This window comes from Desmodus rotundus, chromosome 3 (assembly GCF_022682495.2).
Source record: "Desmodus rotundus isolate HL8 chromosome 3, HLdesRot8A.1, whole genome shotgun sequence".
Lineage (NCBI taxonomy): Eukaryota > Metazoa > Chordata > Mammalia > Chiroptera > Phyllostomidae > Desmodus > Desmodus rotundus.
Genome location: NC_071389.1, coordinates 182276007 through 182397902, shown reverse-complemented (window position 1 = coordinate 182397902; position 121896 = coordinate 182276007). Strand labels below are relative to the sequence as shown.

At 37.2% G+C, this 121896-nt stretch overlaps 1 protein-coding gene and 2 pseudogenes across 2 annotated transcripts; all 3 read left to right on the top strand.

Moving 5' to 3' along the window:
• The first annotated feature begins 3972 nt into the window (after positions 1-3972).
• NTN4 (netrin 4) lies at positions 3973-102156 on the top strand. 2 transcript variants are annotated; one of them, XM_024579505.4, is made up of 11 exons: positions 3973-4097; positions 4457-4985; positions 7851-8380; positions 44265-44543; positions 66925-67051; positions 69009-69197; positions 85868-86081; positions 86443-86558; positions 93465-93533; positions 96057-96227; positions 100729-102156. In XM_024579505.4, the coding sequence occupies exons 2-11, from the start codon at positions 4922-4924 to the stop codon at positions 100863-100865; spliced, it is 1896 nt and encodes a 631-aa protein (XP_024435273.3). In that variant the 5' UTR covers positions 3973-4097; positions 4457-4921; the 3' UTR covers positions 100866-102156. The 2 variants fall into 2 exon arrangements, with proteins under 2 accessions (XP_024435273.3, XP_045043028.2); XM_045187093.3 differs by lacking the exon at positions 3973-4097 and having other exon boundaries at positions 4390-4985; positions 86446-86558.
• Positions 45588-46776, top strand: LOC139440823 (small ribosomal subunit protein RACK1-like; annotated as a pseudogene).
• Positions 46937-48324, top strand: LOC112321940 (aspartate aminotransferase, mitochondrial-like; annotated as a pseudogene).
• Positions 102157-121896: the final 19740 nt, after the last annotated feature.

Here is a 121896-nt window from a genome sequence, read left to right as displayed (position 1 = left end):
AGACAGAGACCAGGTAGAAACAAAATATAGGATTATTTCAATGGGAACAATTCTCTATTTCTTTTTCTCCCAATAGTCTTCTAGTTCAGAGAGATAAGATTGTATTCATGGAAAATTGATGGGTAAGCAATGATTTAAAAAAATCAAAACCCATGTCCTATCTTCAGTGTATACTTATTGGATGATCTAAGTTTGGCACTTACATCCTTCACATCACTTTCTTTCTCTTTAAATGAGCACAACTATTCCTGTTCCTTCCCGCACGTTGATGCTGTGAGGATAAATGAGATGTTTATAGCTATACAGAGGGAAGACACTAGATATACTAAAAATCGCTGTTTCAAGGTCCTTCCTCTCCTTGGAAATGCAGAGTAATACTATGTGTATACAGTGTTGCTGAAGAGTCAGATGTTCCATATCAGTGATTTTTTTCTCCAGCAAATAGATGCTTATCCAACTCTGGACTAACAATTTCTTTTTAAAATTTAACCATTTTTCAAATTTTACAATTTTATTTTGTTTACTTTTGTTATTTAAATTTACATTACCTGAAATGTATTTGAATAGGACTTTTTCCTTCTGGTTAAGCAAAATATATTTTACCTTCTATCAGGTATCTTTAAGACATCAATATATGAAAAGGGGATTTTTATTTGCTTCAAGTTTAATATCAGCCAACATCACAAAGCTGCTAGTGCATTTTTAGGCTACAGTAATATAAGTCCTAGACCTAAGTTAAGGGAACTACTATTCCTGTTTTATTCTATATTGACCCAGACAAACCTGAAGTTGAGTGTTCTAGATGCACAGCATAAAAGCAAGTGACAAACTGTAGTATATCTGAAAAGGGATGATTAAGATGGTGAAAAGTTTGGAAATCATGCCACTTGGATGATTAAACAAACACTTGGAGAAGAGACTAGTTAAAAGAAGCAATAAAACTTCAAATCTTCAAATATACACAGCATTATACACAGTAACCAAGACATGAAAACAACCTCAAGTGTCCTTCAGTGGATAATTGGATAAAGAAATCATGGTGTGTGTGATGAAATACTACTCAGCCACAAGAAAGGACGAAAAGCTGCCATTTGTGACAACATGGATGGATTTTCAGAGTATCAAACTAAGTGAAATAAGTCAGACGCAAAAGGACAAGAATAATATGTGGGATATAAAACAGAAAGCAACAAATGAACAAACTAAACAAACTCAAAGCCACAGACAACAGAAGGGTGGCTACCAGAGGGACAGGAGGGTCACGGGAGGAGAGAGAGGCTAAAGGGGGTCAAATATATTGGTAACGCAGGGAGACCAGACTTTCAGTGGTGAGCACACGATGCGTGATATGCTACAGAATTGTACATTTGAAACTTCTATACTGTTATCAACCAATGCTACCCCCCAAAATTTAATTTTAAAACAATTTTCAAATACCTATCAGGAAAGAAATTGGACCTCTTCTACAAACTCAGGTAGAATTTAAGAGAGGTGTCACTGTTGAATAAAACAGTACCAAAAATGAAAAGGGCTGCTTTTGAGGTTTTCACCGACTGAAATTTCTAGAAGAGAAACAGGATGACATTGGACAGATTTTGTGGAGAGGGTTCCTGATGGGGAGAGCAGTTGGGCTCAAGGATCCCTAAGGTCACTTCTGATGCTGAATATCCTACAATCCATTAGGATCCTCACACACCGTACTACTTACAATAGAGCGACACCTCCACAGCCTGTGGTGCTTTGCCGCTGTATTAAAAGGCCTCAAACTGCTGTGGGAGGGTTGTCCTAATGGCTACTTCTTACAGTTCTCCCATCCTCCTTATGACTAGGTTGTCTCAGACTCATTCCTTGTTTTAATCACATACTAAGTTGTACCTTCTAATATGCTGTGGCCTAGACAAACAGCATAACCAAACAGATTAACACTGCAAGAATAATTTAAGTGAAGACCTAAAGAGCTCTCCCACGAATAAGATTTTTGGCACACCAACATTTTGCCATCTACTTCAGTTCTTAAAGGCCCTTTGGCTTTCTTCCAAGTTCTCAGGAGTATTCTAGATTTAATTTGTCAATTGTGCAACTTCTGGAAACGTGTTATTGAACTTCTACAGGTTTGCTAAGCTTTAAAAAAACTAAGAATCATTACTGAAATTTCCACAACACTTAATCACAGGCAATGATATGCTTATCAAAGATTCTCCTTGTGTAAGTAAAATTTTCCTGAATAGCTTCTTCAAAATGAAAAGATAATTTCTATCTAAATTATAGTTAAATTATATTTGAGTTTAGAACTAAATTAGATTATCTAACCAAATAAAATTGATGACAATGCTAATTATTTTTCTCTCCTGAGCTGCTTCATATATAAAGTATTGTTGTGAAGGTAGAGATTCATTTAGAATATAGAGAATAATTTTGATTTCACTTTTCTTCTTAATCTCTGTTCTTAGTATAGAGCAATGATTATAATGTAATTCAGTCAAAAACATTAAATGAAAATTCACTACATACCTAGCAGATGTTCTCAGTTGAGGGCCATGAAGAACATAAGAAGACCATAATAATGGTTTGTACGGACTAGGGATAAAAGACTGGTTTACCATTAAGGAACTTACTGTCATGTTAAAGGAAATGAGAACCAGGGACATAGACAGCGGTGGGCGAAAGTAGGTTTATAGTTGCGACTATGCGAAGCAGTTTATTCTTGTATTGTTTCTTAAATAATGTATTATTTATTCATATTATTATTGTTGATATTATTTCATGTCCTTAATCATAACCTGCTTGTCTTTTTCTGCACGAACAACTGTAAACCTGCTTTTGCCCACCGCTGTGTACCAGGATGGCTGCGATAGTAAATGCTTTTGAGACGTGCCAAGAGACGTGGAGTACTTTTGCCTCAATATGCTGCTGTATGTTATTATGTCAGAAGTTAATAATAAATGTGCGTTTTCTCCTTTAAAATTAGCTTTGACCATTAGGTTAGTATTGTTGCTAAGAGCTTTGGGCTGTTATAATTTCCTGTCATTTATTTGGTAAAAAAATTAATTTGAAGAGGTGTCCCAGTGATTCCACTGGGGCCACATCTATAAGACATGAAGAAAGCCCCAATATTGCCAATATTTGAAAACGCAAAGGTTTTTTTTCTAAAGTGTTACACGAATTGCAGTCCCATACTGTTTGCCACTTTCCAGTGTTGAACAGGAGAGTAAATTTTAATGTCTCCCAAGTGGATGATGCTGATCTCACCTCAGTTCCTCTTGGAAGATTTAAACTTCTTATATCTCCCCAGCTGAGTCATTATAAATAATATCTACATGTGCCCCACAGCTCTGAATTGTCCTCATCAGTAACACACAAAACTGAATGGTATCTGCAAAGTAGTTAATTTTCTGGAAAATATTCAAAGGCACAAAATAAACACTGCAATAAAACTGCTTTCTACTTAACGTTGTCAATTTCCCCATTAGCGTACGTACATAGGACAATGTTTTCGTAGAACCTGGAAAAACCCTAGACTCAAGTGCTATTTAATCTCCTTCCATAAGCAGCAGCCTTGAGCAATTTATCCACAATTAGTTACTTGTGGTTGCTACTGGATTGTTCCCCATAACACTCCCCAACACTATTGTTTCACAGCACAGCGCGCGCTAGAGTGAAAGTGCCTGGAAGGACCAGGGACGTGCTCTTTGTCTTGTCCCTGTCAGTAGCCAACGATGTTCTCAAACTGCCCACTAGCTAGTCCTGTGATCCTTTTCTTCAAGCACCTTGAGTTTGAATTAGGGAATACCCTTTACGTCAAAAATGGATACACCTCACCTAAAGTATTAATTGTTTAGCCGAGAGGTCCTCCCAGCCACTCAGCAGTTAGTGCGCCCTCGGATGCCCGTGACCCGGGGCTGGGCTGGGAGTTTCTTCCTGGGCTCGTGAGACGCCCAGAGAAGAGGGGGCCGGGGTACGAGGAGAGAGAGGGAAGGCTTGTTTTCCCCGGGGATGTGGGAAGTAGGCGCTAGTCTGTTTCGCGGTTTTTTAAGCCCCTTGGCATGCCCTGACCTGATCAAGAGAGTCAACTGCTCTCTGGAATGTTCCGGGAGAAGGTGGGAGACTCCTTCCCAGAGGAGGCCTGTGGGTGCAGGAGGGCACCAGGGGGGTCACGCAGGGAGATGCAGGGCAAACGCCAGGAGGGACACAAGAGAAGCTGGGGGCTGAGGTGACGGGCGCGCGTGGGGGCTAAGGCGGGCGAGACGAGCTGGCAGCGAGGCACTGGGGGTGGCCGGTTGGGCTCAGGGATCCCTCCCGGGGCGGCGCTGGCGACCCGGCCACGCGGGCTGCACCGCCCCGGCTGTCAAGCGAGCGCAGGGGGCGGGCGGGCGGGGGGGAAGGCGTGGAGGTGCGAGGGGAGGAGGGCTGGCACCGGAGCGCCGCGGAGTCGGTGCAATAAAAATGCATCCCATAGAACTGCCCATGGAGAAGGACGGGACCGAGACGCAGCAGCCAGAGGAGGTGGTAAAAGCCGAGGAGGACGCCCAGGAGACCTCAGCGGCGGCCGGGAAGTGAAAGGTCTCGCAAAGTTCAGCAGCAGCTGCTGCGAGCGCCGAGCCCCGGGCTAGCGGCGGAGGAGCCGCAGTACCGCTCAGCCGGGCCCCGGGGCCCGGTCGGCTACGGCCCCGGAGCCCCCGCCGCCCCCGAGGTGCCCGGACCCCACCAGGCCAGTGCGCCAGGGTAACCCCTCCGCCCGGCGCGACCCCGGCCCACGGCTCCCAGCCGCCGGCGACCACTGACTAATCCTGGTGCCCCAGGAGGAGGAGGAAATAAAGAGCCCCGGTTCCTCCCGAGGACTATTGGCGCTTCATCCTTCAGCCGAGAGGGCTCGGCTCCCTCCCGCACCGCCCGGCCCCGGTCCTGCCGGCTCCTCCCGAACATGGGGAGCTGCGCGCGGCGGCTGCTGCTGCTGCTGCTCTGGGGCTGCTCCACGGTGGCCGCAGGTGGGTGGTGACGCTGCCGGACCCCCACCCTTCCTCCCTTGCTCCTTCGGTTCCCCACTTCAGGACTCGGGGGTGCAGGGGAGTGCCGTTTGGGAGCGCCGAGCTCTGCTCCCGAGAATGAAATGAGTGGCCATGTTCCGCCTCTTTTCTCCGGTCTCCGCAGCTTAAAATATTGATACTGTTGATTTTTTTTTCCTTCATTTGCGGTACACATGCCCCTGAATATCCTGGGTGCACCATGCCGGAGATACGGTGACCTTGGTTTCTTTCTCTGTTTGGGCTAGTAAAAAACTGTCTTTCCACTTTGTGAGGGAACAAAGGACCAAGCTCGCCATCCCCGGCACTCCATGGCCTGAGAAACCGTGGGGAGGGGTGGCCCAGCAACCTCGGGCGCGCGTGGGCCAGGGCTGCTCTCTAGTCCAGAGCGATCGCCGCGGTTCCCGACCTCGTGCTGGGTACTAAGAGAGCCAGGTAGGGACACCTGGGGCGGGGTGAATGCCCTCTCACCGGGGCAGAGGCTGGTACGTGGTGAGACCCGGGGCTGGGACGGTTGGTGGTGATCACCCGCGGTTGCAAGAAGCTGGCTGGCCGCCCCTGGGGAACTGGTACCCTCGCCGAGGCTCCGCGGGAGGTCGGAGGCGGGTCTGCTCCGTGTCCCGGTAACTGGACGACCGGCAGAGGCGTCGTCAGATGCGCTTTCCCTCCCACTCCCATCCAGGCTTTCTTGGGCTGCCCGTTCCTAGCTCGCCTTTTCTAAATTACGGAGTATCTTCTGCTCCTCTCCCTCCCTCCTGAGGGTCACCTGGTTTCCAATTAAACAGAAGTGCAGCTCAGTGTGCGAGGAGGAAAGAAAGGGAGGGACTCTTTGGCCCTCCGGTCTTTCCAACTTATTTCGCTTGCTCCAGAAAGGGGAGTATAGGGACGGGCTGGTGGATGGAGAGCATCACTTTCCTCTTCCCTTCGGTTCCTTCCACCCTGTCTCCGGAGCTGCTGGCGCGTAGTAAAAGCCAGGCTCCAGAATCCTCATCCCAAGCCGGTCAGACTCATAGGAACATCCTTGCTGTACTTGGCTGATCATTTATTTAGGATCTCCAAGTGTTTTGTCCACTCATTATTTATCTGGCTCCAATCTTTTCTGGATTTCTTGTTAGTTTAGAGACATTGAAAGTTATTCAATACTTTCTTCAAGGAGCCTTAAAGGTGTAGGATTTTACGTTATTTCTTCCTACTTGTGAACCCCTGAGTGGACTTACGCATGCTCTCCTAAACACAAAGTGAACTTTAATAAACCTTTCCTTTTCCAAACCATGTTATGGCAAAAACATGCAAGCAGTCAAGACGTTGTAAATAAATATCACAAGCCAAGTGTTTCAAGTCAAAAGTACTTGTACGGGCAGTATATGATTTTCCCTGAAATGCTTGACAGGTGAGTCATAGCACATTGTGTATTTGGGTGATCCAGGCCACGAGCAACCGTTGCCCCAGCTAACCGGAACAGTAGCAAGTAGAGTCCAGGCATAATGCACACTTGAATGTGACATTTAAAGAATGTGGCTAAGAAATCCCTTTCTTTTGGGTGCAAAGGCCCCGTGGGGCTGGTGAGCCTCAGTGTGTGAAATGCCTGTTTTCCTCTAAGCTGTCACTTGGCTCTCCAACAGTGGTGCTGTGATAACAGTTCAGAGGTGCTCCCTGTTAAGAAGCACAAACGTTCAATTAGCCAGAATTTGGGGTTTGACTTCCTTTTCTTTCTTTCCTTGTCTGTTTTAATGTTTAAAATAGATGAGTTTGCTTATGATATTCATAATTAAAGCAAGAAACCCAAATTAAAGGATTATAATATGTAGTCAGGATGTTAATAAGTGGATAATGTTTATCATTTTCAGTAATTTTGAAACATTAAAGTCTGTTGGTCTTTGTTTGGCTGGAAGTGCATGTTTCTTTAAGAAGGTGTTTTAGTTCACAGATAATGTTTAAAGGTGCTGTTGGTGGCAGCCAGTCTGTAAACATTCTCCTGTTAAGCAAACAGGTAACTACGATATAACCTGTCATAGGTAGAAACACTCAAGAGGCAAAGAGCATGTCAAGTAAGCTTTTCTGCCATTTGGCAGTTTAGAGGGTTTTTTTCTTGGTTATATTTACTTAATATTAAGAATAACTATTGGGCATCTAGCTTTGCCTCCCAAATGAGATCCCATTGTATATTGATTAAATATCTCATATGCTTTTCCTAGGGAATTTGTCCCATCATATTTTTGGCTTAAAAATATAATGAATTCTACATTTCCTCCTTAATGCATTCTCATAGTTATGTTAGATAATGCTAAGGACTCAAATTATATTTGAAAGACTAAGCTGGATGATCTCAAAAACATTATTGTTTTGGATATTATTTAAGTCGTGACATCAAAACCAAATCATTATATTTCAAATATAGAGAATGTTTAGGAAGCAAAGTACTTGAAAAGGGTTAGGCCTATTATCTTTACCCCAGTGTTCCATTCGTCACCCTCTTGCCCTTTACCATTGCATATTGAGATATTTAATCAATATACAATGGGATCTCATTTGGGAGGCAAAGCTAGAGATTAATGGTACTCAGAGGCTCAATAGCTCTTTTTAATATTAAGTAAAGTGATTTTATTTTCTTTCATGTGAATTTGACATCTGAACATAAAATGCAACATTTGCATACACAAATGCGGTGTAAATACAGAGTAGTTATTTGTGCTCAAATTTGGTAGGATTTCCCCTTTCCTGAAAGTCTGAAGCTCTTTAGAGATAAGTTGACTGTTGGAGATGAACTAGGTGGACATAAGAGCTTTCCAGACGGGTTTGCTTGAATAACATATGCTTTCCCTTCCCTAGGACCGAAAGGAGTAGCTGCAGTGAGTTCCCGCTGTGAAAAAGCCTGTAACCCTCAGATGGGGAATTTGGCTTTAGGGAGAAAACTCCGGTCAGACACCACCTGTGGTCAGAACACCACTGAACTGTTCTGCTTCTATAGTGAGAACACTGATCTGACCTGTCGGCAGCCCAAATGTGACAAATGCAATGCTGCTCAGCCTCACCTGGCTCACCTGCCAGCTGCTATGGCAGACTCGTCCTTCAGGTTTCCTCGCACGTGGTGGCAGTCTGCTGAGGATGTGCACAGAGAAAAGATCCAGTTAGACCTGGAAGCTGAATTCTACTTCACCCATCTAATTATTGTGTTCAAGTCCCCCAGGCCGGCAGCCATGGTGCTGGACCGGTCCCAGGACTTTGGGAAGACATGGAAGCCTTACAAGTACTTTGCAACTAACTGCTCAGCTACTTTTGGCCTGGAAGATGATGTTGTCAAGAAGGGAGCTCTTTGCACTTCTAGATACTCCAGTCCTTTTCCGTGCACTGGAGGAGAGGTAAGAGCACACATTTAACTCTACACTGTAAGTAAGGTAGAAAAATGTTACCAGCCCACATTTTTTTTAAAGCATGAAGGTATACTTGTAGCAACATGAATGAAATTAGAATTTTTCATGAGCTTTATTTGTCATAAATTATTTCTCACCCTTAGACATGGATGTGTAGTCATTTTCAAGCAGGTTGTCCACCGGCTGGGTTTAAGTCGGAATTCTAAGACTTCAATTTTTCTTTTTTTCTTCCCACTATCATCCCTCTACCTTAGAGGTTTTAAACACTAATGAGTTCATCGGTTAGTGGGACTACTTACTGCACTTCTGAAGGGGCAAGAGTTACTCTGACAGCCTATTCCTGGAGCCCATGCTGATATCTTCCTGAAACTGTTAATATAAATAGGAAGTAAATGAAAATAAAGCCAAGGGAGAAAAAAAGTCTGTTTGTCAGAAGGATACTTTGTATAACATTGGAGTTTTATTGTTAAGATTACATGAGTGCATAGCAAACAAATGAAGGTAGGTTTTTTTTTTTTTAAGGTACAACAGTTATTTTTATACTCAAAGACACATTAACCAGTTTAGAGTCTTGGGTCTATCCTGGGCCCCAGACCATGTGAATTTCATTTTGCAAAAACCTACAGCCTTCTTAGCTATTAGTCCCTTTTCTGTATAGAATGATTCATCTTTGTTTCATATATCCTTTCCCCTGAGGGGGAAGCAAGGTGTTTTTAACTTATATGGATGTACCTAATGTACCTCTAGATATATGAAAACATTCAGAGAAAATTGGATAAAAGCAGATTAAGAGAATGAAAAACCATCATGTAGATCAAGATATATTGAATAAAAAAAAAGAAGAGAGAATATAATTTTTCTAATTCTGGTTCAAGTCATGAACACACAGATTAAATGAGTGGTTATCAACTAGGGGTGATTTTGCTACCGTGCCCACTCCCAGAGGACATTTGGCAATGTCTGGAGACATTTTTGCTGGGGGGAGAGACACTGCTGGCATCTAGTGGGTGGAAGCCTGGGATACTGCTAAGCCTACAGTGCACAAACAGCACTGCTCCCATTCCCAACAAAGAATTGTTAGCCCACAATGTCAATAGCACCAAGGTTAAGAAAGCCAGGACTAGTTGTTAGACATACCTCTAATGCATATAGCACAATGGCTACGGAGACTAAGATAAATACTCCTTTAGCAGCTATTTATATTACTATTTGCAGACTTCCCAGATGTTAGTATTTAGTAAACATTTATTGAGCCCCTACTACGTGTCAGGCACTGTGGTCAGTGCTACTAATTCTGACTTTGGTTTAGTGGGGAGGGGTGCTTGCCAGGGGCCTGATGAAAAGGTTGGTTTGGGAACCTCTTCCCCCCACTTCCACAGGTGCATATGGACTTTGCTATATGACCCAGCTGTTCTTCTGTGTGCACTTCGAGGACCAGGAATAGTGCTGCTGGCACCAGAACCAAAGGATGTGGCACAAACAGCACACAGACAGTTTTCCATTTTTCTTCATGGTCTCTAAAGTTGGCTTGATGTTGTAAACCCACGTGCACTCTGCCATGATGGGACATTTTTAAAGATACTAGGACAGGAAAGAGACAGATAAGTTAGACTCATTGTTTTCTTATGTGGAGAACACTTTGTGTTGCAAACAAATGAATGGCTTGAACTCTCAAATTGCTTTGGAATTGATCCACGGGCTGATATCAGCTCCCTACATCTCAGTGCTGCTGGGCCATGTGTATCTATGAAGTAGCAAAAGTACGGTTTCAGTAACCAGATGGCAGGCTTGCTTGCTTAGCAAACATCACATTGAATGTATTACAATGGCCCAGCAATAACTTAGAGATGACTAAGCTAACATTTAGTTAACCTATAGTGGAAACAAAAATCTTGTCTTTTTAAAAGCCAAACTACTTATGTCATCAAGGCTAACATCAAATTTCAAGCAGATAGAGACCAAAATTTGTTAGTTATTTCCACGTACAGTCATCTTTTCTATCCAGTTAAAAAAGTTTCATCATTGTAGTTGTCATTTCAACAGACATATTTCAGTGGCAAGACAGATGTCAAGTGCTACCTAGTTCCCTCTAGAGCAATATTTGCAAGTGGACATTAAACCACCGAGGAGTCTCTTCCCTTTAGAGGGCAGGTTTGGGAATTAATCTGTCCCTCCTGAGATAGAGGACAGAAGAAAATCTTCCTCAAAGATAAAGACCAGAGCAAGCCTCCCTGGAAATGATTATTACCTACCTCTCCTGTGCTGTTTTGGAATATCAATTAGTTCTGAGCTATGGCTTTATTTCCCAGTATACCTCCGTATCATCAAGATCTATTTTTGGAAATTGAGTGATCAGAAAACTAAGCCAATTAATCTAGTGTCAAATAAGTAGTCTCAAATTTCATTTATTGCTTGTTTGTAATATTATAGACCTATATCTTCCTCCATTCTCTATAATACTTCTTAGGACTTCTCTAGGTGTTATACTACTATTCAGGCTAAGATAAATATATCCCAGACTTAATTTGTTTCCATTGTTTATTCCAAAATAGTTCCTTGGGCTTTTAAGGCCTTGGAGAGCCTGTAGCTTCATGTTGAAGAAATCAGATACCTACATTTACAAAATTAAAGGCACCATTCATCCAAAAAAAAAAGGCAAGCTAGCTCAGTTGATTAGAGCAATGTCCTGATACGCCAAGGCTGAGGCTTCGATACCTGGTGAGGGCACATATAAGAATCAACCAATGAATGCACAAATGAATGAAACAATAAATCTCTCTCTCTCGTTCGCTCGCTCACTCGCTTGCTCTCCCCTCTCTCTTTCTTTCTCTCTTTCCCTTCTTCCCTTCTTCTCTGTCTCTAAAAAGAGTCAATTTAAAAAATGTAGGACTAGGCCCTGGCTGGTGTGGCTCAGTAGATTGAGTGCCAGCCTGCGAACCAAAGGGTTGCAGGTTCGATTCCCAGTCAGGTCACATGCCTGGGTTGTGGGTCAGGTCCCCAGTTGGGGGTGCATGAGAGTCAACAGATTGATGTATCTCTCACACATTGATGTTTCTCTCCTTTCTCTTTCTCCCTCCCCTCCCCTCTCTCTAAAAATAAATAAATAAAATATTTTAACAACAACAAAAACGTAGGACTAAAAATTCACCCAGAACAATACTTTTTAAATCCAAGTTAAGTCTGCTATATAGAAACTTCCTAAACTGACCAGCAGTTTCAAACAATATAGCAGGGTTATCCTAAAAGTCTCCTTTATAGGAGCAGATTGAGACTCAGAGGTACAAGTGATTCGTCCAAAGACATCGTCAGTTATATCATAGAGATAGGACTACATCATGTCTTCTTACTCTAAGTCTACTCTTTGTTCCATAAAACTATATTCTCTCTTCATAACTGACCCCCAAGAACTGCGAGCAGAGGGATTAGATGCATATTGCTCTCCTTGCTCACTCGCACTTGCTGTGCATTTGGATATGACATGAAGGTAAGAAGAATTTTCCAAACAACATTCCTCGGAGCAGGAATGTCCTCTGAGATATCTATGTTGTTCTGAGAATAAAGGTCCCATGGTCAAAGCATGTTGGGCAATACTGACTGGGTTTAATAAAATTAAACATTCATAAGAACATACACATTTACATTATTTACCCTGTATCCCCAAGTGAGAAGTACAGGCTGTAGCACTCACAAACTCATCTGCCCATGGGAACCTCTTCTTGTACAACTCCAGTTACTACCTCTCAGAGTTCCAGAGATCCCCAGAGCACAACTTGGGAAATGCTGGGGTGGAGGTATAAAGTGCTCCCAAAAATTCTGGTAAAAGGCACAGCCCAGAGAGATGCTGTCCAAAGGGAACACAATTTCAGTTACGCAAGATGAATGAGTTCTGGAGATCTAATGAACAGCAAATGTGACTATGGTCAGCAAGACTTTATTGTAAACTTGAAGTTTGCTAAGAGGGTAGATCTTAGTGTTCTCACTACACACGTGCAAAAAGTGGTAACCGTTTAGGTGATGGGTATGTTAATTAGCTTGAAAGTCAAGATTATTTCACTATATATAATACATATATATAATTATACATATATATAATGATCAAATTGTGTACCTTAAATAAATGCAATTCTTAATTTTCAAATATACCTCAATAATTTTTTTCAAAGGCACAGACAGGCTTGGTACTTGGCATGGTTAGACATCAAGGCCCTCTGTCAATTGGGGCCTCAGTCTCCTACTTAATTGGAGCAATAGATAATAATCATCTTGAAGCCAAAGATGATAGGTTAATTAGGCTTTTTCGGGATGCAAAGAAGCACCTAAGATTACCTCTGGTACAGAGGACAGAAGGCAGTGGGGAGATGCAGCAAGCCACACAGTCCTCATGGAGCTAAGAGTTTGATTATTGCTGTTTAGGAAACAACATTGTTCCAGTGACTCCAATACAACTGTCAAGTGATGGAGTTACCATCTCCTCAGAAGTCAGCATCACTTGCTCCCTCCTCTAGTAATTCTTATTAAAAGAACTCTCTTCAGATTTGGATGGCAACCAACCAAACTGTACAGATCTTTTGTGCAGGACATTATGAATATATGATGTTCAGAGGAGCAGCACAGAGGGGCCAAGAATGGGGAGGCTGGGTCTCCAATGAAGCACTGGGCAAAGATTGTTAAAGAGGGTAAGGACTGCATCAGTCTTGCTCAGCTCTGTATTCCCAGCATTTAGCACATTGCTTGGACCACAGTAGGCATTTAGAAAATCTATAACTGAATGAACGAACAAAGGAATGCTATGACAAGCAGGGGTAAGGTAGGAGAATATCCTTAAATGAGACAGATGAAGGAATGTAGGGCTTGGGTAGGGGATAAGATTCAGAAACTCGGATTTATGTGGAGGAGCTGAGTTGGTAATAATATGCAATAAGTTGTGGTTGAGGAGAGGTCATTAATGAAAGATCTGTTTAAAAATGTTTATTTATCCATTTATTCACTGAAAAAATTTTGAGTTACTATGTGTCTGGTCCCATTCCAGGTTCTGGGGATATAGCAGTGAACCAAAGAGATAAAAATGCCTATCTCCATGAAGTTTCAGTTTTAGTGGAGGGAAGGGGAAATAGAGAACAAATAATTAAATAAAATATACAGTATGTGAGAGTGTGATAGTAAATAAGAACTAAGGAGAAAATAAAACAGTGTAGGGGATGAAGAATGCTGGCAGGGAAGGGCTTGCTGTCTTTAAAACAGATTGAAAGATTTGTATTTGATGGAATAGACCGTGACAAGAACTCTGAGTTCCTGGCAAGTTTTCAGGAGAGAACAAAATCTGTAATCAAGGGTTCCATTTCTTTCCATTTGTAGATATGGGAAAATGAAGTTGTGTGTTTAAGTGACAAACATTGTTAAAAATCCTTCTGGCTAGTGTTTCTTAGAATGAGAGCTTTGGAAAAGGAACCTAAATGTCATCAATGGAAAAGAACATGACTGATGACTAATCTGAAACCTGAAGAAAGTTAAGTGACTTGTCTACAATTACTCAGCTGAAATCTGTGTTTCCTGACGTCAAGCCCAGTGCTGTTTGCACTAGGTTAAAGTTCCTTTGTGCCACGCCAGGTAGTGTGAAAGATACAAAAAACGGTATACATTCCTTTCCTTCACAGCCCTTACAATCTACTGGGCAAGAGATTAAATGTGATAATATATGAACTGACTTCCTCCAATATGTTGTACAGGTAATATGCCTTTCAAGATCTGAGTATTCATTTGTTTCTTTAGGCCATTGGAAGGATTATGTTTCAATACCTTGTGATAAAGTCAGTATAGCACAAGTATGCAGAAAATGATAAATTACTTAATCAGGCTTCTGTAGGTATTTACATTTATAATGTGCTAAGCAATATTTAGGATTTTTAAACTTAAAAGCTAAAGCAAAGCAACACAGCAGTAGGACTTTTCTAAGCACTGTTCTTTGGTTAGCTGCTTCTTTCTTCAGTCATTGAAATCTGCTCGTGCCTATTTCTGCAGCAGCAGAGGGCATGAGTCACAGCGCAGCTGAAGTCAGTTGAAGTCTTCCCACATGCCGGGCGCCCTGTGAAGCGCACTACAGCCCTCATTCTCACAAGAACCCTGTTAGCTGGGTAGCAGGGTCAGACCCATTTTACAGACCAAGACACCGAGACTCAGTGAGTCTAAGTAACTCAGTCAGAATCAAATAAATAATCGCCAGCCTGTGCCAAAGCTGGGATTATTAGCTTGCCTTGAAATTGTTTATATGGTTAGTTAAGCTTTATTATCACTCCAAAACGTCACACAAAAAAGCCAAACTCTAAACTAAAACTAAATTGCTGTAATAGTCATTAGGTATTACCTACAACTTACTGTTTAACTTGTAATTCGTAAATGGTTACATGAACTTTTCATTAAAGAAGTGGATAGTTTTTTTACATTGATAGGACAATTATCTATAACAACTAAATATTGTTTGTAGTTAATGTTGCCCAGATCATTTAAAATGAGCTAAATGTGAATGAGTATCACTGTTCTTCAATACCATTTAGCATACTTTTATTGCCTGATTTGTTTTAGGGGGTAGGGGAGTACTTTTTAGCTAGCTAGTAACTGCTTAAGTCATCCAGTGTATTAATGTTTTGCTTTGAAGATATTCTCTGATACGATTTTGCTGAACTTCCTTGAAAATAAAATATTGTATATATTTGTTTAGAGTGCTTCAATTATCCACACCCTGGGGCTATTCCATTCCTATAAGGGCGAGGCTAGAGATTTACAACAGCACATTTAAAAAATATGTTTGGTTTAAAGAAAGCCCACAGGGTGGTTATCAGTTAAAATTATTTAAAGAAGTGACATAAAAATTAGAATGAACCCAAAGATAAAATCAATAAACTTTGATTTATTAATTTCAGAGGAGGGTTTTTCATTCAAAAAATATTTTCTTTGTAGTTATTTTTTTAAAAATCTGTTTAGCATCTATTTGCTTTGTATCTTGTTTGATTCAATAGTTTAACTTTGCCAATATTTGATTAAAATATTCTGGAAACTTTGAGACAGCAGATTGTAAATGCTGAGTTAGTAATGAGTGATTTATGTTGAAAACTTAAGGCTGGACAATGAAAAACAGATGAGAAGCAGGCACCTGGAGGTCAGGTATATCTGGCATATATGGCAGCTTTGTACCAAGTAATAGAGAACCTTACAAATCAGAGTGGGGGTAGTGGAAGTTTGGGGGCCCTGGAAGCTGAGGGAAATGAAGCATGCCAGAGAATATGGAAGTTATCGCTTCTGAGCAGTATTCAGAAGTGCCCGACAAGTCGGTGAATATAATCTCTCCCTCCTCTGCATGGCCATGCCCTCTGTGTCACCCACGTGTAACTATAACATCCTGTCCCCGTCCTTCCTACTCCAGTAGTGTTTGCTTTTGAGGGACTTTCTCACTTCCATCACTGTATGTGCTTTGTGGCTGTCGGCCCCTGAACCTTTGCACCTAGCCCGCATCCCTACCAAGCATAAATGTCCAAAATACATTTGTTGGATTGAATTTTATGAGAACAACTATAACTGTTTGTTAACTGTGTTGAACGTTACACCTCTACTAAGTATTGATCCTTTCAAAGTAGTTGTGATTCAATCATTCTTTGCACAAATATTTATCAAGTGTCTCCTATGTGCCAGCCACTATCTCAGGAGTTGGGGATACAGAGCAAAAATTTTAAAACTCCTGCCATTGAGCTTACATTCTAAACATAAGGTGCTGAACAAGGTAAGATGTATAGAATGTTAACTATTGATGATAAGTGTTTTAAAAAAATAATAAAGCAGGGAAGGGGGCTAAGAAGTAGGGAGGTGGTTTTGTTTTCGCTTTTTTAATGTTTAGACAGAACTGTCAGGGAAAGCTTCACTAAGACTTTTGAATAAGGACCTGAAGGAAAAAGAAGTGAGCAGTGAGCTCACCTAGAGAAAGAGCAAAGGCCCTGAGGAAGTCAGCCTGGCGCCCTCGGGATACTGAGGAGGGTGGTGCAAAGGCTGAAAGTCACAGTACAGTACAATAGGTTAGGTCAGAGGTCAGAGATCCTGGAGGGAATGGGAGAAATGATGGGGCCTTGTAAATAGGTGCCTAGGATGGCTCAAATTTACACCTACATCAGTTAAAGCCTATTAATTATTTTTATCATGCCCTTTCATTTTTAAGTGGATCCCAATTCAGACCATTAGTTATTACATGTTGTTATTATAAAGTCGTTGCTTTTACTCTGAATGATATTGGAAGCCATTTGAAGTTTTAAGCAGAGGGGTGATGTGATCAATTTATTTTGAATAGGATCACTCTGGCTTGTGTGTTAAGAAAAGACCAAAATGGGAAGGAGGGAGACTAGTTAACATGCTATTGGAATAGTTCAGGTTAGATATCATGGTGCATGGACAGCAGGTAGCCATGGAAATGGTGCAAAATGGTTGTGTTCTGGAGCTATTTAATGGAGAGGACCAATAGCATTTACTGAAAGGTTGGATGTAGAGTATGAGAGGAAAAGAGTAGTAGGGATGGTTTTAGCCTGAGCACCTGGAAGAACAGAATAGTAGTCATTTACTGAGATGAAGAGGACTGTTGGGGGAGCAGATTTGGAGAGGGATGCCAAGAGCTCATGTTTGGACACTTTAAGTATGAGTTGCCTATGAGCTATCCAAGTGGAGCCACTCAGTAGGTAGTTGGATCTGTGCGTTTAAAGTTCAGAGGAGAGGTTTGGCCTAAATATATAAATTTGGGAGTCATCAGTTTAGAGATGATATTTAAAGCTGTAAAACTGGATGAGATCATCAGGGAGTGGGTGTGGATAGGAAAGAGGAAGGTCCAAGCCCTGAGCCCAGGGCAGGATCAAACTGCCATTGCGAAAACACTTGACCTTTCCAAGGCTTATACGCAAACCAGTCTCAACAATCCATAGGTCCAACAGTTGTTTAAGCAGCAACATGGATCAAATAACATTGACTTACTGCAGGCAGAACAGTGGGTGTGAATTCTAAAATGACAAGTGAGAGAGAAGGCATGAGAGCTGCAATTTGAGTTTTTCAGAAGACAAACAAAAACAAATAGAGGAAAGGGAAAACACTGGATAACAAATGATGATGGAAAAGAGAGAGGAAACAGTGAAGAAGGAGAAAGATATCTTTGAAAACACCATGCTGAAAGAGAAATGCTGAATTTAGGAGCCTTCGGGTTTTAAGGGCCTCATGTTCATTTTATCTTGACTCCTCCAACTTTTCATTCTTTTTAGACTCAGAATTCCAACTACAGGAGCAATATGTGTTTGGAATGCCCCTGGGCCATCACAATATTGGAAATGAAATTAAAATATAGCACTGTACACATTTTTCTCTTAATATGTTGTAAAATTTGATTCGCAGAATGTGATGCAGAACATCTTGCTGTTTTAATTAATGTTTACTGTACTGATGTTTAGTTGTTCCATTAAGAGGGAGAAGAGAAAACCGACATGTAGAGATCACAGTAGAATGTGCAGTTACTGTGCTGGGCATTTTGCACACATCTCGCTTTACCTCTACAGAACATTCTTTTCCTGGGCAGTTTGGCTTGTTAATGAACCAAAAAACAAAACAAAGCAAAACACCAACCTCTTCCTATGTCATATTTCTCTTCTTTTCCTAACCTTCCTGCAACTGACAGAGGAGCAGAAGTCTTTCCAGGTGTCAGCTATGTTTGTTGATGTACACTTTATAATCACAGTTCCTAAAACAAACAGAAAATATGAAAAACATTCAGATGTTTTCTGCATGACACCATGCTTATTTGAGCTAACACCATCTTTCAGCGGCTACTGAAAAAGACTTTGTTTTAAAATCAGAGAGAGAAAACGTTATCATTTTCATATGCTTCTGTGGTGTTTCCAGCTGAGCTTCTTTTCACAATGTGGTGTTGGGTGAAGGGTGGTTGTTTTGGGATTCTGGAAAACAACTGCCTCATGCCATTGCCTCTGGACAAATTTGTGCAATTATTTGGTTCACTTGGATAAACCACCAAGCTTGTTACTACCTCTCCCTAAGTAAGAACTGTTATTTCTACTAAGTCAAATCCAATTTACCTGCATTTCTAGAGTTGGGAGGAGAAAGTAACTTTGAAGAAAGATGTTTCAATATTATTTTCTTTAATAAAACAAAGAAAAGCTTTTTAAAAAGCCCCTAAACTTGTAAGCTACGTACCTTTCCTGTTGCCTGAACTTCACTGTAGCATAATCCTTCCTTCAAGGAGTCTACAGTTGGATTGAGACTTTTAAATTGTTGTCTCTTAAACGGTGAATAATAATTGAAAGGTAGGAAAAGGAATTCCATGAAAACATGCATATGTATAAGGAAAGTAAATCCTTAGAATGGTTAGAGAGTATAGAAGTGGGGGTAAGGGGGAAGAGAGAGGGATGTGGGCAATGAGGCTGGTCCTGGAGGCTCAAGTCAGATTATCCAAGGTCTAGTGAGCCAAGAATTTTGGACTTGATCTGGTGGGTAGTGGAGATCAATCGACAGTTCTCCTGGGTAGGGATAACATAATCAGAGCTGTTTCAGAAAGACAACTCAGGGAACAGTCAAAAGATTCTTGAGCAAAACTTATGAGGTTAAATTTAATAGTGTTAAACATAAATTCCTTTAAAAAATCATCTGTACAATCACTAGAAATGTGTGACTTGTCAGTTGTTCATGTGAAAAAGACCTGAGGGTTTCAGTTGAGTTAATCTCAATGCAACAATATGTTGTGACTACCATAAAAGCTAATGCAGCTTGAGGCTACATTGGTAGAAGAGTGATGTCCCAGACGAGGGAGAGAATAGTCCTTCTGTTGTGTTCTCTAGTTGAAGCAAAGCTAGAATATTAAGTTTGGCCAAGATATTTCTGTTCAGAAAAAGCTGAACAGAACTGGTGAGATCAATTAGAAACCTCATTACATAATGAAAAACTTGGGATATTTCACCTATGAGAGAGGGTTTATGGATGCTCAGGCATTGCTAGCATTCCTCAGATATTTGGAGAGGGATTAAATGGATGCCAGTGCTTTCAGAAAGCAAGAGTATGACCAAAGAAAGACTTTCCTAAAAACTGGATGTGTCCAAAAGACAAAGAGAGCCCCCTTGAGTTTTTCATCCATGAAATGTTTGGCAAAGGCTGAGTGATCCCCAGGGAGAGGTGTTGCAGAGAGGACTCTGTAATCATGTGCAGATTTAAGGGTTTGTGTCAGGACTCCCTAATGTCTCACCCACCTCTGCATGCATAGAATGCATAGATTATACCGCAGAGTGAGTAAACGACTGAAGAAAATCCTTCACATCCAAACTACTCAGCTAGTCACAACAGTCTTCCTGCTGGGTAGGCAGAAGCCCTTGGTTTTGATACAATCTTTTTTTATGAGATATCATTTCTTACAAGGCGAGTTGTCCTTTTTCATAACTATTGAACATAAGGAAGTCACTTAACTGACAAAGAAAGGGGAGGCCGGGAGAAAAGAAATGAGTCCCTATTCTCTGAGTCTCTGTCTTGTATTCATAAATGACACTTTGTTTATAGGTTATAATATTACTGGGTAGCATAATGTGGGAGTTGGAGTTCCGCATCTAGTCTTTCACTAGGTTCTGGTGGTTCTGTCTCTGAGCTGGTCCTCATCTCCACTGTCACCATTCCAGTTCAAGCTCCCTCATCTCACACTCGAGCCTCTCAAGCAGACTAAGTGGCTCTTTAATTTAGGGGTCTTAGATTCTTCCTTTGTAAATCGAATCAATGTCAAAAAGAGTAAGATAATGCATACGTGTGTTTTTATAAATAGCTAACTACTGTATAAATGCTAATTGTCATTCATAATATAATTCAATTCCATCATTGGTGAAGTTGACTTTTGGCCAGTTCATCCAGGCATTCAGCAAATATTTGGTTGCATACTAAATGTCTAGCACTATCTCCAGCTCTGAGGATACAGTAGTTAACAAAAACAGACATAAAATGCACATTAAGGCCCAGGCAACTGACTTGTCACAAATAAATTTTTAGAACACAAACTATTGGTAAGTTAGTGGCCCCCATGCCAACACTGGTCAACTGTCCATGTTCATATTACTATGTATTACTATATAATGCTGTGCATTACTGTGCAGGGACATGAAGTTGGACAATGAAGAAGGCTGACAATGGAAAAAATTGATTCATTTGAATGATAGTGTTGGAGGAGAGATCTATAGATACCCTGGACTGACAAAAAGATGAACAAGTGGGATCTAGAGCAAATTTAGCCTCAAATATCTCAAATAGCCTCAAATATTTAGCCTACTTCAGGCACGTCCTGAGAAGGCAGGGTTCTTTGGAAAAGACAACAATGCTGGGAAAGCAGAAGGCAGCAGGAAAAGAGAACACCAAGTATGAGGTAGGTTGACTCCATAACAGAGGCCACAAGCATGAGTGTGCAGGAGCGGAGCCGGGCTGTCGAGGACAGGACAGTGTGGACATCTAGGTCTCCAGGAGTCAGACAGCATGTAACACACACATGTTTCCACAAGCATCAGAGGTCTACATTTTTGCTTAGCGCTTTTGGACACTTACTTAGAGAGCATCAATCTTAGTCATTTAATAGTTGATAAAGTTAATATAAGGAGTTATATACTTTTTATGAAAGCAGTAGCCCAGCCATCTTCATAGGCAGGCAAAAATAAACTGGAAGGAGTTAGATTTAGAGAAAATGAACAAGTCATATGTGCAAAGGACAAGTCATGTCTCTTTATACCATATTTAGTCCTATGTATCTATTTGTGACTCTACAAATTCTTTTTAAACTATACCATGAATGTTAAGTACTAGATAAGGAACTAAGTTTTTTAGATGGCAATGTTGTTATATGATATAAGTGTGAACTTAAAGCAAAATTTCTTATCAAAACTGAAAAAAATAATGTAGCCACTTACATCTTGTTGGTATTTCAGACTCAAGGTGGAATTCCCAAATGATGCAAGTAAGTAGTTGCTCTGTAGCAAAATTAGAGTGACCAAGCACAGTTTGGATTCTGGCCCTCATCTGGATTCCCTATCCTTTTGGTGGGAATAGATATTCCTCATAATTAGTGTGGCAGGTTTGTTGTTAAGATTAATGCTCTTTTAAAATAATATGCTTGAAAAAGTCTCTTTGAGGTCCTGTTCAAGTTAATAAGATTATCATATGAAATTCTGCAACTATAACTCTCAAGCACCTGCTTATCAAAGAACTTGCACCAGGCACATATGGAAATTCATGGCTGGGAGTACAGTGATGTGCTATTTCTGCTCCTTTTTAGCTTCCTTTCTTTAAAGGCCCACTTACAGCATTTAACTACTTCTGTATGGCTAGCAGGTACTGTGAGTGCAACCAGGAAGATAGTTCCCTATGAAGCTATCCCTGGTACTGTTGCCCTCAAAGGGCATTTTAAATCTCCTGGTCAGTTTCTAGACAGTTATTTTAATCACTTCATTGGTAGGAAAGGGAAACTGATTTGTATCACAGGTAACTACTGAATATTTAGACTGCTGCCAGCTCCCCACCTTGCCCCACCCGTTGTTACCTCAGCCTTTCTTGTCAGTTTGCCTGTCAGTTTAGTTGGCATGTAACCAGAAATATTATTTTCTCATGAACTAAATAATACAATGACAGATGTTATGGACATATGCAGATAACATCGCAACATTTTATTCAGATGTAGAAGTAACTCTTTCATTCCCTTCTCCACTTCCGAAAATCATGTATTTGAACTGCAATCCGCCTTCCTGTTTCACCACAATTGGAGATGAGTACTCAAGAGGCCACATAACTGGTATTCGCACAGAGAGTGGATTTTTTCCTCCTAGTTCCCTGTCTCCACTCATCAACTCTATTTCTTCCTAAACTGCTGCACTGAAAACACTGTAGGTCTTTTAAAATCTGAATATTCTCTACGTTACAGAAAAATCTTTGAAATACATTTGAATTAAAAAAATAAAATTAGCCCTGGTCCGTGAGGTTCAGTTGGTTGGAGCATCGTCCCATACACCAAAAGATCGTGGGTTTGATTCCTGGGCAGAGCACGTACCTAGGTTGCATATTTGGTCCCTGGTTGGGGTGTATATGGGAGACAACTGATTGATGTTTCTCTTTCACACCAATGTGTCTCTCTCTCTCTCTCTCTCTCTCTCTCTCAAACCAATAAATATATCCTTGGGTGAGGATTAAAAAAAAAGAGAAATGTTTACTGTATGCCATACATGTATTAAATATTGTGTCAAACACAGCATAGAGACCCATTACAATAAAATCCTTTAAAACAAATCAATAAAATTAGGAAAATAGATGTTCAGAAATAGAGATTAGAGTTTGTCTGATGTCTTAAGAGGAAAATGTCTGGAAAATATTGTCATCAGTAACTCGTGCATAGAAATGAAACAGGTCATTTGCTGCTCAGCCAGAGTGGTTGATGGTCTAGAAATTACGTGAAGTGATACACGGTAGATATTTTACCTGGAGAATAAAAGTTAAGTTGATGGCTGACCTTAAATGTTTGAAGGACTTCCTTATTTAGGATAAAATAAACTTGTCTTGTGTAGCTCCCAGGTCAGTATCAGAAGTTGCAGAGGATAGATCCTAGCTTAACACAGAGGAGCTTCCTGATAATTAGAACCATCACAAACTGAAACATGAAGCTGGCTAATGAGGGGGTAGAATCTAGTAGAGAATGAATGGATATTAGCTAGTCTAGTGGAGCTTCCTGCATTGAGAAATTTGGGTAAAGTAGCCTTATTTTCTCTTCTGATTTTTAAGAGTATTTTGAGCTATTTTATAACCCCACTTTGACAGAGCTTAATTTTTAAGAGTTAGGGGACAACTGAAATCTGTGCATATTGATTTTTTTATTCAGTTTTGTATCCAGAGTACTTATGAGAGTGCCTGATATGAAGTAATGATTGAATTAATAAATAAATGATGTAGTAAGTAAATGATAAGAATTCCATTATTAAAAAGTTTAATGTCACATAGACCCGGAATTTTATCTTATTTAATCACAGCTTTGTCATCATTTAGAAACAAAATGACACTGATGATAAGAGATATAATTAGAATTTATATTAGCCAAGTTTGCAAACTCTCCAGGTTGGAAATGTCCTTTTTTCATCTAAAGTATAAGAAAGAAACACTTTTAGAAACTGAAAAGAGACTTAATTTGTTTCTCTTTGGGGGTTAGGATTTCTATTGTGGGCCTTCTTGCTTTGTAAGCCCAATGACTTAAACATTCTAAAAAAATTCTGTACTTCCAGCTCGTTTCTATATAACCTGTACTCTGGAACAGAGAAAACATAAAACAAATTTTATAATATTTACTGTTTTATGTCTTTATGAATCCTATAAATTAGGCTACCAGTCTCTTAGTTGAACTGATTGTAGTTCACTAAATGTAAGCCAAAGTGGAGAAAAAGAGTAACTACTTTTTAGTTTTTAAGCCAGTCACTGGCTTTTATTTCTACCAAGTCTTTTCTTCTAATTCAGCTTTAGCTTCTCTTCTTTAATTCATTTCTTACAACTAATTCTTATATCTCAGATCGGAAGTTAATGGGAAAAGGTAAATGAGATTCATGTGTACTGGGAAAACTTTTCATGACGGTGATTAATCCATCTTGAAGGTCTCCTACAAATGAAGGACAAAGTGCCCCTATGCTACCTAGAATGACAGTAACAGCAAATATTTGTCTGTGGTTTAGGGAAAGTTGGGAGGTCCCTTTGAAGTCTATTTGTTTGGTAGCCAGGATGTCCTCACCAGGGTAACAGTGTTTAAAGTTTGATATTTTTAAAAAACTTTAATCAGGACATTTTGGTTGCTCCTGATTAAGTGTCCTAAAATGAAAAGATGAAAATACATTCTAGTCTAGGTTTGCATTATGGAAATCCCTCAAAAGGGACACACGTACTCAACGAGAAAGCTAGCTTTAACATCAAACTGCAGTAGTTACCCCTGATGTGCAGGGGGTACATTGTTCCGAGACCCCCAGTGGAGTCCTGAAACTGCGGATGGTGACGAACCCTATATATACTATGATTTCCCTTATACATACATACCTAGAATAAAGTTAAACTATTTTTGCACTGGGGAACCATTATTAAGTAAATAATGGTTACTTGAACACAAATACTGCAATATCAAGACAATTGATCTGATAACCTAGATGGCTACGGAGTGACTAACGGGCAGGGAAAACATACAGTGTAGATATGCTGCATCCCTGGGCGGGGCTGAGAGGGATGGAACAGGATTTCATCGTGCTACCCAGAATACCATGCAATTTAAAACTCATGAATTGTTTATTTCTGGAACGTTGTGTTTTCGCACTATGGTTGACCATGGGTAAGTTAAACTGAGGAGAAAGAAACCAAGGATAAGGGGAGACTGCTGTAACTGCCGACTATGGTTTTCTATGGCACCCAGTCAGGGAAACTGTTTTATGTATATATACATTTGTATAAGGAAGATGGAGGGGATAAACAGAGGTAAACAAAACCATTTGAAAGCCTTTACTATGAAGAAATAGCTGAGGCTTTAGCCAGGGTGGATAATTTTACTGGCATTTGATCTTGTTAGATTTTAAGAGTTGTCTTACTCTTAAAGAGGAGGATTAAAAAAAAAGAACTGTTTAACTTTCTGATAAAAAGAACTAAAGTAAGAACTGTTTACAGAAATGAAGATATATTCGGTAGACTTAGAGAATTCTTCTGGATTTTAATAACTGAGTATTCATGATTTCTTTTTTTCTAATGTAACTAGGTTTTGTAGGTCAATAGGGGGTCCAAGGATGACTCTTTAGTGCATTTTATTTGAAGTAATAATATCTCTAGTATCCTGAGGGAAGAAAATTCGCTTTTACTATATACATAATTTTACATTATTTTACATTCTGCATTAAAATACCTTGATATTATAGCTAAGTGCCTGAGGCAGAGAGGAGTGTAAATAGCTTTGTTCTGATCATGTTGGAAGATAGCAGGGCCAAAGTGAAATTCTAGGAACTTTTAATTCAAAAAGTGAAATAACCACCCAGAGCTGTTGTAATTTCATCTACTTTGAAAAGAAAAAAGGATATCTGCCACACTATAATACTTAAATACTGAGTATGCCTCCAAATACAACAAATTATATAGAAAGCAGTTTTATTTGCTCAAGGGAAAAATATTAAGAAGAATCCTCTACCCTTTAGGGAGGAAGGGGAGATGGGTAGGTAAGGAATAGGAAAGAAAGAATAATTACATTTCATATTCAAACTTATCTTAAAATCAGATAGGTTTTTCCTTTTGTCTCATTTCTGACACTCCATAAGTTACACCATGTTATCAATTTGAAATGGGATTTCTGTTTCTGCTAGTGAAGGATTAACTGCTATAGTAATTACCTTCCCACATTAAAAAACTAGAAAACCAGAAAACCAGAAAACCAGAAAACCAGAAAAAAATATGTGATACAATTGTTTCACACATAGGACAACAGGCAGCCCAAACTGATTTCTGAGAGGGGAAACAAACACAGGGAGCCCTTGGACCGCCCTGCTTACTGACTGGCATTTCTAAACCACAGCACAGGGAGGGAAACCCAGAGCCCGATGATTCACTGACTTGAAGAAACATGTGGCCTGTTGTGTCTGGCTTCATTCACTTAGTATAATGTTTTCAAGGTTCATTCATATTGTAGCATGTATCAGTCCTTCATTACTTTTTATGGTTGGACAATATCTCATTGTGTGGGTGTACCACATTTTGTTCATTCACTCATCCATTGATGGATATTGGGTTGCTTCCACTTTGGGTCTACTGTGAATAACACTACTGTGAACATTTGTGTACCAGATTTTGTGTGGCCATAGGTTTTAAATTCACTTGGGTATGTACCGAGGAGAATTGCTGGCTCATATGGTAACTGTATGAAACACTTTTTAGAAACTGCCAGACTGTTTTCCACAGCAGCAGCACCATTTTACATTCCCACCAGCAATGTATGAAGGTTCTGATTTCTCCATATGCTCACGAACAACTGTTATTACATGTTTCTGATTACAGTCATCCTTGTGGATGTGGAGTGGTATCTCACTGGGGTTTTGACTCATATTTCCCTAATGACTAAGGATGTCAAGCATCTTTTCATGTGCTTATTGGCCATTTCCAAAACTGCCTTGGAGAAATGTCTATTCAAGCCTTTGCCCATTTTTAAATTGGTTTCCTTTCTTAGCATTCTATGGATAAATGTAACATAAAGATAACAAATATTAGAATTAGATACATGGGGTTTCTAATCCCAGGTCTCAATAATCTTGGATAAGTTCCTTAATAACAAAATATATTTTTCTACCTTTGAAATAAAGATAATAATATGGGCCCCATGTGTTTGTTCAAGGGTTAGAACAGAAGATGTACGTAGATGTGTGACACAGTCAGTCAAGAATAATCATTGTTAATGTTATTAACATTATCACCTAAAATGAATCTCTTATTTTCATTTATTTTTAAAGGATTTTTATTTATTTATATTTAGAGAGAGGAAGAGAGGGAGAAATACAGGGAAACATTGATGTGTGAGAGATACATTGACCAGGTGCCTCTGCACACCTCCAACTGGGGACCTGGCCCAAAACCCAGGCATGTGCCCTGACTGGGAATCAAACTGGTGACCCTTTGATTTACAGGGCAGCACTCAATCCAGTCAGCCACACCAGCCAGGGGTGAATCTCTTATTTTTAAAATGCCATCAGTTAATTCATTCATATATTGACTCAGGTTTTTTTTTTTTTTTGTCACCATTGTGGGAGATGTAAAGATTTAAAAAAATGTTTTCAACTACAGTCAACATACAATATTACATTAGTTTTAGGTATACAACATAGTGACTAGACATTTATATAACTTATGAAGTAATCACCCTGGTAAGTCTAGTAGTACCCACCCGACATCATATATAGTTATTACAATATTACTGACTATAGTCCCTATGTTGTACTTTACATTCCCATGACTGTTTTTATTTCAGGTAATCTGTACATCATAATCCCTTCCTCTTTTTCACCCAACCCCCTCTCATCTGGAAATCATCAGTTTGTTCTCTGTATCTATGAGTTTGTTTCTGGTTTGTTTGGGTTTTTAGATTCCACATATCAGCAAAATCATATGGTATTTCTTGTCTGACCTATTTCACTTGATGTGATATCCCCTAGTTGCATCCATGCTGTCACAGACGGCAAGCCTTTTTTATGTCTGAACAGTATTTCCTTATATGTGCAGCGCATCTTCTTTATTTGTCTATCGATAGCCACTTAGGCTGCTTCCATATCTTGGCTATTATAAACAATGGTGCAATAAACTTAGGGGTACATCTGTCTTTTCAAATTAGTGTTTTGGATTTCTTCAGATAAATGTCCAGAAGTGAAATTACTGGATCATATGGTAGTTCTAGTTTTAATTTTTTGAGATAACTCCATACTGTTTTCCACAGTGGCTGCACCAATTTACAGTCCTACCAACAGCGCATGAGGGTTCCCTTTCCTCCACATCCTCACCAACACTTGTTATTTGTTGATTTATTGATGATGGCCATTCTGACAGGTGTGAGGTGATATCTAATTGTGGTTTTAATTTGCATTTTCCTGATGACTGGTGACATTAAACATGTTTTCATATGTCTATTGGCCATATGTATGTCTTCTCTGGAGAAATGTCTCTTTTCAGGTCCTCTGCCCATTTTGTAAATCTGATTGGTTGGTTTTTGTTGTTGTTACTAAATTGTATGACTCCATATGTATATACATACATATATATTTGAATATTAACCCCTTATTGAATGTATTATTAGTGACTATCTTCTGCCATTCAGTAGGTTGTCTTTTCGTTTTGTTGACTGTTTCATTCTCTGTGCAAAAATTCTTAAGTTTAGTGAACAAACACTTCCCCAAAGAAGATGTGTCAAATAAAAATATGAAAAGGTGCTAAACAACATTAGTCAACAGGGAGATGCACATTAAAACCACAGCGAGATACTGCTCATAATCCACTATCAAGGCTAGAATTAAGAGGACTGGCAATACCAAGTATAGGTGAGGATGTGTACTAACTAAAACTTTCATCATACACTGCTAGTAGAAATGCAACGTAGTACAATCAGCTTAGAAAATAGTCTTGCATGCAGTTATTTACAAGGTTAAACATGCTGTTACCATACTACCTAAGTAATTCTTCTCCTAAGTACCCATGAAAAATAGTTCATGTTCTAACAACGACTTCTCTCTGAATGTCCATAATAGCCAAAATTTGTAAATGACCTAAATGTCTATCAACCGATGAATAAACAAACAAATGGCCAAAATTCTTCAACCACTTATTTCTTGCTTTCATTTATTTGTTCTCTATTCTTTCTTGAAATCTTTATAAATTGTCCCTTATTCCATATAGACTCTCAAAAGTCTTCTGTGAGCCAGCCAAATACCAGAACTTTTGCTTTTCTTTCTTGTATCCTGAATTGCATTTGCCATTATTAATTATATTTCCTTTCTTTGCGTTCACACTTCCTTTGGCTTCTGTGATGATGAATTTTTTTATTATTTTTCTGCATTGCTTGCTGATCCTTTTTTTTGTATTATTTCTAGTTCATTTTATTCCTTCTGACCTCTAACTAATTGGCCCTTAAAACTTAGTCCTTTGTTCTTCATTTTTGTTCTAATATTCATTTTTTTCCCTCTCACAAATGGCTGTTCTGCCCATCCTGCCCCCACTGCCTATAGCATGCATGGTTCAGGCTTTCCTCTTTGCCAGATTTATTCTCCTGAAAGGAAGTTCTGATCATTTAACTCCCCTGAAGACCAGCACAAGACCTTCAATTAGTCTATAATTAAACAACAGTAGCTATGATGTAATGGTAATAATACTGAACTTGGACCTGATACCCTGGTTTCAAATATTAGCTCGGCCACTTATTAGCTAGGTAACCCTAGACAAGTCAATTAACATCTTTTCAGAGATTCTGTATCTGAAAAATGTGAATGAATAATAACATACCATAGGTTTATGGTAAGGATGAAGTTATAATAACTATAAAAGCAACTTGTAAAATGCAAATCATTAAGCATGAGCATAATCTTTCAACAAATATGTGTTTATTCTTATGTGTGCCAAGTATTAGCTATACACCAGTGGACAAATAGACCAGGCCCTCTGCCCTCAGGGAGCTCACAGTATAGAGAGGAATATAAGCAATTAAAGGAGATAAGGTAAGTTCTGTGTCTGGAGGAAATAACAGGAGCTTGAAGTAGCACATAGGAAGAACAGTTCATCTAAGCTAAAAGTGGAGAGGAATGGTGAGGAAAGCTTTCTGAATGAAATGACATCTAAGATGACACCTAAACAATAGGTTGAATTGGCCAAATAAAAGGGTGGGAAAGTGGGTGGCAATGGCAAAGAGATGTGAAAAGTATTCCAGGCAGTGGGGATAGCATGGGCAAAGGCCAGAAAAGGGAGACAGACCATGGAGCTTTCTAGGAACAGAGAGGAGGTCAGTATGACTGCGGTACAAAGAGAGGGAGTAAGAGTTGGAAGGGTTGGGAGTGATAACACAGAGATAGTGCAGGCAATTTCCAGCACAGGTCAAGCAAACAAAAGGTATCAATGATTCAAACTGTGCACCAAGCACGGAGAAATAGGTGATCAACATTGGGAAGTTGTCCATGTAGACAATCAACATCTGTCTCCTAGCCACTGTGTTATATTCACTGATAGGGCCCAGTCCCAAAGATGGAGAGTGGCAAAAAACAGGGCAGGACCACGTAAAAACTGTTTACAACCCAATTTTATTTATAAACAGCATTGATTTTCAATGCATTTCTACATTTGATACCTTTTTAAAAATCTTCTTTGCATCTTTGTGAGCCAAGCAGGTATCATTACTTTTATCAAGGGTACAATTAGTCACACCCATTAATAGAATAAAGGTGGCACAGTTAGCCCTATCCATTCATTATTAGAGTGACAAGTAGAGATGGGATAAATTATATATATATTCTTTAATCCTACATTTTAAATTTAACTTCAATCCAGGGAGGCTAGCTGCAAAACAAATGTAAAATGGGATATAGTGGGAAAATTATTAGATTGGAGATCGGAAAACTAAGATTCTAGTCTTAGCTCTGTCACAAAACTATTGGTTGATCTTTGGCAGGTCACTTGAAGCATTTTGTGCTTCGGTTTTCTCTAGCCAGACAAGATCATCGATTGCTAAGGACTCTTCCGATACTCAAATCCTATGATAGTAAGTACTGAGGGCAAAAGAAAGCTAGGATTCCAAATGTATCGGAGGATTTAAAAATTTTATTTTTAGCTCCAATCTTAATTTTTATTTTGGTCTTCTGTCTGGTTTTTCTTTCCTCCTTGTAGTTCTGTAATTTCTCTTCCTACTGAAGATATTTAAGAAGCTGCCTTTTCATCACTTCAAAACTCTAAATATGCCCTTGAAACATGCAAAGAGGCTTTTGTGTACTTACAAATCGAGGTTATTATCGTACAAGTAAGTCACTTGAGTGCACTGCATTCCTCAGCTTGCTCCACTGAGAGCTTTATTAGGTTATATTGCCCTATCTTAGAAGGGCTAGTCGAACAGATAAGACTTTCCCACTTTAAAAAGCGAACTATCTGATGAAACAGGGTGCCTAAAGCCCCAGAGTGTAAGCAAAAGGATTTTGGTGCTGCCCGAAAGACAGACACACTTCTCTACGACAAGTAGGTGCTCCACTTAAAGTGACACAGTCAAGGACAAATGTTCTAAAATTAAACCAACCAGCTGCTTTCGAGTAGATGCCCACCTGTCACTTGTGCTGTCTTCTCCTGTCCAGTCTTCTCTCTTTGTGAAACCAGAACTCTCACCCACTGAAACCCTTTAAAAGCCTGAAACTTCACATACTTTCCAAAAGGTCACCTATCCAGGAAAGCAGAAAGCCTTTTTCAAGAACATATTAATATTAGGGTACCTGTACTGACTTAAAGAATCTATACTCTTTGAGCTTTTCATCTCAAATAACTAAAACTTTAACTCAAATGGTGCCAGTATCTGGCTTCAGAAGTCAATTGACATAAAACCTTCCTTGTTAGTGAGGCGAGAATACAAAGTAAATTTTAGGAACTTAAAAATGAGTTTTCAGTTTGGGGATAGCTTGATAAACAGTAGAAATGGAGACAAATATAATGGTTTCTATATTTATGTCTTAGGCATGTCATCAACCTAACAATAAGCAGAATGGTTGTCAATGTATAGTAACAAGCTTCAACTGAATTCACCAGATGCTATTTGTAAACAACTAGTAAACAACCATATAAAACAAATGATGGCTTTGTAATACAATTGGAAATATTTCTTGATAGAGATGTTATTTTAACCAGGCTTAAATAGAGTAGGGAAGAAATATAATTATTCTTCTTATATAGAAGTAGTTTTTAGTATGAGGTGATTTGTCTTTTTATTAGATTATGTTAGATTATTAAATTCCAGGGATTCCTCTCTAAATGTGTTGTCATTCTTGCAGTTGGTGTAAGTTTATTATACTCTGTAACTATTCAAATTTGGCACTCAAAGAGTATTTTAATGTTAATTAATAGTAAATCCATTTTTCTAAAAAGTAACATTTTATTAGTTATGTGAGGTATAGTATATGATTAGCATACAACTAAGATATTTTGTAAGATGATAAGGTACCTACTATATTCTCTTAAGAACAAAATGGGACCTGGCTGGTGTAGCTCAGTGGATTGAGCACAGGCCTGCAAACCAAAAGGGCACTGATTTGATTCCCGGTCAGGGCACATGCCTGGGTTGTGGGCCAGGTCCCCAGTGAGGGGCTTATGAGAGGCAACCACATATTGATGTTTCTCTCCCTCTCTTTCTCCTTCTCTTCCCCCTCTCTAAAAATAAATAAATAAAATCCTTAAAAAAGACAAAATGCATATTATATAAATAAAATTATATTTATATTATCATTCTTAAATCATAAAATAAACATAAGCCTGTCTTATCATGATTCCATATTGAGTCACTCCTTTAATATGTATTATTGAGAATCTCTAAGACAAGTTATTAGATAGGAATACAAAGATGTATCAAAGCATAAGATAAATAAAATTATTATAGGTATCATAAATTATTTAAAAAGTTATAGTGAGGCTTACTTATCTTTTAAAATATGCAAGTTACTGAAAAAGAATTGAATAAACTTATAAAGTTTAAATTTTAAATTATTTTTCATATTTATTAGTTTGATATGCCCAATAAGAAAACTCATTTGTTTTTCAAACTTTTTTTTTTTGCTAAATGTAACCACACATCTAAATTTATTATTATAAAACTTCCAATGTGTTATTTCTATGATATTTTTATATAAAAATAAGGACTTGGTCCAGTTGTATTTTTATAGATGGTATGAGTTAAGCTGACTTGGTTTTTTAGATTTCAGCTGTCAGCCAAGATGCAGTAACAAGAACCAGACTAACCCTGCTGCCTGAAACAACTAAAAAATTGGACAAAATATATGAAACAATTGTTTTCAGGTATTGGACATTAGGTAGCACAGGACAATGATCTCTGAGAGAGTAAAGTAAATGAAGTGAGTCCTATGATTGCCTCAGCTTCCTTCCTAGAGGGCATTTCCATACTGGAGTGCAGCGAGTAGGAGCCAAGGGGAAGCCTAATGTATTTCCTGAATTAACAAGCTGAGAGTCTGGGAAGGCCAAGGAGGCTGGAGTTTGCAGGGCAGAGTACCAGAGAGAGTTGCCCTGGGAGAGACCTCCAGAGACCTACAGATGGTCCTCTTCAAGTCCTGAGTTGAGTACTGATCAATATGTGCATGTAAGAAAACTACCTGAGATCAGAGAAAAAACAAAGGGACAAATTTTCAGAGCTCACTTAGAACCAGGACTATAGTAAGCCAGAGTAGAAAACTTTATAGTTTAAATTTGTAATGCATCAATAGATTAATTAGCCCTATACTAAAGGATGCATTGGTTCTACCTAGCAAAACTTAAAAGCAAGCCTCAAAAGGATCAAGCTATTTCCAAGTAACTTAACTGCATCTCAGAACAAAGCTCAAGAATACAAAAATATCCAGCACTCAAAAAGGTAAAATTCACAATGTCTTGCAGTCAGTCAAGCTATGTCCCAAAGCAGGAAAGTACAATCCATAATGAATAGAAGAATAAATCAATAGAAACAGATCCAGAAATGATAGAATTAGTAGTTAAGGACATTAATGAAGTTATTATAACTATTCCTATGTTCAAGAAAAAAAGAGGAAAGACTGACCATAGCAAGTAGGGCATGGAAAATATGGCAAAAATCCAAATTGAACTTCTACTGTTGAAAGATAAAATTTCTGAGATGAAAAATACATTGAATAGTATCAGTAGATTAGACACTACAGAAGATTTGTGACATCCAATATGTAGCAATAGAAATGATCCTATATGAAATAGTAAAAAAGGGAAAATAAATCAGTTTTAAATAAATAAATCAGTGAGCTGTGGAATACCCTCAAGCAATCTAATACATGTGTAGTTGGAGTCCACAAATGAGAGAAATGAGAAGAGTAGAACAAAAATAATTAAGAAATAATGGCTGAGAAATTTTTTAATTTGATTATAACTATTAATCCACAGGTCCAAGACATTCAACAAGTCTTAAACACAATAAACAAGAAGAAAACTACCCCAACACACATTATAATCAGATTGTTTAACAACCAATAGTAAAGAAAAAATCTCAGAAGCAGCCAGAGGTGGGGGAAATGACACATTATGTACAGAAGAACAAATATAGGACTCACAGCTTTATGACAGAAACAATGCAAGTTATCAGACAGTGAGGTAGAATCCTGAAAGGACTGACAGGAAAAGAAAGGTCAACCTGAATTTTTTCCCAGCAAAAGTATTTTTCAAAAATGAAGACGACATACAGACTTTTGCAGTCATAGGGGAAAAATACAGCAGCATCAGTCCTGCATTATAAGAAATGTTAAAAGAAGTCATTTAGGCAGAAGAAAAATGATACCAGATGGATATCTGGACCTATACAAAGGAATGAGGATCATCATCAAAAAGGGAAAATATGTGGAGACATGTAAATGCTTTTTTCCTTATTTTTAAAATCACTCTAATATAATTGACTTTTTATCTAATATAAGATAATTGAATTTTCAGAACAAAAATATTAACAGGCTGTTGTGGAGTTTTTAATATATGTGGAAGTCAAATGCACGACAATAGTAGTGCAAAAGTTGAGGGGGGAAAATGGGAGAAGAGTGTTGTAAGTTTCTTATACTATATGTGAAAGATAGACTGTGTTAAGTTAAAGATGTATATACTGTAAGCCCTAGAGCAACTACTATTTAAAAAAAATTTAAACTAATAAAAAAGTAAATAAAAGGAAACCCTAAAATATTCAATTCAACAGAAGACAGAAAAATATGCTTATAATAGAATATAAAACAAAAAGCCAGGTGGTAGATTTAAATACAACCATATTAACAATCATATTAAATGTAAAAGGTCTAAACACTCCAATTAAAGGCATAGAATATTAGCTTGGACAAAATATTTTAAAAGGCATAACTATGCTGCCTATAAGAAATCCACTTTAAATATAAAGACATATCTAAGTTAAAAGTAAAAGAATGGAAAAAGATATACCATGCTAACATTAATCAAAAGAAAGTTTTTGATAATGGCTATATTATTATCAGACAAAGTAGATTTCATATCAAAGAATATTACCAGGGTAAAGAGGGACATTTCATACTGATAAAAGAGCCAGTTCATCAAGAGGATATGACAATCCTAAATGTTTGTGTAACTAATAACAAGGCTTCAAAATACATGAAACAAAGACTGCAAGAAGAAATAGGTACGTTGATAATTATAGTTGGAGATCTCAATGCCTTTCTGTAATTGACAGAACAAGTATGGAAAAGCAGTAAGGATACAGAAGATTTGAATAATATTGTCAACCCACATGACTTAACATTTATGTGATGTTCCACCAAAAACAGTAGAATACACAATCTTTTCAAGGGTACAAGGAGCATTTATTAAAATAGCCTATGTCTAGGCCATAAAACTAGTACTAATAAATGTAAAAAAATTCAAACCATATGAAGTATGTTCTCTGGCCACAAAGCAATTAAAGTAGAAAACAATAACAGGAAGGTATCTGGGAAAGCCCCAAATATTTTGAAATTAAATAATATACTTTTGAATAACTCGTGTATCAAAGAAGAAATCAAAAGGGAAATTAGAAATCATTTTGAACTGAAACAAAAATGAAAACACAATGCATCAAAATTTATGGGAGGCAACTAAACAAGTACTTAGGGAAAAAAAGAGTTCTCACATCAATCAGCTATGGTTCCATTCTAAGAAACTAGTAAAAGAAGAGAAAATTAAACCCAAAGTAAATAGAAGAGAGTAAATAATAAAGATAAAAGCAAAAATAATATAGAAAAACAATAGAAAAAACCATTGAAATGCAAAGCTGCTTTTTTTTTTTTTGAGAACATGAAGATGGATTTCAAAAACCACTAAAGAACAACAGCAGGTCTTTAATGATCCTGAAGCTTCCATTTTCGGTAGATAAGAAAACTAGACCCGAAATCATAGAAAAGATATAGTATTTATATGGGTTTGGGTGCTTGCTCCTGCCTGCCTGACCTGTTTTCTGAAGAATGTGAAAGATCTTGTGTGCTACCGAAGAAAAAGAATCTATAAAGCCATTTGAAACTACATGTTTTTACATAGGTATTTATACAGATGTGTGTGTCCACACACTTTTTGTCAAGAGCATGGTAAGAACATCTTGCTTTTTCTATTTTTCTAAACCCTACTCCATATTTGGCTTCTCCTTTTTAAAAATGCTATTTGGAAAGATAATTCATTCATTTCTTGTGGGACATGCCTCGGGACACAGCTGTTAACCAGACAAACAAGATCCCTGCCCACTGAGCAGAGTCTAATGTGAGATACAGACAAGAAATGGGCAATAACAATGTACTCTTATAAAAGTGCTATCGTGCAAAGAATAAGTGCCAAGGGAGTCCACAGGATGGGTAGTCAACTTGGACATGAAATATTCCTCAAGCTAGCATCTAAAGAAATTCTTTTTAAAATATGATAACTAAGTTTCTTAAATTATTATGATTTAATAAAATTTTAAGCATGGAGCCCTGGCTGAGTAGACCAGTTGGTTAGAGCATCATCCCAATACATCAAGATTGTGGGTTCATTCCCTGGTCAGGGCACATACAAGAGGCAACCAATGAATGCATAAATAAATGGGACAACAAATCAGTTTCCCTCTCTCTCTCTCTCATTAATAAATTTTAAAAATTAAAAAAAAATTAGCCCTGGCTGGTGTTGTTTAGTGGATTGAGCACTGGCCTGTGAACCAAAGTATCACCAGTTTGATTCCCAGTTGGGGGTGCATGAGAGGCAACTACACATTGATGTTTCTCTCCCTCTCTTTTTCCCTCCCTTCTCCTCTCTCTAAAGATAAATAAATAAAATCTTTATTAAAAATTGAAAAAAATTTTAGGTATGGAATAATATGTAAGGTATCAGTTTGATACTGAAAAAATTCCTTGATGATTATGTAGCTAGTATTTACTTAAATATGTTCACACTGTTAATACCCTGTTGAAATTTTCACCTCAGGATATAAATAAGTCATATTGAAAGCTTTTTTTCCTACTAATTTTCAGTATTATATAGAGTTTTTTAAGTATTCTAGAAAACATAGAACATATAGGTGATTCTAACCTGTTCAGAACTTTTTAAGGGTCTCTTTGTTATACCAGGGCATAAGAAATAGCAGAACATAAGCCAAGAATCTAAACCTTTAGGCAAAGTTTGATGGAATTCCAGGTTTAGAGAAGTGAGGCAAGATCAGGGAAATGTGAAGATTCCAAAGATTAGGTGGGAAAAGGTCCGTGACTCATTGGAAGCTCAGATGTATTTCAAAATTATGCATTTCCTTTAACTCATTGATTTCACAATTGGAAATATATCTTCAGGGTATTATAAACCTCCACATTTTAGATACAAGATTATCATTGGTTACACTGAGAAACTGGAAACAACCTAGATGTCTAACAATAGCAACCTGGCTAAATAAATTATATCATAGCCATACAATGGAATTCTAACCATGTTTTTAAATAATGTAGCAGTGCTTCTCAAACTTTGTTCAGCATCAGAATCACTTGGAAGGCTTGTTGAAAACACAGGTTGCTGGGTCCCACCTCCAGAGTTTCTGCTTCATCAGCTTGGTATATGGCCCAAGAACTTGAATTTCTAACAAGTTCTGAGGTCGATACTGATGCTGTTGGTCTGGGGTGCCAGACACTCTTTGAGAGCCACTGATGTAGAGTTATTTTTATTGACTAGGAACAGTTTTCACGAGGTATTATTAAGTTGAAACAAAGCTGTTTACATTACATTCTTTGTGTATACATACAGAAGTTTAGATGGAAAAATATAATCCCTTTGGGATTATATGTCTTAATGGGGGATTGCATTATAGATTCTCACTGTCTTCTACATTTTTCAGTGATAGATTTTTCTGTAATAAGCATAGTACTAATCACTAAAACATAATCAAATTTTTTTTAAAGAGAAGGAGAGAAACATCAATGTGTGGTTGTCCCTCATGCACCCCCGACTTGGGGGTGGGGAACCTGGCCCACAACCAAGACATGTGCCCTGACTGGGAACCGTACCGGCAACCCTTTGGTTCCAGGCCGGCTCTCAATCCACTAAGCCACACCAGCCAGGGCTCAAATTTTTTAAATAAGATCATGATGTCCTGACCAATAGCACTAACACATTGGATACATGAAAGTAGATTTGATCCTAGTACCCCTCTGACTTTTTAACTATGTCTTGTTAGAAGTGTATCCTCAGAAGCAATCACAGAGAAACAGTGATGGGCCCATAGATACAGCCTGTTCCTGGTGGGAGCAAAAATAGAAGAGGTTGGCATTCTTTGAAGTGCTTCTACATTTTTTCTTACTTCATTTTAGTAGTGCCATACAGGCTTCTTCTGGGGATATTTGAAGAAAAACTGGGTGGGACCCAAAGGGCGACCTGCCAGAAGTTTGAAGCATCTGGATTGGCGCACTCTTTGTTTCCTGATGCAGGGTAGATCCATTTCCCAGGGTATCAGATTAAGGCGTCTCCTTTCTGGAAAAAAGATTTCATGGTTTAAATTCCCGTTCACTTTTGTGTCTGTGGCACTCTGCTGTCTCCTTTCCAGCATGCAGCCTCAGGGGTCATGATGTCCCTTCCCTGCTGATATCAGCGTGCCAACTGTGGTGTCATGCTCACCAAGCACAGAGCTGCCATTCAGCTTCCAGACTGGGGTCAGGAAGCAAAAGAGCTTCTAAGTTCCTACAAACCTTGACAGATCTTTCTCAAGCCTTGCATGAGAACAGTTTCCAGGGCGAGGCGGGTGAGGGCAAGGGAGCTAGAGAGAACAGGATAAATGTCAAGGGTGAATATGTAACAGGAGCAGAGAGAGCAAACAGCTTTGTCACCAATGTTCAGAAAAAGGAAGGGTGGGTGACAGTGTAGAGAAGTACTCCACAGACTTTTCAATGGAATACTTATTTGGTTACCACTGGTTGCCCTCTTCCACGTCCTTGCATTACTGTGCTTGATAAACTGGGAGGTAGTCGCATCATATATCTGTTTAGAGCAAGGGTTCTTCACGATGTCATAGTGAAAACAAATCCCACAGGAAACTCATAATGGATTCTATGTTTTTTGTTTTTTAAATAATTCAAAATATAAAATCATCTTCTGATTTAAGCTATTGTTAAAAGAAAGAGACATTATTTCTATAGTGACTTTCAAGAAAGTGACATTATTTGTTGGAAAATTTTATTCCATAATATCTTGCTTTCCACCACTCTACATGTGAGTAAATGTGGTAGAGTATTGTCTGAGTTTAAGATACAATTAGTAGCTTTTGCAAGTTTGAAAATATCCAGAAATGTAGATACTGGTATATTATGTAACTGTTTATAACTGTTTATAATACAACTTCTTACCTCTCACCTTCTGGTGCTATAACATGAATTCAGTATATCAATCTGTTTAGGACCCTATGAAAGGAAGTTAAGTTAGTTGAAATTCTCACCTATTACTTGAATGCCAAGAACAATGTTATAATTAGTCAATTAATTTACCAAAAGTGTATTGAATACCTACTCTGTGTCAGACACTGCTCTGGGATACATCAGTGACGCCTCTCTGGAAGTTTATATCCAAGACTGGGAAGAAAGTAAATCATTAAACAACTACAAATCTAATGTGTCAGGCAGTAATGAGCACTAAGAACAAAAATAAGACAGAGCCATTATAAGGACTTTGTATTTTGAGAAAAAAGAGAAGTCTTTGGGTGGGGGTGGAGAGAATCACTCTGGCTACTGGATGGAGAATTGGCTGTAGGAGGCCAAGTATCCACTGAATTATCACCCCCCACAAAGTTATAGTTCACTAAGGACCATTCTGTACCAGTAGACCTGGAGATGTGATCCTCCATAGTTGACTCTTACCTTTTCATATTATTGGTGCAAAACTTGTTTCTAAAATGAAATTTTTATGTCTAAACTATTCCTTAAAGAAGTTTCTTCTGGAAAGTTACTTTTAGATGCATTCTCTCTAAATGGGAGTTCATCTAAAATCTATATTTTTTAACAACTTACTTTTATACTACAGTTGATGAACAACATGGGTTTGAACATCATGGGTCCACTTATATGCAGATGTTTTCAATAAATACTGTAAACATATTTTCTCTTCCTTATGCTTTTCTTAATAGCATTTTCTTCTCTAGCCTAGTTATAGTAAGAATACAGTACATAATACATGTAGCATACAAAATATGTGTTAATTGACTTTATGTTATCAGTAAGTCTTCAAGTCAACTGTAGGCTATTAGTAGTTGAGTTTCAGGAGAGTTAAAAGCTATACGTAGATTTTTTGAGAACCAAGATGGCGGTGTAGGTAGACACACTGCGCCTCCTCGCACAACCAGAACTGACAGAAAATCGAATGGCAAGTAAGTCCGACACCAAGTAGATAAAAAAGAAACATACATCCAGACTGGTAGGAGGGGCAGAGACGGGCACCGGGGCGGAGAGGACTTGCGTGGCTGTGGGGGGACTGAGACTGGCGGACTGTGGGACAAAGGGCGCAGGCAGTCCGACCACTAGCAGACCCTGCGGCCCCACATTCGCACAGATAAACCGACAGGGCCGGACTCAGAGTGGTGGAGAATAGGCAGGCAGAGTGGCGGGTAGCACCCCGTGGCCCCACATTCGCGCATAGATAAACCAGGACGAATGGCGGGGAGCGAAGCAGACCGTGCAACCCAGGGCTCCAGCACCGGAAAATAAAGCCTCAAACCTCCGAGTGAAAACACCCGTGGGGGTTGGGGCAGCAGCAGGAGAGACTCCCAGCCTCAAAGGAGAGGTCGTTGGAGAGACCCACAGGGGCCTAGAGCGTGCACAGGCCCACCCACTTGGGAACCAGCACCAGAGAGGCCCAATTTGATTGTGGGTAGCGGAGAGTGTGACTGAAATCCAGTGGAGAGTGGAGCCGGCGCCATTACTCCCCCTTGGCCCCTCCCCCACGTACAGTGTCACAGCGCAGTGACCAGCGTTACTCCGCCCCGGGGAACAAGTAAACCTCCGCCTCTTTAAGTAACAGAAGCACCAAGACAAAAAAAAAAAAAAAATGGCCCAAATGACAGAACACTTCAAAGCTCCAGAAAAAATACAACTAAGCGAGGAAGAGATAGCCAACCTATCAGATGCACAGTTCAAAACACTGGTTATTAAGACGCTCACAGAATTGGTTGAATCTGTTCGAAAACTAGATGAAAAAATGAAGCCTATGCTAAGAGAAACAAAGGGAAATGTACAGGGAACCAATAGTGATGTGAAGGAAACTGGGACTCAAATCAACGGTGTGGACCAGAAGGAAGAAAGAAACATCCAACCAGGAAAGAATGAAGAAACAAGAATTCGGAAAAATGAGGAGAGGCTTAGGAACCTCCAGGACGTCTTGAAACGTTCCAACATCCGAATTATAGGGGTGCCAGAAGGAGAAGAGGAAGAACAAAAAATTGAAAATTTATTTGAACAAATAATGAAGGAGAACTTCCCTAATCTGGCAAAGGAAATAGACTTCCAGGAAGTCCAGGAAGCTCAGAGAGTCCCAAAGAAGCTGGACCCAAGGAGGAACACACCAAGGCACATCATAATTACATTAGCCAAGATGAAACAGAAGGAGAGAATCTTAGAAGCAGCAAGAGAAAAGGACACAGTTACCTACAAAGGGGGTCCCATGAGACTGTCAGCTGATTTCTCCAAAGAGACCTTACAGGCAAGAAGGGACTGGCAAGAAGTATTCCAAGTCATGAAAGGCAAGGGCCTACATCCAAGATTACTGTATCCAGCAAAGCTATCATTTAGAATGAAAGGGCAGATAAAGTGCTTCTCAGATAAGGTCAAGTTAAAGGAGTTCATCATCACCAAGCCATTATTATATGAAATGTTAAAGGGACTTATCTAAGAAAAAGATAAAAAATATGAACAGTAAAAATGACAGCAAACTCACAGTTATTAACAACCACACCTGAAACCAAAACAAAAGAAAACTAAGCAAACAACTAGAACAGAAACAGAACCACAGAAATGGAGATCACATGGAGGGTTATCAATAGGGGATTGGGAGGGGGAGAGAGGGGGGAAAGGTACAGAGAATAAATAGCATAAATGATAGGTGGAAAATAGACAGGGGGAGGGTAAGAAGAGTATAGGAAATGTAGAAGCCAAAGAACTTATAAGTATGACCCATGGACATGAACTATAGGGGGGGAATGTGGGAGGGAGGGGGTGGGCAGGATGGAGTGGAGTGAAGTGGGGGAAATGGGACAACTATAATAGCATAATCAATAAATATATATATATAAAAAGCTATACATAGATGTTTGACAGTGCAGGAGATTGGTGCCCCTAAATCCTACCTTGTTCATGGGTCAACTATGTTTGGTTTTCAAAATATTTCTGTATATGTCAACTATAATTCAATTGAAAAGAAGAAATATTTCTGTTTTTTTGTGGGGGGTTGTGAATAGAAATCTAACATATTTTTAAAAAGCCAAGAGATACTTAAGAATTTTTCAGGGGAAATTTGTTTTTCTTATTACATAAATTAATGAGATTGCTTGAGGTTTTTTCTGTTTTCTTTTTAATTTGTGTAATAAGGTATAAGTAAGTGTTGGCCTCCTTAAAATAATGTTTCATGTTATATTTTGGAATTCCCTTCTTATATTCATTAGTTTCCACTGGCAGTGATTTCCACTTCCATCAACCTCTACTTCCCCAAAGTAACACTAGAGAATTTTGCACCACCCCACCCTGGGGGTCCTTTTATTTCTCCACATAATGTACCTGACCCACATGCCCAAAGTCTGCCCCTTCTGAGCCTTCCTCCCTCTGGTTTTCTCTTCAGAACTAAAGTTTTAAATTGCCTTTAGAGTTCATCTATAACCTAAACAGTAAAGATAGTCTCATTACTTAATTATGCTTTGCATTTAACCAAAAGTGCCATTAACTGACTTGATCAATCACTTTACTCATCACATCTGGGTTTATGTGACTTTTGATCAATTTCAGAAATCAAATCTACCCTCAAATGATTGTATGTTTACTACCAGTAAGGATATTCCAAAAACAGTGTCACAAGCTTGGAAGGCAGATACAGAAAAGGAGCACCAAGAATATTGGTAGCAACAGGGACCCCACTGAATAACTGACTAGTCTTTGAAAAGGTCACACCTCATTTAGAAGTATAAGTGCCTGGATCTTGATTTTGCAGTCACTACCCACTGGTCATCCTGTTTCTATTCTTCACGCTTTATAATCCATTCTCACAGAAGCAAGAGTTACCTTTGCATGTGCGTGTTTGGTGTTCTATTGTCTTTGTTGTTTTTTTAAACTATTGTTCAGTTACAGTTGTCCCACCTTTTCCCCCATTCCCCTCTCCTGCTCCCACAGTCACTACTTCCCCCCGCCATTGTCTGTGCCCTTGAGTCCTCTATTCCTGTTCCTTGACCCTTCTTTCTCCATCTCGTTACCCCCTACCCGCTCCCCTCTAATTAATTACTGTCAGTTTGTTCTTTATTTCCATGTCTCTGGTTCTATTTTGCTCATTTGTTTGTTTTGTTGATTAGGTTCCACTTATGTAAATCAAATTATATCACTTCTCTGCCTGCAGGCTTGTAGTGGCTTCCACTTAGAGTAGCTCTGTGTTGGCCTTTAAAGGGCTGCATTCAGAATCTGTCCTGCACTGTCTCCATCGTCCTCTCCAAACACAGTCCCCTTGTCCCTGGACTCCAGGCACACTGGCCTTGTTGTCCCTTCTTGAATAAGCCAAGTTTGATTCCACTTCAAGGCCTTTAAACTTGCTGTTCCTTCTGCCTGGAATGCTCTTCCCCTGAGATCTTTGCATGGTTGCCTTCACCCCAACAGTCAGTTCTCTGCTGGTGACTCAATTTATATGTCTGCATCCAAACAGGCAGCACCTCTATTCCTGGAATAATGGGGAAGCTCTTCCCCCAGTGTGACCAGGGGCTAAAAACCTCTTGTTATTGTGTCACGTACAGATAACAAGAGGTATGAATCAAACCAAAATGATACGGGGCAAACAACACAGGGTTTGCACACAGTCCTATACACTCATGGTATTTTCTTTTTCGTTACAGGTTATTTTCAGAGCTTTGTCACCACCGTATGATATGGAGAACCCTTACGGTGCCAAAGTGCAGGAGCAGCTGAAGATCACCAACCTTCGTGTGCAGCTGCTAAAACAGCAGTCTTGTCCGTGTCAGAGAAATGACCTGAACGCAAAGCCTCGACACTTTACACACTACGCAATCTATGATTTCATCGTCAAGGGCAGCTGCTTCTGTAATGGCCATGCTGATCAATGTATACCTGTTGATGGCTTCAGGCCTGTCAAGGGCCCAGGAACATTCCATGTGGTATGTAAAACAAGTTCTCATCAATGGAAACCAAATCACATTACCTCCAGCTTTGGACACCGGTAGTCTAAGTTCCCTTCGGGTTGGTGTGTGTTTGCATAGTGCTCTTATTTCTTCCTTTGCTGCTGATTCACTTCTCCAACTCCATGCCCATCCTATAAAGTATGTATTGACTTGTTTTTTAATCTTCAATTTTAGAATTATTAATAGTTGAGCATGATAACAAGATTCCTTGGAAAGCGTCCATGCCAGTTTTTAGTACCGTGACCTTCAGATATGAAGTGTAAGGTGAGGAGTAGGAGAGGTTGGCATAATCATGTTAGTGGCATTATCACACAGAAGCCAGCTTTGACAATAAATGGGGACCATTGTTGAATAGATTTTATAGTGGAAAAAATAAGAACCTCAGTTTAATGCCTGGTATCTTTTGCTGTTCAGTCAATAGAATGAATAATAATTCTCCTCTGTGAAGAGTGGACTCACCCCATCTCTCCCTAAGGCAGAGTTAGGCTCTCTTTCCTCTAGGTTCACACATCTCCTCATGCTTTCTTCAAAACTTTTACTTTCGTGCATCTTCTAGGAGATCACAAACTCCCTGAGGACAGGGCCTGTGATCTTTGTAATGTCAGGACCCAGTGCATTACCTGAGCCAGAGGTAGGCCTTTGGTAGGTGTGTTTGACTGAATGATGGCAACATAGGAATATAGAAATGATGAAAAATTATTGTCATTGTTTGATCTCACTTCACTTTCTTCCAACCTACTAGTTTCTAGACACTAATGGATCTTTGAACAAATATTGCTTCAAATAAAAGATGAGATGATTTGTTATATCTAAGTTAATTGAGTTTGTATATGATTCAAATAGAAAATAACCCAAATATTCTTGAGATATGTCAACCTACTGGACTGTAGTTTATGGAGGCAGAGTGCTAGAAATGTCTGCCATTATATTTAAGTGAATTAGTGAAAGGAGAACCCATAGGCTACAATGGACTTAATGTTTATATTCCCTCAAAATTCATATGTTGAAACCCTAATCCCAATGTGGTGGTATGTGGAGGTGAGTCCTTTGGGAGGTAATTAGGTCATGAGAGTGGAATCCTCATAAACGGGATTGGTTTCCTTATAAGAAGAGGCCAGCTAGCTAGCTCTCTTTTTGCCATGTAAGGACACAGTGACACGTTGACAGTCTGCTACCTAGAAGAGATCCTCACCAGAACCTGATCATGCTGGCACCCTGATCTTTGGCTTTTAGCCTCCAGAACTGTGAGGAATAAATTTCTGTTGCTTATAAAGCCACTCAGTCTATAGTATAGCAGCCTGAACTAAGATGCTGGTCTTTGTTTCTTCAACTGTCTCCTAGAATCCAAGCCTTATAGGGTCACCTCAGGATAGAGTCCTGAGCAAAAGGGCATACACAAGCAGGCCCCTATAACATGTCCCAGAGTTGGCCACCTGTGGAGTAAATGACCGATGAGACACTCTGAATGGCTCTGATCAACCAAGTTAAATTACCAGGATTCTCATGAGCCTTACAAAAATTTCATGTGTATGCATTTAAAAGCAATAGTTTCTGTATTTTTTTAAAGTAGGTCCTCTGATGTAAACTTTCAATGAGATAGCAACATTCTCTAAGGCTAAAGAGAAAATTTTAGACATTTCTATTATATTCTCTGGGTATATGCAACTGCACTGTCCTGGATGAGAACCATTCTCAGTGGGCATCTTGCATCTTCTCATCCAACAACAACACCAGTATTATCTCCCGTGGCTGGGACAAGCTGTGCAAAGTATGGAACCTGTCAAAACTGCAAGCTGAAGACAAACCACATCAGCCACATGGGCTACCTAACCACTGTGAATGTCTCTCCATATGGATCCCTATATGCTTCTAGAGGCAAGATGGCCAGGCCGTGCTCTGGGACCTCCACAAAGGCAAGCACCTTTATATGCTAGATAATGGGGCTTCATCATCACCCTGTGCTTCAGCCCCAACCACCACTATCTCTGTGCTGCCATGGGCTGCAGCATTAAGATCTGGGATTGGAAGGGATTGGAAGTTCATTGTAGATGAACTGAAGCAAGAAGTTATCAGCCCCAGCAGCAAGGCAGAGCCACTTCAGTGCACCTCTTTGGCCTGGTCTGCTAATGGCCAAACTTCCAGCTCTATGAACAGCCTGGTACAGGTGTGGCAGGTGACCATGAGCACCCAATATATTCTAGAGTTTTAGAAATTAAAAAAGACTGGCTTTATGACTTAAAAAGAAAATAAATTCTATTAATTCTGCCAAGTTCAATAAGGGGTAATTACATACTAACCAGAGATTTTTGCAAAAGTGTTCAAATACAATTATTTTATACAATCTTCTGCCAGCAAGAAAACTGTTAACCATGTGCCCACACCCCTGTGTCTGCACCTGCTGGCTCTCTGCACCTACTGGTTCTCTGCTCCATCCTACCACTACCCACTGCTCTCTTACTGCCCACCATAGCTCTGACACTCTCCAGCTGCATCCTGTCTGGGATCACTGCCACCTTCCACCCAGGTCTTTCTGCCTTGGCCTTTGCCACAGCCAGCCTCTGGTGAGATCCTGTGGAGATCCCATCCTAGGAGCTACAAAAACATATATGAGAGACAACAACATCAAGAAGATGAGTCTGGAAGGTGGTGCCTACAAGGATGATAATGGAAAGCCTTACCTACACCCCAGTGGCCAGATTGCTGCAAAAAATCTGGGCAAAGAACACCTGCGCATTGCTGAAATGGCTGAGTTTTGTAAGACATCTGCAGAATTAGCCCTGGATGTGAGTGGAAGTGTTGGAAAGTGACCAATATGTCACTATGCATATTATTTCTGGAATTCGAGAATTAAGGATTGGAGCCAGATATCTGCAAAGAGTTTTTAAGCTCAGCAGAGATGTCTTCCTGCCCAAACCATCCTGGAGAAATTACACACCCACTTCAGGGATACTGGCATGCAGCTACATGGTTATATATACTATGATACCAAGACTTGTGGCTTTGACTTCACATGCACTGAGAAGGGCATTTCAGAAACATGAAAGCAAAGAGTTCTTCTGCACACCTGTGCCTGCAATCTCATAAGAGTGGACACCTCATCTTAAGCAGTGGAAGGAAACAACAGTAGTGAGGGTAAAGAATCTCTCTGCATTCTTTGACATGAACTATCAAGGTTTTGCCAGTTGTGATGGTAACAAGGATGCCTGGGCTATGTGCCACTCATCAAAGAGGGCATTAATGTTTTCCTCTGCCAATCCTATCCCAACAACATGTGCTTATACAGTGAGCATGTGGGAGCCTCCACTGCAGTCTGCACAGACACTGATGAAGCCAAAGAGTGAAATTATAGTTAAAGGTCTTGATCCATCCAATGTGATCCAACCCTCCTCTCAGTTGGAACCAAGACTGCCTCAACCATTCTGACTATCCTGGATTTTTTAAAACAGTGATTGCAAGAAGTTAAAGTCATGGCCAACCTCATCATTAGCATGCAGTCTCCAACCTCAAGAAGGACTTCTCCCACAACTGGCAGCACATTCCTACCAGACTGGCATGTTTTGTTTCACAGGGCGACCAAGGAGTTCTCCATCTACATGGCAAAGGTCAGCCACATCTCTGTGGCAGGGGTCACCTCAGACATAGGGGCTACCTTGTTCATTTACACCAAATGATTTCCCTGGTGAGAAGGAACAGAGATATTCTTCCCGTCTTCAGCCTCTGCTATTGTGAGATTCACATGGAGGGTGAGGGAGGGTGAGTGGATCATTTCTTTTAACCACATTGCTTAACAATCAGTGATTGAACGTGTTTCATGGAAAAGAACATGTAGAAAAATGGGACAGAGGCATCCGTGGCTGATGTCTGGGACTTTTTGGCTCTAAACCAAACTTTTCCTCCTCCTTTTATCTCCAGCTTTTCCAAAAGAGCTTACACATGCAAAAAAAAAATCACAGCCCCCACACACCTGCCAATCACACCACTGCCATACTGCAGGAGCTTTAACTTAGGCACCTTATGGTGTTGGGGTTTCCTCTGAGGATCCATAGTGAGAAATAGCCCACATTAGAGGCTTTGTGAGAAGACCTAGTTCTAACAGTAACATCTGTTACTGCCCTCCCATAACTTATCAACAGACAATACGATAGAAGTTGTGTTTTATGAAATCCAGCGTATCTGCTGCCACTTCAGCAAGGAAAACGCAAGATGCTGTTTCTTGTCTTATTTGAGAAAAAAAGAAAAAAGGCTCTCCTTTTTAATAATTGCAGGCATTTTAATCTTCCCCTCTCTTCCCTTAGGTTCAAAGGTTTATATATATAACTAGCCTAGATTTTCATCCTGCTATACTGCTTGACTGACCATCAAACCCATCCTCTCAGGATTTACTTATTTGAAGACTGAAGAACATAACTTACTGCTCATCCCATACCCTCACCTTTCTTGGCAAAGAATAGTGGAGAGTAAGCAACTGTGCTTTATTTTAGCCTCCTCTCCAGTGATCAGTTGTTTCCTGTTGGGTTTTTGCCTCTGCCCAATTGGACCTCATACTTAGACTCATTGTGGTTGTGCAGTCACTCATCTCTCATAGTGAGTCAGGCAGTGCAGCATCGTGTCAGGAAAGAGGTTATTCTGGGCTTTGGTTTACTGTGTGTGCTGCCAGCTGGGCTCAGGCGTCACCCTTTGGAAAGATAACCACCATCCGCTCTAATCATGTAGATTTACTGTAGCCTGGTTTCTCAGTTACAATGAAGTTACTGTAGGAACCCCTTCCCTTAAAAAAAAAAGAGAGAGAGAAGAGAGATTAAGGAGAGAGAGAGAGAGAAGACTACCAACCTATAAAGATCATATGGCCCTGGCTGGTGTGGCTCAGTGGATTGAGCACCAGCCTGTAAACCAAAGTGTTGCTGGTTCAATTCCCAGTCAGGGCAAATGCATGGGTTGTGGGCCAGGTCCCCAGTTACGGGTGTGTGAGAGGCAACCACATGTTGATGTTTCTCTCCCTCTTTTTCTCCCTCCCTTTCCCTCTGTCTATAAATAAATAAAATATTTTTTTAATTTCTTAAAAAAAATAAAGATCTGGATAACCAAGTTGAGGGGATTATAGAGTAAAGGTTTTTCCATTTCAAAAGAATATTAGAATGAGAAGTCTCTATTCTAGAAGACCCTGTGGGATGGGGCAGGGGAAAACCTCTTTTCTTTATTAATCTCAGGCTACTTTGAAATCAGAAGCAATTTCCTTTTATAATAATACTAGTTTTGTGACTTCCTGTCCCCCAGCTTTCATACTTATTTCAACTTCTGCAGCAGTAGTGATAGCCCCTACTGCTGCAACTATATCAAGTGCCGAAACCAGGCAAGACCAAGTCCAAGTCAAACCTGGAGCTAGAGCCAGCTAGAGGTAAGAAACAGGCTATGTCGTCAAGGCTATGTTGGCTTCCAGGGATCCACTTCCCTGACTCCTTGCTGTCTCTATTTAAAAAAGAGAAAGAAAGGAAGAAAGAAAGAAAGGAAGTCATAAGCAATTGGATTAGCAGAGGCCTATGGCTGGAAATATGAATGGTTCTGATTTCAGATTTTTCCCATCCCTAAGCTTAGGTGCATTTTATCTTTATGTATTTTTCCCCTGGATTATAAAGAGCTGGATTGAATTTGGGTATGGTTGCCTCTTTTGAATATGATATTCTTATTCCTATGATTGTTTAGCTGAGCAAATTGCACATTGAAAGCATAGTCTTTTACTTCATGAAAAACATGGTCATAAGGTCAATTGTCCTCCCACAGTTGTGCATCTGTGAACACCATTCATTATAGGTATGTGGAAATAAATAGTTGGATTTGTAAATTGTGTCTAAAGAATAGAAGGTAGCCTCTTAAAAGTGCTCCTTTCGCTAGTTAGCTTGCCCTAGGTATGTGTGTATAAATCAAACTTGATTTAGCAGTCTTTCTTTTTTCATTTTTTAAAACTCGATTCAATTACAGTTGTCTGCATTGTTCCCCTGTTGCTCTCCCCACATACATTAGGACCACAAACATATGAAAGGATGCTTAGCATCACTAGCCATCAGAGAGATGCAAATTAAAACCACAATGAGATGCCATTTCACACTGGTCAGAATGGCCATCATAAACAAATTGGCACAGTTTTTTTCATAGCAGTCATTCTCAAAGAGTTGGTCCCTAGACCAGCAACATCAGCATTACCTGGGAACTTGTTAGAATTACGAATTCTCAGGCCCTAACCCAGAACTATTGAGTCAGAAATTCTAGTGATGGGGCCCAGGAACCTGTGTTTAACAAACTCTCTTGGGTGATTGCAATGCTTGCTAAAGTTTGAAAGCTGCTGCTTTATAGGCAGCTACACCTGATATTGCTGTGAGGGTGACTAATTAATTGAAATCTGATTTTATGTGCTAGAACTTTTGATGGCTGATGATAGACAGTTAAGGAAGTTAATGGAAATGATGCTTTGTTTCTTAAGCTGTATAAGATTTTAGGGTCATGTTCTTTCTTTAGGAGAAGGAAGTAGGAAAAGATACAAAGTGGGATATAAGTCGGTAGCTTCATTTACCTTAAAACACTCTTGTGTCTTTTTATTTTTTTATCCTTGCCAAAAGATACATTTTTTAAATGGATTTAGAGAGAGAAGGGAAAGAGAGAAACATTGATGGGTTGCCTCTTGTACAAGCCCCCACCAGGGACCACACCTGCAGCCCAGGAATGTGCCCTGACCAGGGATTGAACCTGAAACCTTTAGGGGCACAGAATGGCATTCCAACCAACTGAACCATACCAGCCATGGCACACTCCTGGATCTTTTAAAGTAGTATCACCTTTTCCATGTTTGTCCTTCTCAGATTTATTTCATTTATCTTTTGCTAGTTCAATTTTTGTTCCTTTCACTGGAAGGCAGAACAGTGATTAATATGCTGACATTGAAGTTAAATAGACCTGGATTTGACCCACCACACCATTTATTAAGTTAGTCTCACTGAACCTAAGTTTCCTAAGAAAATGAGGCTAATATCTATATTACATAGTTATTATGAAATTTAAAAATGGCATATTTTGGCATAATTAAAAAATGGCCTAGGATATGATAGATACTACTTGCAGTTACTGCTGTTACTAAATTGTGTTATATCAGCAACTTCCACGTCTTCTCCCACATACTCTTCTACCCCAGTAACGACAAAAATAAATTGTATCTTGTTTGACGTGTATACAGGGGTAGAGGTTTTGTGGCAAGAAAAACTACACTTCGACTCCATCCTTCTGGGATCCCAGAAATTATGAGAAGAGATCTCAAGTTTTTTTTCTTTGCAGCTGGAGAGGACTTACTTAGTTTTCTTTTTCCTGTCAGCTGGTGAATTTTACAGCTGTTGAATGATGGGTGATGATAAGAAGGAACATGGAAAGCTTCATTGTTTTACCAAAGTGTCATCCACTGGATAACACAGAAGCCTTAGGATACCATAAGGAATTGTTTAAATGTCTTGAGTTACATTTGTTAAGGTAGTTTTTTTCTTTTGCAGTCAGAAACTCATTATAAAAGAGTATCAATATTTTGACGGATGTGTTCAAATCTAAAAGTAATACTGAGACCTGTAGAACCATGTAGCGGGGTTTGAGGAAAATGTTACTTAGCTACCTAGCTGTGTGAGGCAGGATTTAGAATCATTCATACAGTTTCCTGACAGAAGTTTTTCTCATCTCAACCTGAGTACATTTATTCGTGTATTTATATTTGCACATCTTATGTGTCATGTTTTATAAATTCAGTGTAGGTTTAAGACCATTGTTCTTATCTCCTTTACTTAAAATTCTTTATGGTATTGTGAATAAGCAAAAAAGTAATAATTAGAAAGCTCTGGACTCTTCAAGATGCTAAGGAAAAGAACAGAGGGATTAAAAACAATCAATAAAGTCCCTGGCTTGGTATCTTAGTGGGCTGGAGTATCATCCCATACACCAAAAGGTTGCAGGTTTCTTTCCCAGTCAGAGCACATACCTGGGCTGTGGGTTTGGTCCACAGTTGGGGTGCACACGGGAGGCAACCTATCAACATTTCTCTCACACATCAATGTTTCTCTCTCTCTTTAAAATCAATAAATGTATCCTCTATTGAGGGTAAAAAAAGAAAAACCAATAAAGTCATTAAATGAGAACATTACATCAGGATTTTAAAATATTTATATGTAATAAAACATACATTCATGTATATTAGTTCTAGGTCTTCTCATGAGAGAAAAAAACTATCATGGATTATAAATACTACTATTAATAGTTACTACTTATCAAATGTTTATTGTGTACCAAGTCTTGTGCTGTTGGGCTATAAATGTTAAATTTAATGTTCACAACAACTAGATGATACATTATCATCACTTTCTTTTATAGATGAGGAAGTGAAGCTTGGAAATGTCATCTGACTATTCAAAAGTTTAGAAAGGGTAGAGCCACAGTTTAAATTCACCTGCCAGACACTGAGGCCCATTCTCTTTTTGCTATTGTTGTGCTGTTGAAGATTTGGATCTAACCAGAGCTGATGTTATGCCAAGAACAGGGAAAAAAGACGGGATAAAGGACAGGAAGGGCAAGGGAGATGGGGATGGGCTCGAGGGATTGATTACCATGATGGACTGTAGAATCTAAACTGAGTAAGGAGGAAAGTGATGACACAAGAGAGCATAGACTATCCCCACCACTAAAGGTCTACTGTTTTATATTTTATAAAGCCCCTTCTCACGTATTATTCACTAGGTCCTTACTACAACACTGAAAGTATACATTTTTATTTCAATTCTGTGGGTAGATTAATGTACTTGCTTGAAGCCACACTCAAAATCTTTATTACTGTACCCCACTTTCACTCCTAATAGGCTACCAAGAAAAAACCCTTATTAAAGAGACTCTTTTTTATAGGGACAGGTAATCTGTCTGAGTCATCTACATTTTAATATGGAACCAGACATTGTCATTGATTCTCTTCTCTTGCATTCAGTAATTAGTGAAAAGGCTCAAAGAGAAGAAAGAAGAAAGAGTGAAAGCAGTAAGTTTGGATAATCTACAAAGTAAATACTTTAGGAGTGACTATCGTTGGGGGGGATATACATCATCTTTGATGGGTATTTTTGGATTTATTAGAAAGAGGGATTTCTGGCCTCCAATCCTACTTTCATCTCTAGCACTAGACAATGTTCACTGTGAATGAAAGACAGCAGCGATCCCAGTTATTTCATCTTGTCACATCAGATCTGGAGGAATGAGTAATCCTCTCATTAAGTTGTATTCCTAACGTTAACAAAATATAAGGCCTGCCAACTTGATACTTTTAGTGTGAGACTGTTCTCAATCTATTTCAAGGTCTTAACCTTCTTATTTCAATGTTCCTGTGTTAGCATGGTATAGTTTTGCCAGTAGTCCCTTGGCAATGAATAACTACAGATACCATACAAGGTGAACAGAATGTTGTTATACTTCACTTACTACCTTGTGTTTCCTAGTAGAAGGGCAAGCCCGTAAAATATGTTCATGGTTGGAAATTACTAATGTTTTCACTGTAAAGCTTCCAATTAATCTAGCTTTATTTTCTGTCTGGATAGTAAGACATGCTCTCTTTTAATAATGAAAGTTGTCTGAGATTACTTTCTTACTGGATGTTCAGGAAACTGGAAGACTTCAGAACTAGAGGCATTATAAAATAGTTTTTACACTCATGAAAGAATTCCCAGTGGGCTTCCTCTTAAGAGTTCCCCCAGAACATTTAAATATTTATTTATAGGTTTTTGACTATTTCACAGATAGGTTAAAGTATAAAAACACCTGAAAGCTAAAATGTTAGTGTCAGAGCTGACATCTCTGAAGGTAAATATAAACCAATAGGAAAGTAAGGTTGATTCTCCTAATACAATATTCATAGATTCAACTTTTCATGAACATGCTTTGCAGAATGTGAAACACATGTATATTTAGGTCAAAATTGGGGCATCACAGAGATACAAAAATGAGTTTCTTTAATAGGTTCAAGTTGCTGGTTTTATAAATTTGGGAAACAACAAGTTAAATTTGACATTTTTCTTACTATAAAGTGCTCCTTAGATATCTCACTTTGCAGATTTTTTAATGCATATTTCCTATTCAGCATAGCAGTTTGGGGTCCATCCTATGGATAGTTGTGAGCCTGCAGTCTGAGCTCTGGGTCAGGAAAGCCTCATTTCCCTATTTAACTGCTGATGTGATGTGCTTCAGGGGGAAGCTTCACATAAAGAAAAAAGCTGAGGTTACAGATAGATATCTGACTTCTGGTTCACAGCCCCAGCTATCGCATCTCTAAGGTATTTCACTTGTGTCTTGCCAACTTTGTAAGAGCTGGAAATGTACTTCAATCTTTCCTAAAACAATTACATTCAGTAAGAGATAAACTGTAATTTAAATTCTTAGTCCCTCTTACAAGGAGCAATTTTTAGTGACCAGACACATAAGGTTAAAATACAAACACACACCCATACATGCTCTATATATATATATATAATTATTTCACTAGACAGAAAATTCACAACCATTTTGAATAGTGAGAAAAACAAGGTCTGTTAATCTTGGCATTCAAAGCCTTAATATTATAGTTGGAACTATAATTATATTAAATCTTAGCAATATAAATATTTTAATGGAATAAAACAGTACATGTATAGGGGTATAGAGGGACTATGGTATTGATTAACTCATTATAAGATTTTTTTAGTCATATAGAATCTGGCATCTTTTTAACTTTTCTCTGTAGCTCTTTAGATAGGAAGAAAAAATAAAATCATGGTTCAAAAACTAAAATATATTTACTTTAAGAGAGTTCACATACTGGAAATAGAAAAAAGATTATGTGTTCCACTATTAAATATTATGTATATACACATATGTATTTTGTAAGAGTAAACACTGATCAAGTGTCCTTTGCCTTTTATTTCTGCATCTCTGAAGGCACCACTACCAGGCATGTAACTTAGCTGGCTGTCAGCTCTCAGAATTTCTGAAGGGCAGTGGTTTCATTGTCTCCCATATAAGGTCCTGGTAGTCATTAAAATTAAAGAGAATGTGGAATCCTAGGATTTCTTTCCTTTTTTAAAGATTTTATTTATTTATTTTTAGAGAGATGGGGATGAGGGAGAAAGAAAGGGAGAGAAACTTTTATATGAGGGAAAGGCATCAATTGTGTGCCCTGAGTGGGAATCCAACCAGTGACTTTTCGTTTTGCGAGGTAAGGCCCAATTAACTGAATCACCCCAGTCAGGGCTGGGATCCTAGTATTTCCATATGCCAAATGGAGGCTAAAGATGGTAGCTGTAGCCTATTAGTCTTCTAATTCTTATTTGTAATTTAATTCTATTCTCAAATATAATAAAAAGGGAATTTAACACTGTTGGATTACACTTTGCCACCTAACTTCATTAACATTTTGCAAAGCAAGGAATTACAGTTTATTTTGTCAAACATTCCTCTACCCTTCCAGGTCCCCTATACATCCCTCAATTAAAACATTTGCCTAACTATATTATAATTATTTGCTTACATATCTAACTTTTCCTATCTGCTAAGCTGTCTCATTCTTTAATGGCAAATACTGGGGCATTCACTATGCATAACATAAAAAAGGTTCAAAAACTCCTGGGTCGGTATATAAATAAATTAATCAATGACATTTTAAAAATAAGAGATAATGTTATTCACTTGAGAAAATAAATGTTAATAACATTAATAATAATGATTGTTCTTGATCGTGTCACACATCTACATACATTTTCTGTTTTAATCCTCAAACACACGGGGCCAGTATCATTATGTTTATTTTATAGGTTGGAAAATATATCTTGTTATTAAGGAACTTATTCAAGATTATTGAGAAGGGATTAGAAATCCTATGTAACTATTTCCAAAATTTATTTTCTTCACGTCACATTTATCCACATAATGCTAAGAAAAGAACCCAATTTAAAATGGACAAAAGTTTAAATGGACACTTCTCCAAATTAGATATGCAAATGGCCAATAAGCACATGAAAAGATGTTCTTAGTCATTGCTGACATCCTTAGTGTTAGAGAAATGCAAATCAAAACCACAAAGAGACACCACTTCACATCCACTAGGATGACTATAATCAGAAAGACGTAATAACAGTTGTTGGCCAGCATGTGAAGAAATCAGAACCTTCATACATTGCTGGTGGGAATGTAAAGTGGTGCTGCTTCTGTGGAAAACAGTCTGGCAGTTTCTAAAAAAGTGTAATATAGTTACCATATGAGCCAGCAATTCTCCTCAGCACATACCCAAGTGAATTAAAAACCTTCGTCTACACAAAATCTGGTACATGAATGTTCATAGCAGCATTCTTCATAGTAACCCCAAAGTGGAAACAACCCAATGTCCCTCAACAGATGAGTGAATGAACAAAGTGTGGCACCCCAATACAATGAGATATTGTCCAACCATAAAAAGGAATGAAGTACTGATACACTCTACAATGTGAATGAACCCTGAAAACGTTATGCTAAGTGAAAGAAGACAAATACAAAAGGCCACCTATTGTACTATTTCTTTTATATAAAAGTCCAAAATAGGGAAATCCATAAAGACAAAGTAGGTTATGGTTTCCAGGAGCAGGAAGTCAGGGAGAAATGGCAAGTGACTACTTAATGGGCACCAGGTTTCTTTGGGGGTCAATGAAAATGCTCTAAAATTAGATGGTGGCAACGATTGCACAAGTTTTTTAATATACTAAACTCCTCTGGATTGTATGCTTTAAAATGGTTCAAGTGATTACTTTTATGTTATGTGTACATAATCTCAATAAGAAAAAATCCATACCTAAAAAAAACAAACAAAAAAAACCTCCCATGGCTGATTATATAGGAATTTCACAGTATGAATATATTTTTCTAGTTCCAGTCATTAAGCTAACCGTTTTAAAAAGCAATAGCTTTGGGTGGACGGATATTGGAGAAAAGCGATTTTTTCAATAGCAGTGGCTGTGGCTGTTGTTTTATCATCACACAGATGATCACGGTTTGTTAATGACTGCATTCTGATGAGCTGCCAAACAAGCATAAGTTTTTAATAAATCATTTTTGATCTTTCATATTAGTATACTCATTAATGAAGACTATGTTTTATAAGGTTCACCTAGAAACAAGCAATTTTTCAATATAAAAAGAGGCATGTGAATGAATTAAGTCAACAATGACAGACTATGGAAGAAAACATGCCCTAGCAACTGGCTTCTTGTACTACAATCAGGGGCTCATTTATCTTAAACAAGTCAACTTTTGTAACACTCTCTGCACTGTATAGAATACTGAGTGACAGCCAAACAGAGCTGTCAAGAAAAGAGGAAAAAGTAGAAAACGTGAACTAGAATGAATTAAAAAAAAAAAAAACTTTGTAAGAGAATGTAAAATAGCCTGTGACAAGGAATTTTCCTTTAAAATAACGAGGAGCTATGTGAGCACATTGAGCAAGTGAATGTCAGTGGGGTGAAAAGTACTCAGTAATCCCCCACAGCATTTCTAATAGAATTTACCTGGCCCCCAACTAATTGTAAAAACTCATCTAAATCTTAAAAGATGTTGAACAAAACCCCACAAAACGTTCCTTCATTCTGGAATCAAATGCTGCTTGACAGATTACGAAATGAGTTCTACTAGTTTTTGCCTTCATTCATTTTCCCAGATTCTTGCCCATAGTTGTTGTGTTAATAGTTTTAACAGCATATGAGAAGTTCTATATTGTTAATAATACTTTTGCTCTTTTCTAAAATTATTTTAGTTAAATAGATACTAAGAAATTGACATTGGTATGATGCCCTTTTTCCTCAATGAGATTTTAAGAAGTTATTTTAGGTGTGGGAAGGAAAAAATTCTCCTGATGACATCACTGTTCTAAGATGGAGCCTCTAATATTTTAGGACTCTCTTGGGAGTTCTGCTCCCTGTTCTGCCACTGATTTGCATTCTGACCTTGGAAAAGTTTACATATAAAAAGATAAGTGAAAAATGAAATTATGATAAAGAACTGAGATCAAATGAAGAGCAGAGGTGGAGTGGATGGAATGGCTATTAGTAATGGTTCTAGTTACTCAACACAGTGACCAGGTAGCAATCTTGCTTGAAAGAAATTTCAAATTACTTTGCTGTTTACTGAGATAGTTGCTTATATAGTATTATAAGAAACTCAAAGTCTGCCTATAAACAAGAACTGCAGCAAGAATATAATGATATTTGCCAATGTTCTCTTGCTCTATATCTTGCAGCTGAAGAAATTGTGGTTTTTATAGAGGAGAAAAGAAGCTAATTTAATATTTTAAGTCAAGGAAGTCTTAGATATACTGAAAGAAACATTTTAAAATCAGAATGTCTTACTTTATTGCCATTGTATACAAGCAAATCTGAAACCAAATTATGCATATAACCTAGGATACCTTATAGAATTCAGCCAAATAAATGTATATATTGAATAGACATCAATTTTAAAAGCCCAGTAGTCAGAAATAATTCTTAAAGCCCATTGGAAACAAAGAATAAATAAGAAACAGTTCTATACAATGAAGTAAAAGTAGAAAACCATCTTATGACATGGAAATAGTATGATCATATCTGAATGTAATCTTCATAAGCCTCCTGGGCATTACAATTTTCAGTTCAATGCTATTTGCATTTTTATGGCAGAAATATTTTTTACAGTCATCAGAGGAAAGATAAAGTGCCTGATATACAGAAAAGAGGAAGCTAGTAAAATTAATCTTGTGAAAATACAAGACATTCAAAACCCATTTAGCTTTATAATGCATGTTGAAATTCTACTTTTAGAAGTATACCTTCAAGTAGTCTTGATAGAAGAACTATAGTGGAAATAAGAAATGGCAGTGTTAAAGATATATTTTAAAAGCATACAGATAAAAAAGAAACATGTGTCAACAATTTTATTTAACTCATTATTAATGATGGACCAGTGAGACATTATAAAGTGTTCAGAGGAAAATTCAAAGAACCATACATGCATAGGCAAATAAAAAAATGCAGACATATATTTACACATTGATGTAAAACAGGTCAATATGAAAGGCAATAATCAATTACATTCTTACCAGACACAACTGATTTGCATTTCTACAGACAAGAATTATTTGCATTAATATTAATTTTCTACAACTTAGAGAGTTGTGCAATAGTTCCATAATAATAACAGGTAGGGATAACCCAGAGGAATGTGCTAGACAGAACACTGTAATCTTTGAGATAGGGGAGGATTTCAAAGTATTTTATAACTTTTCCCAACAGAAAGAATATCATGCATTAATTAGGGAAATATGCAAAGAAAGGATATTCTGATAATATGGTTTCCAAAAAGATGTTACATTTGAACTCTTACACCCGTGGTTATAATAAAAATAATCTCTAACCCTGAACTCACAAAAAGAAAAAGACTTGCTTTGTCTTAGAAGATCATTACTCTGAAGAATAATAGAATCCTACCTAAAATTACTCGAGAATCTAAAATTTAAACTAAAGTACTCACTAAGAAAAAACATCCTGTTGGGCCAATAGTAGATTTTAAAACAATGGGAATATTTAAAAACTTTCTTTTACTTAGCTTTAAAAAATGAGATTATTTTATTAACAATACTTTTAAGCTCAAAACTGTGCAATTTCTTTGAAAGGCCCGAGTGATGTTTTCCTCCCCCATGGAGCAGTCTCTGCTCTCCTTCCTGCTAATGGCTTGGCTTGGAGTGGGGAGGGTGTTGCTTTTGTTATGTTATGTTTTGATTTTGACTACTTATCTAATGTTCACAAAGGGGGCCCGCAATGAATGTTGAAAGATAAACCACAAAACTTGATTTGAATTCTTAGTTCTAGTTGTCATACTACAAAACAAAGGTCTTTAAGCAATTTGGGAACTAAGGTCCATAATTTGGATTAAGCAGATTTGGTAGCATTTGGAAATTTTGTATGTGTGTATGCCTGCTTCTTTATTGGTGCGCAATGCCACAGATAAACTGTCATTTAGATATATAAATAAAAGCTTTGGGGCATACAAAATTTTATACATGAAAAAATGGAAATAAACCAGCAACCCAAATTTAAAAAGTTACCTGAATTATTATTAGGGTATGTTCAATGTTCTCTCACCATGCTCCATAACCTAAATGAAAACTGATTGTAAAAGCAGTTTAACTACTTTCACTATCTGTACCAGATAGTGTCCAATAGGGAGAGTAAATAACATAAAGGCAGTGCTGTTGGCAAGGAACAAATCTCTAATTAGAGTTCATTTACATTCCTGTTATCATCTCCTTTTGTAAATGTCTTCACTATAAGTAGGGCTTGCAGTGGCCCAGAAATGCCCCAGGAGGCATTAGAGTGGTCAGTGCACAGGTAGGTTTTACACTGAACCGATGAGAATCTAAAAGGGTTCTCTGTCCCTATATGCCCCGAACTTATTCGTGTTAGGCGTGGGAAATGGAGACCAATCTTTCTGTATTCACTTGTCCCCAAAGCTCCTAGGCTTCTCCCAGAGGAATGGGACTAATCCACTCAAGAACACAATACTCTTGAAAGAAATGGCTCACTGTGAGTCCAAACCAGACTTTGTCCTGAAGAGCTCTTCAAGGACAAATTGGTTTAGAACCAATTTTATTTAGGTAAGGCCCTGAAGAGCCTTGGCCAAAGTGGATCCCTCAAAAATGTTATACCCCAAGGTCTTATAAGAGCACAGTTTAGGGGTTAAAGATGGTGGCTTGAGGCAGATGCTAGAATTCAAATAGCTGTACCACTTTTTGGCTTTGTGATCTTAGGCAAATTAGTTAAACTCTCTGAACTTCAGTTTTCCCCTTTGTGAAATGTCAGTGATAATTGTACCTATCTTGTGTAAATTCAATGAGTTGATATTATACAATGCCTAGAACAGTGCCTGGTACATAGTGCTACCCAACTGTCTACTACTACCATTATTGTTATTATTTATCATCGTCATCATTATCACTGTTCCCATTTTCCTCTATGACTGGCCCTGTTCCTCCAACTTACAGGGGACCTCCCAGAACAACTATGACCACCACACATAAGAACATATTTACCTACAGTCTTGATCAAATGTGAGCTAGTATGTACCCCTTATAGGAAGCACTGTAGACAAAACTGAGTGTCTTTGAATCCTACCCTTCCCCAAATCTTCCTTTGTGACAAACAATTGAAAGTATCCATTTTCACTTCAAATGTATAATTAGCACCCTTCCATCTTGGGGAGTTTTAAAAATGGACCTAAACACCATACCTAAGGTTTTCAATGCTCCATTAATATATATTGGCTGAATGAAAATAATAACACATAATTATTGAAAACCTATTATATGCCAGTTAAATTTCAAAGAAATTTTCTTCCTTCAATGGTTTACAATGGAGTGGAGAAAGGCAGATGAACACATTATTACTATACAGTGCACTACATGCAGTTTTCTTACGAAATTTGCATTGACTCCATTCATACTTTTTTCCAGCTGTTAGCCAGAGCAAGGTTCTGGGCAAAATAGTGAACTAGGCACAGTTTGCCTTTGTCTCCTTCCCTCTTCCTCTCAGACATTCCCTTTCCCTCCACCAAGAAGTCATTTCCTTGTCTAGGTAACTCAAGTCCAGTTCTATTATTGAGAACTGATGGCAATAATCCTTACAGATATATTTGTTACTAATATCAGTAATGTAAGGATTTTCCCCTTCTGAGTGGACATGTGTTCTTGTAGGGAGCTCCTGGACCTAAAAACACCATTGAAGTGCTAAAGGGATAAATCTCTACAGGAAGAATTTCAGGCACCTGCTAGCTGGGAAGAGAGAAGTCTCAAAGTACTGGCTGATTTTAATTCTTTAATTATAATTGCTACTGCTCTATATTTGTTTTTATCTTATTGCCCATGCTTTGTGACAAGAGTGTTTTCTTGAGTGTTCAAGTGCAGGCCAATGAATAGATGGCAGAGCTTTTCAATTACTTGCATTCTTGTTATATACATATTATTGGACAAAGCTTTGGACTACTCAGCCTTCGACGTATTTTGCCCCATTCTGACAGTATGTTTCAAGCCCTATTTTCTACCAAACTCAATGATCATGCTTCATATTCACCAATGAGCTCCCTCTTCTTCTGTTAAATTGAAACATGCAGACCTTTAATGGGGAAAAGGAATATTTTGTTCATTAATGAAAAGACATGTTTTTCTTACAGTGCTTTCTATTCAAAGGTTTGCACTGTAGCATTGTTGTGCATGTTTTTTCCTGCGTAAGAGGAGCAGGTTCTAACAGGCTAGCTTGTTATTAGAATTTATCTCTTTTCATGCTTAAGTTTATTCTTTTAAAAGTTAATCCTTTTCTCTAAAACGGACATACTATCTCCTTAGAAATTAATCAGTTTTTGCCTTCACATTCTGTCTTAAATTTCTGTGGAGCATCGTTCTACTTCTAAATTATTGGTCATAGCTAAATGCAGCTGCCTTTAAGAGAGCATTTTCCTTCGGTTCATAGAGTAGGGACTGTTTGTGTCCTCTTTTCAGAAACATTTTTTAGAGTTCCAATGATGATATGAAAGAAGATTAATTTTTTTTACTTTAAATATATATTTTTATTTTTCAATTATAGGCGACACACAATATTACATTAATTTCAGGTGTCCAACCTGGTTGGATGGTAAAGAATTAAAATCATGTGTGTGTAAACAATAATGGCACAACAGTACAGGAAATTACCCAATTTATGAAATTTAAGACTTAACTAAATACTTAGCTGTAAAATCTTCCTTTTCCCCACAAACTTTCATCAAAATTTTTAGTTGGACATAATTACTAGTTGTTCTTTTCTTCCTTGGAATGCAATTGAGAAGCAAATTTTATCACACATTCCTAAAAGAATTCAGTCAATGTACCACCTCCAGAGCTCTAACCAGATTAAGTTTTTTTCTTTGGTAATTCCACTATAGTGAATGTCTGTGGTGAGCATCCCTGGGTGATGAAGTATACCTCTATTTGAAAGACAGGAACTAGAATGATATTTAGTCTATTATTTCTTTAGTCACAAGCAGTGGAAAAAGTGCAGTATAGAAGAAAACAGAAAAATCAGAAAGAATAGAACTTAGTTTAGGTACTGTCAGTATTGACAAATGAAAGTCTGTCTTCAGAAACTATCTATTAACATTTTTTTTCATTTATGTCACAAATAGTACCTGCAAGAAAGAGGAGTCATTTTCCTATCTCTCTCTTGCATGATTTTTGGATGATCTGGAAATGTTCTGCATTAGTAAGATGGTAACAGGACTCAGTGTTAGGACATTCAAGTCGTCTCTGGTAGCTCAGAAAGGATTATGGGTAGTTGCTTACAACCAAGCAGTATTCACAACACAAAGAAGGAAACCTTAAAATCATAGAACCTTAAGATTAGATGGACCCTAAAAGTTGTCTAAGCCAATCTTCCATTTAATGTTTAAATATTCTACATCTTGATAAGTGATTGTTCAACCCATTTGCCTGACGCTGTCGGTGACCAGACTTTTAGAACGTCTTGCCATGGCCAGTTTCCTCAACTCCATGATTGCTGACTACTGGAAGGCCTTCTGCTCCCAAAGGAACAACAGTAAAAAAGCAGCTTTTCTAGGCAAGACTGTGTATCTTCCAATGATGTGTTTCAAAGATAATAATGTCCTCACTTTGCTCCCCGCCTAGATTCCTGTGTCTGTACCCTCAAATATTCAATATAAAAAACGGTATATTTCTCTTCTATACTTATTTCGTTATAATATATTTGTCACCAAAGTGTACAGCTATTAATAAGCATGCTGTTTTGATAATTCTTTAAATTATTGGTTCAAAACTTGTATGAGCTCTTCCCTGTAAGATAAATATGCTAAAAATGATTTGCAAGTAGGTTAATATTAGTAACAAATAAATAATATTAGATATAAGTAGGAAAATTTTTGATATCAACAGAATAAAGTACTTTTAGTATAACAGAGGGGCTATAAAACTCACAGAATACCCCAAATGCCAAGGTGTACCTCTTAGATAATTAGGAGTTATAGGTTTATTCTTAGAGTTCTCATTTTCTAATTAGATAGCCAGATACCACTCCTCTTCAAATAAGCCTTAAGTACATAATCCCGTTTTCTTGCTTTTTTTCTAGTTTATATTTGTGTACCAAACAAGAGCTATTAAAGTTTCCTTTACTTGTTTTTTTTTTCAATGAAGACCTAGTTTTACTTGCACATTTTTCAAGAGCATCAAATAGTGGGTGATCTTTCAAGCTTGAACAGTAACAGTTGCATTGCTGAGGAAGGATTTCTTGTTTCAAATGATCTAGGTAATAATTTACAGCTATTTTGGGTAATACTGAAAATGACAGCTCCTTGAATCTTTTTGTGTGCAGAAAAATTTGCTGGGCTGGCATCTTTCAGACCCTGGGAGGTTCATCCCAATTCTCAGCATGTGGGAAACAAGGGAATGCTCTGAAATCCTTACTTCAGAGGGAACTGACCTGTCCACATTATCTTGTGATACATGTGAATGTTTGATGAGATTTTCCTAAATATCTATGGCCTCCTAAGGCCTGGAATTTGTGGCTTGGGCTAACCTATGAGTTCGGTGAAATTACTTACAGGCTGTGGGAATTCTAAGACCAAACCTAAAAAATTGACCTATAATGATAGTTTAGCTCCTCTAGCAGTGCTTGGTAGCATCTTTCTTTATGTAGTACTCTATACATGGTTGTTAAAAGGTATAAAGGATGCCTAAAGGCAGTAAATAAGAATTAACAACCTTTAAAAATTCTAAACATTACCAGAAGATACACATGGGTACCACTGGCTGTTGGAAAGTATAAGCTGAGGTGTAAAAAAAAAAACACAGTGTGTGTATGTGAGTGTATACACACACATACATATATGGATAAGAAATAATAAAGGAAGAAGGGGAAGAAAGACAATAATAGACTATATATTGGTGGGGAGTTATATGACTTTTTATTATTTTTAACTTCATATTAAGTCTTTTTTATTTGTTTTCTTTTTAAATTTTATTTTTCAATTACAGTTTACATTCAATATTATTTTGTATTAGTTTCAGGTGTACAGCACAGTGGTTAGACATTCATGTACTTTATACAAAGTGGTCCCCCTGATATTTCAAGTACCCACCTGGCACCATACCTATTTATTATAATATTATTGACTGTATTTTCTATGCTGTACTTTACATCCCCAGGACTATTTTGTGACTATCAATTTATACTTCTTAATCCCTTCATCTTTTTCATTCAGTCCCCCACCGCCCCCCGCCACCCCTGCCTCTGGCCTCCTAGCGCCACACCTTGGTTCATTTTGTTTCCTGTTACTGGTTACTTTCTTCCCTTCTGTCAGAAATACTGTCCATCTTCAAAGACAAGCTCAAAATCTAACCTGTCTGATAAAGCCCTCCCGAACTGCCAACCTATGGTGATTTTTGCAACTTTTGAATTCCAACATCGTTTTGTTTCTTAGGGACTCACTTATTGTCTAGTTACCTGTAATATTTTTCTATGAAAAGCCTTTTTCTACTTCTATAATATACTTTTCTTAAAGACAAATTATATTTTATAATGCTTTGTGTACCAAATATTGCCTAACATAGTGCCTACTCAGGAAATAATTTTTGACTGGTTAATATAATTTACCTTTATGCTGAGTTACATTTAATACTGTTTCTGAGAAAAAAAAAAGAACATCTCATAGATACAAATTTGGGAACTCCATTCTGAGCTCCTTCACAAAACTTTCACCTGTACAGTCCTGACATCACGTGTCAATAAGTGCAGCTTGGTTCTAGAACTCATGGCAATCTTTAGTTACTAGGAAGTTTTCCAGATGATCCAAAGTATTGTTTTATAGAAATATAGTGAGATAATGCAAAAATATTAAAATTCTCATAAAAGTCTCAGAGCCCAGAGAATTCTACTTTAGAATTCCTCCTTGTGAGAAGTACTATTTTAATAAACCCTCAACTACTCTGAACTGGGGATTAAAGGAAAATACCCAGTCATTATGATAAAATGTATTCAAAGTCTTAAAAATATGCATATTTTGCCATTTAATTTTACTTCTAGAAAACACACTTTAATAAATAATTAAAGATGTACATGAATAGCTCCAAAGATATTCATTTTAGTGTTAAAATATAATACATAAAAAATATCCAAAAAATAGGTGAATGAATGTCATATGGCTAAAGCCAACTAATGAGATAAGATTGTGGAAAGAATGTTCTTTCCTACCATCATTTGTGCTCATAGCTCTTACTTATTTTTGTTTTTAGGTCCATGGGAAATGTATGTGTAAACACAACACAGCAGGCACCCACTGTCAACATTGTTCACCATTATACAATGACCGCCCCTGGCAGGCAGCTGATGGCAAAACAGGATCTCCTAATGAGTGCAGAAGTAAGTACCAAGCCCACAGGACTCAAAGCCTTCTTAATGAAGTAAACTTATCTGGGGATTCCTTGTTGTCTCTGGAAACATAATATAAAGTGGTGGGTGACAGACACAGTAACCTACACAAACAGCCCATATCACTGCCCACTGTGACCTCAACCTTTGGAAACAGTTACTGCTTACCAAGTTGCCAATGTGACTGTTTTGCCAGGAATGAGTTGCCCATTTGCCTGGCCCCTTTGTAGGACCTAAGCACCCTTCTTGATAATTTGACATCATAAAAACATGGCTAGACACAAGAGCAACTAGGATTATGCTGTGGAATTACTCTTGTAGCTGAATTAATAAATTATAATCATGAAAATAACTATTTTGAACATATTTCTCAAACAACCCTATAATGTAGGTGGTGTTAATCCCATTTTAGAGATCAGGAAACTGAGCTTAGTAAAATTAAGTAAATTACCAAAATTAGTAAACAATAGAGTTAGAACTTGGTTCCAAGTCTTCAAACTCCGAATTAAGTACTTTTCCCCCTTGATACCATAATATTACTTGAAAGGACAAATCAAATTTGAAATTGTGCCAGTTAGTCAAGATGGAGACTGCATTACCAAGGTTAACTTTGGGTTTAAGGTTTTAAATTAGATAGGAGGATAAAAAATATGGGAATATGAACCATTTTTTTTATCATTCAAAATGTTCAGAGAAATTCACATGCCCATAACAATGTTTATACACACAAACTTCAATTTTACAAGGGCTTTACAGGCAAACACTGTGGGTAAATTTGTGAGAAGTCTCTTCTCATACATAATTTGGAATCATAACTGATTTATTTTAGTTTCTAGGAAATGTAAAGGATTTCCTCTAAGCATAAATCTTAAATTATCTTATACTATGCTTTTTCAAGATTATGAATCTGGTCAAAATATCATAACACATCAAGGAAACAATGAAAAACAATAGCCCAAATATTTTCAAACACAGTTGACCTCCACAAAAAAAGTCTGGAATCTTATTCTAAATCACTCATCAAGAGAATCTAAAGAATTTCTCCTAAATTCCTAGAATGCCATTGTGGCCCTTTCCAGAGAAACCAGCTGCGTATCTAAATACATATAGAACACAGAGACTTGTCACTTGGTGCTATTGACTGTTAATCTTAGAAATGCCTTTGAGAAACTGGTTACATAAGAAACACTCCTAGCATCTTCTATAAGAAAATTGAGGCTTCTATAAGAGAATACTTTGAACTCACCAGTGCAACAATAGCTGATGAACAGAAAGATAAATCAATCTACCTGCCAAGTTACTAACTATTGTCAACCAGAAGCTTCCTTGTAGACTCATTAGTGAGCCTAAATTCAGGCTTGTATCTGCAATATGAGTTATCATTTTCAAGTAATGCTTGACAATCTAGAGTTTTCTAAGTAAGGCTGTGGGACCCACAGTGATAACAGTGGTCCTTGGGAAGTAGCAGGAATGGAAGTGGTGACGTATCACCATTAAAGAGAGACAAAAATTGGTGGCCACGCAAATAGTCTTTCCAAAATAAGTGTGAACTACAGTTGCTAACTGTAACTGGAGGTAACTGTAATATCTCTGTGTACGTAGACAAATCTACATTTGGTTGATCAAACTTATTTTTTAATTAAAAATGTAATACGTTGATTACCAGTATATCTCAAAAATCAATAGAGAAACACTAAAAGTACACACACAAAAAATAACTTAAAGAAAGTAGTAACCTATTGAAGGTGAGAGGAAACAGGGTAAATGGGGATGGGAGACTAGAGTTTTCAATGTATACCTTTTTATATTGTTTTGATTCTTGTGTACTGTGAAAATGTACGCTATTCGAAACACCAAAACTAAACTTTAAAAATGTTAACTGAATGTTAGAAAACTGACTACTTTACATTTTTAATTATTTGTCTTTCACCTGCGCTTCCTTTTGCAGCCTGCAAGTGCAACGGGCATGCCGATACCTGTCACTTTGACACTAATGTGTGGGAGGCATCAGGGAATCGCAGCGGTGGGGTCTGCAATGACTGTCAGCACAACACAGAAGGTCAGCACTGCCAGCGATGTAAGCCAGGTTTCTACCGGGACCTCCGGAGACCCTTCTCTGCTCCAGATGCTTGCAAATGTAAGTGAACTCATGGTTACTTAAAAAAAAGGGATGATTTGTACAACAGAGATGTTTTCATCCTTCATTTCCTGGCCCAAGGAAGAGAGGTTATGAACTTCCACAGAATACACTCATACACATCAGTTTATATCTTGATTGATAATGGGCAAGAATTTTCAACTTGTTAGGTAAAACCAGTGTAATATTCATGAAAGTAATTCTCCTTTTTCACTCTCCATGAATTAAAATTACTTCCTGCAGCACCACACTTTGGAAAACAAGATGGCTAGTATAAAAGAAAGAATGATGAAGAGGGAGATATACTTAAAATTATCTAAAACAAAAATATGAGTAGAGTGCAGACAACAAATGGACTGAACTTAATGAAACAAAGAGTGGTTACCTGCATGTGGGTCATTCCAGCTTTCATAGCCAGAGGGAACTTGAACACCTAGTGGTTTCAATATGAATGTGCTTTGGTTGACACTGCTCTAATGTACCCCTACATCATAAACAAGTTTAGAACATAATAAATCCTTCCCCTCCCCCAAAATACTACATTTATATAGAATGGATTCTGCTTTTTTCTGTTGGTATAACTCCAAAAAATTTATTTGGAAAAAAAAGTAGAATTTTAAAATATCTGTCCAATTATCTTCTGAAATGTGACTGTAAAGGGTACATGCAGAAGTTAAGTCAATGTCCAATGTGGGTGAATAGCTTGTGAACTACGTGAATATTTACATGTCTATTAACTCAGAAATTATTAGAGGACAAAACCACTGAAGACTGTTAATGGAGATTGATGAACATGCCCTTCCTTCCCCCACCAAGGACTCCATGTTCTAGCTCGAAACAGGGACAGGAAGGGAGCAATACAATGGGAAACAATCATTTCAAATCTTGGGGTTTTTTTTTAATTTAAAGGAACAAATCTATTGCTCTTGAAAAATACATATTTTTAACATCAGGCAGGAGATATCTACATGAAAATTTGAGTGGGCTTATTTGTTACAAACTTTCTGTCTTAAATTATGGGAGATAGATTGTGGCACAACTCGCTTTCAACATTAAGCCCCAAATTTGGATGTCATATTTATCAAGCTTCTAGTTTATTGCTGCTCCTGTGTATACTTAGACTTGAAGCTAGAAATAATAACAATAATTCATATTGCTAATCTCTTCTAGTTAACAAATACTTAGATGCGCCAAGTAGGGAATTATGAAAATAACTGATACCAATTGAATCCTTCTAGCATAGTTTGTAGGAGGTAGATGCATCTCCTTTTCTTCTCCAGGCAGCTCCCTGACTGACTGGTGGACTGCCCAAGGAAAGCCTATCTCTCTTCACTTTATGACTATTCCAGCGTATATTCGGGGCAGAGAAGCCTGTGTCCATTCCCTTCCCTAGCATGGTTTTTCCTATTAGCACTTTCTGGTTCTTCCCTTCCCTTTTCTGAGCCAGGGGTAGATCCCAGCACTTATTAGCACATTCAACTCTTCTCTCTACCTAAATATTCTCCATAATATATTGTTTAATTGGCAATGTTTGGCAACATTTTCACTATTATTTAGCAATATTTTCATATCATTAACTATCTCCTTGGCAGACCTACCCCTATGTCACCTATAGAGTTATTAATGCTGGTAATAAAATTTTGACAAGTAAGTTAATGTACTTAATATTTACTAAGTACCTATAATGTATCAGATTTCATGCTAGGTGCTGATGTAGATGTTACTATAGCCACAACTTTTCTCCTCATTAGTTCCCACTTTACTTTTATGAGGAAGAGAGTATCAAGAAAACAAGTTGATATTTTTAAAAATTTAAACTATCTCAGTGTGTGGTTCCATCAACAACATGTACAATGTTATTCAAAATAACAATTTTATTACATTTATTTTACTGTGCTCACCAAGGCAGAAAAGTAACCTGCTACTCAGTGTGTGGTCCAGAGACCAATCCCACTGGCATCAACTGATTAGAAAACTTAGAACTGCTGACCCAGACCTACTGAGTCAAATGTGCACTTTAACAAAATTCCCAGGTGATTGTATCACACAGAAGTTTGAGAATGCTGCAGAATGCTTTTCAATAACAGTAAATGCATTTTAGCACTTGCCGTAAAGGTTGATTTTAAAAAATTATCCTATCATTCCCTGAGCATTGAATTAACCAAGGTTTGCATCTCTACCTGTGCATATAGATTTCTAATTTTTTTAAATTGAATTACATCAAGATTTCCTGAGGGAAAAGAAATGGAAATCTGGACAAACATGTTACTGTACTATAGTACTTTCCAAAGTTTGATCTGTGGAACACTAATTCCATGAGATGTTAATAGGCATTAGTATGAGGGGAAATTTTCCTGTGGCCTGAAAATTCAGGAAATGGTAAATTAATCAAAGATTTCTTTACTTAGGATTTCTCAGAGCCTTTTATATGCTAACGTTCATTACAAACTTTCCACAGAGCTCTGAGGTGCGTCTCACATTTACCCAGAGAATGCTTTTCTTGCAGAACATCATGTGGGACCAGTGTTCTCCAGAACACACTGGGAAATGTTGCTATTGTATTGTGGCCATAGCTATATGAAGACTTCACTTGGGAAGCCATGTCCCAGAAGATTCCTTCTATTTACTTGTTACTTTTTTCCAAGTATTAGATCTCATAACTGTATATCAAAGAAATAATAAATCTTATATTTCTATCAGTGAAATAATTACAAACATAATATTAACTCAGCTTGGACAATCTACATATCAGCAATGACATATGAAAACATGTCTCTCCATTATTTCCTAGTTTGTCTTCTCAGGAGTTGGAACAGCAGCCCACACAAAGTTTACTAGAAGCATATAAATTACATACTCAGTTTAGATTAGGAGACGTTTATTGAGTGTCTTTTCTGTGACAGGTACTGTGGTAAGCACTAGTCTGTAAAGATAAAAGGTCTTCCCTAAAAGATCTTACACTCTAGATGAGGAGAAATGTACAGTAACAGGCCATTTCAATACACTGTGGTGATGGTGGTGGTATAATAGTAATAGCTGACATTTATTGAGTTCCTACTATTTTCCATTCACCATTCAAAGGGCTATATATGCATTGATTCATTTAACTTTCACAAAAGCACTTTGATGTAGGTTCTACTGTTTTCCTCACCATAGGAGGAAAGTACGATGAAAGAGATATGTTGAGTATCTGAGGGTGAGTGTGCGGTGGGATGAAGGCAGTTAAGGGGAGACTTCCTTGATGAGATGCCTCTGACACTTTGGTAGCTGTTTTACTTTTTCATCAAAAGGACCGAAACAAAATTTGACCTACTTTCTTTTTCTTTTATTTTAAAGATTTTATTTATTTATTTTTAGAGAGAGGGGAAGGGAGAAAGAAAAAGAGGGAGAGAAACATCAATGTGTGAGAGATACATTGATCAGTTGTATCTCGAATGTCCCCAACTGGGGACCTGGCTTGCCTGGCCTGCAACCCAGGCACGTGCCCTGACTGGGAAACAAACTGGTGACCTTTCAGTTCACAGGTCCGCACTCGATCCACTGAGCCACACCAGCCAGGGCTGCCCTACTTTCTAATCAATGATGCCTTCATTGACTTTAATGAGTTGGTCTAGAAAATAGAATGAATTGATGTTATTCAATCTACTACACATTCAGTAGAATACTTACCCAGGCACACTCATTCATTCAACAAATATTGGTGACACTAATCTTGACACTGTTCACAGTTAGGCCGCTAGCTCACTGCCAAATAAAGCAAGGATTTATTGGCCTCATTCATGTTCCAGGCTATATTTTCCTTCCCACTATCCTGATAAGCACTATGCTATTGTCCTTATGTGTACACTTAATTGATGGTCATAAATTTATTAAACCTAAATTTAAGAAAAGGCCATGAACCAAATCTATGAACCAATAGATTTATTCCTGTGAGCAATTAAACCATCTGTGCTCTCACTTCCTCTTTATTTCAAATGTAAACAGAGTCAACTGTGAGACCCAAATAATCAGCTACACATTTCCATTGCTAAGAAATCACTTCTGAGGATTCCGAAGATGTTGTTTGTTTTTTTAAGACTACTGGAGATCATTGAAACCAAATTTATTTCTACAACTCAGAGGAAGAATTTTGAAAGGACAGTGCATTTAAGGTCTGTGAACACAGGGGACAATGTGAAACCTCCTCAGCTGACTCTGAGGCCAAGAGCAGAAATCAAAACTAAAACTGGCTAGTCACTAAGATAAAGAAGTAAAATGGACAATATAATTATCATTATGTGACTTAGAACTTAGGTACATAGTACTTAGCTACTAAGTATCACTAAGGTACTTTGAGGAATACTGTGTCTGTTCTAGAAGAGAAGTAAGTCTTTTTTAGAGTAACTTCTTTGTAATCTCTAAAGTCACTATGTGCCTTTGGTATCCTATAACCTAAGTAGATTTTCCTTTAGCAGGCACATTATAAATGTGAGAATAACCCTAATAGACAGTGGCACATTGACTCTCTAGGGAGGGGAGCGGGGAGCCCTGATTCATAGCATTGGCCAATTTGTGGTTTAAATATCCCCACCATGCCAGTTTCAAGTTACCCAATCATGGTTTTTTATCAAGAATTCAGTGACTCAGATAGACTGTAAACCAAAAGTGGAGTGGTTTCTCTCCTTTGAATGAAGTCTTGCCCTCACAGCCCTTTCTCTGATCTAAGCACTTCTCTCTTGTCAAACCAGCATGTGGATCAGACTCACTTGAGAGCTCTTATTAAAAATATGAAATCTCAGAGCTCTGACTCTGATCTTCCAAATCAGAATCTCCAGCAGGGACGGGGGCCGAAATCTGTATTTATTAAAGCATCGTTGGAGATTGTGATTCAGCTCTTTGGTTTCCTGACCAGCATGTGAAAACCACTACCTATATCATTCCTGTTTCTAGTGTGAGCTTTATTTACTTTCATTTTTGATGAAAGATTTTGAACTAATAGTCATCCATAATTTAACCTACTCACTGAATTTGCAGTAACTGACAGAAAATCCTAAAGGATTACTAAAACTCTGGCTAGAACATGTTTTGTTTTTTTTTTTCTGATACAATGAAAGATATGAATGCTGGTAAGAATGACCCACTTAAGAATGCCTAACTTAGAACCTCTGCTTTTCTCCAAGAAATTTCTGGCATAATTCTAAGATGTCTATTTTTCATGTAACAGTGTCAAAATAAACACCTAGCAATTCCATTCAGAGAATACCCTCTTATTTATAATATATAAATTTATTTACCATATATATCTCATACTTTTAAGTGAATTATTATAATACAACTAGAATTTATAATAAAATTATTTTACTACTACATTGACAGTTTACTTTTACTTCCATATTTTCATAATTCAAAACATAGCATTAAACTATATAAGTATGTTATTGTGTTTGGTTTACATAATCATTGAATCTAGTTCTTCATAAAGTGCCTCTTCTCTTCCCCTCTGTAACATTTAACAAAAGATATGTTAGATGTTAGACAGATGGGAAATTGATTGGATATGGAATATTAACAGCTATTCCATGACATCAAAATTCCTACAGAAAATTTTCCTTGCTTTTGTAGAGCACATGGTTTGAAACAGATGTTTGAAGAAAATGCTTTATAAAACAGCATTAGTTCTCTGTTTAGGAAACAGCCAGTTAGTGACTATACAGTAAATTTATTGACCTTTATGTCAAGACATTTTATAGTCTCTCTCTATATTTAAAGAAAAGTCAGCAAATAGAAAAGAAAGCAGAATTCATTCCTTGTCAAAGTAAACAACCTCTTGAAAACCTGACATGCCCTTCCTTCCTGGCTGGTGGGCCAAAGTAAATGCAGTCAATTGCCTTTTAGCAGAGAGTGAATAAAAATAACCTTGGTCCCTCTGCCTTAAAACCCAAACCAAGTGTTTACCAAGATAATGTCTGGTTACTTGGTTACTGTTACCCTAACTAGCCTTTACTCTCTTTGTAAAGAAAGAGTGCTAGCACCCATCCAAGTTTTTTTTTTTTTTTCTTCTTTCTGGCTTGGGTGGGAACTGCTTAGCTGATGGAAATAAAAGTGCTTTAGATGGGCGACTATTTTGCCACGGATATGACCTTCTCATGATGCTCGCAAGAAGAATCTTTATGTTTGTCTGTATGCTCGTACCTTTATTTAACAATTGTTTCATTCTACCTCTATGATGATTTTTCTTTCCCTTCAAATTCTCTTAGAAGTAAAAATTTTAAATTAATAAAATCCATAATACCTAACCACAATGACACATTTAGGAACTCATAAGCACCTTCCATTTTTTACTCTGGTGCCTATGTTCTGGTCTGCCTCAGAAAAGGATTTTTCTCAAGGGTCACAGACATTTCTTTCAGTAATGGCTTTTTCTTTCAAATTGTAGTTTTAGAAAGCCATATGAATTCATTTTATGTCATATAAACAACATAGACATCTTTGTTTGATATTGAAAGTAACTGTGAATGATTCCAGCATAGAATCAGTATGAAGCAACTGTTTTTGAAAAGCAAACTTTAATAGACTAGTGACTCAGCAATAATAGTTGGAATACTCTAATCTCAGCTTTTTAAAGTCTAATATATAAAACAAGAGGGTTAAGAAGTAAAAAAGACAGAGAAAACATATAACATAATGTAATAATCTGAGTAGGACTATCATTTTAAAACATTAATAACGTATATTAAAACTCACCCAAAAAGAAGAAATTTTATGAATTGATGAATGATAAAAGTCAGATTGGGGAAGAGAAGTAGAAGAGGTTATGAAATTCTCTAAAATGTCTCCAAAACAGAATGTGTAATTCACTGAATAAATAAGTAATATGTCATTTTGCATTTGATGAGGACCAGAATTAAAAAATCAAGCAAATAATTATAAAATGTCAAAACCTTTAGAAAGTCTGGGGAAAATTCGATGGGGTACAAAAAAGAGAGCCAGCATTTGTTGAATGGCTACTAGGGGCCAGACACTGTACTGGGCAATTTACATAAGTTACCTCATTTAGCAATTTCTGAGTTAGGTGGTACCTTTTGTACTTTATAAATGAGGACATTGAGGCTTAAATCAATTATATAGTTTGTCTAAGTTCATGCAGATGGTCAGAGGCAGGGCTGGGGTTTAAACCCAGCTTAGTTGAACCTCAAAGACTTTGAGCCAAAGACCTACAAAGATCCAAATAAGTTGATTCTATACTGTGACCTAGTTGATAAAAACAAAATGCATTAAGACAGGTGGAAATAATCAGGCATATATATTAGAGCCAAAAATAATTTTTAAAGAGCTTAGATTTTTAAAATATATATTGCTTTGGGCTTTGAGTAAGTCCCTACTTACTGAGCAAGAGCCATGTAAAGTTTGAATATTAAAGAATTGCATTTATCTTAAGGATTTTTTAGTACAAGAAAGGTGAGGGTTACTGGAGAGTGTTCCAGACAAACCAACAAAATAATTAAGAAAAGAAAGAGACTGATGGATAAATATAAAAAGGATGAATATTCTCAGATCAACTAGGAAACTTCTCAGCAAGAATATAACTTTCTACACATACTCAAAATGTATAAGGGGATATAGGGAGTGACAAAAAATAATTTACTTCCCTAGAGCAAAGAGTCATAATTAGATATAATCGGATGAAAGTGAGGAAAGGAATTTCACATTGATTAATGTAACAAAAAAATTTCTGCTACCAGTGAGAGGCATTTATAGGTGGAGAATGTCTCCTACAGAGTTAGAATAAAGAATTTTTATTACAAACAATAAATAATAAAACTTGACTAAGTGAAGCAATAGATGTAGGAAATAGTCTCACGCTCATGTAGGGAACAAGATTAAGAATAATCTGTTCTACTTGACCATTTTAGTTTTCTATGGATTTGTTGTTTTGCTGTGTTTTTTTTTCCTGTTTCTCGTATCTTAGCATTGCAAATGCTGTGGTGCTAAGATACTAAAAACTTATAAAATCAATAGAATAAAACTTTTAGAAGGTTCATTAAAACATGAAACCATTTCATTGTTTTTGGTTATTGAGAAGTACATTCATTCATTCATTTATTCATTCAACAAAGAAGGAATGAGTCCCTAAAGTGGGTCAGTTATGGTCCTAGGTTTTCAGGATACAGAGATGAAAAGATATGGTTCCTTCTTTCTAGGCCTTCACAGTGTACTATAGAAATAGCAGTGAGGCAAAAAGAAAACAAAATCATGAAGAGATAATACTGGAAGCCAGAAGGCTATCAATCATTAAGAAATATTTATTAAGTGGCTATAATTCATCCATTTTATAAACTCAACATAGATTTACTCAGTGCCGACCATGTGGAAGGCTTATCATAGTCACTGTATATACAATAAAACAGTCCCTAACCCCATGGAAACAGGTTATAAATAAATTTACCCAAGTAAATATGTAACTGAAGACTGCAGTAAGTGTTATGAAGAAAACGGTACTATGACAGGTTATAGCAGGGACTAGCACCATCAGTTCAAAAGAGAGATCTAAGATAGATGGAATAAATAAGGGTCTTTCTCCAAAGGAAAAAGGAGTTAGCAATGACCTCAACTCCTGGCTAGGTGCCTGGGTGGATGGTGCTTGAGTGGATAGGGAATACTGGAGGCTTTCTTCAACAAAAAGATAATGAATGGTGTGTGATATAACCAAATTCTTCAAAGCAAAATACAGTGTCCAAAATTATACCAAAAAGTTTGCTGGTAGTAAAATGTGTTTGTATATTCAAAAGGACTTTCTCTAGTTTTAACTGAAGTAGCAAACCAGGAATATAAAATTAGCTATTTAGTTGTCAAGAAATGCTGAGATACACCCAGGAAAAAATAGCAACTGGCTCCATTACAACTAGTAAACAGGAAAGGAATGATACAAAAAAAAAATTTAGGGTCTGAGTCGGGGTCATGTGGTGAAGCATTAAAAATAAAAGGTACCATATGTCTATGGGCCCTCTGTATGGTCCTTTGCCCATTTTTTAATTGGACTGTTTGTCTTCCTGGTGTGGAGTTCTTTATGTATTTTGAAGATCAAACTTTTGTCCAAGGTATCATTGGCAAATATATTTTCCCATATATGGTTGGTTCCCTTTTCATTTTGCTGTGAAATAAGCCAGGTGGTAAAAGGCAAATACCATATAATCTCACCTATAAGTGGAACCTAATCAACAAAACAAATAAGTGAGCAAAATAGAACCAGAGACTTGGAAATAAAGAACAAACTGTCAGTGACCAGAGGGAAGGGAGGAGGGGTGTAACAGGGTGGGGGAGGGAAAGAAAGGGAAAGGTCAAGTCAAGGAGCTAGCATAAAGGACCCATGGACAAAGACAATGGGGAAGGGGCAGGGGAAGGATTGAATGTGGAAGGTAGGGGGTGGGAAGGGCAGGGGGAAGTAATGGGTAAAAATGGGGACAACTGTAATTGAACCAAAATTTTTTAAAAAGCATGAAAAGAAAAGGTATCACTTGTGTTTATTAGCACTACTTGTTAAAAGTTTATAGAAAGCAGGTAGTGAATAAACTTAAATACATTACATTTATTTTTAAAGCATTAAATAGAGGCAGGAATGGATAGGTTTCATGCATAAATGGATCTTCTTTTGTGTGGGATGTACAATAGTAACTCAGGAGACACTGCATTTTGGTAAATGAAAGGCAAGTCTTAATTTAGATTATTCTAAATTTTTTTTATTTATTAGATTAATTCTAACATAATCTTATTTGGAATTAACATACATATTGAATATCATGGAACCAGATATTTTTGAACACGATGCATATAGCGTTTAAAGGATAAATAGAAAACTGTTCCCTAGGTTAATAAAGGGGTAAACCATATTGCCTTTGACAGTGTAAAGTTTGTTTACAATTTTTTTTATTTGTTTATAGCTACTCATCCACTAGCAAATATAGTTAATAGTAGAAAGAAAGAGGAAAACTGTACCCAAAAAAGTAGATTTTATTTTATCTAACATTTAACTTCTCACTTAATATAGAAATAACAACCCATGTTATCTCTTTTCTGTTTAGAGCTGCATTCAAAGTCATCTCCTTTAACTCCCAGTTCTCTAAGAACCTCGGCAGGGAGCTGGACAGCTTTCAAAATAGCTTTGACATTAAAAATTCCCCATCAGAAATGCTGTAGGACCTTGGCCTTTTCAGGAGAAAACAACGTTGGGAGCCTGGGCAGCCCACTGGAGTAGCCACTGGGCAGTGATAAAAGGGCTTGACCAACAACTTCTTTCCCACTGAGGGCCTTGAACTTTGAGTTCTATTTTTAGCAAAGCTAAGTCAGAAGCAAATACTTTCAGGGCATTTTGCTCCCAGTGTAGCTTTTACTAACAAAATAGCAAAAACTAGAGCCATAAGGTAATCTTAAGGAGTCCCGACAATTTAAAGGGGTAAGGGGCTGAACACAACTGGTTATTTCTACCGCAAGCTTGGCATTGTGGGTCACTCTGAGTGAAAGACGTGAACAGATTCCTAGAGTTCCAGTGAAGGTGGGAATAAAGGTGAAAAGACAGCAATAGTTTCCTGTGACTCCACCACCAAAGGCTTTAGTAACCCACAAGAATAAAGGAAGCCATAACTTTTCTGTTACGTTCCTGGCCATTTTGTACATGCTTATTATATTCACAAAGGTTGACAGCCATGACTCTTGTCCTACATGACATTGTTGAGTACCTTCTTATAAGCATCAGGATCCTAGATTATGCCCTAACTTTTTCTCTTACTCTGATTCACAAAAGGACAATAATAGCAAATTGATATTTTTTAATCCAAAGAAAGGAATATGTAACAGGACTGTTACCTAATTCTATAGGACTTAGAATAGTCAAGAAAGCTATTTGCCACCAAATTTCTTCCAGGTGCAAAGTAGGGAATTTCAGCTTATTTTGAAAGTCAGTTAGATCATTCATTTCCTTTAAAAATAAGCCTTACCTGCAAGAGACAGTTATTGCTCTTTCTTCTGTGTTTCCATGCACCCTGGACTATGTTGTTCAAACATTTACTGCCCTGTAATTATTTATTGCATATCTCTCTTTCCTTACTGAAGAGTTAGTGACTCTGTATTCATTTTTGTATCTTCAGTTCCTAGCATAGTTCATGTTAACTCTCAAGTTCAAGAAGTCTTTGATGAAGGTATGAATGAATAAATGGTGGGCACTTTAAAACCAATGTTTCATCTAGATAATAATAATATCCATTCTTTGAGCATTTGGTGCCACTAAGTGCCTGATACATTGCTACATACATATACTATTTTATTTCATCCTCACACAAACCTATGGCATAGCTATTATTTTTTACATCATCAATGGAAAAATTGAGACTTGAGAAGGTTAATTTCACAAAGTAATTAGTCTCATAACCAGATTTGAACTCATCCAGTCTGATTCCTAAGTTTGTGACCTTACCAACTCTATTTTATTACCCTTTTTTAATTTTCTGACTTCCTAAGAGGTATTACAGGTAATTTTCAAACAGCTGTATCTATTGTCAGCATTTGTGTTTGAAACAAATGCAGCACTAGTTTCAGAGCATTATGGATGCACAAAGTTACTTAAAAACATGTTTATCCATGCCCTGACCGGTGTGGCTCAGTTGGCTGGAGCCTTGTCCTATAGATTTAAATGTTGCAGGTTTGATTCCCAGTGAGGGTATGTGCCTGGGTTTCAGGTTTGGACCCTGGTTTGTTCATATACAAGGGACAACCAATCAGTGTTTCTCTCTCACATCAATGTTTCTTTCCCCCTCTCTCTCCCTCCCTTCCCCTCTCTCTAAAAAATCAATAAGCATATGCTCTGGTCAAGACTTTTTTTTAAAAAAAGGTGTTCATCCATTGTTTCATTAACAGTTAAGTTTCCTAGTAGAATAAACTCCAGAGCAGCCTAATGTCCCAGCTCTTCTCTATAAATGCTCTATAGAGGGACAATGCTTCACATAGTAAGTGTATTGCTACAGCTACATATCTGTAAATACAATTTTTATAACATTAGGCAAGTATCTAAATTCATTATTTGAAGGGAACATGTTATGAAGTTGTTTATAAAAGTACCCATTTCCTCTATTGTAGCTGCTTTGAATATTTTGTATTATTATTTCAGGTTTTCTTATGACAAGTATATATCAGTACAGAATATACTATTTTAAATTAGTCATTTATATTTTTTAAAGAGTGTATTTATTTACTTGAGACAGAGAGAAGCTTAATGTGAGAGAGCAACATGGATCAGTTGCCTCTTGTACATGTCCCAACCGGGGATGGAACCTGCAACCCACGCAGGTGCCCTGACCAGGAATGGAACCAGCAACCTTTGTTTTGCGGGACAACATTCAACCCACTGAGCCACACTGGTCAGGACTAGTCATTCACATTTTTAAAGAAATCTTGTGACATTATTTAGGAATTAAAAATGATATTTTAAATAATTTTATTTTGCTAATTTGGTTGTGAAAGCAGCTTAGAGCAAGCATTTACTATTGGGTTTTATGTCTAACAAGATAACAAAGCTGCAGTAAGGACTTATGTCACTCCAAGTGGGTTGTGACTGTGAAATTCATCATAATGAATAGGTAAAAAGTAAGTGCTTGAGTTACATTTTAGAATCAACAAACAATAAGGAATATACATTGGAAAATCAGAACTAGAATCTAAGAAAAGCCTATTTTTCCTGAAGCAAGAAGGAATTATACTTGTGTCTTGGAAGAAAGTAAGAAATGTAGATTATGTGTATCAGACATTGTCTGCTGTACAGACTTCAGGAGATAGGTATGCAAGGCAAGCCTCGGTGTGCAGTCTGGAAAAGTATGCTGTGAGAGATGTCAGGGCCTTCTGCCTGGAGCTAGTTCTGCATAGTTTCCAAGTGGTATTTTTATCTTGTAATTATGTAAAAAGTCACATTGACAGAAATCTACTAACACATGTGATAGAATCACATTCTTCTTTGGCTATTCCTGAAATATGTGTAGGTTTTAAAATACATGGTGGTACAAGGAGGTTAAATCCTAGAAAGGCTTGCATTTTCTATTGGAGGAAACGATAATGGTGGTGGTGGAATACCATATATTACACTAGATGTGGGTCTTACAACATCTCTTCTGGTTCCACTATCTGCTGTCAAGAACCAAATTGACTTAACTGAGTGATAAGGTAACTATTGGTTTACTCACCTCAAAATAATGAAATGTTTATATTGGATTTTGTGATTTCCTTTAGTCTTCACATAGCACTTTGATACATTCATATTATATAGTATACATTCTCTCCAAATGTATGATAAACTTCCACCTTCAGCTGCTTTCCACTCAATGCACACTACAGACGTGCTAAATTTCTTGTAGTCCCCAATAGGCCATGCCCTTTCACATATGATTTCTATAGCCTGAATGTCCTTCAGGTCAATTCCACAAATGCTTATTTGAGCATCTACCAGACATTTTTCTGGGGCCTAGGAAACAAAAATAAGAAGATAATGATCTTTCTGTCAATGAGTTCAGAGTCTTCGCAGTAAGGGAGACAGCCATATAAACAAATAATAATGATGTACTGTGATATACACAAAATAGAAGTATATACAAAGAACAGAGGCAGCATGGAGGAGAGAGTGGTTAACTGTGTGGATGGAGTGGGACAACAAAGCATGTCATGCATGGTCCAGATGCTCAAAGGTGGCGAAAGGCAATGAAGGCACATCAAGGGACACTGAGGCATGAAAGAGCTTCACATTTTCAGGAAGCAGCAAGTGCTTTCACATATAATACAGAAACTTATAATGCAATGGGGATGAACTGTACACTTTAAAATGGTTAAGATAATACATTTTATGGTATGTGGTTTTTTTTAACCACAATTAGATTTTTAAAAAATTATTTAAAAGAAATACAATGGGGAGAGTATCAAAAGACCAGGCTGGAATAAACAACTGCCTATCTTCTCCTTTTCAACTGCAGAGTCCTACTCATCTTTTGGGCTTAGCTCAGATGTCTAAATGACCCATCCTTTGTGGGTCCCTATATAATTCCCTCAACCTGTGTTCCCTTCCTCGTGGTTCCTGTAGAGCTTTATGTAAACCTCTCTTGGAGTACTTATCAGAGTATGGAAATCTTTTGTTTATACCTTTGTTTCCCCAACAACACTATGAGTTTCTTCAGGACTGGCACCATTCTTTATGCCAACACAGATTCTACAACTCTACAAGAATTATTCATTGAGTTAATTAGTTAATTCACTATTAATTAACCATGTGCCAGACACTGCACTGTTTTCCATACATAATCTCCTTTCATTCTTACAACAGCTGTAATGAGGGTAAATATTGTTCTCATTTCCATATTACAGATAAGAAAACTAAGAAAAATGAGAGGCTAGGTATCTTGCCAAAGTCATAGGTAGTAGTTGAGCTTTGAAGCCAGACTGAAGCCAAACTGAGATTTTAATGACAAAGAAAATAATCAATAAAAGAAGTTTCCAAGGGAATAAAGAAGGGAATAAAATCTAGAATATTAGTTGAGAAGATTTAGCAGGAAGTTAGCCTAGTACGTGTCAGGCTTTGTGCTATGCACCTTACTGAAATAATTTCATTTAAAATAATTTCATCCTCATGAAATCTGCATGTGATATAGATACTTCACTGAAGAAACAGAGGTTCAGGAAACTTAAATTTCTTTCCCAAGATCACAGAACTAGTGAGTGGCAAGGCCGTAAAAGAGCTTTTGAGGTGGAGAAAAGATTATCCAGAGGACTTCATTAATTAATTAGAATTTTTACACTGAGTGGCTATGGCGAATTAAAAAGGCTGGGGATATTTTGGCACAGCCACTGTGAAGAATTTTTTATTTTAAAAAAGGTGAGGTAAAATTGAATAAATAAGGTTAATGAGCATCAGTTAGGGGACCCAACTGAGGTTAAGGTACACAAATTTGTGATGAACCCAATAAGCACATTTTTACAACTTTGTTCAACTATTTTTGCTATCCCAGCAACAAAGAAAGTATTGAGGATTGTCAAACTGAGCAGTGAGCAGTTGTGGAAGTTGGGAGAGAGCTGAGGGGAAGGACTCTTGATTAATATAGCAAGGACTTGCAGAAATGGCTGCGTATAAATTCTAGCCTGAGGAGCTGGATTTAACTCCTTGTGTCCTAGTCCATACAGGCTGCTATAACAAAATAACACTGACTGGGTGGCTTTAACAATAAACATTTCTCACAGCTCTGGAGGCTGAGAGTCTGAGATTGTGGTGCCAGCATGGTCAGATTCTGGTGCGAGCTCTCTTCCAGGTTGCAGACTGCCATTTCCTGTTATAGCATCACATCTTTCATAGGGAAAAGAGTGCTTTGCTCTTCATCCCCTTATAATGGCACCAATCTCATCACCCCCCCAAGACCATACCCAAACCTCCCAAAGGCCCCACCTCCAAATACCATCACAATGGGGATTAGGCTTCAACAAATGAATGGGAGTGGGGGACACAAATATTCAGTCCATAGCACATGCAGATTAAATCCATCTTTCTTCCTGTATCAAACCTGAATCCTCTCGGTTTCTCCAGGACTGGAGAAACAACTAACGAAAGTCACTACAAATTAATGACTTTAACCTCAAATGTGGCCCTTATGCTGCCTGGCAGTTATACTTCACTTCCTGAGTCTCTTATTCACTCTTCCACTCCCATCTTCTCTGTCACCTGATGACCTTGTTTCCTATTTCATCCAGAAAATACAAATAATCAGAAGAAAAATCCCACCAGCTGCCACCACTGCATATATCTACTCACCTGCATCCATCCACCTTCCATTCTGTTACTACGAACCGATCATCCTCCCACACCAGGCCAATACAATCTCTTCTACACCAGATCTCATCCTTTCTCCCTTTCTCAAGTATGAGCAAGTATTCCTCTTACAATTCTCCCATCTCTCTTTTGGTCACCAATTTTTCCCTTTTTACTGAATCATTTCCATCAACATTGAACATGTTATAATTTCTCCCATCTTAAAACAAACAAAACTCATACCTTCTCTCGAGTTCATATCCCTATTCAGTTTTAGCTGCCACCTCATATCTGTGCCCTTACAGAAAACCTTCTCAAAAGAGGTGTCTGTCCTCAGGCTCACCTTTCTCTACTCCCATTCTCTCCTGAGTCCTCTTCAGTTAGGTTTGCCACTCACTATTTCCCTGAAATTGTTCCTTTCAAGGACACTAATGGCCTTCATGTTGTCAAATGCAGTAATTCATTTCCATTCCTCAACTTTTTGGACATATCAGTATTTAACAGAGTTGATGTTGCCTACCTCTTTGAAACTTTCTTTGTTTGGCTTCCAGAACACCATCCTCATGAATTTTTTCCTGTAGCATGGATTGCTCTTTTTTTGTCTTTGATCGCATCACTCAACCAAAATCTATTCATATTTAATATTTTCAATTTTATAATAAATTGTGGTTTGTTTTGTAACAGATGTGCTTTTCTGATTTTATTGTCTTATTTTAATTTAATTAGATTTTATTCTCTGAGCTTACACCAGTTGGCTAACGGAGGAGCCTCAGAGATATGCTGTGTGGTGAAAGGGATTTTGAGATCGCCAGGCCCAATCTCTACAATCCAGTCACTCATCAGCCCTTGTGTATCCTCTCTGTTGTAGTGTGTTCCTGCCATCCAGTTGGATCAGCTATCCTTCCTTTCAGCTCAATGACCTTCTGTGACCCCAGCAATGGTGACTGCCCATGCAAGCCTGGGGTAGCAGGGCCACGCTGTGACAGGTGTATGGTGGGATACTGGGGCTTCGGAGACTATGGCTGCAGGCCCTGCGACTGTGCAGGGAGCTGCGACCCTCTCACAGGAGACTGCATCAGCAGGTAAATACGCATGGCTCTTGTTCTCATCTATGTGTCTTTCAGAATCTTTTGGAGGTCTGGTAGTGATATGGAAAATCTTGCATGCCATCAGTGGAGTGAAGATGTCTTTGCACATCTGTTTAAAGAATTGTTGTCAAATTGAGAATCAAGGCATTTGTTCTTGCAAGATTCTAGACATGGTCTAGTTCATTTTGTAAAATAAATCATTCTTCTTAACAATCGGCCCTAAAATGTTTATTTCTGAAAAGTGAAAGGATGGGAAGGTAGCTGAAAAGGTTTGAATCTGTATAAATTTACTCATTTATTTCAAGTTCTGAAAAATTCCTGAAAAAAGCGTATTCATCATTTTCTGTTTTATTAGCAGCACAGACATAGACTGGTATCAGGAAATTCCTGATTTCCATTCCATGCAAAATAAGAGTGAACCAACCTGGGAGTGGGAAGATGAACAAGGATTTTCTGCACTTCGACATTCAGGTGAGACAATAGTTACAACATATTTTGGGGTTGGGTCTTTTTTTTGCTTTTTATTGAATTTATTGGGGCAACACTGGTTAACAAAATTACGCAGGTTTCACGTGCATGGTTCTACAACACATCATTTGTACCCTGTATTATGTTTTACCACCCTTCCACCATTTATTGCCCCCATGTCCTTCTTCACCTCTCCCCCCACAGCAATCACCACACTGTTGTCCATGTCCATGAGTTTTTTCTCTTTTTTTTTCTTTTTTGCTCAATCTCTCCACCTTCTTCACCTTTCCCCCTAACCTCCACCCCCTGAGCTGTGAGCCTGCTCTCTATCTGTGTGTCTGGTCTTGATTTACAGTGATTCATAGCAAACCAGAGAGCACCTTTTGGATCCTATAGGGGAACTCTTTAGTTTTGACATTTAATAAAGTAGTGACCGCCGTAAGTATAAAACTATTAAATATAACTAAGAGGTATTTTAACAAGCTTTTATTTATTTTTTGATAATTATAGTAACATAAGTAATTAGTATAGAAAATTTGGAAAAGGTAAAGCATCACAGTAAAAAAACTTGTCACCCAAATCTCTTTACCACAGTGTTAATACTTTGCTATGTTTCCTTCTCTCTAAGACACACTGCTTTACACCCTGACATGTATGGTTCATTTGGTTGAGTGTCCTCCTGCAAAGCAAAAGGTCTCTGGTTTGATTCCCAGTCAGAGCACATACCTGGGTTGTGGGCCTGGTCCCCTATATGGTGCTCACGTGAGAGGCAACCAATCAATGTTTCTCTCCCTCTCTTTCTCCTTTCCTTCCCACTCTCTAAAAATTAAGTAAATAAAATCTTTTTTAAAATTATAAAACACACTGCTTTGCACAGTTGAATGCTAACTGAATATATCAGGTTAAGAAAAGTACAGATCTATTTAAAAGAAAAATATTCTTACCTGGGATAACTTAATATGTACAAACCAAAGGCTAGATGTAAACTCATTTTTATAGTTTCTTCACAACTAAGAAACAAAAACAATTATACAAACTAAATATAAGCCAAATAATAAAACTAACAAAATTCAAGTGAACATTAATTGAATATGAAAAATGATTTGTAATGAAGCCAAAACACATAAAAATGGTTCTTAGAATTTACTAAGTCTATACTACTATTTCCTCCAGCTCAATTTTCCTGTGATGTTTATCTGTCCCTTCATTTGAAGAGCATGCTGTGCTATTGGTAGGAATACATGATTTCTGTGTTCATCTTGCCTCTATTGTTTTCTCATAGAAAATTGATTGGTTCCATTTAGCACCAACTTGCTCCTTAAAACATAAAAGCATGAAATCTTGTGTCAGCATTTGGTTGTAAAATACCAAATTAAACTTAAATAAGTTTTAAAATATTTTTATTATTAAACATTACAAATACCAAAATGTCATATAAAAACCCATAAACACACCTTGTAGTATTACCAAATCTTATATTTTGCCATAATTGTTTCATATTTTCATTTAAAGTTTAAAGTGTTACGGATACATTTGAAGCCCTTGGTATACCAATCTATAATCTCACTAGTCTCTCTTACTCCACAGAATAACCACTAGCTTGAACTTTGGTGTTTATCATTCACTTTCATGATTTTAATATATATACACATATATATAGTAAATATATCTTTTAATATATAAATAAATATTTAACATGTAAATGAATGTATTAATATATAAATAAATGTGTTTAATATATAAATATATAAATACAAACATATAAATATAAATAAATAAACTAAGTTATATATATGTGTATGTATACATATATCTATAAAATATATATATCATGGACATAAATTATCTACATTTTCAAAACTTTTTTTGACCTGAATATGTATTGATATATATTTTTTAGTTTATCCATTCTATTATATTCACATACCACTTTTTTTCTCCCATTGTTTGCCATTTAGGATATTTCCAATTTCTAGTTTTTTACTGTTATACATAATGCTAGCATGAATGTTCTCACCTGTGACTTTGTGCATTTAGAAGAAGTTTCTTTGAGCAGGGGCTGGCAAACTACACTCCTCAGGCCAAATCTGCCCTGCCATCTATTTTTCTACAGTCTATGAGCTCTACCTGCTCTAAGATTTAAATGGTTACACTTTATTAAATGGTTATTTAAGTCCCTATATATCTTTAATTTTGCCTCTTGGCCCACAAAGCCTAAAATATTTATCACCTGTCCCCTTATAGAAAATGTTTGCTGACCCTTGTTCTAGGGCACAACCCTTTGGGTCATGGATGTGCTTATTGCCAAATTTACTACATATTGCCAAATAGCTCTCTGAAGTGGTTGTATGAATTTGCATTCCACCAGCAAAATATGGCATCACACATCATCAGTAACATTTTGCATTTATTTAACAAATTTTTATATGGCACGTACCAGGGGCCAAGCACTAATGTAACTCATTACATGCCTGTAATTTAGGCACAGTTTAACTCAACAATTATTGGATTTTTAAGTTAATGTTATTGAACTTCTCCACTTTTGCAAATTTGATGGGTATAACAAGGGATTCTCACCATTTTAAATTGCATTTCCCTGATTACTAACAGGTTTGGTAACTTTTCATGGTTTCTTGGTCATTCTGGTTTCTTTTTCTGCGAATTTCCTATTTGTAATTTTCTTACTAATTTGTAGAAATTATTTATAAATTCATTCCTTCATCGAACAAATATTTGAGTACCCATACTATGTGCCACTATTGCAAATATAGTAATTGAGCAAAACAGACAAAAATCACAGCCTCTGAGGAACCTCTATTCTTGCAGAGGAAGACAGCTAACAAATAAGTAAAATATTTTATGTAGTAATGTGTAGTGTAATAGAGAAATAAAAGATGGATGGGAAAAAGGAAGTGCTTGGGAAGGTCATACTTTTAGATAGGGTGATCAGGGGAAATCCTGTGAAAGGTGGAATTAGAGGGGGAAAAACGTCTGAAGGAGGTAAGGGGGTGAACTATACAGATAATGGAGGGAAAAGAGTTTATGAAGAAGGCACAGCAAGTGCAGAAGCCCTGAGGTGGGACTAGGCCTGACTTATTCCTGAAACAGCAAGGAGGCCAGTATGGCTGAAGCAGAGTTAGAAACTACAGTTCTAATACATTCTTACAGAACTTATGGACCCTTCAAGAATAAAGAACCCAAATTTGAGAAACACTGGTATTTGTAATACCGTATCATGGTTTTTTCACTTAACAATCAGGATCATTTTCCTAATGGTTTCATTTTAATTCACAACAGGGAAGAAGGTGGGAAGGATAAGGTAATGTGAACTTGTCATATTTATCTTTTCAACATTTGATAAAGAAAAAATCTTTCCCATTATTTTTTATCTTAATTCTACATAATCTGAATTCTGATTTTAATAACCACTTTTGAAAGTTTCCTTCCATTTTTCTAAGATAATGTTCATAATTCTCCAACTTTGTCTGCTAAGCCAATCTATAAAAATCATTTTAAGACACTCATTAAGCGAGTCATCATGTTACTAGGGAGCTGGCAGCACAGTAATTAAGCACATAAAGCGCTGGCATCAGAATGACTCCAGACTCTCACATTCACAACAGCTGTAAGGTCTATGGCGTCCCCAGAGAGCCTCTGAAATTCATAGAATTGAATCTTCAGCCTGGAAGAGCTCCAGGCTGTGGAAGACATTGTTCAGTTTCCTGCTAAACAGCAGTATTTGCATTGGGTATGGAATAGTACTCCTAGCCACTTTTTTCAATGGAAAAGTGATAATTAGTTTCCTAAGCACTGTGATTTATTCTCAAATGTACGTGCCTACCTATATATTTACCTACCATAAATTTCCACAACTAGGAATGCAATAGCTTATACTCACAAGATACTCTTAATTTCTACCACTCCTTGTGAGGTAGAGAACAGCAGATGTAAAATTTCACTTTCTGTACAACAAAACTGGCTTTAGTACCAAAGTACTGTAAACAATGCTCTCTCCCTCTCTACCCTCTCCTTCTCTCCTATCTCCCTCTCTCTGTCTCTCTCTCTCTAACATTCTAATACCTTGGTATAGCTAAACAGGTTTTCCTCTCCTTCCAGATTTCTTTTAAGAAAACAGATCTAGGCTGAAGCCTGATCAACAGAGATTCATTCAAAAAGAACTTGTATTGTCCAGTGCCTTAACATATTAAAAGGGGATACCAGAAAGCAGCCAAAGAAAGATCTATGAATAACAGACTTATGTATGTTCTCATAGGCTGAAGGACTAAAGAGAAGAACATTATATTAAGGAATAATATGTGCCATTTGGAATTCCATTAGGTTTTATAGCATAGTAGTGACCATATTGTCCTGCTTTGGTGAAAAAATCAAAGGCTATGGGCTGTTCACTTAGGTTACTATAATTTCTGAATGAGTAATCCTCTCTGCTATGTTTAGATTAAAAGCAGTATTATTTAATAAATCACAACAGCTCATTTTAAGCACCATTCATTTCTCTTACTATTTAATTCCACTGTGATTTTCTCCTTGAAAATCTCATTCCCTGATTCCTAGAGAAGCTTTAGTTAGAGCCAATAAGTCACTGTTTCCACATCACCATGTGTCTCACCAGAATCCCTACTGTCATTCCCACCTGAATATTCTCTCAGCACCTCTAGGTCATTGCATCCTCTTCATCGTAGGTCTCTGTTGTGTTTTGCCTAACCAGATTAGTTTCCCCTTCTTTCCCGCTATCTCTGTGGTAGCTCAACCCCATTTTTCTTTGGGGAAGCACTCTTCCCCCATTTAATAGACTCTTAGAGAAGCCAATCAGAAGTTCTGTCCCTGGAATTTAAAACTTTTACTGGAAGTGACAAAGTCTGAAAACGATTAAAGTTCATGATTCCAATGGTGAAGCCGTAAAAGACACTACCCAATAGTTCATAGATCTCTGCACTTTCCTGATTCTTGTCCTTTCTGAGCTCCAGTCCTTCAGCTTTTTCTGCTGTCTGAGCTACTCCATATGCTTTCAATAATTAAGTTAGACAACTGATTGCTACCAAAAAAATCTTGATCAATTATACACTTCTGAAATGCTCTCCTCTTAACTTCCCTATTTCTGTCAGTGACAATACACTCCTCTCTTGTTGGCTTGGCTGAAAACTTCAGATTTGTTATGCTCCCCCTTCCCTTACTATTGACAAGATTTGTAGGCCCTATCTCTGCAGCATCCTTTGGTATTTCTTCCTGTCTGGATCCACCTGTCAGACCCACATTCCATCTGACTTAGTAGTAGAAAGATCAGGAGCTTCAGACTCTCCCCAACCCAGACTTAAAATCTGGCTCTTTAATGTATTAGCTATGCTATGGTAAATAAGATAATTAATTACTCTGAGCCTTCATTGTTTCATTTTTTAATAATATCTATCTCATTAAGGTTATTATAAAGTTAAACAAGATCATATGGATAAATTCCTTATATAGTTTATCGTCTATAGTTGGCACTTAGTTTAGTTACTATTGTTGTTATTAATTTCACTAGCTTCTAATTGTTCCCTGCCTTGATTTTCTCTTCATTCCAATACTTTTGATATAATGCCAGATTGATTTTCATATATATTTTTTACTGTATTTTTCCATTACCATTTATCCCCCCATATCCTCTTCCACCTCCACCCGCCCCTTTCCCCACCATATACATATATTTTAATTTAAATAACTTCTTTAAACTGATAGCTTTGAAAATTCCTATTTTTCTAACAAATTAAATTCAGGCCCTAATTACATATCAATCAAGGTCCTCCATGACACCTTCTACTATTCTCTACTCAGTCTGTACCTGAGAGAAACCGAACCACGCATTCTTCCATGAACACACTCTGTTCTTTCTCTCTTACTTTTTTTTCTCACCCTTTTATCTCTATATTCCTGTCAAATTATTATATATAAGAATCTTGTATCAATAAATAAATGTAAAACATAACAGTGTCTGCCTGGCACATAAGCCCTCCTCAGTAAAAGTTACCTGCTATTATTACCACTCAATGCCTATGAAATGCAATGCATGAGGGAAAGAGGGGACTGGTGAGGAAAGGGGTAATATTATATCTACTTGTTAAATCAGTAAGAATGAAAATCCTATCCATTCTGGGTTCTAGGAATACAAAGATGAATAAGACATAACCATTGTCCTCAAGGATTATAGTCTAGAGAGGAAATAAATAAATATGAAAATGCTATATAGAGAGTATGTACAAAGGCATTTTGAAAGTCTTCCGCAAGGCCTGACAAATCTCTCACACATGACTGTAGTATATAATTTCAACTATTGGTAGAAAACATATTACTTGTTCTTCAAAGTCCATTTCAAATTCTTGTTCAGCTATGAAGCTTATTCTATCTGCTCAAACATGTGACCTCCCACCCAAGCATATTGTACCTGTCTTAGAAAACTTATCACTACTTACATACTTGCTTTATTCACCTTACCGAGTTGGAAGCCTTAAGGCAAGAATTGAGTCTTGCTCATACTTACATGCTCTGAAGTTTATAGCACCATGTCCTGCTTACCATAGGGGCTCAATAATTTTTTTTAAATTAGATGACATTACCTTCAAAGGACTGTCCAATTATAGCATGGACTATAATTATCACATCAATTATATGCATTAAATTATATCAATATGTCTACATTTCTGTATTTCTCTTAGACTAGTACTTGGCTGGATAATAACTAATTCAGTTCAGAAAGTGACTATTTCTTTTGAATGACTTTTTATGTTTTCTTAGTATTTATGGATTATGTTTTATAAATCACTCAAGCTTTAAAGAGTTATGTTACCTAGATTTACTTGCTGATTTCTTTTTTTTCTTTGCTTCTAAATAACACCATTCCTCATTTAATTTCTGTAGGTAAATGTGAATGTAAGGAACAAGTGTTAGGAAACTCCAAGGCATTCTGTGGGATGAGATATACATATGGTGAGTCTGAAGTCCTTAAATGCTTCTGAAAATCTATTCAAATTAAATACGAAGAGTTTTCTAGGAAATGTGAGACCTGGTGTATGACATTCTCAATATTTTAAAGCATTCGTCTTATATAATAATGTTAAACATAGTATATCTGGTCTTGGACTTGATTTTCCTAATAGAGATGGTGTTGAATGCCCTGGTGAGGGCACAAGGCTTGTAGAGCAAAGGCAAGGTTATTCTACTATAAGGAAAAGAAGCAAAGAACAGAAAGGAAAAAAATGACACATAATCTATTCTTATGATGCTTTCTGTCTTAGTAATCTAAAAGGGAAGTCTCTAGGCACTTGAACAATTCCTGTGGCAGTATCAGATAATACTAAGCAGAAATCAATCTAAAGCAGTATTTCAAGAGCTCAGTCATTGGGTTCAGACCTATATGGGTTTGATTTCTGGATTATTGGATGGGTAACTTAACCTCTCCAGGCTTCCTCATCTGTAAAATAGAGGCTTACCACCTTCCCCATGAAATGTGACTTTTTTAAAAGCGCATTACCTTGCTCTTACTAGATTGCTCAGTAAATGGTAGGGAGGAGGAAGAAAATTTACATATCTGAGGAGTAAGAGGATATATATGCTGAAATGAACTGTTTGCCTGTGTTTTTTCCCTGCCCCCTCTGTATACTCTGCATTTCTCTACCTTTCAAATACCATAAAAATGAAACATATAAAGAAAAGTGTCACTGCCCTAAATAAAGTCTATTACCATATTCAAATTCTAAATGACTTTATATTTACTATTAAATGTATTAAAGATGCCTTATCTTGCCATTATTGACTAGTGTTCTGGGCTTTTTATTGTTCCATATTTATAGAACCTGAAATATGGATTACAATGAAGAGAAAATTTTAAGTTATGATCTCTGAGACCAAGTGTTTAAGTTATTGATAACATTGTATTTAATCTCATGAGAGATAAAAATGTGAATGTTAAAAACCTTTTAAATCACATCTAACATTAACATATATACTTCTCTCTTTTAACCTGCCAAATTGACTAAATAGAATAAAACTTCTGAAATATATAGTGCCTAATAATGGTATTTACTATTAAAAGCAAAAAACAAAAAACAAACAAACAAACAAACAAAAAATCCATTTAGTTCAAAGTCAGTCCAGTTCAGTGGAAATATCAATTGGTTTTCATTATTGCATAGGTTCAATAGCTCTCTGACTGAATTTACAAAAATCTATTGGACATTAGCATCTTTTAATACTATTGTATTATTTTCTGCTTAAAAGAATTTTAACGCTCTTAATGATGTAATGAAATATCTTGTTGTTATTAAATACAATACACCTACAGACTTGGGGGGAAAAAGCCACCCCCCATTCTCTGGCTTAATGGAAAATAACTTGATTTATTTGATTATTCCTTTAGCAAATATTTATTGAGCTATCATTATGAATAGACAAAGTCCCTACTGTCTTTGATCTTACAATCTAGTGAAAAAATACCCCTAAAATACCAAAAGTAACCCTTGAGCATTGGCTATGTGTGACATCCTATGCTATGTACCCTTCATGCAACTATCTCATCAGAATTCTAATCCAAACACTACCTCTAACCAACCAGCCATGCAAACTTGAGCAATTCACTTAATTTCTTAAAACTTGCCTCCTCATACATAAAACAAAACTACATGAGCTCTTATAACCCCTTAGAAATCTAAAATTTGGTGATTCTAAAAGGACAGCAGTCTGATAATCTTATGGATATGGAACCAGCCAGGGTAGGGCTCTCTCATTACACACAATCTTTCATTAAGATACAGATGAGCCAATAAAAACTATCTAATAATACAGAATATTGCATCCAATGTTCCTTAGGTCTACTTTCTTCCCTACCCCAATTTATTCCATTAGTTAATACTCCACAGCCATTGCATAGATGTTAGCGCATAACAGAATCATGAGTCATATGGAATACTGGAATTCTGTCATCATGTGCTTAGGAGGACAGCCTCCCTAACCCCAGTTAGCTTGCATTTTATACCAGGGGAAGAAGATTAAATAATAATGTTATTCAATCTTTTTAGAATATTTAAAATATATCCTGGGAGTAGCATTTGCTCTTTGTCATAACATTGTTCACAATCAACCAGAAGAGTGTAGTATAGTTAGAATCTAAATAAAAACCAGGATAACAATTCTACTTCCTATGTATCTTCTATTTAGTTGATAGCTGAATGTGTTTAAGATCATACTTGAAGTAGGCAAGTGGCTAATATTCTTTTAGCATAGTGATATGGGAATGAGTAGCAGTAGAAAATACCTAAGAAGAAAGAGTATAGTTGATTTAGATGAAGCCAGTACAAAATTCTGAGCCTAATGATTTTTAAAGCTAATTTCCACATTCTCATTATCATTAATTCACTTTCCATTATACTCTGAAGTATATATTTAAGTTGTTGTTCAAACCTCAAAAGATATGAAATTCAATGCATTTTGACTTTTGGAATTGTGTTGTTACAGTGCTAAGAGTAAAGATTTTATCAGCGCATGATAAAGGATCTCATGCTGAGGTCAATGTGAAGATAAAAAAAGTCTTAAAATCTACCAAATTGAAAATTTTACGAGGAATGCGAACATTGTATCCAGAATCATGGACTAACAGAGGCTGCACTTGTCCAATCCTCAATCCTGGTGAGCATTAGATTTTTCTAGCTTAATAACTACCTTCTCTATGCTGAATTGCTGTTTGTCTTACATCCTCTGAACCACAACCTAAATAAACTCTGCAAGAACATCTCTCCTTTTCACATCTGAATTCTGGGGAAAACCCAAATGGAATTCTTTGAACTGATATCAAAAAACTATTTCTCTTCCAGGTGCTCTATTAAAGTATAATACTTTAAAATCCATTAATATAATATTCTCTGCCCTAAAAAAGAAGTTGCAGATTGGTTCCAGGTGTCAGCAGCATAGAAAGTACTTTCATGAATTTATCTGCCACTAACACTGTATCTGAAAGCTAGGTCCCATTACGGCGCCCTGGGTAGGACTTGCTCCCAAAGGAAGCTCAAATGCAAAATTCCATCTGTGAAAATAATATTGAATTCATTTTTACTGTTGCATGAGAAGCATCTGTTTCTCCTGGGTAGAAAACAATTCCCAAGTTATCATCTTATTTTTCATTAAATGATCATTCTGGTTTCAAACTAGAAACAGCGGAGATAAATAAATAAACAAGCAAGCAAGCAAGCAAGCAAACAAACCAAAAAAACCCTTGTAAAATCTCAGAGAAACTCGGCATGCAGTGAAATTTGCGCTTTAAAATGTTATGGCAGAGGTAGAAAAAAGCAAGTAAGCAAGGGATTCATATCTTTATACTCTGTAAGTACACTCCTCTATTGCGTCATAAACTGCTTATTTTTCTGTCTCCCTCATTAAAGTTTGAGGGTGGGATTTAGATTTATGATCATAGCATCCCCAAAACCTACCATTAGTACTCAATAATAGTAACATAGTTCCCAGATAGTAAGTTCTAGCAAAAGGAGCTATTTTTTTAAATTCTCTGTATTTCCCAGTTTGTGTAGTTACCACCTGTGTTTTAATGGCATTGTTGAAACAAGTGCATAATTTCTCTTCTGTATATAATTCCTTCCAAATATAAGTACAGGAAACCACAGTTATATTAATAACAAGTTGTTTGTGGTCTTTGACAAATAAATTTGAGAGAAATAAACAGATAACTAAGTGAGAGAGGAAAAAAACTATTAATAAAATCTCCCCCAACCCAAACCATCTAAACAATGAATGATATACATTTCTTGACTTTTTTCTACTGTTAATTAATCTCTCACACCCTTTTATATTCCTTCAGTATTTTATTTAAATTGATTTAAATTTTAAGAATAAAAGACATTTGAGATAAATAAATAAATAAAGTTTAAAAAAACAAATCAAGTAAACAGAATCTTGAATTTTGAATACAGGAAACAAATGCTCATTCATCTGTGTTCCACTTCCCAAATATCTGTGTACAGGGGCTCTTCCTATAAGTCCTTTCTACTATCTTGGCAAAAGAAAAAAAAAAACCTGCCCAGTTTTTTCGCCAGACATTAAAAACAAAAGCTTCGACCATCTGATCCACCCTCCAGGAAGTGAACTATACTTCCTAATCAGGTTTCTGCCAAACAAAGAATCAACTGAGTTCATCACAATTGAAAGCATAAGCACAATTATTCAAAGAATTCTTGAAAACATGTTTACTCACTTTGAAGAAAAGACTGGAACCTGCCAAAGCAAAACCAGACACTCTTTCATTTCACTTTGTTTTTCCATTTTTACAAGTTCAATAGCTAAGGCCAAAGAAAGCTGATAAGAAAATTCTGAAACCTTACACTTCAACTTGCTTCCTTTGCTACTTTGGAAAAGGAGCAATCTAACAGGGCATCCCTACAAATTCATTTGTTCCTACATTCATTCATTGATCATATATTTTAGAATATCAAGACTAGTACTAAATTGTTATACATTCTTTTTTTATGGGTACAAAATAAATTTTGTGTCCTTGAATGTGTAGCAAAGTAGATGTCAAAAACATAGAGACAGGAAAATAAAATGCAAATGCTAACAAATAATACAACAGATAATATTGTTCTTTATGCTAATTTTCAGCATGAGGCTGCTCCATAATTTATGGATTTATTCAGTACCTTTTTATTAGTTTAATTTACATTTATACTTTAAATTAATGGCAAATTCCTATATTATTTGTTCTACTTATAGTTTCAAAGTACATTCATTTAAAATACTAGACTTAAATTAAATTTTCCTAAAAATTATTTATTATAATTTTTAATGAGAATTTTATTTTTTTAGAGATAATACAAACAATATCAAGAGCATTCTATTGCAGTTTAACTAGTCTGTTAATTAAATGTTGAGATTCTCATGTAGAAGCTATGGTTACCCTTTAGAGAATTTAAATACCTTATAATTCATCTTTCATTTGTGCTCCCCAGTGTTTAAACCAACCTCTCTATTTCATTATTTTCCTTTTATTTCTCTTTTTTTTTTAAACACCATCATAGCTATCTTTAAACTTAGGATTGATTTACTTTAATAACCTTTTAAAACAAACTTTCATTCTTTTAGAATATAGGTACATCATAGAAATTTAGGGGAAAATTTAAAATTTCACATTTCTGCCCCCCAGAGATCACCTCTGTTAGTTAACATCTTAATGAAAATCCTTCCAGATCTTTCTTTTTGCATATGTATGTCATATTTTTAACCAACATGAAATCATCACATAATGTTTTATTCTACAATCTATTTTATTCAGTTAATGATCTTTATTTTCAATTTTAGTTTATTTTCATATAATACGCAGACCATATTCCGATTTCCCAACTGATCCCCAAATGTTCTTTTCAGCTGGTTTCTTCTTGCCAGTATTCAATCCAGGATCACACAGTCTATCTAGCTTTTAAGTCCTTCAAGTCTGTTTTATTCAAGTATAGTTTCTTTTTATTGTTGTTGAAAAAATTATTATTGTTGCAGAAAGCAGGCCAGCTGTCTTGTAGACTATCCTACTCTTCTACATTTGTTTGGCTGGTTCCTTGTGGTGTCATTTAGCTTGTCTCTCTACCTCCTATATTTTCTATACATTTTTTAAAAAGTTTTAAATTTATTTTTAGACAGAGTAGAAGGGAAGGAGAAAGAGAGGGAAAGAACCATCAATGTGTGGTTGCCTGTCACACACCCCTTACTGGAGACCTGGCCCACTACCCAGACATGTGCCCTGACTGGGAATCAAACTGGTGACACTTTGGTTCACAGGCTGGTGCTCAATCTGCTGAGCCACACTAGCCAGGGCTATTTTCTGTACTCTAAAGAAAAGCTTGATCGAGGCAAGATAAACATTTTGGCTAAATTTCATTACACTTCATGTTTGGTACTTCATGTTAAATCACATCAGAAGACACTGGATGACCCCCCATCAGTGCTGCTAAAACTTGACCCTTAGGTTAGAGTCATAACCGTTTGATCTCTCCATTGGGCAGTTTTGTTTTCCCTTTTGAGACTAGAAAACAATAAGTGTCATGTTACTTAGTCACTATATAAACATCAAGTTTCCCATTAACCACTTAAACGATATTATCACCAATTGGTAATCCCTTCCTGAACCAATAATTTCATGGAATGGCATTTTTTCTAGGTCATTTTGGTGAACAAACAAAAATATATTTATGTTTTAAAACCATGAGTTTAAATTGATATTTTCAATTGAATTTTAACATTTAGTGATTTTTCTAAATTTGAGTTTTGAAGTATATGTCTCTTTGTCTTATATTGGAAATTTTTATTTTATAAACATAATTACTTATTTGTTCTATCCTATAATATTAATGAATTTTTTTCAAAATACCAATATTGATATTACTATAAATATATACTGAGGGAGATTATCATATTTCTTTTTATTAATATGGAGATAATGAGACTGTCTTTTTATCGTGTGTGTGTGTATGTGTGTGTTAGCCCGAGAGGAATGTTTAATTACAAAGTCAGCAAAATCAGCTCTAGGTCTGGTCAATTCTCACCCTTTTAAAAAATGTACAACAAACATTCTATATTTCAAAAGCACATTGACTTTATTCAGGAAATATGTGCTATTTTGTATAATCCATAGCTCTTGTCCAATATGTTTTCTCAAATGGTTATTAAACTTTTATGAAATTCTCCTTGATATATACTACCATACATAATGAGTCCCCAGGAAATACTGATTTGCAGTAGTATGTTAAGAGCCTATGGAATCCTTACTTCTTTACCATAGAGGGTGGTATAATATAGAGTGATTGCTCTATAATCAGATACACCTGAGCTTACATCAAAGTGCTGCTACTACTAGAGACACTGCACAAGTTCTTAACCTTGCCGAGCTTCAGTTTCCTCATTTGCAAAACAAGAAGAAAAATTATACATACTTATAAGGTTATTTTCAAGATTAATGAGATCATACATGCAAAGCACTTAGCAAATGCTTATTAAATGTCTGCTGTTATTGTCTATCATTCCCTATTTCAACCATGAATATATAAAACCATTAACTATGCATACATAAAAACACTGATGTCACCTCTCCCTCCTCAAAAAGTCTTGATACTATATAGCTCCTTTTGTTTTCTTTTAGGTTTGGAGTACCTTGTAGCAGGCCATGAGGATGTAAGAAAAGGCAGGCTAATTGTGAATATGAAAAGTTTTGTTCAGCGATGGAAACCATCTCTTAGAAGAAAAATCATGAATATTTTAAAAAGAGAGTGCAAGTAGCAATAAAGGTGTGTAGCACATAATGGCACTTCTCTATGTATAAAACACAGACTTATTGGAAAGAAGACCTCAGTAATGAAACTGGAATATTTTTAAGTGCCAAAATGTATAGAAATGTTCCAATGCACGGGCCTTGTCTAACCTATCTCTTTTGGGTCCATGCTTAAATACACTTTGCTCCATAAAGAGGAGTGAAAAAGTCTATGCTGATACCTATTTTGTATGGAACTGATTCTGAAATTCCTAACTATTAAAAATACTTTAATAGCAGTATGATATTTAACAGTAATCCATTAAGCACAATACATATAACAAGGATTCCTCCCAACTTCAGATATGTTACTTGCATTTGTGCTACTTAAAGTAATTAATAAGACTTTAAGGAATCCTCAACTCTTCTATCAGAAAAGGTGTTTCTTAAAAAGAGCCTTCTCTTGTGTGATGTGTGTGAACTTCAAGTGTGGTGTGTTAAAAGGAACCTCTCCACATATATATATATAGTACTTCTTTGTATAAAGCACTTTACTACCTACCACTTGTGTAAGTTTGGAGATGCTGTTGACAGCAAGAAAAGAAAAGGATGTGTACGAAAACCTACTGAAACAGAAGCACTGCCACTACGTGTGGACACAAATGACCAGATAAAGGAAGTTGTACTATTTGACTCTGAATACTTGGAAACACTATGTGTAGATGCAACCTTAAAGGAGAATATGTTTGCATGAAGTCTCAGCTTCAGGCTACAGATTAGATTCCACAGTTACTAGCCATGATGAAACTTTTTTAAAAACTAAACAAAAAGAGACTTTAAAATAAGAGAAATAAATCATAAGCATAAAAATATGCTTTGGCAAAAAGGAAATGAATGTTAAGTTTTAAAAAGCTCACTTATTTACAATGCACTGTATTCACTTCAAAAATTCTTGTAGACACAAAATTTGCTTCATTTTTGTGTTTAGTATTTAAACCTGAATATTGAAACATTTCCTTCTTTTCTTTATTAACAGCACATGGTCATCTGTATTTACTCATTTTTTGACACAATGTATGAGATAGTTCACAAAATTACAGTTTTTCATTATTATTCATCTTCTGTACCCTGCATAGTCACTGTACGTGTAGTTTCTTCTGTACTTGAATACACAAAACATAAACCACAGTGCCATAAAATTAACTTCACACAAAGAACATATTTTTTCCTGAGGTCCTGTGGACTTGCAAAAAAAAATATATATATATATATATTGCTTTGTTAATTTTTTATATGTAATAAAGAAATATTATCTCCTGATTTTTGTCTCATTTTCTGATCAACTCTTTCAATGATGCTAAAAATGACCTTCTCTTAATGAGGGAACTTAGACCTAATTCCTTAAATTAAGAAAATCAAACAAGGGCTTAGTGTTTCTACTCTGTTACTATGGAATTTGGGGATGGAGTGGACACTAATTCAGATGAGTTCAGCTCTAGCATTTGGACGTAAACTTTTTTAATCAGATGCATTGCATTTTTATATTACATTTACTTCTTAACTAATTTTAAAAGTGATAAAAGTTCACTGTTGAAAATACAGAAAGCTATAGTGAGAAAAACATCTATATTTCTACCATCTTGTAAACAGCTGCTAGCATTTTAGTGACTATGTCGATTTGATCATAGCCATACTGGAAGAAGAGTTGTCTTGAGCCACACATTAAATACACAAACACTAACATAAACTGGTAAGCAAAAAAGATTTTAAGTAAATTTACAATTTTGTGTTGAGCCGTATTCATAGCCATCCTGGGCTGCATGCAGCCCACGGGCTGGAGGTGAATACCCCTGCATTGTTTTCCACGCATATACATACCTTTTACAGAATTGTAGTTATACCATACATTTTGTAATGAAATCTACATTTATCACCTGTAGCAAGTCTCTCAGCTTCTTTCCTATTTCTATCTTATCCTAGTTAGTGGAACACTATCTAGTAGGATATCCTTTACAAGCAACTTATAAAATCTGTTGGTAAGTAAATTATACCCAGAAAATTATTTTAAATATTTTTAAATTAATTTATTTATTTTTAGAGAGAGGGGGAGGGAGGGAGAAAGAGAGGAAGCGAAACATTGGTGTGAGAAGGAAACACTGATCTATTGCCTTCATACATGCCCTGAGCAGCAAGGGACTGAACCAGCAACTGAGTCATGTGCCCTGACCCGGAATCAAATTTGTGACCTTTGACTTTGTGGGATGACACCCAACCAACTGAGCCACACTGGTCAGGACAAAAAAAAATATTTTAAATACATCAAATATAAAATTTGCTTAAGTTTCATAATTGCCAAGTTGCCTTCTTTTCCATTTCACTTTATTTAAAATAACTATTACCTGTTAAAAAGAACACAAATAATGCCTATTATTTAAAAGATTAAGTGCCCTGACTGGTGTGGCTCAGTGGATTGAGTTCCAGCCTGGGAACCAAAAGGTCGCTGGTTCAATTCCCAGCCATAGCACATGCCTGGGTTGTGAGCCAGGATGAAACAAGCACAAGTGGACAGGTGTATACACACACACACACACAGTGCATCTTGAATAGCATATGACAAAGTTGACCTAATACTCTTAGTATTTTTTACATTGCTAGCTTTAAGTATCAGCATTTTACTTGTGTAATCAAAAGCACTACTAAACTTTAGTTGGACTTACTGTAATAAAAGAAATGCTGAATAAGATATTTTTAAGAATAATAAATGTGCCCTGCTGGTGTGGCTGAGTGGGTTGGGCATTGTTCTGCTGACTGAAAGGTCACCGGTTCAATTCCCAGTCAGGGTACATGCCTGGGTTGCAGGCCATGTCCCCAGCTGAGGGTGTGCAAGAGGCAACCAATAGATGTTTCTCTCACACATTGATGTTTCTCTCTCTCCCTCCCTCCCTTCCCCTTTCTCTAAAAATAAATAAATAGTCTTTTTAAAAATTAGAGTAGAAAGATGTCTATATTATTGAGTGAAAATATTTGCACAAAAATTTATATACTATTAGCCCCTACTCCAAAAATCACATTTATAATATATAAAGTGTTTTAAAAGGTCTAAAAAATAGATTATAGCAGTACTTGTAGGGAAAAGAAGGAAGGAGATTTTCCCTTATTATTTTGTTTTTATTGCCATTGCTTAACTTTCTCTTTTTTTAAAGATTTTATTTATTTATTTTTAGAGAAAGGGAATGGGAGGGAGAAAGAGAGGAAGAGAAATTTGATGTGTGAGAGATACATAGATTGCCTCTTGCATGCTTCCAACTGGGGACCTGGCCTGCAACCCAGGCATGTGCCCTGACTGGGAATCAAACTGGCAACCCTTTGGTTCATAGGACGGCACTCAATCCACTGAACCATACCAGCCAGGGTTTTACTTTCTTTTATTGATCATGTACTAGATTTATAATTTGTTTTTGTAAACAATTAAAATGTAATCAATTGTTTTAAAAACATTCAAGAAAAAGCATAACTATAAGTTTAATTTTGTCTATGTTTACCAAATTATTCAGCTTCAATATGACTTCCCAGTCCTCCTCAACGAGAATCTTCCTTTGTTGCTCTTTTGAGTACCTTTTCTGGTAACATTCCAAAAATTAGTTCTCTGGTATAATTATTTCTTAAGGTCTTAATTCTGAAATCACTTGCAGGCCTTCCGCTGCAGTTTTAATTTCTCATAAGCATCACTTGGCTTCCAAAGTGAAAAAAAAGGAAAGAAAAAAGAAAAACCCTGTGTTCGCTATTTGTAAAAGTAAACAACAAAACAGTGCAAGCTAGCTGGCCCATGACCCCATTCCCATTCCATCATTCCATCATTCTGCCACACTTCTATATACACTTTCTCCTCCATGGCATCTTTCAAAATAACCATCTTGGTACCAAGGCAACAGAGTCGAATAAAATTTCCATCTATGGCTTCAGATGAATCTAAACACTTCAGAGCTACTGGGAAAGTTTCTGCCCCTAGAGCCGTACTCCCTATACTGTAGGGCTTTATTAGTCAGCAGATTAGTTGCATAATCTCCACATACCTCTGTGTAATTTGCCTGAGGTTAACCCAGTCTACGCCCTCTTATTACATCATTTTCCCCATAGAGGAATGTTAGTAATATTTAGTATTTGATGCAATGGAAATTCTCAATAATAGGATAATCTTTTAATAGTGTCCACTAAATGAGGTCAAATCTGTGGGGATGTGACCACAGTCTAAAAAGCAATGTCCCTCTGGCTATATTAAACAGAGAGCAAGGCCTATTGTGGGTAAACATAGTTCTTTGGGATACTTTGGATTCTTGAAAAATAAATCTTTTTCTGAATGATCAGAGACTTATCAACTCTAAAGGGTGGGAAAAAGAACTTTGAAAATTCCTTGTCCTGGCTGTCCCTTTGCCACCCCCCTGGAATGCCTGAGAACAAGGAGCAACAGCACCGCCTGGGCTGCTAAGGAGTTTTTCAGAGGCCCCGGGACTGAATTGCTTTTGTGTTCATTGTTGCAATGATAAGCAGTCTCCTAACCTAATTTTATCAAAGAGCCAAAGTTACTTAAGACTTATTTCCCACAGCTTGGGAGGAAAACATTTATGAACAACCTCAGTTTTGCAGGGGAGATTGGTATGATAAAAACAGAATAGAATCAAGGGGTGTGCCTTGCATGACATGTTTTTTTTAAATCTCTCGAAGAATGATTTATTTGAGAATACTTTTTAAAAAATGATGCCTTTGTGACTGCGTTCCTACACTTTCATCAAAGAGATTTAGTGATTTCTCTACCTTTTAAGCACTAATAACTGTGTTTGAGAACTGCAACTTTTTTAATGAAAAATTATCAGGTTTATTGTTAGCCCAAATCATGAAAAAAGCAGAACGTTAATCATGAGAAAGAAAGAAATATGCATGGGGCCAAATAGGTATTTTCAAAAGTGAAATGTGTGTTCGGTAAAAGGAGGGGGTTAGCAAATGCTGAGTTCAGTACTAGTTTCTTAATATGTACTCATGGGCAAGTGACCATATTCCAAAGTGTGACTACTAATAATGAATTTATAAGTCCAAGAATATCTAAGATTATTAGGAATGATCAAATAATAGTGCACTTATTTGAATAAATGGGACTGGCAGCCATGCAGGGAACCTTGCTTTCCTGAAAGAAAAATAGCCAGTGTCAGCAAATTTTCACAATATGTACAAAATGGTCTCCCCAGAAATTCCCTGAATATATCCTTATCAGCCAGGACTCCACCAAGGATTTCAAACTTGGTAAATAAAAAATAATAAGATAACATCAAAAACAATCAATAAGAGTTTACCACATGCTAGGCACTTTTCTAAGTACTTTACATGTGTTATTCTTTTTTTTTCCCTCAGAATAGCTTTTATTTATTTATTTTTTTAATTTTTATTGTTATTCAATTACAGTTGTCTGCATTTTCTCCCCATCCCTCCACCCCACCCCAGCCAAACCCACCTCCCTCCCCCGCCTCCACCCTCCCCCTTGATTTTGTCCCTGTGTCCTTTATAGTATTCCTGTAAACCCCTCTTTGACCATCCTAAGCATGCCTGAGGTGCATACCATTTATCTCCATTTCCCAGATGAGGAAACTGAGGCACAGAGAGACTAGCTAAATTGTCCAAGGACACCCAGCAAATACTATGTAAATGTGGAGACTGGGTTGAACCTAGGCATTCTAACTCTCAGAGTTCCTATTTCACCCACTAAAACGGGATGCTGGCATTGAGAAAAGAATTCATGTGAGGTGATGCCAACTGCACCATTTTCCTCTTTGGCTGTTTCTTTGAGATCATAGTTGATAGAAGAGCACTGAAGGTCAGCATTTGTCCCATTTTCCTTTTCCATACTTCCTATTATAATGCATCCTAATATTCCATTCTATGATTACATAATTTTCTACTATCTTTCTCATTGTTACATTGCCATTAGGATAATACTGCTTACCTAATTTATACTAAGATGAAATAGTAATAGTCTATTTCTTACCTTTGTTGTTTTCCTCTTGGTCTGGTTTTCTGAGCTTATTTAGGTATAAGGTCCACTCTTGCATTTATCAATAATGACTCTGAGAGGACATACAGAGTGCCAATAGATATATGAAAGGGTGCTTAGCATCACTAGCCATCAGAGAGATGCAAATTAAAACCACAATGAGATACAACTTCACACCAGTCAGAATGGCCATCATAAACAAATCAACAAAAAACAAGTGCTGATGAGGATGTAGAGAAAAGGGAACCCTAGTGCACCGTTGGTGGGAATGCAGACTGGTGCAACCACTGTGGAAAACAGTATGGAATTTCCTCAGAAAACTAAAAATAGAACTGCCTTTTGACCCAGCAATTCCACTGCTGGGATTATACCCTAAGAATCCTGAAACACCAATTCAAAAGAACCTATGTACCCCAATGTTCATAGCAGCACAATTTACAATAGCCAAGTGCTAGAAACAGCCTAAGTGCCCATCAGTAAGTGAGCGGATAAAAAAAACTGTGGTACATTTACACAATGGAATACTACGCAGCAGAAAGAAAGAAGGAGCTCCTACCCTTTATGACAGCACGAATGGAACTAGAGAGTATTATGCTAAGTGCAATAAGCCAGGTGGTGAAAGACAAATACCATATGATCTCACCTATAAATGGAACCTAATCAACAAAACAAACAGGCAAGCAAAATAGAGCCAGAAACATGGAAATAAAGAACAAACTGACAGTGACCAGAGGGCATAACAGGGGGAAAGAAGAGGGGGTAGGGTCAAGTCAAGGAATATGTATAAAAGACCCATGGACAAGGACAATGTGGGGGCAGGGGGAGGATTGAATGTGGGAGATGGGGGATGCGCAGGGCTGGGGAGACTAATGGGGGAAAAATGGGGGCAATTGTAATTGAACAAAAATTAAAAAATGTAAAAATATAATAATGACCCTGAATAAACTACTGTGAAATCCAACAGTATCCCATTTCAAATCAACTTTCTTAGCTCTGACTTATGTAGAGCAATTCTGCTTGCTAGATGATGAAAAGGAATTACACCAGAGAGACATAGGAAATAGAAAAAAATAGAAAATATAGACAATTTGTTAACCAAGAATAGAGAGCAAGAGGCAGAAAATAAGAGATAAAAATATATGAGAATAAAGGAAAGCAACCACTGGAGAAGGAACCAGGTGGTTTGTTCTAGTAAGAATATGCAAAATATTTCAAAGTAGAACATTGCTAGATATCATATTTTATGTGAGATCCTTTCAAATATCTATTACAAAGTTTTTCCATTTAACTCTCTTACTCCTAGTTGTGTTTAAGGATCCAGAAAAGCTAAAGATAAAGCCACAGAGAACCTTTAAGTAATGATAGTTGAGAAATCTGGAAACCAGTTGGTTTTGCCATATATTGAAATAAAAATTTAAATATATATTTTACAAAGTATATAGTCAACAAAATATTTACTTTCAGTAAGTATTGCCTAAGAGTCTTCCATATGTGTATTCATCATAATAACGGTTATCACTTTTGCTCTTATTATGTGCCAGGCACTGTGCTAAACTTTACATGACTTATCTCCTCAGACTTCACATAATAACCTTGTAAAATCATACTATTCCTAGATGGAAACTGAGGGCCAGGGTGTTAAATGACGCGTCCGAGGTCACAAAGCAAGTAAGCAACAAAGCTAGTATTTGAACCTGATTTACCTATCTTTAGAACTCATACTTTTAACTTCTGTTATCTACTGGAAGCTCTAGACCAATAATTCTCAAATATCATGGATAAAAATCAGCAGCAGTGTCTGTTAAAATACAGAGTTTAGGCCCCTACTTTAAGACATCTATTTTAGAAGGTCTGGGTGAGGATGAGGGCCAGACATTTTAATAAGCAGCAGTGGTGACTCAGATATCGGTGGTCCATAGGCAAGACTTTGAGAAACACCCTCTTACACAATAGACCCTCCTACAGAATAATCTCAACAAAGTAATAGAATTATCCATTACCTCTGTTTCTACAAGTGTATCTTCCTCTGGTAATAAGTACTTGGGTACTTGGCTGTCACCACAAACATTTTTTGAATAATGGAATCATTAGTTCTATTATGGTTATCCAAGAACTAAGATGATGGAGAGGGGGAATTTAAAGGAGATCCCTTTAGCTTTTATGTACCCTACTACTTCCTAACCTGGCCTTAAACAGAATTGTGAAATACCTAAATTTTTCTTTCGTTTCTTATCTCCTCAATGTGCTTTGAGCAATTTCCTCCCAGGAGCTCATTGGCTTCATACCACTCAGAGTCTATGGGAAGACACTACACGAAACTCTAATCTCTGAACTTTCCCTACAGCCCTAAACAGTATAGTACTTGTCAAGACCAAAATGCTACTCTTCACCAAGAGACTGATTGATAAGATAAAATAAATCATTCTAATGAGATACTTTCCCAGTTTCTCATTTCCTTCTTTCTCCATGACACAAATGCATTATTGACCCAAATAAACCATGCATGTCTGCAGAAAACTTTTAATGAGCGATTCTTATCATGGGAATTTTGGCACTGATGGCAGGCCAGTGATGGAGATATTTTTGGTCAGCTGTGCCTTTCAATGCCTCATAAATCAGGCTGCTTAGGCAGCTTCCTAATTTCCCTTTAGGGAGTGCCAGTCCTGCTCACACAGTCAGTTGCACCCCACTCAGAGGCTTAAGTGAGGAGAAAGGTGAAAAAGCAGTGACATTGGGAAAGGGATATACAGGGAACTGCCTAACATATTCTCTCTCAGAAATAAGGATTCAAACCACAAATATAATAATAATCCACACAGACTTCACATTTTTCTTTCCCATTCATGTAAATGAGAAATAAAATCCAGGATAAAATTTTCCCTGACAGGTATAGGGAGAAAATCAAGGAAATGTAAACAACTGGCATCAGAGCAAATGGAATTCCTTAACCTCAGAAACACTCACGTTGCACACACTTATGTGTTCCAATCTCGTACACATGGAGACTTGCCCAGCAGTGACCTTCAGCAACCTAGAGAGCTTTTTATAACATATGAGAATGCACAACTGGATATTTTTATAAGTGTGTTCTCTGCCTTTGATAAATATTACATTAAGCAGTTTGAAACAAAAACACAGTGAATACATTTTTAATGCTGTATAAATACATTTAATTAGCATCCTCCAAAATTTTACAGATTTCACCAAATGTCTAAGGAAAGAACACTAACTTAAGAAAACTACCCCCATGTTTTCACTTGATTCCCAAATATTGTCCTACTACAAAACTATTGAGAAGTGGTGTTTAAAGCCTCATACTTGGCAATAGCTGATTTTTTAGGTCTCTAGTATCTTTATAAAATGTGTTTTCCTTTCTTAAGTAGAAAATAAAATAATATATGTGTATAAACAGAACAATAAATACCCTACAACATGAAGAATTCTTCATAATCTATTTTTATGGCAATAAATAGATGCTTGCTTTCTCTTACTCGCCTGTTGAGTAGGCAGTCTGTTATATAAATACCTTACTGAAGCAACATTTAGGGAGGTGTAGGGGTAGAACCAGCATTTTTGGAGTACCAACCACTATCTCAACAATCATTATCTCAATTAATCCTCAGAACAACTTTTTGAAGTAGTCACTAATACCTCATTTTTCAGATGGGGAGTGTGGAATTGAGAGGAATGAAATAACTTGTCCAGGACCAGTAACTAGCTGGGCCAAATATTCAAAATAAAGGTCTGTCTTATATCAAATTCTATGCTCTGTCAACAACATATTGCTTTTTAAAGCTCTGAGCTCCTTTGTTGACATCATTTGTTGGACTGTAAATCATCATTTATGAATTTAACAGGTATTTTTTATGATCCTACTATCTGGTGGGCATTGTTCTAGGTCCTGGGGATATAGCAGTGAAGAAAATAAAATCACTAGTCTCATAGAGCTCACATTCTAATGGGTAAAGATATTATATAGCTATAATGACCCTTGCTCTTTATCCAGATTATAAGGCTATTTTATCAAGCGCTCAATGTCCTAAATAATTTAAGAAAAATATTCCTTTTCCATAACTAATGGGAAAATTCAATGTAATAGACCCCCTCATCTTGATTGCATTGAACATTGTTTTCCTCCAGATGAATTAAAAGCAATAAATGACTAAATTCTTCAGAGTGGAAAGCTGTTATAATTGGCTAATGACCACAAAGCAGGCGTTTTTGAGTTACACTAAATGCCTGGAGGGAAACAGCAGAATTCTTCCTCCCACCACCCATTATGGAGCAGACAAGGTCCTGGTCTGTGCAGTGCTCATTAATTTTCCTGTTGGCTTTAAAGATTTACAACAGCTCTGTCTGACATCCATGCTTGACAAACACAGGGGTCCCCACATGCCCAAGCCATGGAGCACTGGCCAACTTTGCTCCCCACAAGCCTTCCAGGGGCTTATCTACTTGAGTCATGGTGGATCAGGAAGATTCACTTGCCCCTGATAACAGTGATCCAAATAGAAAATGAAATTCTAGGCATTCTTTCAAGCCGTTGTTAAGTTCCAGCACATTCCAGCTACAAAAGAATTCAAGTCCTTCCACTCATGTTAAAGCTCCAGTGCCATCCTTGTGTATTTTGTACATTTAATAGACCAAGGCCTAGTAATTAACTCTACAAATTCTCTCCCTGACTTTTGATGATGAACTGAAAACTGATTTCACAGGGAAGTAAATCTGAGATTTGGCAAGTTATCCTGAGGCTTTGGGCCATGACAGATTTCAAAGATTTAAAGATTCTCAACATAAAGAATTGCTACTCCAGAGCACTCAGCCAATCATTTATTATCTGGAGATATTTGCAGAATATTTTATTTCTTAAGCTTTGGAAATCTACATCCATGACTACTTATGGCTGTGGTAAGAAGTCTTCACTCCTTTCAGGGTCCAGAAACCCAAATGTTCTTCTGCCCTTTTCTAGTCTCTATGAGACTAGTGATTTTGCTTTGCATCCTCCAAATCACCCCTGTTTGAATCTCCCCTACAAAATTTATTCTCACCTGCGATTCTGTTTACAAAGACTCACTTCTTCCTCACCTTTTTTTGCTCTTTTTTTTTTAAATCCTCACCCAAAGACATTTTTTCATTGCATTTAGAGACGAATGGGAGGGGCAGGAAAGAGAGAGAAAGAGAAACGTTAGAGAGAGATGTGAAAAAGAAACATTAATTGGTTTCCTCCTGTACATCCCACCCCAACTGGGGTTCAAACTCACAGTCTAGGTAGGTGCCCTGACCAGAGATCGAACCTGCAACCTTTCAGTTTATGGGACGATGCTCCAACCAACTGAGCTATATAGGTCAAGGCCCTCCTAATTCTATTTTTGCCTTTTTTTTCCTCTGTAAAGGAAAGAAGAAGAATAAACAGAAAAACAAAACAAAAGAAATTGCTCAATTATTCTTGAGGAAATACAAATCTCTCCCATTATTAAGGAGTGTCCCTGAGCAGATTCAACTAATAAAAATTTAGGCTATGCTTACCAGGGGTCTAAAACACTGACCTTGATAACACAACTGGGGCAATTATTACACCCAGAAAAGAGAAACCATTTTTTCACTGTGCCACATACTCAGCATGTATTGATATTTCCTTCAATATAGAATATGCCCTCTTTCTAATAATTGAGAGGTGGAAGAGGGAGAAGACTAATACAACTCAAACACTAGCAAATATTTTTTTTTTACTTTTTTAATATTAAGAAAAAGGTCTGATTGGAGAGATAATACAGACAAACAATAGTATGTCACACTGGGAGAAGTGTTATTAATGAACTACAAATTACAAGTGCTGAGGAAGCCCTGAATGAGAGATTGTGGAAGACACAGAGAAGGTGATTTGAACTGGGCCTATCAGCAACTTCTCAGCATTTGAATGCCATTTGGCCAAGGGGACAGACTCTAATTGGAATTGAGGCCTAAGACAATGAATTGGGTAACTCTTCCTACAGGTAGGACCATCATCAACAGGAGCTTCAGAATCTCCATTCTCTTCTCTCTACTAAGACTGAGAGATGATGCCTGCTCTACAATCTTTGAAAAAAAATAAATCAATGAGTGAAGGAAATGCTGTTATCACAGCCCCATTATCTAATACTATACCCTACAGAACAGGTATGGGTGGTACTCGCATCGCCTGAAAAGGAAACCAAACATTATGGACTGCAATGATGGTGGTTTTACTTCTAGACCACCACCTTAGGAGAGAAAGTGACAATTCATAGATTGTACAAGCTTTTTGAGGGCAGGGATCACAACTGTTTTGTTTTTTCACTTCGTATCCCTTGTGCATACCAGAGTGCCTGGCATATAGTAACTTCTCAGAAAATATTTGTCAAATGAATAAATAAGTCACATCCCCAAATTAGAAAAGCACATCTAACTACTACCTTTTCTTTATTTAATCAATCAAATTTATTGAACAACTGCAGGAAAAAAAAAAAACCCAAACAGCATAATGGAGTGTTTAAGCACACAGAATCTAGACCCTAATTATCTGGATTCTAACGGCTCTTGTCACTTACCAGGTGTGTGGCCCTGGGCTAGCCAACTAACCTTTCTGTATTTTAGTTTCCCAGTCTGTGAAATGGGGGAAATAATAGCACCTTTCTTATAGAATTGTTGTGAAGATAAAGTGGATTAACATAGGTGGTGAAGTATTTAGAACAGCACCTGGCTTATGACAAATACAAGGTATTTGCTATTATGATGATGATGGTACACCAGGTTTCAGGACACTGGAACTACAATAGTGAAGTCAGACAGCTGTATATGTCACTTACATTCTAGTAAGAGAAACAATAAACCTACAAACAAATCAATAAAATATTTTCAAATAATTTTAAATACTATAAAGGAAATAATGCTTCCCTGGTATAGAGAAAACATCACTGAGGGGGAATTTAACATGCTGAATGTTTACTAACAAGGGTACTGGGGATCCACATCTGTGCATAGGAGGAGAAGTAACTAGAAGTGGGCAGAGGGAGAAGCCACGCTGCAAAGCAGGCCCAGTGATAGCCTTAGCCTATCCCGGGAGGAGTGGAGAGACCCTTCAAGCTTGTCCTGAGCAGGGCTGAGATGGCCAGAACTTTATATGCTCTGCTGGATGTGGACCACCAGAGGAAGGGACAGGGTCTTGTTCTCTGCACTGAAGCAGTCCTTAAAGGGGCTGATAGCTGAAGACTATCTGCCACCAGCACTCTGGGCAGTAGGGGCAGCTAGCCTCCATTGAAGGACTACACAGTGTGCGTTCCACGTAACAAATATGATGGTGGGGTGGGTAACTACACACAGTGAAGTGGTCATGGAAGGCCTTTCTGAGAAGGTAATATTTAGGCTCATACCTAAATGGCGAGGAGGCAGCAGACATGTAAGTAGGTGGGAGAAAGGCTTCTTATTAAAGGAAATAGCCAGTATAGTGTCCCCCAAGTCGAACCAAGTTAGGAGTGTTCAACATGCATGATCAGTAATACCAGACGGTGGTATAAAATGAGGTCTGAAGAGGCTGGGCGACCAGAACATTAGAACCTTGCACAAGTCTGGATTTTATATTAGATATTGATAAGCAGGATGGCAGGATCTGATTTACTCTTTTGAAAGATCCATCTGGCTGATATGTGGGGACAGGATTAAAGAAAGGGTGAAAGTGAAAGCAGAAAGTGAAAAAGTTATTGAAGTTTTCTAAACAAGAGACAGTATATGGATGAAAATAGAAAATAGTGGCTGTACTATGAATACCCTATAGGAAACCCCACAAAGCTTGTCAATGGATTAATGGTGGAAGGTAAAGGAAAGGAGAATCAAGAATGACTCCTAGCCCTCACCAGCATGGCTCAGTTCGTAGTGTCCTACAAAGCAAAAGGTCACCAGTTCGGTTCCCAGCCAGGGCCTAGTCCCTGGGTTGGGGCATGTGCAGAAAGCAACCAATCAATGTTTCTCTCCCTCTTTTTTCTCCCTCCCTTTCCCTCTCTCTAAAAACAAAAAAATAAAATCTTAAAAAATAAAAGAATGACTCCTAGCTTTTTGGCTTGAACAACAACAGCCCGGCCCGTTAGACCAGGTTTATAATTCCAGACTTCTACTCAGACTTGTCCCCCAATCCCTGCTGCTCTCCTTCCCTCAATCCATCTCTGTCCATTCTCCCAGAGCACTCACAGCACACCAAAGTTTGTGGAGTTCAGAACATGGTGATAGCCCCCAATTTGCTGGCCTGGGCTATATTTTTCCTTCTGTGATCCTCATCTCCTCAGGCTTGACATCTTAGAGATTTCCAACTTACATAAATGCTATTCCTACTCAGTGAAATATTGCCATTAGTATTATTACACAGTAGTTTGGCTTGAAGAATTTTTCCTACATTCTTACACCTGGGCTTCCAATAGATCTACAGGGGAAAAAAAAAAAAACTGTTGTTTCTTCTAGATGACAAGGATTACTTGAAATGAGCTATAGTTAAAAATGAGAAGTCATTATTGGATACACTAAAATTTTCCTTGTTGATTTTACGGGGCCATGATGTTTTTTCACAACATATACAACTTCAGTTGCTATTCATGGTATTTTCCTGTTTTCTGCTAGCCAAATATTCTTTAGCTGACTGGTCTTAGTGGGGAATACAGAAAGTCTTAAAACTGAAAAGCAGGAATTAATGACATCACAAAAAGAGTGAAAACAAATATTCTGCTTTAACTCTGGTTTTACACTATTAACAAAGGATTGAATTTGGCAAAATTGGAGACTTCTGACTCTACCTGGTCACTACTATTTAGTTAAAATGTGTTTCCCTGAACTCATTTGGCAATGGTTCTCACTGGGAAATTTCCAGGGACAAATGAACTCTTGGATTCCACCATTCCTGGGTTCTAATTGCGTATCCTTGCCACAGAATCCTTGTGTGGTCTCTGTCTCTTCGTTCTTTGCTCTGTGAAAAGGCAAAGAAACTATGCTTTCTACCTGATGGCAGAACCACTCAGAGAGGCCTTGTTCTCATACTACCTTAGGCATTTTCAGAAACAGCTTAACTCTGGTTTCCATTACAGATTATTTAGTTATTTGATTTACGTCAGATTTTGTGATATGCAGAATGAGTTACTCTTGTCTGATAAGGACCAGTCTCTTTAGTCTGATGCCCCATGTTTCTCCCTTCAGCCATGGCTCCCCCAATGGTAAAGCTCTCATACACTCTGATGTCCCTTGTTGACACAAGAGTTAGTTGCACTTCTTAGAGTGACTCTGTAATACCTTTGTCAAAGGGAGCTCTTATCAGTTTTTCCACTGACTATCCACCTTGCTTGCATAAATTGTATCTCATACATTTTTTAAAAAAACTTTTCTGAATTAAACTTGAGAAAGGCCCTAAAAAATTATAGTACGGAAGCTAGCTAAAGGAACACATCACAGTCACACTCAAAGCTGCCATTTGACACTAACTTTTGGGTCTTTGAGACAGGACATGAACCCACTGACTCTCTTTTAGCCTCATGTCTTTTGAGTATTCTTGGTCCCTTCTCCATGACTCCCACCCCTACTACTACCCCCAGATGAAAGAGGGACACACGAGCAAAACTAGCCCTGAGTATTTCTTAGTTTCCCCAACATAGACCTACAATACCTTGGGTTATATTGGTAAAGGAAAGCAGTCTGTTACTAGAACCTGTTTCGGTCAAGTCACTTCAAATATTTATTGAGCACCTTCTCTATGCTCAATACCAAGGAGTTCTTGGCAGCCATCTATTATCACTAGTCCTGACAGGTTCCTCTAAAGTGTGATTGCATCACATGCTTTTCACAACCCTCATTACCCTCCTGTAGTGATGGTGCAATACTGGATAACTGTGCATTGTTGAGTGGAATAAGCCTGGGCCACAGATGAACCAAAGGCAGACACAATGCAGCTGACTCCTTTATCCCTCCTCTATTGTCCAAAAAGCTCAGAGTAAACAATATCTTTATGTTATGATCATTATTTTGTACTGTGCTCCTTTGCTTCATTACCTCATAACTATTACTTAGACTATAAACACAGACCAAATGCCAAGACAGAGATAAAGTTCCATGTGCCAGACTCACCTTTGTGCTTTTGAACTATTGCTATATTTGTTTAGAGATGGCAAGAAAAAGGTGCCACATGGCTCAGTGCTCATTTGCTTCCTGCTCTGTTAGATATTAAACCCCAGAACCCTGTGCAAGTCTGTCTTTCTTGCTATAGCTAACTGACTAGAACACTAACCCCAGCTGAATGTCCAGTATGTGTTTTCCTCCTCTCCTCTTCTTTTTCCTACTCTTCCCGAGATCCTGTGAGCTAAGTTCCAACCACATAGTAAGCAAGAATGTAAGATGCGGAGATTTCTTTATGGTTCTACTCATAGAAAGAAAAATTGTTGATTATCTTAAACTGCACATAACTTGTAGGACAAAAAGATTCCTGTTAAATAATCCTCCCTCAACAAGTTCTCTTTACTATTGTAAACTAAGACATGACCTTCAAGCATTAATACCCGGACAATACAACAATTGTGTGTTATTTAATTAGCTTAATGCTTTTGTTAATGTACATTCCTGTGGCTATACCACTTTCCTCTCAAGTTTGAAAAAAATATTATGTGGGATTAAAAAAATTTTTAACTAATGTGTCCATACTTACGTTTTGTTTTAAAATGATTTTTTTACCTCCTAGCCAGGATCTTGTAATGTTTTGAGGTTATCTCATAACAATGGCTAATTCATTAAGTCCTGGAAAATTGTAACAATTATAAGTGTTTGTGCAAACTTTTAGCATGCAACAGACTTTTGGTTTATAAAAAAAAAAGAATGTGACAGACCCAGCAGAGACCACTGTCATTTTGTACCATCTAACCCCCATTATGAAATAATTTTTATCAAATTCGGAAGTGATCATCTAACAGTATAAACAACACTGGAAAAGCTAATTCAATAAATCAGAGGGGTTATTCCATGTCATCTACATGCTCAAACAAGAGGAAGAGCACATTGGCTTTACTAAATCCTCAGTTTCCAGCCAAAGGCCTTTCAGAGCTCTTGGCTGCCTGATCAGATATCTAGAATTATGAAAGCAAATAAAATTTTTGGAAGTGAGGGAAGAACTTCTGATTTGCCATAAAAAGACTTGAACTGGACAGCTTGCTCAGTATTCTGCATAAGAATCTAATAATCATGTACCTATCTGATTATTATATTTTATGTATGAAAAAAACTAAGATTAAAAAGAGTTAAGAGACTTGCTCATAGACTGGCAGCTAGGAAATGATGGGTCTGGAATACTGACATTTCCACAATATCCACATCATAAAACAATAGCAGAGGGTGTTACTGGTCTTTATCAGTGATTCCATTTCAGTCCCATATGTTGCCTCATCTGAGCATGATGTATGTAAACAGGTAGCTCAGACCACTGTGCTGATGAGGCCCAGAGTCATTCAGTGATTTAACAAGTATTACTGAGCAACTCATTGTGCCAGCAACTGTTCAATGTGCTAGGGATATAGCCGTGAATAAATGAACAAAGTTCCTGTCTTCACTGAGTTTACATTCTACTGAGGGGAAACAGATTTAAAAAATGTACATAACAACATCAGATAGTTATAAAATCTGTGAAGAAAAGTAAAGAAGGGTAAGGGGGAAAAGAAAATTTCGTGGGAGTGCTATTCTATTTAGACAGAGAAATCTTTTCCAATAAGAAGACATTTGAGCAGACAGAAGAAACTGAGGGAAGGAGAAGAAAGTGAACCATGTGATATCTTGGGAAAGAGCATTTTAGGCAAAAGGAAAACCAAGTAATGGGCCTGAGCAGGATACTTCATACATTTAAGGAAAAGCACAGAGGATGCCAACATGGCTGCAGCAGAGTAAGCAAAGGAAAGAATTGAAAGAGATGAGGTGGGAAGGGATTGGCAGGGAGGGAAGTGATCATGAGGGCCCAGTAGACTTTGTAAACATTTTAGATTTCAGTTTATGTAAGATGGAAGTCTTTGGGAGATTTTCAGTAAAGGAATGACATTCTCTGGTTTGCTTTAAGAGAATCACTTAATTAGCCAGTTGACTTGGCTCCACCAGTCAGCAAGTCCCCAAACTACAGATAAAATAAGAGGTAGGAGCCATGCAAAGAACATGGGCTTTAGAATTAGACAGATCTGTGTCCAAACCTCAAGCTCCATCATCTGCTGGCTTCTTTAACCTTTATTTTAGCTCTCTGAACCTGTTTCCTTAACTGCAAAAGGAGAATAATATAACCTATTCCACAAAATTATTAATTAAATGAGATATTTGTAAAGCACCTGAAATATAGTAATTAGCAAAAATAAAAATAGTCCTGGCTGGTGTGGCTCAGTGGACTGAGCACTGGCCTGCAAACTGAAAGGTCACCAGTTTGATTCCCAGTCAGGGTACCATGCCTGGGTTGCAGGCCAGGTCCCCTTTTGGTGTATCTCTCTCACACATCAATGTTTCTCTCCCTCTCTTTCTCCCCACCCCCTCTCTAAAAATAAATAAATAAAATCTTCTTAAAAATAAAAGTAACAGCCTCATAGATGGAGAGCAGGATGACAGCTAGTGCAAGGGTAGTTTAGGGGGTGGAGGGATTGGGCAAAAAAGGAAAAAGGACTCATGGACATGGATAGCAGTGTGGTGATTGCTGGGGGAAGAGCTAAAAGATAATGTAAAAAAACATACAATAAAAAAAAATTTTAAGAGATAAAAAATAAAAATAACCAGCCATTGTCATTATATAATTTAGTGATTAATTATTGGATTATGTTATCATTACTACAAATAATACAGACAAGACCTGGCTTGAATATTTTTTCTCTTATACTAAAATAATAACAATAACAAATTAATAGTGGGAAAATAAAGGATGTGCTTTTTCTCTCTCTTTAAAAAATTTGTATTTTGGGAAACTTTAAAACATATACAAAATTAAAGCAAGTAATTTAATGATTCTTCATGTATACAGTGTCAATAATTAATATTTATCCATTCTTATTTCATCTTTTTTTCTGGAATATTTAAAGCAAATCTCAAATATATTATCATTTCCACTATAAATATTTCAGTTTGTATTCCTAACAGAAAAGAACTTTTTTTAAAAACTTAACTCCAGTATAATGATCATATCTAACAAAACTAACAATCATTTCTTAATATTACCTGGTGCCCAGTTAATAGTTAAATTTCCCAGTTGTCTCAAAATTATCTTTTTAAACAACACCCATAGGATTACAGTTGGATGATATGGCTCTCAAGTCTATTATATGTGACAATTCTTCCTTCTCCTCCCCTCCCACACCATGACTTCTGTTTTTGAATAAATTGTCATTTGAAGGATATGCTGTATTAATGGCAGGTAAGTAATGTTCCCTCCATATGCAAAGGACTAGATACTGTACTGTAGACACACTCTAAGCACTTTCAAAGAGGAATAAGAGGGATATTTTCTGCTTCCAAGAGAAGGGATTAATACTACCAACGCTTGAAGAGAAAAGCCACAAAATTGTGAGAAGATAGCCAAGAGCAGACTTAAACTCTTTAACAGTGAGTCCAAGCTAGGAAAGGACTATCTTGGAAACAGACCATCTTCCCTGAAGGCTTTCCTCTAGTCCTAGAATTCTCTGGAATCTATAATTATATATGCATTTAGATGATCACCATGAGATAACAACCAGCAGAACTTGTTTTCTGCTACAGAGCAATCAGAAAATTTTCCTTGCTAGCAAGAAATGACAAGAGTATATCCTGTCCTCATGAAAAGGGACAGGTCAGTTATGCTGTAGAAGGACTATATTGCCCTTAAAATTGATGACTCAATTGGGTTGGTTTAGCTAAATTCAATTCTGGCAATCATAGCCAGAGCTAGTTGGCTTTCATCAGTTCTTTCAGCTAATTCTTTAGAACAAGACCCAAAAGAATTAATAGGATACTGGTAAATTCTGATCGAACAGAATTTTTGTTTTTCTTTTTGTTTTTTTGTTTCCTTGAAATGAGAAAAAAAGAAAACCAGGTTAAGGTAGCCCCTGATTGATTCCATATCCTGGTATGAGTATGTTTGGCCGTAGGATCACTTGTGCAAATAATACTGAGGAGTGAAACTTTCAAGATCTTAAAGCAAGTCATAAACTTAAATTTAAATATTGGTTCCCATATACTTCATTTAGCTATCAAATACAAAATTCCTTTATAGACTTTAGTAAAAGGCCATAATTAGACATGAAGTATTTTTGTTTATTGCAAATTATTTTGTACTTGGGATCCTTTTGAAACATCCATGTGAGTCAACATGGGGTGGGAGTTGCAAAAAAAAGCATGGTCTCCCACTCACAGCTAATTCTGGCTCTGGCAATCAGGGAAACACAGGAGGCAGCCAAGTATGGACTGGCAGCTCCAAATAGCTTGTTTTGCTATTTTGTCTTTCACTCAATAATCAACCTTCCTTCAGCTTCATTAGCGTGTGACCTAGCACTAGGTCCATTGTGTTATGAGTATAATAATTCTTCATCAAAACCAGGAGTCTGGTTTAACACTGACATTCACTTTTAATTAAGATGGATAATTCATAAAGACATAATTGTTGGCAAACAAATCACAGAAGAAAACCAGTGGTCTATGGGACATAGGCAGAATGGTGGAGAGAGAGGAGAGTGATAGCAGAAGAAAGTAGACAGGAAAAAGAAAACTTTTTTCTTTATTGTCCCAAATATGAAAATGAAAATAGAAGTAGGAGGGGGAATGAAAGAAAAGAAATTATAGTGATGTTTTTAAAAATTGGCTCATAGGATTGTTGGAGTGGAAACTGCAAGTCTCCTGGCTATAGGGAAGAATGGCAGAGGTCAAGGGTGACCCATTATGTGCTTCATCAATACTAATCAAAAGAGGAGTAAGTAAGGGTAAGTGAGGCTCTGTCTTGGGTAAGGCCTCTCCTGTGCAAGCAAAGACCTGAGCTGCACCAGGGGGGCTTGCTCTTT

Bases quoted from the DNA above. Each gene is read 5' to 3' on its own strand.
- NTN4 (XM_024579505.4), top strand. From the start codon at position 4,922: ATGGGGAGCTGCGCGCGGCGGCTGCTGCTGCTGCTGCTCTGGGGCTGC. The intron at 44,544-66,924 runs GTATGTAAAACA...TTTTGTTTTTAG, and splicing joins GCCCAGGAACATTCCATGTG to GTCCATGGGAAATGTATGTG. The intron at 69,198-85,867 runs GTAAGTGAACTC...TCTCTGTTGTAG, and splicing joins TGCTCCAGATGCTTGCAAAT to TGTGTTCCTGCCATCCAGTT.